General features: G+C 49.1%; 1 protein-coding gene across 1 annotated transcript; it reads left to right on the top strand.

The window, feature by feature from the left end:
- The first annotated feature begins 18,447 nt into the window (after positions 1-18,447).
- LOC149435483 (EMILIN-1-like) lies at positions 18,448-115,024 on the top strand. The gene is made up of 8 exons (XM_089662618.1): positions 18,448-19,356; positions 47,049-47,174; positions 70,091-70,305; positions 98,400-100,568; positions 104,242-104,367; positions 106,325-106,342; positions 110,948-111,082; positions 114,242-115,024. Exons 1-8 carry the CDS (start codon positions 19,166-19,168, stop codon positions 114,571-114,573), a joined length of 3,312 nt encoding a protein of 1,103 aa, XP_089518744.1. The 5' UTR covers positions 18,448-19,165; the 3' UTR covers positions 114,574-115,024.
- Positions 115,025-134,495: the final 19,471 nt, after the last annotated feature.

Genomic DNA, 134,495 nt, shown 5'->3' with positions numbered 1-134,495 from the left:
TCTTTTCCTTCTTCTCCTTCCTCTTCTTCTCCTACTTCTCCTTCTTCTTCTCCTTCTTCTTCTTCTCCTTCTTCTCCTACTTCTCCTTCTTCTTCTCCCTCTTCTTCTTCTTTTCTTCTTCTCCTTCTTCTTTTCCTCTTCTTCTTCCTCTACTCTTCTTTTCTTCTTCTTCTTCTTCTTCTTCTTCGTCTTCTTTTCTTCTCCCTCTTCCTCTTCTCTTCCTCTTCTTCTTTTCTTCTCCTTCTTCTTCTTCCTCTTCTTTTCTCCTTCCTCTTCTTCTTCTTCTTCCTCTTCTTTTCTCCTTCCTCTTCTTCTTCTTCTTCTTCTCTTCTTCTTCCTCTTCCTCTTCTTTTCTCCTTCCTCTTCTTCTTCTTCTTCTTCTTCTTCTCTTCTTCCTCTTCTTTTCTCCTTCCTCTTCTTCTTCTTCTTCTTCTTCTTCTTCTCTTCTTCTTCTTCTTCCTCTTCTTTTCTCCTTCCTCTTCTTCTTCTTCTTCTCTTCTTCTTCTTCTTCCTCTTCTTTTCTCCTTCCTCTTCTTCTTCTTCTTCTTCTTCTTCTTCTTCTTCTCTTCTTCTTCTTCTTCCTCTTCTTTTCTCCTTCCTCTTCTTTTCTCCTTCCTCTTCTTCTTCTTCTTCTTCTCTTCTTCTTCTTCTTCTTCCTCTTTTCTTCTTCTCTTCTTCTTGCAGGTCACGGCTCATGCGCAGATTTATTTATCGGTAAACAGATCAGCCGATTTGCACATCATTGCCGGGAAAATCGGCTGATCTGCAAAATCGGACGATTTTTTTCCAACTTCACCGATGAAAAATATGTGCCAAAATGCCGACAAATGGCCGACCAATTACTCCACTAACAATGTGAAAATCAGAAGTTTTTTTTTCGACCAAAACATCGGACGGTTTTCGACCCATGTATGGCCTGCATTACAGTACAGGGGGGGGAGGGCCCTGGGCCTGAGAGCTTACAATCTAAAAGGCAGAGATTGGCAGAGGGGGGTGGAGGACACTGAGTGGAGGCCAGTGGAGGGATTGGCAGAGAGGGGTGGAGGACACTGAATGGAGGCCAGTGGAGGTATTGGCAGAGAGGGGTGGAGGACACTGAGTGGAGGCCAGTGGAGGGATTGGCAGAGAGGGGTGGAGGACACTGAATGGAGGCCAGTGGAGGTATTGGCAGAGAGGGGTGGAGGACACTGAGTGGAGGCCAGTGGAGGGATTGGCAGAGAGGGGTGGAGGATACTGAATGGTTGGTAAGTTGGAGGAGTCTGGCAGAGAGGGGTGGAAGATACTGAATGGTTGGTAAATTGGAGGAGTCTGGCAGAGAGGGGTGGAGGACACTGATTGGTTGGTAAGTTGGAGGAGTCTGGCAGAGAGGGGTGGACGATACTGAATGGTTGGTAAATTGGAGGAGTCTGGCAGAGAGGGGTGGAGGACACTGATTGGTTGGTAAGTTGGAGGAGTCTGGCAGAGAGGGGTGGAGGATACTGAATGGTTGGTAAGTTGGAGGAGTCTGGCAGAGAGGGGTGGAGGATACTGATTGGTTGGTAAGTTGGAGGAGTCTGGCAGAGAGGGGTGGAGGACACTGAATGGTTGGTAAGTTGGAGGAGTCTGGCAGAGAGGGGTGGAGGACACTGATTGGTTGGTAAGTTGGAGGAGTCTGGCAGAGAGGGGTGGAGGATACTGATTGGTTGGTAAGTTGGAGGAGTCTGGCAGAGAGGGGTGGAGGACACTGATTGGTTGGTAAGTTGGAGGAGTCTGGCAGAGAGGGGTGGAAGATACTGAATGGTTGGTAAATTGGAGGAGTCTGGCAGAGAGGGGTGGAGGATACTGATTGGTTGGTAAGTTGGAGGAGTCTGGCAGAGAGGGGTGGAGGACACTGAATGGTTGGTAAGTTGGAGGAGTCTGGCAGAGAGGGGTGGAGGATACTGATTGGTTGGTAAGTTGGAGGAGTCTGGCAGAGAGGGGTGGAGGACACTGATTGGTTGGTAAGTTGGAGGAGTCTGGCAGAGAGGGGTGGAGGACACTGAATGGTTGGTAAGTTGGAGGAGTCTGGCAGAGAGGGGTGGAGGACACTGATTGGTTGGTAAGTTGGAGGAGTCTGGCAGAGAGGGGTGGAGGATACTGATTGGTTGGTAAGTTGGAGGAGTCTGGCAGAGAGGGGTGGAGGACACTGATTGGTTGGTAAGTTGGAGGAGTCTGGCAGAGAGGGGTGGAAGATACTGAATGGTTGGTAAATTGGAGGAGTCTGGCAGAGAGGGGTGGAGGACACTGATTGGTTGGTAAGTTGGAGGAGTCTGGCAGAGAGGGGTGGAGGATACTGAATGGTTGGTAAGTTGGAGGAGTCTGGCAGAGAGGGGTGGAGGACACTGAATGGTTGGTAAGTTGGAGGAGTCTGGCAGAGAGGGGTGGAGGACACTGATTGGTTGGTAAGTTGGAGGAGTCTGGCAGAGAGGGGTGGAGGATACTGATTGGTTGGTAAGTTGGAGGAGTCTGGCAGAGAGGGGTGGAGGACACTGAATGGTTGGTAAGTTGGAGGAGTCTGGCAGAGAGGGGTGGAGGATACTGATTGGTTGGTAAGTTGGAGGAGTCTGGCAGAGAGGGGTGGAGGACACTGATTGGTTGGTAAGTTGGAGGAGTCTGGCAGAAGCATTCATGGTAGGATGAAGGGAAGTTGTGATGGGCGAGGAGATAGATTTGGGTGGTTTTGGAACCCATGGGGGGTATCAGTGACCCGGGGGGAGGTGTGGATGGAGAATAGAAGGGTCTCAGGACAGAACATTGGAGGACCTCTGCAGAATGAAGAGTAGAGGAGTCTGGCAGAGAGGGGTGGAGGACACTGAGTGGAGGCCAGTGGAGGGATTGGCAGAGAGGGGTGGAGGACACTGATTGGTTGGTAAGTTGGAGGAGTCTGGCAGAGAGGGGTGGAGGACACTGATTGGTTGGTAAGTTGGAGGAGTCTGGCAGAAGCATTCATGGTAGGATGAAGGGAAGTGGTGATGGGCGAGGAGATAGATTTGGGTGGTTTTGGAACCCATGGGGGGTATCAGTGACCCGGGGGGAGGTGTGGATGGAGAATAGAAGGGTCTCAGGACAGAACATTGGAGGACCTCTGCAGAATGAAGAGTAGAGGAGTCTGGCAGAGAGGGGTGGAGGACACTGATTGGTTGGTAAGTTGGAGGAGTCTGGAAGAGAGGAGTGGAGGACACTGAGTGGAGGCCAGTGGAGGGATTGGCAGAGAGGGGTGGAGGACACTGAATGGTTGGTAAGTTGGAGGAGTCTGGAAGAGAGGAGTGGAGGACACTGATTGGTTGGTAAGTTGGAGGAGTCTGGCAGAGAGGGGTGGAGGACACTGATTGGTTGGTAAGTTGGAGGAGTCTGGCAGAGAGGGGTGGAGGACACTGATTGGTTGGTAAGTTGGAGGAGTCTGGAAGAGAGGAGTGGAGGACACTGATTGGTTGGTAAGTTGGAGGAGTCTGGCAGAAGCATTCATGGTAGGATGAAGGGAAGTGGTGATGGGCGAGGAGATAGAGTTGGGTGGTTTTGGAACCCATGGGGGGTATCAGTGACCCGGGGGGAGGTGTGGATGGAGAAGAGAAGGGTCTCAGGACAGAACATTGGAGGACCTCTGCAGAAGTAGAGGAGGCGGTAGAGAGGTAGGTGGAGGAGGTAAGTACCTTTAGGTAAGTTGGAGAGGACAGAGTCTTGAAGGCCAAAGGGGTGGATGTGAGGAGGAGCAGGCAATCTCCTGCACAAAGATGGCGGAAGGTCCCAGTAATACGAGGGCGGGGTTCTGGCCGTTGGTTCTAGCAGTTGGTTGGTCGGTAGGTGGTTTTAGGGGGGTGGTTTCTGTGGGGTGTTGGGTAAAAGTCAGACTGTAGGGGGTGAGGAAGGTGGCCCCCAGTGAGGTGGGAGGTCACATTGGTGTCAGTGGGTGAGGAAATAGGTCTGCTCGGCAGTGTGGAGGGAGGAGTTATATTCCGGACTGGCTGCTGAATGTAAACAAGGGGCGGAGTTAGTGGGTGACATCTTTTATGGTCTCCATCCCCCACCTTTGTTTACATCCAGCTGGGATCTGTCATTCAGTGTGAGTCTTCATCAGGAGTGGAGTTGGTGGGCGTCGCTGGAAGGCGGGACTGACATTGTGGGATCTGCCTCAAGGTGTGTTGATTCTTTATTTACTGTCCTCATCGGCATGAGGGGAGGGGCTTCACCAGGGGCCTGTGGCCTGGATTGGTGGGGGGAAGGGCTTCACCAGGGGCCTGTGGCCTTGAATGGTGGGGGGAGGGGCTTTACCAGGGGCCTGTGGCCTGGAATGGTGGGAGGAAGGGCTTTACCAGGGGCCTGTGGCCTGGATTGGTGGGGGGAGGGGGTTTACCAGGGGCCTGTGGCCTGGAATGGTGGGGGGAGGGGCATTACCAGGGGCCTTTGGCCTGGAATTGCCTGGAATGGTGGGGGGAGGGGCATAACCAGGGGCCTGTGGCCTGGAATGGTGGGGGGAGGGGCTTTACCAGGGGCCTGTGGCCTGGAATGGTGGGAGGAAGGGCTTTACCAGGGGCCTGTGGCCTGGATTGGTGGGGGGAGGGGGTTTACCAGGGGCCTGTGGCCTGGAATGGTGGGGGGAGGGGGTTTATCAGGGGCCTGTGGCCTGGAATGGTGGAGGAGGGGCTTTGCCAGGGGCCTGTGGCCTGGAATGGTGGGGGGAGGGGCTCTGCCAGGGGCCTGTGGCCTGGAATGGTGGAGGAGGGGCTTTGCCTGGGGCCCGTGGCCTGGAATGGTGGGGGAAGGGGCTTTGCCAGGGGGTCCGTGGCCTGGAATGGTGGGGGAGTCGCTTTGCCTGGGGGCCCGTGGCCTGGAATGGTGGGGGAAGGGGCTTTGCCAGAGGGCCCGTGGCCTGGAATGGTGGGAGAGGGGGGTACACATTCCTCTCTCCCCTTTCCTGGCTTGCCAAGATGTATGCTCCGATAAGGGTCTGGTGTGGATTTTTGGGGCACCGCACATTTTTTATTAGGGACCCCACACTGGACAATGTCACCCCATCATATGCTGATATCATTACAAAGGAATTGGGGTGACCCCACACCAGACAGTGTCACCCCTCCATCATACACTGATATCATTAGAGGGGTATTGGGGTGACCCCCCATTATACGGTGACATCATTAGAGGGGTATTGGGGTGCCCCCATTATACAGTGACATCATTAGAGGGGTATTGGGGTGACCCCCCATTATACGGTGACATCATTAGAGGGGTATTGGGGTGACCCCCCATTATACGGTGACATCATTAGAGGGGTATTGGGGTGACCCCCCATTATATGGTGACATCATTAGAGGGGTATTGGGGTGCCCCCATTATACGGTGACATCATTAGAGGGGTGTTGGGGTGACCCCCCATTATACGGTGACATCATTAGAGGGGTATTGGGGTGACCCCCCATTATACGGTGACATCATTAGAGGGGTATTGGGGTGCCCCCATTATACGGTGACATCATTAGAGGGGTATTGGGGTGCCCCCCATTATACGGTGACATCATTAGAGGGGTATTGGGGTGACCCCCCATTATACGGTGACATCATTAGAGGGGTATTGGGGTGACCCCCCATTATACGGTGACATCATTAGAGGGTATTGGGGTGCCCCCATTATACGGTGACATCATTAGAGGGGTGTTGGGGTGACCCCCCATTATACGGTGACATCATTAGAGGGGTATTGGGGTGCCCCCATTATACGGTGACATCATTAGAGGGGTATTGGGGTGACCCCCCATTATACGGTGATATGATTAGAGGAGTATTGGGGTGACCCCCCATTATACGGTGATATGATTAGAGGAGTATTGGGGTGACCCCCTCCATTATACGGTGATATGATTAGAGGGGTGTTGGGGTGACCCCCCATTATATGGTGACATCATTAGAGGGTATTGGGGTGACCCCCCATTATACGGTGACATCATTAGAGGGGTATTGGGGTGACCCCCCATTATACGGTGACATCATTAGAGGGGTATTGGGGTGCCCCCATTATACGGTGACATCATTAGAGGGGTATTGGGGTGCCCCCATTATACGGCGAGGATTGGGGTGCGGAGTATGATCCCAGTCGGTTGGGAATCCTGGGCTCAGCGATGTCACCTCCCAGCAGATGACAGAATGCAGGAAATTCTTCTTCCTGAACTCTGCGCTCATCATCCCCACAATTCCAGGATCTGCAGGAAGAGGGTCATAATCCTGTCATCTCACACACATGTCCACCATGGGGGTGGAGGGGGAGGAATGTGCTGCAGAGAGGTGAGATGTGCTGCAGAGAGACATAGAGGGAATGTGCTGCATAGAGACATAGAGGGAATGTGCTGCAGAGAAGTGAGATGTGCTGCAGAGAGACATAGAGGGAATGCGCTGCAGAGAGGTAGGATGTGTTGCAGAGAGGTGAGATGTGCTGCAGATAGACATAGAGGGAATGTGCTGCAGAGAGGTAGGATGTGCTGCAGAGAGGTGAGATGTGCTGCAGAGAGACATAGAGGGAATGCGCTGCAGAGAGGTAGGATGTGCTGCAGAGAGGTGAGATGTGCTGCAGATAGACATAGAGGGAATGTGCTGCAGAGAGGTAGGATGTGCTGCAGAGAGGTGAGATGTGCTGCAGAGAGACATAGAGGGAATGTGCTGCAGAGAGGTAGGATGTGCTGCAGAGAGGTGAGATGTGCTGCAGAGAGACATAGAGGGAATGCGCTGCAGAGAGGTAGGATGTGTTGCAGAGAGGTGGGATGTGCTGCAGAGAGGTGAGATGTGCTGCAGAGAGACATAGAGGGAATGTGCTGCAGAGAGGTAGGATGTGCTGCAGAGAGGTGAGATGTGCTGCAGATAGACATAGAGGGAATGTGCTGCAGAGAGGTGGGATGTGTTGCAGAGAGGTGAGATGTGCTGCAGAGACATAGAGGGAATGTGCTGCAGAGAGGTGGGATGTGCTGCAGAGACATAGAGGGAATGTGCTGCAGAGAGGTGGGATGTGTTGCAGAGAGGTGAGATGTGCTGCAGAGATATAGAGGGAATGTGCTGCAGAGAGGAGGGATGTGCTGCAGAGACATAGAGGGAATGTGTTGCAGAGAGGTGGGATGTGCTGCAGAGACATAGAGGGAATGTGCTGCAGAGAGGTAGGATGTGCTGCAGAGAGGTGAGATGTGCTGCAGATAGACATAGAGGGAATGTGCTGCAGAGAGGTGGGATGTGTTGCAGAGAGGTAAGATGTGCTGCAGAGACATAGAGGGAATGTGCTGCAGAGAGGTGGGATGTGCTGCAGAGAGACATAGAGAGAATGTGCTGCAGAGAGGTGGGATGTGCTGCAGAGACATAGAGGGAATGTGCTGCAGAGAGGTGGGATGTGTTGCAGAGAGGTGAGATGTGCTGCAGAGACATAGAGGGAATGTGCTGCAGAGAGGTGGGATGTGCTGCAGAGAGACATAGAGGGAATGTGCTGCAGAGAGGTGGGATGTGTTGAAGAGAGGTGGGATGTGCTGCAGAGAGACATAGAGGGAATGTGCTGCAGAGAGGTGGGATGTGCTGCAGAGAGACATAGAGAGAATGTGCTGCAGAGAGGTGGGATGTGCTGCAGAGACATAGAGGGAATGTGTTGCAGAGAGGTGGGATGTGCTGCAGAGACATAGAGGGAATGTGTTGCAGAGAGGTGGGATGTGCTGCAGAGACATAGAGGGAATGTGCTGCAGAGAGGTAGGATGTGCTGCAGAGAGGTGAGATGTGCTGCAGATAGACATAGAGGGAATGTGCTGCAGAGAGGTGGGATGTGTTGCAGAGAGGTAAGATGTGCTGCAGAGACATAGAGGGAATGTGCTGCAGAGAGGTGGGATGTGCTGCAGAGAGACATAGAGAGAATGTGCTGCAGAGAGGTGGGATGTGCTGCAGAGACATAGAGGGAATGTGCTGCAGAGAGGTGGGATGTGTTGCAGAGAGGTGAGATGTGCTGCAGAGACATAGAGGGAATGTGCTGCAGAGAGGTGGGATGTGCTGCAGAGAGACATAGAGGGAATGTGCTGCAGAGAGGTGGGATGTGTTGAAGAGAGGTGGGATGTGCTGCAGAGAGACATAGAGGGAATGTGCTGCAGAGAGGTGGGATGTGCTGCAGAGAGACATAGAGAGAATGTGCTGCAGAGAGGTGGGATGTGCTGCAGAGACATAGAGGGAATGTGTTGCAGAGAGGTGGGATGTGCTGCAGAGACATAGAGGGAATGTGCTGCAGAGAGGTGGGATGTGTTGAAGAGAGGTGGGATGTGCTGCAGAGAGACATAGAGGGAATGTGCTGCAGAGAGGTGGGATGTGCTGCAGAGACATAGAGGGAATGTGTTGCAGAGAGGTGGGATGTGCTGCAGAGACATAGAGGGAATGTGCTGCAGAGAGGTGGGATGTGCTGCAGAGAGATATAGACGGAATGTGCTGCAGAGAGACATAGAGGGAATGTGCTGCAGAGAGGTGGGATGTGTTGCAGAGACATAGAGGGAATGTGCTGCAGAGAGGTGGGATGTGCTGCAGAGAGACATAGAGGGAATGTGCTGCAGAGAGACATAGAGGGAATGTGCTGCAGAGAGGTGGGATGTGCTGCAGAGAGACATAGAGGGAATGTGCTGCAGAGAGGTGGGATGTGTTGCAGAGAGGTGGGATGTGCTGCAGAGAGACATAGAGGGAATGTGCTGCAGAGAGGTGGGATGTGTTGCAGAGAGGTGGGATGTGCTGCAGAGAGGTGAGATGTGCTGCAGAGAGGTGGGATGTGTTGCAGAGAGGTGAGTTGTGCTGCAGAGAGACATAGAGGGAATGTGCTGCAGAGAGGGGGAATGTTCTGCAGACAGAGGAGGATGGGATGAGATGTTGATATCTGGGGGTCAGTGATAGTCCCGCCTCCTAATGGGGGACAGAAGAGGGATAACAATGTCACATAACATATTATTATTATTATACAGCATTTATAAAGCCCCCATAGTTGGCTCAGCGCTGTACATTACAGAGGGGGACAGAACATGTGACAGAACAATACCAATACAATGTGATACATGAGGGGATCGAGGGCCCTGATCCTGGGAGCTGACAATCTAAAAGGGAGGGATAATAATATAATACAATGTCACATAACATATAATAATATAATACAATGTCACATATCATATAATAATATAATATAATACAATGTCACATAACATATAATAATATAATATAATACAATGTCACATAACATAATAATATAATATAATACAATGTCACATAACATATAATAATATAATATAATACAATGTCACATAACATATAATAATATAATATAATACAATGTCACATAACATAATAATATAATATAATACAATGTCACATAACATATAATAATATAATATAATACAATGTCACATAACATATAATAATATAATACAATGTCACATAACATAATAATATAATACAATGTCACATAACATATAATAATATAATATAATACAATGTCACATAACATAATAATATAATATAATACAATGTCACATAACATATAATAATATAATATAATACAATGTCACATAACATATAATAATATAATACAATGTCACATAACATATAATAATATAATATAATACAATGTCACATAACATAATAATATAATATAATACAATGTCACATAACATATAATAATATAATATAATACAATGTCACATAACATATAATAATATAATATAATACAATGTCACATAACATAATAATATAATATAATACAATGTCACATAACATATAATAATATAATACAATGTCACATAACATATAATAATATAATATAATACAATGTCACATAACATATAATAATATAATACAATGTCACATAACATAATAATATAATACAATGTCACATAACATATAATAATATAATATAATACAATGTCACATAACATAATAATATAATATAATACAATGTCACATAACATATAATAATATAATACAATGTCACATAACATATAATAATATAATATAATACAATGTCACATAACATAATAATATAATATAATACAATGTCACATAACATATAATAATATAATATAATACAATGTCACATAACATAATAATATAATACAATGTCACATAACATATAATAATATAATACAATGTCACATAACATATAATAATATAATATAATACAATGTCACATAACATATAATAATATAATACAATGTCACATAACATATAATAATATAATATAATACAATGTCACATAACATATAATAATATAATATAATACAATGTCACATAACATATAATAATATAATACAATGTCACATAACATATAATAATATAATATAATATAATGTCACATAACATATAATAATATAATACAATGTCACATATCATATAATAATATAATACAATGTCACATAACATATAATAATATAATACAATGTCACATAACATATAATAATATAATATATTACAATGTCACATAACATATAATAATATAATACAATATCACATAACATATAATAATATAATATAATACAATGTCACATAACATATAATAATATAATACAATGTCACATAACATATAATAATATAATATAATACAATGTCACATAACATAATAATATAATATAATACAATGTCACATAACATATAATAATATAATATAATACAATGTCACATAACATAATAATATAATACAATGTCACATAACATATAATAATATAATACAATGTCACATAACATATAATAATATAATACAATGTCACATAACATATAATAATATAATATAATATAATGTCACATAACATATAATAATATAATACAATGTCACATATCATATAATAATATAATACAATGTCACATAACATATAATAATATAATACAATGTCACATAACATATAATAATATAATATAATACAATGTCACATAACATATAATAATATAATATATTACAATGTCACATAACATATAATAATATAATACAATATCACATAACATATAATAATATAATATAATACAATGTCACATATCATATAATAATATAATACAATACAATATCACATAACATATAATAATACAATACAATGTCACATAACATATAATAATATAATATAATACAATGTCACATATCATATAATAATATAATACAATACAATGTCACATAACATATAATAATATAATACAATACAATATCACATAACATATAATAATACAATACAATGTCACATAACATATAATAATATCATATAATACAATGTCACATAACATATAATAATATAATATAATGTCACATAACATATAATAATACAATACAATGTCACATAACATATAATAATATAATATAATACAATGTCACATAACATATAATAATATAATATAATGTCACATAACATATAATAATATAATACAATGTCACATAACATATAATAATATAATATAATACAATGTCACATAACATATAATAATATAATACAATGTCACATAACATATAATAATATAATACAATACAATGTCACATAACATATAATAATATAATATAATGTCACATAACATATAATAATATAATATAATATAATGTCACATAACATATAATAATATAATACAATGTCACATAACATATAATAATATAATATAATACAATGTCACATAACATATAATAATATAATATAATACAATGTCACATAACATATAATAATATAATATAATGTCACATAACATATAATAATATAATATAATACAATGTCACATAACATATAATAATATAATATAATGTCACATAACATATAATAATATAATATAATACAATGTCACATAACATATAATAATATAATATAATACAATGTCACATAACATATAATAATATAATATAATATAATGTCACATAACATATAATAATATAATACAATGTCACATATCATATAATAATATAATATAATACAATGTCACATAACATATCATATAATAATATAATACAATGTCACATAACATATAATAATATAATATAATACAATGTCACATAACATATAATAATATAATACAATGTCACATATCATATAATAATATAATATAATACAATGTCACATAACATATAATAATATAATATAATGTCACATAACATATAATAATATAATACAATGTCACATAACATATAATAATATAATATAATACAATGTCACATAACATATAATAATATAATACAATGTCACATATCATATAATAATATAATACAATGTCACATATCATATAATAATATAATACAATGTATATAATAATCTCCCTGACAGTCCGGCGCACAGAACGTATCCAATACATGATTGCTGTCGGAGGGAGGACATGGAGGGATACAGAGTATATAGGAAGTATAATAGAGTGATGACATCATCAGGAGGACATTATCATTGTGTCATCTTACTGAATCAGCACCCCTCCCCTCCCCTCCCCCCACACACATATCACCTTTTCCATCACTTGCCCCTCCCTTTAGAGTGTGAGCTCTTGTGCTGGCTTGGATCTGCACTGCCTCCCCTGAGCACACACTGCTGTGACTGCACACATCCTGAGCAGTGATGACAGTGAGGATGAGTGATCCTCGGGATGTACATTTCCTGACACTCGGACACGGGGGAGAAAAACAGGAGATTCAGCGGGAACACTGTGCAGGGTGGAAGGAAGGGATATTATATCATACATGAGAATATAATATATATACTGTATAATAGGATATATATCACATATGACATGGAAGACAGTATATATATCTATCTAATACATGGAGTCCCGGGCAGAGCACAGAGTCCCCAGTACTATAATATATAATGGATGGAGTTGGGTGGTTGGGGAACATCGTCATACAATAAAGGGTAAAGTATGGTCATGGTGTCCCGGGGAGAGCACAGATAATGGACGGAGTTTGGTGGTTGGGGAACATCGTCATACAATAAAGGGTAAAGTATGGTCATGGTGTCCCGGGGAGAGCACAGATAATGGATGGAGTTGGGTGGTTGGAGAAGATCGTCATACAATAAAGGGTAAAGTATGGTCATGGTGTCCCGGGGAGAGCACAGATAATGGACGGAGTTGGGTGGTTGGGGAACATCGTCATACAATAAAGGGTAAAGTATGGTCATAGTGTCCCGGGGAGAGCACAGATAATGGACGGAGTTGGGTGGTTGGAGAACATCGTCATACAATAAAGGGTAAAGTATGGTCATGGTGTCCCGGGGAGAGCACAGATAATGGATGGAGTTGGGTGGTTGGAGAACATCGTCATACAATAAAGGGTAAAGTATGGTCATGGTGTCCCGGGGAGAGCACAGATAATGGATGGAGTTGGGTGGTTGGAGAAGATCGTCATACAATAAAGGGTAAAGTATGGTCATGGAGTCCCGGGGAGAGCACAGATTATGGACGGATTTGATTGGTTGGAGAAGATCGTCATACAATAAAGGGTAAAGTATGGTCATGGTGTCCCGGGGAGAGCACAGATAATGGATGGAGTTGGGTGGTTGGGGAACATCGTCATACAATAAAGGGTAAAGTATGGTCATGGTGTCCCGGGGAGAGCACACATAATGGATGGAGTTGGGTGGTTGGGGAACATCGTCATACAATAAAGGGTAAAGTATGGTCATGGTGTCCCGGGGAGAGCACAGATAATGGATGGAGTTGGGTGGTTGGGGAACATCGTCATACAATAAAGGGTAAAGTATGGTCATGGTGTCCCGGGGAGAGCACAGATAATGGACGGAGTTGGGTGGTTGGAGAACATCGTCATACAATAAAGGGTAAAGTATGGTCATGGTGTCCCAGGGAGAGCACAGATAATGGATGGAGTTGGGTGGTTGGGGAACATCGTCATACAATAAAGGGTAAAGTATGGTCATGGTGTCCCGGGGAGAGCACAGATAATGGATGGAGTTGGGTGGTTGGAGAACATCGTCATACAATAAAGGGTAAAGTATGGTCATGGAGTCCCGGGGAGAGCACAGATTATGGATGGAGTTGGGTGGTTGGAGAACATCGTCATACAATAAAGGGTAAAGTATGGTCATGGTGTCCCGGGGAGAGCACAGATAATGGATGGAGTTGGGTGGTTGGAGAACATCGTCATACAATAAAGGGTAAAGTATGGTCATGGTGTCCCGGGGAGAGCACAGATAATGGATGGAGTTGGGTGGTTGGGGAACATCGTCATACAATAAAGGGTAAAGTATGGTCATGGTGTCCCGGGGAGAGCACAGATAATGGATGGAGTTGGGTGGTTGGAGAACATCGTCATACAATAAAGGGTAAAGTATGGTCATGGTGTCCCGGGGAGAGCACAGATAATGGATGGAGTTGGGTGGTTGGAGAACATCGTCATACAATAAAGGGTAAAGTATGGTCATGGTGTCCCGGGGAGAGCACAGATAATGGATGGAGTTGGGTGGTTGGAGAACATCGTCATACAATAAAGGGTAAAGTATGGTCATGGTGTCCCGGGGAGAGCACACATAATGGATGGAGTTGGGTGGTTGGGGAACATCGTCATACAATAAAGGGTAAAGTATGGTCATGGTGTCCCGGGGAGAGCACAGATAATGGACGGAGTTTGGTGGTTGGGGAACATCGTCATACAATAAAGGGTAAAGTATGGTCATGGTGTCCCGGGGAGAGCACAGATAATGGATGGAGTTGGGTGGTTGGAGAAGATCGTCATACAATAAAGGGTAAAGTATGGTCATGGTGTCCCGGGGAGAGCACAGATAATGGACGGAGTTGGGTGGTTGGGGAACATCGTCATACAATAAAGGGTAAAGTATGGTCATGGTGTCCCGGGGAGAGCACAGATAATGGATGGAGTTGGGTGGTTGGGGAACATCATCATACAATAAAGGGTAAAGTATGGTCATGGTGTCCCGGGGAGAGCACAGAGTCCCGGTACTATAATATATAATAATGGATGGAGTTGGGTGGTTAGAGAACATCATCATACAATAAAGGGTAAAGTATGGTCATGGTGTCCCGGGGAGAGCACAGATAATGGATGGAGTTGATTGGTTGGAGAACATCGTCATACAATAAAGGGTAAAGTATGGTCATGGTGTCCCGGGGAGAGCACAGATAATGGATGGAGTTGATTGGTTGGAGAACATCGTCATACAATAAAGGGTAAAGTATGGTCATGGTGTCCCGGGGAGAGCACAGATAATGGATGGAGTTGGGTGGTTGGAGAAGATCGTCATACAATAAAGGGTAAAGTATGGTCATGGTGTCCCGGGGAGAGCACACATAATGGATGGAGTTGGGTGGTTGGGGAACATCGTCATACAATAAAGGGTAAAGTATGGTCATGGTGTCCCGGGGAGAGCACAGATAATGGACGGAGTTGGGTGGTTGGAGAACATCATCATACAATAAAGGGTAAAGTATGGTCATGGTGTCCCGGGGAGAGCACAGATAATGGATGGAGTTGGGTGGTTGGGGAACATCATCATACAATAAAGGGTAAAGTATGGTCATGGTGTCCCGGGGAGAGCACAGATAATGGATGGAGTTGGGTGGTTGGGGAACATCGTCATACAATAAAGGGTAAAGTATGGTCATGGTGTCCTGGGGAGAGCACAGATTATGGATGGAGTTGGGTGGTTGGAGAACATCGTCATACAATAAAGGGTAAAGTACGGTCATGGTGTCCCGGGGAGAGCACAGATAATGGATGGAGTTGGGTGGTTGGAGAACATCGTCATACAATAAAGGGTAAAGTATGGTCATGGTGTCCCGGGGAGAGCACAGATAATGGACGGAGTTGGGTGGTTGGGGAACATCGTCATACAATAAAGGGTAAAGTATGGTCATGGTGTCCCGGGGAGAGCACAGATAATGGATGGAGTTGGGTGGTTGGGGAACATCATCATACAATAAAGGGTAAAGTATGGTCATGGTGTCCCGGGGAGAGCACAGAGTCCCGGTACTATAATATATAATAATGGATGGAGTTGGGTGGTTAGAGAACATCATCATACAATAAAGGGTAAAGTATGGTCATGGTGTCCCGGGGAGAGCACAGATAATGGATGGAGTTGATTGGTTGGAGAACATCGTCATACAATAAAGGGTAAAGTATGGTCATGGTGTCCCGGGGAGAGCACAGATAATGGATGGAGTTGGGTGGTTGGAGAACATCGTCATACAATAAAGGGTAAAGTACGGTCATGGTGTCCCGGGGAGAGCACAGATAATGGATGGAGTTGGGTGGTTGGAGAACATCATCATACAATAAAGGGTAAAGTATGGTCATGTTGTCCCGGGGAGAGCACAGATAATGGATGGAGTTGGGTGGTTGGGGAACATCGTCATACAATAAAGGGTACAGTATGGTCATGGTGTCCCGGGGAGAGCACAGATAATGGATGGAGTTGGGTGGTTGGAGAACATCATCATACAATAAAGGGTAAAGTACGGTCATGGTGTCCCGGGGAGAGCACAGATAATGGATGGAGTTGGGTGGTTGGAGAACATCGTCATACAACAAAGGGTAAAGTACGGTCATGGTGTCCCGGGGAGAGCACAGAGTCCCGGTACTATAATATATAATAATGGACGGAGTTGGGTGGTTGGAGAACATCGTCATACAATAAAGGGTAAAGTATGGTCATGGTGTCCCGGGGAGAGTACAGATAATGGATGGAGTTGGGTGGTTGGAGAACATCACCATACAATAAAGGGTAAAGTACGGTCATGGTGTCCCGGGGAGAGCACAGATTATGGATGGAGTTGGGTGGTTGGGGAACATCGTCATACAATAAAGGGTAAAGTATGGTCATGGTGTCCCGGGGAGAGTACAGATAATGGATGGAGTTGGGTGGTTGGGGAACATCGTCATACAATAAAGGGTAAAGTATGGTCATGGTGTCCCGGGGAGAGTACAGATAATGGATGGAGTTGGGTGGTTGGAGAACATCGTCATACAATAAAGGGTAAAGTATGGTCATGGTGTCCCGGGGAGAGTACAGATAATGGACGGAGTTGGGTGGTTGGAGAACATCACCATACAATAAAGGGTAAAGTACGGTCATGGTGTCCCGGGGAGAGCACAGATAATGGATGGAGTTGGGTGGTTGGAGAAGATCGTCATACAATAAAGGGTAAAGTATGGTCATGGTGTCCCGGGGAGAGCACAGATAATGGACGGAGTTGGGTGGTTGGGGAACATCGTCATACAATAAAGGGTAAAGTATGGTCATGGTGTCCCGGGGAGAGCACAGATTATGGATGGAGTTGGGTGGTTGGAGAACATCGTCATACAATAAAGGGTAAAGTATGGTCATGGTGTCCCGGGGAGAGCACAGAGTCCCGGTACTATAATACATAATAATGGACGGAGTTGGGTGGTTGGAGAACATCGTCATACAATAAAGGGTAAAGTATGGTCATGGTGTCCCGGGGAGAGTACAGATTATGGATGGAGTTGGGTGGTTGGAGAACATCGTCATGCAATAAAGGGTAAAGTATGGTCATGGTGTCCCGGGGAGAGCACAGATAATGGACGGAGTTGGGTGGTTGGGGAACATCGTCATACAATAAAGGGTAAAGTATGGTCATGGTGTCCCGGGGAGAGTACAGATAATGGACGGAGTTGGGTGGTTGGGGAACATCGTCATACAATAAAGGGTAAAGTATGGTCATGGTGTCCCGGGGAGAGCACAGAGTCCCGGTACTATAATATATAATAATGGATGGAGTTGGGTGGTTGGAGAACATCGTCATACAATAAAGGGTAAAGTATGGTCATGGTGTCCCGGGGAGAGTACAGATTATGGATGGAGTTGGGTGGTTGGAGAACATCGTCATGCAATAAAGGGTAAAGTACGGTCATGGTGTCCCGGGGAGAGTACAGATAATGGACGGAGTTGGGTGGTTGGAGAACATCGTCATGCAATAAAGGGTAAAGTATGGTCATGGTATCCCGGGGAGAGCACAGATTATGGATGGAGTTGGGTGGTTGGAGAACATCGTCATACAATAAAGGGTAAAGTATGGTCATGGTGTCCCGGGGAGAGCACAGAGTCCCGATACTATAATATATAATAATGGATGGAGTTGGGTGGTTGGAGAAGATCATCATACAATAAAGGGTAAAGTATGGTCATGGAGTCCCGGGGAGAGCACAGATTATGGACGGATTTGATTGGTTGGAGAAGATCGTCATACAATAAAGGGTAAAGTACGGTCATGGAGTCCCGGGGAGAGCACAGATAATGGACAGAGTTGGTTGGTTGGAGAAGATCATCGTATTATAAAAGGTATGGTGATGGTGTTACAGGGAGAACACAGAGCCCCAGTGCTGGCACTCCACATCCCTTGAAGGGTTAAGGATCCAGAGAGAGGCAGGAAGTTTTGGGAGGGGGATGGAAGACTTTCACCTCTCATCTCTCTCCTCCTCCCCCCTCTGAGGATGCTGGCTGGAGTGGGCTGTCCAGGGATGGTTTAAGGAGGCGAGAAGTCTGTGTGTGTGGGATCTACAGAGCTGGCAGAGGGAGACCAAGGTTGGCCTGGGTACCACAGACCAGGGGCTGGATGCTGGACATCCCGAGTGAACCTGGACACTGGGCCGGTGGGACATTCCAGGATTTGCATTGAGATTTTCCTGGCACTGACGTGGAATACTGGCGTTGATTAGTCAGTTTCATGGATTTGGGGATTTCATGAGATGACACATGTGGGAACGTTTATCCTTGTATTGCGGAATTGTCTGCACCACAATTGGATTACCATTTACGGGATCCGCTATCCCACTACAAGCACTACAGAAACTTTAGGGGATCACCACAGCGACTGTATGATGTAATCGGTGTGGCCAGGAGCCAGCCAAGCCGTAGACCTGTGCTGTATCCTTCCATTTCTTGGATTATTGTGAATCCTGGGGGTCACCGAGCACCAGAATTCTCTAGAGGATTGAAGACTTCAGGAGTTGTCCCTACGTGAGGCCAGGAGTTATCCATACATGAGGCCACCACATCTCAACTAGTGTCTAGGAGCTGTGGGACCCCGGCTGGAGACGGGTTCTGGGCCCTTAAGGGAGAGACAAACTCTGTGGCTTCGTTGGTTGGGATGTCCTAGTCAGTTCGCAATCCGTCCTGTGGAATTTACGTCTATTCCAGATTTTCCTTTTACTTGATTGACCACTTGGATGACCATGGCAAAGTCATTGTGGTGTTTGTGCAGCTATGTACTATGTCTAAGTCTTGGTGGAAGCTACGCCACCAACTACCCGCCTCGATACAACCTCTACACAGGAGGGACGGCCCCACAAAGTCAGTTCATGACAGCACAAGGGGTAACACAAGCACAGAACGGCCTTCGGGCTGCCAGCAGGCACAGGTAGGTGGCCCGTGGAGGAGAAAGTACCAACCTTTACCCTGCCTATGGCTTGTAGATCACTCTCTGGAGGTGCTTTATGGTTGGGGAAGGAACCCCAAAGAGTCCTCTAATGCCTAAACTAGAAAAACACTTCTGTGGAAGGTGACCCATAATCTCATGAATTTGTGAGGGAACGTGGGGGGCGGGGAGGGGGATTGACATGAGTATTAGTCATAGTGACCTATGTATGACGTGAGGTGCAAGTAAAACATTCTTTACTGTCCATGAGGTGCACCTAGAACATTCTATACTGTCCATGAGGTGCACCTAGAACATTCTTTACAATCCGTGAGGTGCACCTAAACATTCTATACTGTCCATGAGGTGCACCTAGAACATTCTATAATGTCCATGGGGTGCACCTAGAACATTATATAGTGTCCGTGAGGTGCACCTAGAACATTCTTTACTGTCCGTGAGGTGCACCTAAACATTCTATACTGTCCGTGAGGTGCACCTAGAACATTATATAGTGTCCGTGAGGTACACCTAGAACATTCTTTACTGTCCGTGAGGTGCACCTAGAACAAACTATACCATCCGTGAGGTGCACCTAGAACATTATATACTGTCCGTGCGGTGCACCTAGAACATTCTATACTGTCCGTAAGGTGCACCTAAACATTCCATACTGTCCGTGAGGTGCACCTAGAACATTCTATACTGTCCGTGAGGTGCACCTAGAACATTCTATACTGTCCATGAGGTGAACCTAGAACATTCTATACTGTCCGTGAGGTGCACCTAGAAGATTATATACTGTCCATGAGGTGCAATTAAACATTCTATACTGTCCGTGAGGTGCACCTAGAACATTCTATAATGTCCATGGGGTGCACCTAGAACATTATATAGTGTCCGTGAGGTGCACCTAGAACATTCTTTATTGTCCGTGAGGTGCACCTAGAACAAACTATACCGTCCGCGAGGTGCACCTAGAACATTCTATACTGTCCGTGATGTGCACCTAGAACATTCTATACTGTCCATGAGGTGCACCTAGAACATTCTATACTGTCCATGAGGTGCACCAAGAACATTCTATACTGTCCGTGAGGTGCACCTAGAACAAACTATACCGTCCGCGAGGTGCACCTAGAACATTCTATACTGTCCGTGAGGTGCACCTAGAACATTCTATACTGTCCATGAGGTGCACCTAGAACATTCTATACTGTCCATGAGGTGCACCAAGAACATTCTATACTGTCCGTGAGGTGCACCTAGAACATTCTATACTGTCCGTGAGGTGCACCTAGAACATTCTATACTGTCCGTGAGGTGCAATTAAACATTCTATACTGTCCGTGAGGTGCACCTAGAACATTCTATACTGTCCGTGAGGTGCACCTAGAACATTATATAGTGTCCGTGAGGTGCACCTAGAACATTCTATACTGTCCGTGAGGTGCACCTAGAACATTCTATACTGTCCGTGGGGACTTTCCTTCATTTCTGGATGACTGTCCCCAGCTTTGCACCCAGCCTTTATATTCCCTACAGTCCAGGCATTATAGCTGCCATAACGACCAACTCTAAGGTGTTATCCCTACTATAATGTCCTCCATGTCTGAGGTCCTATATCTACTATAATGTCCTCCATATCTGAGGTCCTATATCTACTATAATGTCCTCCATGTCTGAGGTCCTATATCTACTATAATGTCCTCCATGTCTGAGGTCCTATATCTACTATAATGTCCTCCATGTCTGAGGTCCTATATCTACTATAATGTCCTCCATGTCTGAGGTCCTATATCTACTATAATGTCCTCCGTATCAGAGGTCCTATATCTACTATAATGTCCTCCATGTCTGAGGTCCTATATCTACTATAATGTCCTCCATATCTGAGGTCCTATATCTACTATAATGTCCTCCATGTCTGAGGTCCTATATCTACTATAATGTCCTCCATGTCTGAGGTCCTATATCTACTATAATGTCCTCCATGTCTGAGGTCCTATATCTACTATAATGTCCTCCATGTCTGAGGTCCTATATCTACTATAATGTCCTCCGTATCAGAGGTCCTATATCTACTATAATGTCCTCCATGTCTGAGGTCCTATATCTACTATAATGTCCTCCATATCTGAGGTCCTATATCTACTATAATGTCCTCCATGTCTGAGGTCCTATATCTACTATAATGTCCTCCATGTCTGAGGTCCTATATCTACTATAATGTCCTCTATATCTGAGGTCCTATATCTACTATAATGTCCTCCATATCTGAGGTCCTATATCTACTATAATGTCCTCCATGTCTGAGGTCCTATATCTACTATAATGTCCTCCATATCTGAGGTCCTATATCTACTATAATGTCCTCCATGTCTGAGGTCCTATATCTACTATAATGTCCTCCATGTCTGAGGTCCTATATCTACTATAATGTCCTCTATATCTGAGGTCCTATATCTACTATACTGTCCTCCATGTCTGAGGTCCTATATCTACTATACTGTCCTCCATGTCTGAGGTCCTATATCTACTATAATGTCCTCCATATCTGAGGTCCTATATCTACTATACTGTCCTCCATGTCTGAGGTCCTATATCTACTATAATGTCCTCCATATCTGAGGTCCTATATCTACTATAATGTCCTCCATGTCTGAGGTCCTATATCTACTATAATGTCCTCCATGTCTGAGGTCCTATATCTACTATAATGTCCTCCATATCTGAGGTCCTATATCTACTATACTGTCCTCCATGTCTGAGGTCCTATATCTACTATAATGTCCTCCATGTCTGAGGTCCTATATCTACTATAATGTCTTCCATATCTGAGGTCCTATATCTACTATAATGTCCTCCATGTCTGAGGTCCTATATCTACTATAATGTCCTCCATGTCTGAGGTCCTATATCTACTATAATGTCCTCCATATCTGAGGTCCTATATCTACTATAATGTCCTCCATGTCTGAGGTCCTATATCTACTATAATGTCCTCCATGTCTGAGGTCCTATATCTACTATAATGTCCTCCATATCTGAGGTCCTATATCTACTATAATGTCCTCCATGTCTGAGGTCCTATATCTACTATAATGTCCTCCATATCTGAGGTCCTATATCTACTATAATGTCCTCCATGTCTGAGGTCCTATATCTACTATAATGTCCTCCATATCTGAGGTCCTATATCTACTATAATGTCCTCCATGTCTGAGGTCCTATATCTACTATAATGTCCTCCATATCTGAGGTCCTATATCTACTATAATGTCCTCCATATCTGAGGTCCTATATCTACTATACTGTCCTCCATATCTGAGGTCCTATATCTACTATAATGTCCTCCATGTCTGAGGTCCTATATCTACTATACTGTCCTCCGTATCAGAGGTCCTATATCAACTATAATGTCCTCCATATCTGAGGTCCTATATCTACTATAATGTCCTCCATGTCTGAGGTCCTATATCAACTATAATGTCCTCCATATCTGAGGTCCTATATCTACTATAATGTCCTCCATATCTGAGGTCCTATATCTACTATAATGTCCTCCATGTCTGAGGTCCTATATCTACTATAATGTCCTCCATATCTGAGGTCCTATATCTACTATAATGTCCTCCATGTCTGAGGTCCTATATCTACTATAATGTCCTCCATATCTGAGGTCCTATATCTACTATAATGTCCTCCATGTCTGAGGTCCTATATCTACTATAATGTCCTCCATGTCTGAGGTCCTATATCTACTATAATGTCCTCCATGTCTGAGGTCCTATATCTACTATAATGTCCTCCATGTCTGAGGTCCTATATCTACTATAATGTCCTCCATGTCTGAGGTCCTATATCTACTATACTGTCCTCCATGTCTGAGGTCCTATATCTACTATACTGTCCTCCATGTCTGAGGTCCTATATCTACTATAATGTCCTCCATATCTGAGGTCCTATATCTACTATACTGTCCTCCATGTCTGAGGTCCTATATCTACTATAATGTCCTCCATATCTGAGGTCCTATATCTACTATAATGTCCTCCATGTCTGAGGTCCTATATCTACTATAATGTCCTCCATGTCTGAGGTCCTATATCTACTATAATGTCCTCCATATCTGAGGTCCTATATCTACTATAATGTCCTCCATATCTGAGGTCCTATATCTACTATACTGTCCTTTGTATCTGAGGTCCTATATCTACTATAATGTCCTCCATGTCTGAGGTCCTATATCTACTATACTGTCCTCCGTATCAGAGGTCCTATATCAACTATAATGTCCTCCATATCTGAGGTCCTATATCTACTATAATGTCCTCCATGTCTGAGGTCCTATATCTACTATAATGTCCTCCATATCTGAGGTCCTATATCTACTATAATGTCCTCCATGTCAGAGGTCCTATATCAACTATAATGTCCTCCATATCTGAGGTCCTATATCTACTATAATGTCCTCCATATCTGAGGTCCTATATCTACTATAATGTCCTCCATGTCTGAGGTCCTATATCTACTATAATGTCCTCCATATCTGAGGTCCTATATCTACTATAATGTCCTCCATGTCTGAGGTCCTATATCTACTATAATGTCCTCCATATCTGAGGTCCTATATCTACTATAATGTCCTCCATGTCTGAGGTCCTATATCTACTATAATGTCCTCCATGTCTGAGGTCCTATATCTACTATAATGTCCTCCATGTCTGAGGTCCTATATCTACTATACTGTCCTCCATGTCTGAGGTCCTATATCTACTATACTGTCCTCCATGTCTGAGGTCCTATATCTACTATAATGTCCTCCATATCTGAGGTCCTATATCTACTATACTGTCCTCCATGTCTGAGGTCCTATATCTACTATAATGTCCTCCATATCTGAGGTCCTATATCTACTATAATGTCCTCCATGTCTGAGGTCCTATATCTACTATAATGTCCTCCATGTCTGAGGTCCTATATCTACTATAATGTCCTCCATATCTGAGGTCCTATATCTACTATACTGTCCTCCATGTCTGAGGTCCTATATCTACTATAATGTCCTCCATGTCTGAGGTCCTATATCTACTATAATGTCCTCCATGTCTGAGGTCCTATATCTACTATAATGTCCTCCATGTCTGAGGTCCTATATCTACTATAATGTCCTCCATGTCTGAGGTCCTATATCTACTATAATGTCCTCCATGTCTGAGGTCCTATATCTACTATAATGTCCTCCATGTCTGAGGTCCTATATCTACTATAATGTCCTCCATATCTGAGGTCCTATATCTACTATAATGTCCTCCATATCTGAGGTCCTATATCTACTATAATGTCCTCCATGTCTGAGGTCCTATATCTACTATAATGTCCTCCATGTCTGAGGTCCTATATCTACTATAATGTCCTCCATATCTGAGGTCCTATATCTACTATAATGTCCTCCATGTCTGAGGTCCTATATCTACTATAATGTCCTCCATGTCTGAGGTCCTATATCTACTATAATGTCCTCCATGTCTGAGGTCCTATATCTACTATAATGTCCTCCATATCTGAGGTCCTATATCTACTATAATGTCCTCCATGTCTGAGGTCCTATATCTACTATACTGTCTTCCGTATCAGAGGTCCTATATCAACTATAATGTCCTCCATATCTGAGGTCCTATATCTACTATAATGTCCTCCATGTCTGAGGTCCTATATCTACTATAATGTCCTCCATATCTGAGGTCCTATATCTACTATAATGTCCTCCATGTCTGAGGTCCTATATCTACTATAATGTCCTCCATGTCTGAGGTCCTATATCTACTATACTGTCCTCCATGTCTGAGGTCCTATATCTACTATAATGTCCTCCATGTCTGAGGTCCTATATCTACTATAATGTCCTCCATGTCTGAGGTCCTATATCTACTATAATGTCCTCCATGTCTGAGGTCCTATATCTACTATAATGTCCTCCATGTCTGAGGTCCTATATCTACTATAATGTCCTCCATGTCTGAGGTCCTATATCTACTATAATGTCCTCCATGTCTGAGGTCCTATATCTACTATAATGTCCTCTATATCTGAGGTCCTATATCTACTATAATGTCCTCTATATCTGAGGTCCTATATCTACTATAATGTCCTCCATGTCTGAGGTCCTATATCTACTATACTGTCCTCCATATCTGAGGTCCTATATCTACTATAATGTCCTCCATGTCTGAGGTCCTATATCTACTATAATGTCCTCCATGTCTGAGGTCCTATATCTACTATAATGTCCTCCATGTCTGAGGTCCTATATCTACTATAATGTCCTCCATATCTGAGGTCCTATATCTACTATAATGTCCTCCATATCTGAGGTCCTATATCTACTATAATGTCCTCCATGTCTGAGGTCCTATATCTACTATAATGTCCTCCATATCTGAGGTCCTATATCTACTATAATGTCCCCCATATCTGAGGTCCTATATCTACTATAATGTCCTCCATGTCTGAGGTCCTATATCAACTATAATGTCCTCCATGTCTGAGGTCCTATATCTACTATACTGTCCTCCGTATCAGAGGTCCTATATCAACTATAATGTCCTCCATATCTGAGGTCCTATATCTACTATAATGTCCTCCATGTCTGAGGTCCTATATCTACTATAATGTCCTCCATGTCTGAGGTCCTATATTTACTATACTGTCCTCCATATCTGAGGTCCTATATCTACTATACTGTCCTCCGTATCAGAGGTCCTATATCAACTATAATGTCCTCCATATCTGAGGTCCTATATCTACTATAATGTCCTCCATGTCTGAGGTCCTATATCAACTATAATGTCCTCCATGTCTGAGGTCCTATATCAACTACAATGTCCTCCATATCTGAGGTCCTATATCTACTATAATGTCCTCCATGTCTGAGGTCCTATATCTACTATAATGTCCTCCATGTCTGAGGTCCTATATCTACTATAATGTCCTCCATATCTGAGGTCCTATATCTACTATAATGTCCTCCATGTCTGAGGTCCTATATCTACTATAATGTCCTCCATATCTGAGGTCCTATATCTACTATAATGTCCTCCATGTCTGAGGTCCTATATCTACTATACTGTCTTCCGTATCAGAGGTCCTATATCAACTATAATGTCCTCCATATCTGAGGTCCTATATCTACTATAATGTCCTCCATGTCTGAGGTCCTATATCTACTATAATGTCCTCCATATCTGAGGTCCTATATCTACTATAATGTCCTCCATGTCAGAGGTCCTATATCAACTATAATGTCCTCCATGTCTGAGGTCCTATATCTACTATAATGTCCTCCATGTCTGAGGTCCTATATCTACTATAATGTCCTCCATGTCTGAGGTCCTATATCTACTATAATGTCCTCCATATCTGAGGTCCTATATCTACTATAATGTCCTCCATGTCTGAGGTCCTATATCTACTATAATGTCCTCCATGTCTGAGGTCCTATATCTACTATAATGTCCTCCATATCTGAGGTCCTATATCTACTATAATGTCCTCCATATCTGAGGTCCTATATCTACTATAATGTCCTCCATGTCTGAGGTCCTATATCTACTATAATGTCCTCCATATCTGAGGTCCTATATCTACTATAATGTCCTCCATGTCTGAGGTCCTATATTTACTATAATGTCCTCCATGTCTGAGGTCCTATATCTACTATACTGTCCTCCGTATCAGAGGTCCTATATCAACTATAATGTCCTCCATATCTGAGGTCCTATATCTACTATAATGTCCTCCATGTCTGAGGTCCTATATCTACTATAATGTCCTCCATATCTGAGGTCCTATATCTACTATAATGTCCTCCATATCTGAGGTCCTATATCTACTATAATGTCCTCCATGTCTGAGGTCCTATATCTACTATAATGTCCTCCATGTCTGAGGTCCTATATCTACTATAATGTCCTCCATGTCTGAGGTCCTATATCTACTATAATGTCCTCCATGTCTGAGGTCCTATATCTACTATAATGTCCTCCATGTCTGAGGTCCTATATCTACTATACTGTCTTCCGTATCAGAGGTCCTATATCAACTATAATGTCCTCCATATCTGAGGTCCTATATCTACTATAATGTCCTCCATGTCTGAGGTCCTATATCTACTATAATGTCCTCCATATCTGAGGTCCTATATCTACTATAATGTCCTCCATGTCTGAGGTCCTATATCTACTATAATGTCCTCCATGTCTGAGGTCCTATATCTACTATACTGTCCTCCATGTCTGAGGTCCTATATCTACTATAATGTCCTCCATGTCTGAGGTCCTATATCTACTATAATGTCCTCCATGTCTGAGGTCCTATATCTACTATAATGTCCTCCATATCTGAGGCCCTATATCTACTATAATGTCCTCCATATCTGAGGTCCTATATCTACTATAATGTCCTCCATGTCTGAGGTCCTATATCTACTATAATGTCCTCCATATCTGAGGTCCTATATCTACTATAATGTCCTCCATATCTGAGGTCCTATATCTACTATAATGTCCTCCATATCTGAGGTCCTATATCTACTATAATGTCCTCCATATCTGAGGTCCTATATCTACTATAATGTCTAGTCCAGAAGGTCAGTGCCAACCCCAGCCGAGAGTCCAGAAGGTCAGTGCCAACCCCAGCCGAGAGTCCAGAAGGTCAGTGCCAACCACATTCTGGAGTCCAGAAGGTCAGTGCCAACTACAGTCTAGAGTCCAGAAGGTCAGTGCCAACCCCAGTCTAGAGTCCAGAAGGTCAGTGCCAACCACAGCCGAGAGTCCAGAAGGTCAGTGCCAACCACAGCCGAGAGTCCAGAAGGTCAGTGCCAACCACAGCCGAGAGTCCAGAAGGTCAATACCAACCAGTCTAGAGATGAGGATGCCAGCTCCAACCACAGCCAAAAGACCAAGAGGTCCTCACTATCATAGCTTAGAACCCACAAGTTCAGTGCCAACCCCAGCCGAGAGTCCAGAAGGTCAGTGCCAACCACAGTCTAGAGTCCAGAAGGTCAGTGCCAACCACAGTCTAGAGTCCAGAAGGTCAGTGCCAACCACAGCCTAGAGTCCAGAAGGTCAGTGCCAACCACAGCCTAGAGTCCAGAAGGTCAGTGCCAACCACAGTCTAGAGTCCAGAAGGTCAGTGCCAACCCCAGCCTAGAGTCCAGAAGGTCAGTGCCAACCCCAGCCTAGAGTCCAGGAAACCAGTGCCAACCACAGTCTAGAGTCCAGAAGGTCAGTGCCAACCCCAGTCTAGAGTCCACAAGGTCAGTGCCAACTACAGCCGAGAGTCCAGAAGGTCAGTGCCAACCACAGCCTAGAGTCCAGAAGGTCAGTGCCAACCACAGTCTAGAGTCCAGGGATTATGGAAACCCTTCATAATGGGCACAGCGGGTGTACAGACTCAGGAACTCAGTACAGGGATGGTGGGAACCCCTCATAATGGGCACAGCGGGTGTACAGACACAGGAACTCAGTACAGGGATGGTGGGAACCCCTCATAATGGGCACAGAAGAGGGATGGTGGGAACCCCTCATAATGGGCACAGCGGGTGTACAGACACAGGAACTCAGCACAGGGATGGTAGGAACCCCTCATAATGGGCAAAGCACAGGGATGGTGGGAACCCCTCATAATGGGCACAGCGGCTGTGCAGACCCGAGAAGTCAGCAGGGATGGTGGAACCCCTCATAATGGGCAAAGCACAGGGATGGTGGGAACCCCTAATAATGGGCACAGCACAGGGATGGTGGGAACCCCTCATAATGGGCACAGCTGGTGTACAGACTCAGGAACTCAGTACAGGGATGGTGGGAACCCCTAATAATGGGCACAGCACAGGGATGGTGGGAACCCCTAATAATGGGCACAGCACAGGGATGGTGGGAAACCCTCATATTAGGCACAGCACAGGGATGGTGGGAACCCCTCATAACAGGCACAGGGATGGTGGGAACCCCTCATAATAGGCACAGGGATGGTGGGAACCCCTCATATTGGGCACAGCACAGGGATAGTGGGAACCCCTCATATTAGGCACAGCACAGGGATGGTGGGAACCCCTCATAATAGGCACAGCACAGGGATGATGGAACCCCTCATAATGGGCAAAGCACAGGGATGGTGGGAACCCCTCATATTAGGCACAGCACAGGGATGGTGGGAACCCCTCATAATGGGCACAGCGGGTGTACAGACCCAGGAACTCAGCACAGGGATGGTGGGAACCCCTCATAATGGGAACAGCAGAGGGATGGTGGGAACCTCTCATAATAGGCACAGGGATGGTGGGAACCCCTCATAGTAGGCACAGGGATGGTGGGAACCCCTCATAATAGGCACAGCACAGGGATGGTGGGAACCCCTCATAATAGGCACAGCACAGGGATGGTGGGAACCGCTAATAATGGGCACAGCACAGGGATGGTGGAAACTCCTCATAATGGGCACAGCACAGGGATGGTGGGAACCCCTCATAATGGGCACAGGGATGGTGGGAACCCCTCAAAATGGGCACAGGACAGGGATGGTGGGAACCCCTCAAAATGGGCACAGCACAGGGATAGTGGGAACACCTCATATTAGGCACAGCACAGGGATGGTGGTAACCGCTAATAATGGGCACAGGACAGGGATGGTGGGAACCCCTCATAATAGGCGCAGCACAGGGATGGTGGGAACCCCTCATAATGGGCACAGGGATGGTGGGAACCCCTCATAATGGGCACAGCACAGGGAAAGTGGGAACACCTCATATTAGGCACAGCACAGGGATGGTGGGAACCCCTCATAATAGGCACATGGATGGTGGGAACTCCTCATAATGGGCACAGCACAGGGATGGTGGGAACCCCTCATAATAGGCACAGGGATGGTGGGAACCCCTCATAATAGGCACATGGATGGTGGGAACTCCTCATAATGGGCACAGCACAGGGATGGTGGAAACTCCTCATATTAGGCACAGCACAGGGATGGTGGGAACCGCTAATAATGGGCACAGCACAGGGATAGTGGGAACACCTCATATTAGGCACAGCACAGGGATGGTGGGAACCCCTCATAATAGGCACATGGATGGTGGGAACTCCTCATAATGGGCACAGCACAGGGATGGTGGTAACCGCTAATAATGGGCACAGGACAGGGATGGTGGGAACCCCTCATAATAGGCGCAGCACAGGGATGGTGGGAACCCCTCGTAATGGGCACAGCACAGGGATGGTGGTAACCGCTAATAATGGGCACAGGACAGGGATGGTGGGAACCCCTCATAATGGGCACAGCACAGGGATGGTGGGAACCCCTCATAATGGGCACAGGGATGGTGGGAACCCCTCATAATGGGCACAGCACAGGGAAAGTGGGAACACCTCATATTAGGCACAGCACAGGGATGGTGGGAACCCCTAATAATAGGCACAGGGATGGTGGGAACTCCTCATAATGGGCACAGCACAGGGATGGTGGGAACCCCTCATAATAGGCACAGGGATGGTGGGAACCCCTCGTAATGGGCACAGCATAGGGATGGTGGTAACCGCTAATAATGGGCACAGGACAGGGATGGTGGGAACCCCTCATAATAGGCACAGCACAGGGATGGTGGGAACCCCTCATAATGAGCACAGCACAGGGATGGTGGGAACCCCTCATAAAAGGCACAGCACAGGGATGATGGTAACCGCTAATAATGGGCACAGGACAGGGATGGTGGGAACCCCTCATAATAGGCACAGCACAGGGATGGTGGGAACCCCTCATAATGAGCACAGCACAGGGATGGTGGGAACCCCTCGTAATGGGCACAGCACAGGGATGGTGGTAACCGCTAATAATGGGCACAGGACAGGGATGGTGGGAACCCCTCATAATGGGCACAGCACAGGGATGGTGGGAACCCCTCATAATGGGCACAGGGATGGTGGGAACCCCTCATAATGGGCACAGCACAGGGAAAGTGGGAACACCTCATATTAGGCACAGCACAGGGATGGTGGGAACCCCTAATAATAGGCACAGGGATGGTGGGAACCCCTCGTAACAGGCACAGCACAGGGATGGTGGGAACCCCTCATAATAGGCACAGCACAGGGATGGTGGGAACCCCTCGTAATGGGCACAGCACAGGGATGGTGGTAACCGCTAATAATGGGCACAGGACAGGGATGGTGGGAACCCCTCATAATAGGCACAGCACAGGGATGGTGGGAACCCCTCATAATGAGCACAGCACAGGGATGGTGGGAACCCCTCATAAAAGGCACAGCACAGGGATGGTGGGAACCCCTCATAATAGGCACAGCACAGGGATGGTGGGAACCCCTCATAATGAGCACAGCACAGGGATGGTGGGAACCCTTCATAAAGGGCACAGGACAGGGATGGTGGGAACCCCTCATAATGAGCACAGCACAGGGATGGTGAGAACCCTTCACAAAGGGCACAGGACAGGGATGGTGGGAACCCCTCATAAAGGGCCAGGTAGGAGTGACCCTCTATGTACATCAAGTTGACTGTCACAATGCATAACAGAACATGTTGCTCGGGTGCAGATGAGGCATTGCAGCGATCACTACCCTAAGGGCCCCTCATATCCCTCTTCCTGATTGGTTCCTGCGGTCTCATTGAATTTAGAAGTGTATTGTGACTTCAGGGCGTGGCACCGCCTATGGCAGGATCCAGGCCACGCCTCCCCTATCGGAGTATCTGAAATAAGAACTGTCTGTGGCAGCAGCCAATCACAATCCTGCAGTGATCGGATTCTTCCTCTGATGTCATCGCTGGGTATTCTCTATGATGGGTTGTGTTGGCCTCCATAGTCCCGGACACACCCCAGGACCACAAATCCATCCTTTCTTCTGCCTGTAATCCATTTATCTCCATCATGCCCCTCATAGGTGTCAGTGGAAGGTCAGGTGACCTCTGGCTCTGTGGGGGCCGGCCTTGTAATCCCTCCTCAGTACTGGGTGCTGCAGTTCTCTGGTGCCATCTTGTGGCTGAAAATCATACTGCAGATCCATCCACACCTGGGACTGGGAAACTACCATGGGGGAGGGGGGTCATGTAGGGTCAGGTCCCCCCCACAGTTCATATACTGCCATAGACCTGGGGGGTCATGTAGGCTCATGTCCCCCCACAGTTCATATACTGCCATAGACCTGGGGGGGTCATGTAGGGTCATGTCCCCCCACAGTTCATATACTACCATAGACCCGGGGGGTCATGTAGGGTCATGTCCCCCCACAGTTCATATACTACCATAGACCTGGGGGGGTCATGTAGGGTCATGTCCCCCCCAGTTCATATACTACCATAGACCTGGGGGGGTCATGTAGGGTCATGTCCCCCCCACAGTTCATATACTACCATAGATCTAGGGGGGGTCATGTAGGGTTATGTCCCCCCACAGTTCATATACTACCATAGACCTGGGGGGGTCATGTAGGGTCAGGTCCCCCCCACAGTTCATATACTACCATAGACCCGGGGAGTCATGTAGGGTCATGTCCCCCCACAGTTCATATACTACCATAGACCTGGGGGGGTCATGTAGGGTCATGTCCCCCACAGTTCATATACTACTATAGACCTGGGGGGGTCATGTAGGGTCATGTTCCCCCACAGTTCATATACTACCAAAGACCTGGGGGGTCATGTAGGGTTATGTCCCCCCCCACAGTTCATACACTACCATAGATCTAGGGGGGGTCATGTAGGGTTATGTCCCCCACAGTTCATATACTACCATAGACCTGGGGGGGGGTAGGGTCATGTAGGGTCATGTCCCCCCCACAGTTCATATACTACCATAGATCTAGGGGGGGTCATGTAGGGTTATGTCCCCCACAGTTCATATACTACCATAGACCTGGGGGGGGGGTAGGGTCATGTAGGGTCATGTCCCCCCCACAGTTCATATACTACTATAGACCTGGGGGGGGTCATGTAGGGTCATGTCCCCCCCACAGTTCATATACTACCACAGACCTGGGGGGTCATGTAGGGTCATGTCCCCCCCACAGTTCATATACTACCATAGACCTGGGGGGGTCAGGTAGGGTCATGTAGGGTCATGTCCCCCACAGTTCATATACTACCAAAGACCTGGGGGGGGGGTAGTGTCTTTCCCCCCCCCCCACAGTTCATATAATACCATAGACCTGGGGGGGGTCATGTAGGGTCATGTCCCCCCATAGTTCATATACTACCATAGACCTGGGGGGGGGGTCATGTAGGGTCATGTCCCCCCACAGTTCATATAGTACATTAGACCTGGGGGGGTCATGTAGGGTCATGTCCCCCCAAAGTTCATATACTACCATAGACCTGGGGGGGTCATGTAGGGTCATGTCCCCCCAAAGTTCATATACTACCATAGACCTGGTGGGGTCATGTAGGGTCATGTCCCCCCAAAGTTCATATACTACCATAGACCTGGGGGGGTCATGTAGGGTCATGTCCCCCCCACAGTTAATATACTACCATAGACCTGGGGGGGTCCTGTAGGGTCATGTCCCCCCAAAGTTCATATACTACCACAGACCTGGGGGGTCATGTAGGGTCATGTCCCCCCCACAGTTCATATACTACCATAGACCTGGGGGGGTCATGTAGGGTCATGTCCCCCACAGTTCATATACTACCATAGACCTGGGGGGTCATGTAGGGTCATGTCCCCCACAGTTCATATACTACCATAGACCTGGGGGGTCATGTAGGGTCATGTCCCCCCCACAGTTCATATACTACCATAGACCTGGGGGGGGGGTAGGGTCATGTAGTTGTCATGTCCCCCCACAGTTCATATACTACCATAGACCTGGGGGGGTCATGTAGGGTCATGTCCCCCACAGTTCATATACTACCATAGACCTGGGGGGTCATGTAGGGTCATGTCCCCCACAGTTCATATACTACCATAGACCTGGGGGGTCATGTAGGGTCATGTCCCCCCCACAGTTCATATACTACCATAGACCTGGGGGGGGGGTAGGGTCATGTAGTGTCATGTCCCCCCATAGTTCATATACTACAAAAGACCTGGGGGGGGGGTAGGGTCATTTAGTGTCATGTGCCCCCCACAGTTCATACACTACCATAGACCTGGGGGGGGGGGTAGGGTCATGTCCCCCCCACAGTTCATATACTACCATAGACCTGGGGGGGTCATGTAGGGTCATGTCCCCCACAGTTCATATACTACCATAGACCTGGGGGGTCATGTAGGGTCATGTCCCCCCCACAGTTCATATACTACCATAGACCTGGGGGGGTCATGTAGGGTCATGTAGTGTCATGTCCCCCCATAGTTCATATACTACAAAAGACCTGGGGGGGGTAGGGTCATTTAGTGTCATGTGCCCCCCACAGTTCATATACTACCATAGACCTGGGGGGGGGGGGGTCATGTAGGGTCATGTCCCCCCCACAGTTCACATACTACCATAGACCTGGGGGGGTCATGTAGGGTCATGTCCCCCCCACAGTTAATATACTACCATAGACCTGGGGGGGTCATGTAGGGTTATGTTCCCCCACAGTTCATATACTACCATAGACCTGGGGGGTCATGTAGGGTCATGTCCCCCCCACAGTTCATATACTACCATAGACCTGGGGGGGTCATGTAGGGTCATGCCCCCCCCACAGTTAATATACTGCCATAGACCTGGGGGGGAGGGGGGGGTAGGGTCATGTAGGGTCATGTCCCCCCCACAGTTCATATACTACTATAGACCTGGGGGGGTCATGTAGGGTCATGTCCCCCCCACAGTTCATATACTACCAAAGACCTGGGGGGGGGGTAGGGTCATGTAGTTGTCATGTCCCCCCACAGTTCATATACTACCATAGACCTGGGGGGGTCATGTAGTGTCATGTCCCCCCCTAGTTCATATACTACAAAAGACCTGGGGGGGGGGGGTAGGGTCATTTAGTGTCATGTGCCCCCCACAGTTCATATACTACCATAGACCTGGGGGGGGGGTGGGGTCATGTAGGGTCATGTTCCCCCACAGTTCATATACTACCATAGACCTGGGGGGGTCATGTAGGGTCATGTCCCCCCCACAGTTCATATACTACCAAAGACCTGGGGGGGGGGGTAGGGTCATGTAGTTGTCATGTCCCCCCACAGTTCATATACTACCATAGACCTGGGGGGGTCATGTAGTGTCATGTCCCCCCCTAGTTCATATACTACAAAAGACCTGGGGGGGGGGGTAGGGTCATTTAGTGTCATGTGCCCCCCACAGTTCATATACTACCATAGACCTGGGGGGGGGGTGGGGTCATGTAGGGTCATGTTCCCCCACAGTTCATATACTACCATAGACCTGGGGGGTCATGTAGGGTTATGTCCCCCCCACAGTTAATATACTGCCATAGACCTGGGGGGGGGGGGGGTAGGGTCATGTAGGGTCATGTCCCCCCCACAGTTCATATACTACTATAGACCTGGGGGGGTCATGTAGGGTCATGTCCCCCCCACAGTTCATATACTACCAAAGACCTGGGGGGGTAGGGTCATTTAGTGTTATGTCCCCCCCACAGTTCATATACTACCATAGACCTGGGGGGGTCATGTAGGGTCATGTCCCCCCACAGTTCATATACTACCATAGACCTGGGGGGGGGGGGGGTCAGGTAGGGTCATGTCCCCCCACAGTTCATATACTACCATAGACCTGGGGGGGTCATGTAGGGTCATGTCCCCCCACAGTTCATATACTACCATAGACCTGGGGGGGTCATGTAGGGTCATGTCCCCCCACAGTTCATATACTACCATAGACCTGGGGGGGGGGGGTCAGGTAGGGTCATGTAGTGTCATGTCCCCCCACAGTTCATATACTACCATAGACCTGGGGGGGGGGTCATGTAGGGTCATGTCCCCCCATAGTTCATATACTACCATAGACCTGGGGGGGGGTCATGTAGGGTCATGTAGGGTCATGTCCCCCCCACAGTTCATATACTACCATAGACCTGGGGGGGGGGGGGGGTCATGTAGGGTCATGTCCCCTCACAGTTCATATACTATCATAGACCTGGGGGGGTCATGTAGGGTCATGTCCCCCCCCCACAGTTCATATAGTACATTAGACCTGGGGGGGTCATGTAGGGTCATGTCCCCCCCACAGGTCATATACTACCATAGACCTGGGGGGGTCATGTAGGATCACCTTCCTAGTCTCCCGGGATTCCCCTGCCTCCATCCTAGTCTATTTGTGGTCCCCCTCCCAGGCCTGTCCCCTATTCCTGGCTCACCTTCCTAGTATCCCGGGATTCCCCTGCCTCCATCCTAGTCTATTCGTGGTCCCCCTCCCAGGTCTGTCCCCTATTCCTGGCTCACCTTCCTAGTATCCCGGGATTCCCCTGCCTCCATCCTAGTCTATTCGTGGTCCCCCTCCCAGGTCTGTCCCCTATTCCTGGCTCACCTTCCTAGTATCCCGGGATTCCCCTGCCTCCATCCTAGTCTATTCGTGGTCCCCCTCCCAGGTCTGTCCCCTATTCCTGGCTCACCTTCCTAGTCCCCCGGGATTCCCCTGCCTCCATCCTAGTCTATTCGTGGTCCCCCTCCCAGGTCTGTCCCCTATTCCTGGCTCACCTTCCTAGTCTCCCGGGATTCCCCTGCCTCCATCCTAGTCTATTCGTGGTCCCCCTCCCAGGTCTGTCCCCTATTCCTGGCTCACCTTCCTAGTATCCCGGGATTCCCCTGCCTCTATCCTAGTCTATTCGTGGTCCCCCTCCCAGGTCTGTCCCCTATTCCTGGCTCACCTTCCTAGTATCCCGGGATTCCCCTGCCTCCATCCTAGTCTATTCGTGGTCCCCCTCCCAGGTCTGTCCCCTATTCCTGGCTCACCTTCCTAGTATCCCGGGATTCCCCTGCCTCTATCCTAGTCTATTCGTGGTCCCCCTCCCAGGTCTGTCCCCTATTCCTGGCTCACCTTCCTAGTATCCCGGGATTCCCCTGCCTCCATCCTAGTCTATTCGTGGTCCCCCTCCCAGGTCTGTCCCCTATTCCTGGCTCACCTTCCTAGTCTCCCGGGATTCCCCTGCCTCCATCCTAGTCTATTCGTGGTCCCCCTCCCAGGTCTGTCCCCTATTCCTGGCTCACCTTCCTAGTCTCCCGGGATTCCCCTGCCTCCATCCTAGTCTATTTGTGGTCCCCCTCCCAGGCCTGTCCCCTATTCCTGGCTCACCTTCCTAGTATCCCGGGATTCCCCTGCCTCTATCCTAGTCTATTTGTGGTCCCCCTCCCAGGCCTGTCCCCTATTCCTGGCTCACCTTCCTAGTATCCCGGGATTCCCCTGCCTCCATCCTAGTCTATTCGTGGTCCCCCTCCCAGGTCTGTCCCCTATTCCTGGCTCACCTTCCTAGTATCCCGGGATTCCCCTGCCTCCATCCTAGTCTATTCGTGGTCCCCCTCCCAGGTCTGTCCCCTATTCCTGGCACACCTTCCTAGTCTCCCGGGATTCCCCTGCCTCCATCCTAGTCTATTCGTGGTCCCCCTCCCAGGTCTGTCCCCTATTCCTGGCTCACCTTCCTAGTATCCCGGGATTCCCCTGCCTCTATCCTAGTCTATTCGTGGTCCCCCTCCCAGGTCTGTCCCCTATTCCTGGCTCACCTTCCTAGTATCCCGGGATTCCCCTGCCTCCATCCTAGTCTATTCGTGGTCCCCCTCCCAGGTCTGTCCCCTATTCCTGGCTCACCTTCCTAGTATCCCGGGATTCCCCTGCCTCTATCCTAGTCTATTCGTGGTCCCCCTCCCAGGTCTGTCCCCTATTCCTGGCTCACCTTCCTAGTATCCCGGGATTCCCCTGCCTCCATCCTAGTCTATTCGTGGTCCCCCTCCCAGGCCTGTCCCCTATTCCTGGCTCACCTTCCTAGTATCCCGGGATTCCCCTGCCTCCATCCTAGTCTATTCGTGGTCCCCCTCCCAGGTCTGTCCCCTATTCCTGGCTCACCTTCCTAGTATCCCGGGATTCCCCTGCCTCTATCCTAGTCTATTCGTGGTCCCCCTCCCAGGTCTGTCCCCTATTCCTGGCTCACCTTCCTAGTCTCCCGGGATTCCCCTGCCTCCATCCTAGTCTATTCGTGGTCCCCCTCCCAGGTCTGTCCCCTATTCCTGGCTCACCTTCCTAGTATCCCGGGATTCCCCTGCCTCTATCCTAGTCTATTCGTGGTCCCCCTCCCAGGTCTGTCCCCTATTCCTGGCTCACCTTCCTAGTCTCCCGGGATTCCCCTGCCTCCATCCTAGTCTTTTCGTGGTCCCCCTCCCAGGCCTGTCCCCTATTCCTGGCTCACCTTCCTAGTATCCCGGGATTCCCCTGCCTCCATCCTAGTCTATTCGTGGTCCCCCTCCCAGGTCTGTCCCCTATTCCTGGCTCACCTTCCTAGTATCCCGGGATTCCCCTGCCTCCATCCTAGTCTATTCGTGGTCCCCCTCCCAGGTCTGTCTCCTATTCCTGGCTCACCTTCCTAGTATCCCGGGATTCCCCTGCCTCCATCCTAGTCTATTCGTGGTCCCCCTCCCAGGTCTGTCCCCTATTCCTGACTCACCTTCCTAGTCTCCCGGGATTCCCCTGCCTCCATCCTAGTCTATTCGTTGTCCCCCTCCCAGGTCTGTCCCCTATTCCTGGCTCACCTTCCTAGTCTCCCGGGATTCCCCTGCCTCCATCCTAGTCTTTTCGTGGTCCCCCTCCCAGGTCTGTCCCCTATTCCTGGCTCACCTTCCTAGTATCCCGGGATTCCCCTGCCTCCATCCTAGTCTATTCGTGGTCCCCCTCCCAGGTCTGTCCCCTATTCCTGGCTCACCTTCCTAGTATCCCGGGATTCCCCTGCCTCCATCCTAGTCTATTCGTGGTCCCCCTCCCAGGTCTGTCCCCTATTCCTGGCTCACCTTCCTAGTCTCCCGGGATTCCCCTGCCTCCATCCTAGTCTATTCGTGGTCCCCCTCCCAGGTCTGTCCCCTATTCCTGGCTCACCTTCCTAGTATCCCGGGATTCCCCTGCCTCTATCCTAGTCTATTCGTGGTCCCCCTCCCAGGTCTGTCCCCTATTCCTGGCTCACCTTCCTAGTATCCCGGGATTCCCCTGCCTCCATCCTAGTCTATTCGTGGTCCCCCTCCCAGGTCTGTCCCCTATTCCTGGCTCACCTTCCTAGTATCCCGGGATTCCCCTGCCTCTATCCTAGTCTATTCGTGGTCCCCCTCCCAGGTCTGTCCCCTATTCCTGGCTCACCTTCCTAGTATCCCGGGATTCCCCTGCCTCCATCCTAGTCTATTCGTGGTCCCCCTCCCAGGTCTGTCCCCTATTCCTGGCTCACCTTCCTAGTCTCCCGGGATTCCCCTGCCTCCATCCTAGTCTATTCGTGGTCCCCCTCCCAGGTCTGTCCCCTATTCCTGGCTCACCTTCCTAGTCTCCCGGGATTCCCCTGCCTCCATCCTAGTCTATTCGTGGTCCCCCTCCCAGGTCTGTCCCCTATTCCTGGCTCACCTTCCTAGTATCCCGGGATTCCCCTGCCTCCATCCTAGTCTATTCGTGGTCCCCCTCCCAGGCCTGTCCCCTATTCCTGGCTCACCTTCCTAGTATCCCGGGATTCCCCTGCCTCCATCCTAGTCTATTCGTGGTCCCCCTCCCAGGTCTGTCCCCTATTCCTGGCTCACCTTCCTAGTATCCCGGGATTCCCCTGCCTCTATCCTAGTCTATTCGTGGTCCCCCTCCCAGGTCTGTCCCCTATTCCTGGCTCACCTTCCTAGTCTCCCGGGATTCCCCTGCCTCCATCCTAGTCTATTCGTGGTCCCCCTCCCAGGTCTGTCCCCTATTCCTGGCTCACCTTCCTAGTATCCCGGGATTCCCCTGCCTCTATCCTAGTCTATTCGTGGTCCCCCTCCCAGGTCTGTCCCCTATTCCTGGCTCACCTTCCTAGTCTCCCGGGATTCCCCTGCCTCCATCCTAGTCTTTTCGTGGTCCCCCTCCCAGGCCTGTCCCCTATTCCTGGCTCACCTTCCTAGTATCCCGGGATTCCCCTGCCTCCATCCTAGTCTATTCGTGGTCCCCCTCCCAGGTCTGTCCCCTATTCCTGGCTCACCTTCCTAGTATCCCGGGATTCCCCTGCCTCCATCCTAGTCTATTCGTGGTCCCCCTCCCAGGTCTGTCTCCTATTCCTGGCTCACCTTCCTAGTATCCCGGGATTCCCCTGCCTCCATCCTAGTCTATTCGTGGTCCCCCTCCCAGGTCTGTCCCCTATTCCTGACTCACCTTCCTAGTCTCCCGGGATTCCCCTGCCTCCATCCTAGTCTATTCGTTGTCCCCCTCCCAGGTCTGTCCCCTATTCCTGGCTCACCTTCCTAGTCTCCCGGGATTCCCCTGCCTCCATCCTAGTCTTTTCGTGGTCCCCCTCCCAGGTCTGTCCCCTATTCCTGGCTCACCTTCCTAGTATCCCGGGATTCCCCTGCCTCCATCCTAGTCTATTCGTGGTCCCCCTCCCAGGTCTGTCCCCTATTCCTGGCTCACCTTCCTAGTCTCCCGGGATTCCCCGGCCTCCATCCTAGTCTTTTCGTGGTCCCCCTCCCAGGTCTGTCCCCTATTCCTGGCTCACCTTCCTAGTATCCCGGGATTCCCCTGCCTCCATCCTAGTCTATTCGTGGTCCCCCTCCCAGGTCTGTCCCCTATTCCTGGCTCACCTTCCTAGTATCCCGGGATTCCCCTGCCTCCATCCTAGTCTATTCGTGGTCCCCCTCCCAGGTCTGTCCCCTATTCCTGGCTCACCTTCCTAGTATCCCGGGATTCCCCTGCCTCCATCCTAGTCTATTCGTGGTCCCCCTCCCAGGTCTGTCCCCTATTCCTGGCTCACCTTCCTAGTATCCCGGGATTCCCCTGCCTCCATCCTAGTCTATTCGTGGTCCCCCTCCCAGGTCTGTCCCCTATTCCTGGCTCACCTTCCTAGTATCCCGGGATTCCCCTGCCTCCATCCTAGTCTATTCGTGGTCCCCCTCCCAGGTCTGTCCCCTATTCCTGGCTCACCTTCCTAGTATCCCGGGATTCCCCTGCCTCCATCCTAGTCTATTCGTGGTCCCCCTCCCAGGCCTGTCCCCTATTCCTGGCTCACCTTCCTAGTCTCCCGGGATTCCCCTGCCTCCATCCTAGTCTATTCGTGGTCCCCCTCCCAGGTCTGTCCCCTATTCCTGGCTCACCTTCCTAGTATCCCGGGATTCCCCTGCCTCCATCCTAGTCTATTCGTGGTCCCCCTCCCAGGTCTGTCCCCTATTCCTGGCTCACCTTCCTAGTATCCCGGGATTCCCCTGCCTCCATCCTAGTCTATTCGTGGTCCCCCTCCCAGGTCTGTCCCCTATTCCTGGCTCACCTTCCTAGTCTCCCGGGATTCCCCTGCCTCCATCCTAGTCTATTCGTGGTCCCCCTCCCAGGTCTGTCCCCTATTCCTGGCTCACCTTCCTAGTCTCCCGGGATTCCCCTGCCTCCATCCTAATCTATTCGTGGTCCCTCTCCCAGGTCTGTCCCCTATTCCTGGCTCACCTTCCTAGTCTCCCGGGATTCCCCTGCCTCTATCCTAGTCTATTCGTGGTCCCCCTCCCAGGTCTGTCCCCTATTCCTGGCTCACCTTCCTAGTATCCCGGGATTCCCCTGCCTCCATCCTAGTCTATTCGTGGTCCCCCTCCCAGGTCTGTCCCCTATTCCTGGCTCACCTTCCTAGTCTCCCGGGATTCCCCTGCCTCCATCCTAGTCTATTCGTGGTCCCCCTCCCAGGTCTGTCCCCTATTCCTGGCTCACCTTCCTAGTATCCCGGGATTCCCCTGCCTCCATCCTAGTCTATTCGTGGTCCCCCTCCCAGGCCTGTCCCCTATTCCTGGCTCACCTTCCTAGTATCCCGGGATTCCCCTGCCTCCATCCTAGTCTATTCGTGGTCCCCCTCCCAGGTCTGTCCCCTATTCCTGGCTCACCTTCCTAGTATCCCGGGATTCCCCTGCCTCTATCCTAGTCTATTCGTGGTCCCCCTCCCAGGTCTGTCCCCTATTCCTGGCTCACCTTCCTAGTCTCCCGGGATTCCCCTGCCTCCATCCTAGTCTATTCGTGGTCCCCCTCCCAGGTCTGTCCCCTATTCCTGGCTCACCTTCCTAGTATCCCGGGATTCCCCTGCCTCTATCCTAGTCTATTCGTGGTCCCCCTCCCAGGTCTGTCCCCTATTCCTGGCTCACCTTCCTAGTCTCCCGGGATTCCCCTGCCTCCATCCTAGTCTTTTCGTGGTCCCCCTCCCAGGCCTGTCCCCTATTCCTGGCTCACCTTCCTAGTATCCCGGGATTCCCCTGCCTCCATCCTAGTCTATTCGTGGTCCCCCTCCCAGGTCTGTCCCCTATTCCTGGCTCACCTTCCTAGTATCCCGGGATTCCCCTGCCTCCATCCTAGTCTATTCGTGGTCCCCCTCCCAGGTCTGTCTCCTATTCCTGGCTCACCTTCCTAGTATCCCGGGATTCCCCTGCCTCCATCCTAGTCTATTCGTGGTCCCCCTCCCAGGTCTGTCCCCTATTCCTGACTCACCTTCCTAGTCTCCCGGGATTCCCCTGCCTCCATCCTAGTCTATTCGTTGTCCCCCTCCCAGGTCTGTCCCCTATTCCTGGCTCACCTTCCTAGTCTCCCGGGATTCCCCTGCCTCCATCCTAGTCTTTTCGTGGTCCCCCTCCCAGGTCTGTCCCCTATTCCTGGCTCACCTTCCTAGTATCCCGGGATTCCCCTGCCTCCATCCTAGTCTATTCGTGGTCCCCCTCCCAGGTCTGTCCCCTATTCCTGGCTCACCTTCCTAGTCTCCCGGGATTCCCCTGCCTCCATCCTAGTCTATTCGTGGTCCCCCTCCCAGGTCTGTCCCCTATTCCTGGCTCACCTTCCTAGTATCCCGGGATTCCCCTGCCTCCATCCTAGTCTATTCGTGGTCCCCCTCCCAGGTCTGTCCCCTATTCCTGGCTCACCTTCCTAGTCTCCCGGGATTCCCCGGCCTCCATCCTAGTCTTTTCGTGGTCCCCCTCCCAGGTCTGTCCCCTATTCCTGGCTCACCTTCCTAGTATCCCGGGATTCCCCTGCCTCCATCCTAGTCTATTCGTGGTCCCCCTCCCAGGTCTGTCCCCTATTCCTGGCTCACCTTCCTAGTATCCCGGGATTCCCCTGCCTCCATCCTAGTCTATTCGTGGTCCCCCTCCCAGGTCTGTCCCCTATTCCTGGCTCACCTTCCTAGTATCCCGGGATTCCCCTGCCTCCATCCTAGTCTATTCGTGGTCCCCCTCCCAGGTCTGTCCCCTATTCCTGGCTCACCTTCCTAGTATCCCGGGATTCCCCTGCCTCCATCCTAGTCTATTCGTGGTCCCCCTCCCAGGTCTGTCCCCTATTCCTGGCTCACCTTCCTAGTATCCCGGGATTCCCCTGCCTCCATCCTAGTCTATTCGTGGTCCCCCTCCCAGGTCTGTCCCCTATTCCTGGCTCACCTTCCTAGTATCCCGGGATTCCCCTGCCTCCATCCTAGTCTATTCGTGGTCCCCCTCCCAGGCCTGTCCCCTATTCCTGGCTCACCTTCCTAGTCTCCCGGGATTCCCCTGCCTCCATCCTAGTCTATTCGTGGTCCCCCTCCCAGGTCTGTCCCCTATTCCTGGCTCACCTTCCTAGTATCCCGGGATTCCCCTGCCTCCATCCTAGTCTATTCGTGGTCCCCCTCCCAGGTCTGTCCCCTATTCCTGGCTCACCTTCCTAGTATCCCGGGATTCCCCTGCCTCCATCCTAGTCTATTCGTGGTCCCCCTCCCAGGTCTGTCCCCTATTCCTGGCTCACCTTCCTAGTCTCCCGGGATTCCCCTGCCTCCATCCTAGTCTATTCGTGGTCCCCCTCCCAGGTCTGTCCCCTATTCCTGGCTCACCTTCCTAGTCTCCCGGGATTCCCCTGCCTCCATCCTAATCTATTCGTGGTCCCTCTCCCAGGTCTGTCCCCTATTCCTGGCTCACCTTCCTAGTCTCCCGGGATTCCCCTGCCTCTATCCTAGTCTATTCGTGGTCCCCCTCCCAGGTCTGTCCCCTATTCCTGGCTCACCTTCCTAGTATCCCGGGATTCCCCTGCCTCCATCCTAGTCTATTCGTGGTCCCCCTCCCAGGTCTGTCCCCTATTCCTGGCTCACCTTCCTAGTATCCCGGGATTCCCCTGCCTCCATCCTATTCTATTCGTGGTCCCCCTCCCAGGCCTGTCCCCTATTCCTGGCTCACCTTCCTAGTCTCCCGGGATTCCCCTGCCTCCATCCTAGTCTATTCGTGGTCCCCCCTCCCAGGTCTGTCCCCTATTCCTGGCTCACCTTCCTAGTCTCCCGGGATTCCCCTGCCTCCATCCTAGTCTATTTGTGGTCCCCCTCCCAGGTCTGTCCCCTATTCCTGGCTCACCTTCCTAGTATCCCGGGATTCCCCTGCCTCCATCCTAGTCTATTCGTGGTCCCCCTCCCAGGTCTGTCCCCTATTCCTGGCTCACTTTTCCAGTCTTTTCCTTAGTTTTTCTGCCCCGCCTGTATCCTATATCTAGTTCTACCCTTTGCCCTCCCAGTTCTCTGGGGCCAATTTCTCCTTCTGGCTCCTTCTCCTCCCAGGTGTTTCCCTAATTCCTGGCTCCTCCCCCAGTCCACCTCCTAGGTCTGTCCCCAATTCCCTCCCTAGTCTGTATCTGGATTCCCCTCCTTAGTCTACTCCTGGTGTCCTCTGGAGACCTCCCCTCCCCCCATATCTAGGTGTGCAGTGTTTATATCAGACTTGAGCAGATTGCAGCCCCGGGGCCACATCCGGCCCCTTGTCTGTCCCTATCCGGCCCTCAATGTCTCTCAGAGAGGCTCACTGACAACCATTACTCCCCGAGTCCTCTATGTAATATTATTACGCCTCAGTCATGATGTCATCTCCTAGTGATGTCATCTCCTAGCGTCTCCTCTATATTATTACGCCTCAGTCATGATGTCATCTCCTAGCGTCTCCTCTGTATTATTACGCCTCAGTCATGATGTCATCTCCTAGCGTCTCCTCTATATTATCACGCCTCAGTCATGATGTCATCTCCTAGCGTCTCCTCTGTATTATCACGCCTCAGTCATGATGTCATCTCCTAGCGTCTCCTCTGTATTATTACACCTCAGTCATGATGTCATCTCCTAGCGTCTCCTCTGTATTATTACGCCTCAGTCATGATGTCATCTCCTAGCGTCTCCTCTGTATTATTACACCTCAGTCATGATGTCATCTCCTAGCGTCTCCTCTGTATTATTACGCCTCAGTCATGATGTCATCTCCTAGCGTCTCCTCTGTATTATTACACCTCAGTCATGATGTCATCTCCTAGCGTCTCCTCTGTATTATTACGCCTCAGTCATGATGTCATCTCCTGGCGTCTCCTCTATATTATTACACCTCAGTCATGATGTCATCTCCTAGCGTCTCCTCTGTATTATTACGCCTCAGTCATGATGTCATCTCCTAGCGTCTCCTCTATATTATTACGCCTCAGTCATGATGTCATCTCCTAGCGTCTCCTCTATATTATTACGCCTCAGTCATGATGTCATCTTCTAGCGTCTCCTCTATATTATTACGCCTCAGTCATGATGTCATCTCCTAGTGATGTCATCTCCTAGTGTCTCCGCTATATTATTACACCTCAGTCATGATGTCATCTCCTAGCATCTCCTCTGTATTATTACGCCTCAGTCAGATGTCATCTCCTAGCGTCTCCTCTATATTATTACACCTCAGTCATGATGTCATCGCCTAGCGTCTCCTCTGTATTATTACGCCTCAGTCATGATGTCATCTCCTAGCGTCTCCTCTATATTATTACACCTCAGTCATGATGTCATCTCCTAGCGTCTCCTCTGTATTATTACGCCTCAGTCATGATGTCATCTCCTAGCGTCTCCTCTATATTATTACACCTCAGTCATGATGTCATCTCCTAGCGTCTCCTCTGTATTATTACGCCTCAGTCATGATGTCATCTCCTAGCGTCTCCTCTATATTATTACGCCTCAGTCATGATGTCATCTCCTAGCGTCTCCTCTATATTATTACACCTCAGTCATGATGTCATCTCCTAGCATCTCCTCTGTATTATTACGCCTCAGTCATGATGTCATCTCCTAGCGTCTCCTCTATATTATTACACCTCAGTCATGATGTCATCTCCTAGCGTCTCCTCTGTATTATTACGCCTCAGTCATGATGTCATCTCCTAGCGTCTCCTCTATATTATTACACCTCAGTCATGATGTCATCTCCTAGCGTCTCCTCTATATTATTACACCTCAGTCATGATGTCATCTCCTAGCGTCTCCTCTATATTATTACACCTCAGTCATGATGTCATCTCCTAGTGATGTCATCTTCTAGTGTCTCCTCTATATTATTACACCTCAGTCATGATGTCATCTCCTAGCGTCTCCTCTATTATTACGCCTCAGTCATGATGTCATCTCCTAGTGATGTCATCTCCTAGCGTCTCCTCTATATTATTACGCCTCAGTCATGATGTCATCACCTAGTGATGTCATCTCCTAGCGTCTCCTCTATATTATTACGCTTTGGTTATGGTGTCACCTGTTTGTGTCTCCTCCAGGAACTGGTGTGCGTACATCATGACCCGGACCGTCACCTGTATAGTAGAAGATGGCGTTGAGACATACGTGAAGCCGGAGTACCAGCCGTGTGTGTGGGGGCAGCTACAATGTCCGCGCACTGTCATGTGAGTATCATACTCTAGATTGTGAGCTCTGAGGGTCAGAAATCTGCATTTTTATTGGGAATGTAAGAAAAGCTCCCAGTCCTTTCTGTTGTATTTATATTTGATGTTGTTATTATAGGTGGTATCCCATAGCTGAACTGTTCTTACTGGTGGGCTCTGTGTGACACTGGGATGGTCCAGGTGTATAGTTGGGTTGGTGGTGTCATTGGGAAAGCCTAGGTCTATAGTTGGGTTGGTGGTGTCATTGGGACAGGCTAAGTCTATAGTTGGGTTGGTGGTGTCATTGGGAAAGCCTAGGTCTATAGTTGGGTTGGTGGTGTCATCGGGACAGACTAGGTCTATAGTTGGGTTGGTGGTGTCATTGGGAAAGCCTAGGTCTATAGTTGGGTTGGTGGTGTCATTGGGACAGGCTAGGTCTATAGTTGGGTTGGTGGTGTCATTGGGACAGGCTAGGTCTATAGTTGGGTTGGTGGTGTCCTTGGGACAGACTAGGTCTATAGTTGGGTTGGTGGTGTCATTGGGAAAGCCTAGGTCTATAGTTGGATTGGTGGTGTCATTGGGAAAGCCTAGGTCTATAGTTGGGTTGGTGGTGTCATTGGGACAGGCTAGGTCTATAGTTGGGTTGGTGGTGTCATTGGGACAGGCTAGGTCTATAGTTGGGTTGGTGGTGTAATTGGGACAGGCTAGATCTATAGTTGGGTTGGTGGTGTCATTGGGACAGGCTAGGTCTATAGTTGGGTTGATGGTGTCATTGGGAAAGCCTAGGTCTATAGTTGGGTTGGTGGTGTCCTTGGGACAGACTAGGTCTATAGTTGGGTTGGTGGTGTCATTGGGAAAGCCTAGGTCTATAGTTGGGTTGGTGGTGTCATTGGGACAGGCTAGGTCTATAGTTGGGTTGGTGGTGTCATTGGGACAGGCTAGGTCTATAGTTGGGTTGGTGGTGTCATTGGGACAGGCTAGATCTATAGTTGGGTTGGTGGTGTCCTTGGGACAGACTAGGTCTATAGTTGGGTTGGTGGTGTCATTGGGAAAGCCTAGGTCTATAGTTGGGTTGGTGGTGTCATTGGGACAGGCTAGGTCTATAGTTGGGTTGGTGGTGTCATTGGGACAGGCTAGGTCTATAGTTGGGTTGGTGGTGTAATTGGGACAGGCTAGATCTATAGTTGGGTTGGTGGTGTCATTGGGAAAGCCTAGGTCTATAGTTGGGTTGGTGGTGTCATTGGGACAGGCTAAGTCTATGGTTGGGTTGGTGGTGTCATTGGGAAAGCCTAGGTCTAAAGTTGGGTTGGTGGTGTCAATGGGACAGGCTAGGTCTATAGTTGGGTTGGTGGTGTTATTGGAACAGGCTAGGTCTATAGTTGGGTTGGTGGTGTCATTGGGAAAGGCTAGGTCTATAGTTGGGTTGGTGGTGTCAATGGGACAGGCTAGGTCTATAGTTGGGTTGGTGGTGTTATTGGGACAGGCTAGGTCTATAGTTGGGTTGGTGGTGTCATTGGGACAGGCTAGGTCTATAGTTGGGTTGGTGGTGTCAATGGGACAGGCTAGGTCTATTGTTGGGTATGTGGTGTCATTGGGACAGGCTAGGTCTATAGTTGGGTTGGTGGTGTCTTTGGGATGGGCCCTCTATATGGTGGGGTCTGTATGACTGTGATGTCCTGGTTTATAGTTGGGTTGGTGGTGTCATTGGGACAGGCTAGGTCTATAGTTGGGTTGGTGGTGTCTTTGGGATGGGCCCTCTATATGGTGGGGTCTGTATGACACTGGGGTAGGTCTGGCTTACTGTTGGGTTGGTGGTGTTATTGGGATGGACCCTTTATTTGATGGGGCCTGTATGAGTCTGGGATAGGACTGATTTACTGTTGGGTTGGTGATGCCATTGGGACAGGCCCTTTATATGGTGGACACCCCACAGATCACACACTCTAGAAGGGATCACCCTAAGGACATCCCATCCTATTATGGACCCCCCACAGATCACACATTGTAGATGGGATCACCCTAAGGACATCCCATCCTACTATGGACCCCCCACAGATCACACATTGTAGATGGGATAACCCTAAGAACATCTCGTCTCACTATGGACCCCCACAGATCACACACTGTAGATGGGATCACCCTAAGAACATCTCATCCCACTATGGACCCCCACAGATCACACACTGTAGATGGGATCACCCTAAGAACATCTCATCCCACTATGGACACCCCACAGATCACACACTGTAGATAGGATCACCCTGAGAACATCTTTTCTCACTATGGACACCCCACAGATCACACAGTGTAGATGGGATCACCCTAAGAACATCTCTACCCACTATGGACCCCCCACAGATCACACACTGTAGATGGGATCACGCTAACAACATCTCGTCCTACTATGGACCCCCCACAGATCACACACTGTAGATGGGATCACCCTAAGAACATCCCATCCCACTATGGACACCCCACAGATCACACACTGTAGATGGGATCACCCTAAGAACATCCCATCCCACTATGGACACCCCACAGATCACACACTGTAGATGGGATCACCCTAAGAACATCCCGTCCCACTATGGACACCCCACAGATCACACATTGTAGATGGGATCACCCTAAGAACATCCCATCCCACTATGGACCCCCACAGATAAAACACTGTAGATGGGATCACCCTAAGAACATCCCATCCCACTATGGACAACCCACAGATCACACACTGTAGATGGGATCACCCTAAGAACATCTCATCCCACTATGGACCCCCCACAGATCACACACTGTAGATGGGATCACCCTAACAACATCCCATCCCACTATGGACCCCCCACAGATCACACACTGTAGATGGGATCACCCTAACAACATCCCATCCCACTATGGACCCCCCACAGATCACACACTGTAGATGGGATCACCCTAAGAACATCTCTACCCACTATGGACCCCCCACAGATCACACACTGTAGATGGGATCACCCTAAGAACATCCCATCCCACTATGGACACCCCACAGATCACACACTGTAGATGGGATCACCCTAAGAACATCCCGTCCCACTATGGACCCCCCACAGATCACACATTGTAGATGGGATCACCCTAAGAACATCTCGTCCCACTATGGACCCCCACAGATCACACACTGTAGATGGGATCACCCTAAGAACATCTCGTCCCACTATGGACACCCCACAGATCACACACTGTAGATGGGATCACCCTAAGAACATCTCGTCCCACTATGGACCCCCCACAGATCACACACTGTAGATGGGATCACCCTGAGAACATCTCGTCCCACTATGGACCCCCCACAGATCACACACTGTAGATGGGATGACCCTAAGAACATCCCATCCCACTATGGACACCCCACAGATCACACACTGTAGATGGGATCACCCTAAGAACATCCCATCCCACTATAGACACCCCACAGATCACACACTGTAGATGGGATCACCCTAAGAACATCCCGTCCCACTATGGACCCCCCACAGATCACACATTGTAGATGGGATCACCCTAAGAACATCTCGTCCCACTATGGACACCCCACAGATCACACATTGTAGATGGGATCACCCTAAGAACATCTCGTCCCACTATGGACCCCCCACAGATCACACACTGTAGATGGGATCACCCTGAGAACATCTTGTCCCACTATGGACCCCCCACAGATCACACACTTTAGAAGGGATCACCCTAAGGACATCCCATCCTACTATGGACCCCCCACAGATCACACATTGTAGATGGGATCACCCTAAGAACATCTTGTCCCACTATGGACCCCCACAGATCACACACTGTAGATGGGATCACCCTAAGAACATCTCGTCCCACTATGGACCCCCCACAGATCACACATTGTAGATGGGATCACCCTAAGAACATCTCGTCCCACTATGGACCCCCCACAGATCACACATTGTAGATGGGATCACCCTGAGAACATCTTTTCTCACTATGGACACCCCACAGATCACACACTGTAGATGGGATCACCCTAAGAACATCCCATCCCACTATGGACCCCCACAGATCACACATTGTAGATGGGATCACCCTAAGAACATCCCATCCCACTATGGACCCCCGCAGATAAAACACTGTAGATGGGATCACCCTAAGAACATCCCATCCCACTATGGACACCCCACAGATCACACATTGTAGATGGGATCACCCTAAGAACATCTCTACCCACTATGGACACCCCACAGATCACACATTGTAGATGGGATCACCCTAAGAACATCCCATCCCACTATGGACACCCCACAGATCACACACTGTAGATGGGATCACCCTAAGAACATCTCGTCCCACTATGGACACCCCACAGATCACACACTGTAGATGGGATCACCCTAAGAACATCCCATCCCACTATGGACCCCCACAGATCACACACTGTAGATGGGATCACCCTAAGAACATCCCATCCCACTATGGACCCCCCACAGATCACACACTGTAGATGGGATCACCCTAAGAACATCTCGTCCCACTATGGACCCCCACAGATCACACATTGTAGATGGGATCACCCTGAGAACATCCCATCCCACTATGGACCCCCCACAGATCACACACTGTAGATGGGATCACCCTAAGAACATCTTGTCCCACTATGGACCCCCACAGATCACACATTGTAGATGGGATCACCCTGAGAACATCCCATCCCACTATGGACCCCCCACAGATCACACATTGTAGATGGGATTACCCTAAGAACATCCCATCCCACTATGGACAACCCACAGATCACACACTGTAGATGGGATCACCCTAACAACATCTTGTCCCACTATGGACCCCCCACAGATCACACACTGTAGATGGGATCACCCTGAGAACATCTTTTCTCACTATGGACACCCCACAGATCACACATTGTAGATGGGATCACCCTAAGAACATCCCATCCCACTATGGACACCCCACAGATCACACACTGTAGATAGGATCACCCTGAGAACATCTTTTCTCACTATGGACACCCCACAGATCACACATTGTAGATGGGATCACCCTAAGAACATCTCGTCCCACTATGGACCCCCCACAGATCACACATTGTAGATGGGATCACCCTAAGAACATCCCATCCCACTATGGACACCCCACAGATCACACACTGTAGATGGGATCACCCTAAGAACATCCCATCCCACTATGGACACCCCACAGATCACACACTGTAGATGGGATCACCCTAAGAACATCCCGTCCCACTATGGACCCCCCACAGATCACACACTGTAGATGGGATCACCCTAAGAACATCCCGTCCCACTATGGACCCCCCACAGATCACACATTGTAGATGGGATCACCCTAAGAACATCTCGTCCCACTATGGACCCCCACAGATCACACACTGTAGATGGGATCACCCTAAGAACATCTCGTCCCACTATGGACCCCCACAGATCACACACTGTAGATGGGATCACCCTAAGAACATCTCGTCCCACTATGGACACCCCACAGATCACACATTGTAGATGGGATCACCCTAAGCACATCCCGTCCCACTATGGACACCCCACAGATCACACACTGTAGATGGGATCACCCTAAGAACATCTTGTCCCACTATGGACCCCCCACAGATCACACACTTTAGAAGGGATCACCCTAAGGACATCCCATCCTACTATGGACACCCCACAGATCACACATTGTAGATGGGATCACCCTAAGAACATCCCATCCCACTATGGACCCCCCACAGATCACACATTGTAGATGGGATCACCCTGAGAACATCTTTTCTCACTATGGACACCCCACAGATCACACACTGTAGATGGGATCACCCTAAGAACATCCCATCCCACTATGGACCCCCACAGATCACACATTGTAGATGGGATCACCCTAAGAACATCCCATCCCACTATGGAACCCCGCAGATAAAACACTGTAGATGGGATCACCCTAAGAACATCCCATCCCACTATGGACACCCCACAGATCACACATTGTAGATGGGATCACCCTAAGAACATCCCATCCCACTATGGACCCCCACAGATCACACATTGTAGATGGGATCACCCTAAGAACATCTTGTCCCACTATGGACCCCCACAGATAAAACACTGTAGATGGGATCACCCTGAGAACATCCCATCCCATTATGGACCCCCCACAGATCACACACTATAGATGGGATCACCCTAAGAACATCTTTTCTCACTATGGACCCCCCACAGATCACACATTGTAGATGGGATCACCATAAGAACATCTCGTCCCACTATGGACCCCCACAGATCATACATTTTAGATGGGATCACCCTAAGAACATCTCGTCCCACTATGGACCCCCACAGATCATACATTGTAGATGGGATCACCCTAAGAACATCCCATCCCACTATGAACCCCCCACAGATCACACACTGTAGATGAGATCACCCTAAGAACATCCCGTCCCACTATGGACACCCCACAGATCACACACTGTAGATGGGCTCACCTTAAGAACATCTCGTCCCACTATGAACCCCCCACAGATCACACACTGTAGATGGGATCACCATAAGAACATCTCGTCCCACTATGGACACCCCACAGATCACACACTGTAGATGGGATCACCCTAAGAACATCTTGTCCCACTATGGACACCCCACAGATCACACACGGTAGATGGGCTCACCCTAAGAACATACCATCCCACTATGGACCCCCACAGATCACACACTGTAGATGGGCTCACCCTAAGAACATCCCATCCCACTATGGACACCCCACAGATCACACATTGTAGATGGGATAACCCTAAGAACATCTCTACCCACTATGGACACCCCACAGATCACACATTGCAGATGGGATCACCCTAAGAACATCTTGTCCCACTATGGACCCCCCACAGATCACACATTGTAGATGGGATCACCCTAAGAACATCTTGTCCCACTATGGACCCCCCACAGATCACACACTGTAGATGGGATCACCCTAAGAACATCTCGTCCCACTATGGACACCCCACAGATCACACACTGTAGATGGGATCACCCTAAGAACATCTCGTCCCACTATGGACACCCCACAGATCACACATTGTAGATGGGATCACCCTAAGAACATCTTGTCCCACTATGGACCCCCCACAGATCACACACTGTAGATGGGATCACCCTAAGAACATCTCGTCCCACTATGGACCCCCCACAGATCACACACTGTAGATGGGATCACCCTAAGAACATCCCATCCCACTATGGACCCCCCACAGATCACATACTGTAGATGGGATCACCCTAACAACATCTTGTCCCACTATGGACCCCCCACAGATCACACATTGTAGATGGGATCACCCTAAGAACATCTTGTCCCACTATGGACCCCCCACAGATCACACATTGTAGATGGGATCACCCTAAGAACATCTCTACCCACTATGGACCCCCCACAGATCACACATTGTAGATGGGATCACCCTAAGAACATCTCGTCCCACTATGGACACCCCACAGATCACACATTGTAGATGGGATCACCCTAAGAACATCCCGTCCCACTATGGACCCCCCACAGATCACACATTGTAGATGGGATCACCCTAAGAACATCTCTACCCACTATGGACACCCCACAGATCACACATTGCAGATGGGATCACCCTAAGAACATCTTGTCCCACTATGGACCCCCCACAGATCACACATTGTAGATGGGATCACCCTAAGAACATCTTGTCCCACTATGGACCCCCCACAGATCACACACTGTAGATGGGATCACCCTAAGAACATCTCGTCCCACTATGGACCCCCCACAGATCACACATTGTAGATGGGATCATCCTAAGAACATCTCTACCCACTATGGACCCCCCACAGATCACACACTGTAGATGGGATCACCCTAAGAACATCCCATCCCACTATGGACCCCCACAGATCACACATTGTAGATGGGATCACCCTAAGAACATCTCGTCCCACTATGGACACCCCACAGATCACACATTGTAGATGGGATCACCCTAACAACATCCCATCCCACTATGGACCCCCCACAGATCACACACTGTAGATGGGATCACCCTAAGAACATCCCATCCCACTATGGACCCCCCACAGATCACATACTGTAGATGGGATCACCCTAACAACATCTTGTCCCACTATGGACCCCCCACAGATCACACATTGTAGATGGGATCACCCTAAGAACATCTTGTCCCACTATGGACCCCCCACAGATCACACATTGTAGATGGGATCACCCTAAGAACATCCGTCCCACTATGGACCCCCACAGATCACACACTGTAGATGGGATCACCCTAAGAACATCCCATCCCACTATGGACCCCCCACAGATCACACATTGTAGATGGGATCACCCTAAGAACATCTCGTCCCACTATGGACCCCCACAGATCACACACTGTAGATGGGATCACCCTAACAACATCTTGTCCCACTATGGACCCCCCACAGATCACACATTGTAGATGGGATCACCCTAAGAACATCTCGTCCCACTATGGACCCCCCACAGATCACACACTGTAGATGGGATCACCCTAACAACATCTTGTCCCACTATGGACCCCCCACAGATCACACATTGTAGATGGGATCACCCTAAGAACATCTCTACCCACTATGGACCCCCCACAGATCACACACTGTAGATGGGATCACCCTAAGAACATCTCGTCCCACTATGGACCCCCCACAGATCACACATTGTAGATGGGATCACCCTAAGAACATCCCGTCCCACTATGGACACCCCACAGATCACACATTGTAGATGGGATCACCCTAAGAACATCCCGTCCCACTATGGACACCCCACAGATCACACACTGTAGATGGGATCACCCTAAGAACATCCCATCCCACTATGGACCCCCCACAGATCACACACTGTAGATGGGATCACCCTAAGAACATCTCGTCCCACTATGGACCCCCACAGATCACACACTGTAGATGGGATCACCCTAAGAACATCTCGTCCCACTATGGACCCCCCACAGATCACACACTGTAGATGGGATCACCCTAAGAACATCCCTTCCCACTATGGACCCCCCACAGATCACACATTGTAGATGGGATCACCCTAAGAACATCTCGTCCCACTATGGACCCCCACAGATCACACACTGTAGATGGGAACACCCTAACAACATCTTGTCCCACTATGGACCCCCCACAGATCACACATTGTAGATGGGATCACCCTAAGAACATCCCATCCCACTATGGACCCCCCACAGATCACACACTGTAGATGGGATCACCCTAACAACATCTTGTCCCACTATGGACCCCCACCGATCACACATTGTAGATGGGATCACCCTAAGAACATCTCTACCCACTATGGACCCCCCACAGATCACACATTGTAGATGGGATCACCCTAAGAACATCTCGTCCCACTATGGACACCCCACAGATCACACATTGTAGATGGGATCACCCTAAGAACATCCCGTCCCACTATGGACCCCCCACAGATCACACATTGTAGATGGGATCACCCTAAGAACATCTCTACCCACTATGGACACCCCACAGATCACACATTGCAGATGGGATCACCCTAAGAACATCTTGTCCCACTATGGACCCCCCACAGATCACACATTGTAGATGGGATCACCCTAAGAACATCTTGTCCCACTATGGACCCCCCACAGATCACACACTGTAGATGGGATCACCCTAAGAACATCTCGTCCCACTATGGACACCCCACAGATCACACACTGTAGATGGGCTCATCCTAAGAACATCCCATCCCACTATGGACCCCCCACAGATCACACACTGTAGATGGGATCATCCTAAGAACATCTCTACCCACTATGGACCCCCCACAGATCACACATTGTAGATGGGATCACCCTAAGAACATCTCGTCCCACTATGGACACCCCACAGATCACACATTGTAGATGGGATCACCCTAAGAACATCTTGTCCCACTATGGACCCCCCACAGATCACACATTGTAGATGGGATCATCCTAAGAACATCTCTACCCACTATGGACCCCCCACAGATCACACATTGTAGATGGGATCAACCTAAGAACATCTTGTCCCACTATGGACCCCCCACAGATCACACATTGTAGATGGGATCACCCTAAGAACATCTCGTCCCACTATGGACACCCCACAGATCACACATTGTAGATGGGATCACCCTAAGAACATCTTGTCCCACTATGGACCCCCCACAGATCACACATTGTAGATGGGATCATCCTAAGAACATCTCTACCCACTATGGACCCCCCACAGATCACACATTGTAGATGGGATCAACCTAAGAACATCTTGTCCCACTATGGACCCCCCACAGATCACACATTGTAGATGGGATCACCCTAAGAACATCCGTCCCACTATGGACCCCCACAGATCACACACTGTAGATGGGATCACCCTAAGAACATCCCATCCCACTATGGACCCCCCACAGATCACACATTGTAGATGGGATCACCCTAAGAACATCTCGTCCCACTATGGACCCCCACAGATCACACACTGTAGATGGGATCACCCTAACAACATCTTGTCCCACTATGGACCCCCCACAGATCACACATTGTAGATGGGATCACCCTAAGAACATCCCATCCCACTATGGACCCCCCACAGATCACACACTGTAGATGGGATCACCCTAAGAACATCCCATCCCACTATGGACCCCCCACAGATCACACACTGTAGATGGGATCACCCTAACAACATCTTGTCCCACTATGGACCCCCCACAGATCACACATTGTAGATGGGATCACCCTAAGAACATCTCTACCCACTATGGACCCCCCACAGATCACACACTGTAGATGGGATCACCCTAAGAACATCTCATCCCACTATGGACACCCCACAGATCACACATTGTAGATGGGATCACCCTAAGAAAATCTCGTCCCACTATGGACCCCCCACAGATCACACATTGTAGATGGGATCACCCTAAGAACATCTCGTCCCACTATGGACACCCCACAGATCACACATTGTAGATGGGATCACCCTAAGAACATCCCGTCCCACTATGGACCCCCCACAGATCACACATTGTAGATGGGATCACCCTAAGAACATCCCGTCCCACTATGGACCCCCCACAGATCACACATTGTAGATGGGATCACCCTAAGAACATCCCATCCCACTATGGACACCCCACAGATCACACACTGTAGATGGGATCACCCTAAGAACATCTCGTCCCACTATGGACCCCCCACAGATCACACATTGTAGATGGGATCACCCTAAGAACATCCCATCCCACTATGGACCCCCACAGATCACACACTGTAGATGGGCTCACCCTAAGAACATCCCATCCCACTATGGACACCCCAGAGATCACACATTGTAGATGGGATAACCCTAAGAACATCTCTACCCACTATGGACCCCCCACAGATCACACATTGTAGATGGGATCACCCTAAGAACATCCCGTCCCACTATGGACCCCCCACAGATCACACACTGTAGATGGGATCACCCTAAGAACATCCCATCCCACTATGAACCCCCCACAGATCACACACTGTAGATGGGATCACCCTAGGAACATCCCGTCCCACTATGGACCCCCCACAGATAACACACTGTAGATGGGATCACCCTAAGAACATCCCGTCCCACTATGGACCCCCCACAGATCACACACTGTAGATGGGATCACCCTAAGAACATCCCATCCCACTATGGACCCCCCACAGATCACACACTGTAGATGGGATCTTCATAAGAACATCCCATCCCACTATGGACCCCCACAGATCACACACTGTAGATGGGCTCACCCTAAGAACATCCCATCCCACTATGGACACCCCACAGATCACACATTGTAGATGGGATAACCCTAAGAACATCTCTACCCACTATGGACCCCCCACAGATCACACACTGTAGATGGGATCACCCTAAGAACATCTGGTCCCACTATGGACACCCCACAGATCACACATTGTAGATGGGATCACCCTAAGAACATCTTGTCCCACTATGGACCCCCCACAGATCACACATTGTAGATGGGATCATCCTAAGAACATCTCTACCCACTATGGACCCCCCACAGATCACACATTGTAGATGGGATCACCCTAAGAACATCTTGTCCCACTATGGACCCCCCACAGATCACACATTGTAGATGGGATCACCCTAAGAACATCCGTCCCACTATGGACCCCCACAGATCACACACTGTAGATGGGATCACCCTAAGAACATCCCATCCCACTATGGACCCCCCACAGATCACACATTGTAGATGGGATCACCCTAAGAACATCTCGTCCCACTATGGACCCCCACAGATCACACACTGTAGATGGGATCACCCTAACAACATCTTGTCCCACTATGGACCCCCCACAGATCACACATTGTAGATGGGATCACCCTAAGAACATCCCATCCCACTATGGACCCCCCACAGATCACACACTGTAGATGGGATCACCCTAAGAACATCTCGTCCCACTATGGACACCCCACAGATCACACATTGTACATGGGATCACCCTAAGAACATCTCGTCCCACTATGGACCCCCACAGATCACACACTGTAGATGGGATAACCCTAAGAACATCTCTACCCACTATGGACCCCCCACAGATCACACGCTGTAGATGGGATCACCATAAGAACATCCCATCCCATTTATGGACCCCCCACAGATCACACACTGTAGATGGGATCACCCTAAGAACATCTTGTCCCACTATGGACCCCCCACAGATCACACACTGTAGATGGGATCACCCTAAGAACATCTCGTCCCACTATGGACCCCCCACAGATCACACATTGTAGATGGGATCACCCTAAGAACATCTCTACCCACTATGGACCCCCCACAGATCACACATTGTAGATGGGATCACCCTAAGAACATTCCGTCCCACTATGGACCCCCCACAGATCACACATTGTAGATGGGATCACCCTAAGAACATCTCGTCCCACTATGGACCCCCCACAGATCACACATTGTAGATGGGATCGCCCTAAGAACATCTCGTCCCACTATGGACCCCCACAGATCATACATTGTAGATGGGATCACCCTAAGAACATCCCGTCCCACTATGGACCCCCCACAGATCACACACTGTAGATGGGATCACCCTAAGAACATCCCATCCCACTATGAACCCCCCACAGATCACACACTGTAGATGAGATCACCCTAAGAACATCCCGTCCCACTATGGACACCCCACAGATCACACACTGTAGATGGGATCACCCTAAGAACATCTCGTCCCACTATGAACCCCCCACACATCACACACTGTAGATGGGATCACCATAAGAACATCTCGTCCCACTATGAACCCCCCACAGATCACACACTGTAGATGGGATCACCCTAAGAACATCTCTACTCTGGACCCCCCACAGATCACACATTGTAGATGGGATCATCCTAAGAACATCTCTACCCACTATGGACCCCCCACAGAACACACATTGTAGATGGGATCACCCTAAGAACATCTCGTCCCACTATGGACCCCCCACAGATCACACATTGTAGATGGGATCATCCTAAGAACATCTCTACCCACTATGGACCCCCCACAGATCACACATTGTAGATGGGATCACCCTAAGAACATCTTGTCCCACTATGGACCCCCCACAGATCACACATTGTAGATGGGATCACACTGAGAATATCCCATCCCACTATGGACCCCCCACAGATCACACATTGTAGATGGGATCACCATAAGAACATCCCATCCCACTATGGACACCCCACAGATCACACACTGTAGATGGGATCACCCTAAGAACATCCCGTCCCACTATGGACACCCCACAGATCACACACTGTAGATGGGATAACCCTAAGAACATCCCATCCCAATATGGACACCCCACAGATCACACATTGTAGATGGGATCACCCTAAGAACATCTTGTCCCACTATGGATCCCCCACAGATCACACATTGTAGATGGGATCACCCTAAGAACATCCGTCCCACTATGGACCCCCACAGATCACACACTGTAGATGGTATCACCCTAAGAACATCCCTTCCCACTATGGACCCCCCACAGATCACACACTGTAGATGGGATCACCCTAACAACATCTTGTCCCACTATGGATCCCCCACAGATCACACACTGTAGATGAGATCACCCTAAGAACATCCCATCCCACTATGGACCCCCACAGATCACACACTGTAGATGGGATCACCCTAACAACATCTTGTCCCACTATGGACCCCCCACAGATCACACATTGTAGATGGGATCACCCTAAGAACATCTCGTCCCACTATGGACACCCCACAGATCACACATTGTAGATGGGATCACCCTAAGAACATCCCATCCCACTATGGACCCCCACAGATCACACACTGTAGATGGGATCACCCTAACAACATCTTGTCCCACTATGGACCCCCCACAGATCACACATTGTAGATGGGATCACCCTAAGAACATCTTGTCCCACTATGGACCCCCCACAGATCACACATTGTAGATGGGATCACCCTAAGAACATCTCGTCCCACTATGGACCCCCCACAGATCACACACTGTAGATGGGATCACCCTAAGAACATCTTATCCCACTATGGACACCCCACAGATCACACATTGTAGATGGGATCACCCTAAGAACATCTTGTCCCACTATGGACCCCCCACAGATCACACATTGTAGATGGGATCACCCTAAGAACATCCGTCCCACTATGGACCCCCACAGATCACACACTGTAGATGGTATCACCCTAAGAACATCCCTTCCCACTATGGACCCCCCACAGATCACACATTGTAGATGGGATCACCCTAAGAACATCTCGTCCCACTATGGACCCCCACAGATCACACACTGTAGATGGGATCACCCTAACAACATCTTGTCCCACTATGGACCCCCCACAGATCACACATTGTAGATGGGATCACCCTAAGAACATCCCATCCCACTATGGACCCCCCACAGATCACACACTGTAGATGGGATCACCCTAACAACATCTTGTCCCACTATGGACCCCCCACAGATCACACATTGTAGATGGGATCACCCTAAGAACATCCCATCCCACTATGGACCCCCACAGATCACACACTGTAGATGGGCTCACCCTAAGAACATCTCGTCCCACTATGGACACCCCACAGATCAAACATTGTAGATGGGATAACCCTAAGAACATCTCTACCCACTATGGACCCCCCACAGATCACACATTGTAGATGGGATCACCCTAAGAACATCCCATCCCACTATGGACCCCCCACAGATCACACACTGTAGATGGGATCACCCTAAGAACATCTCGTCCCACTATGGACACCCCACAGATCACACATTGTACATGGGATCACCCTAAGAACATCTCGTCCCACTATGGACCCCCACAGATCACACACTGTAGATGGGATAACCCTAAGAACATCTCTACCCACTATGGACCCCCCACAGATCACACACTGTAGATGGGATCACCATAAGAACATCCCATCCCATTTATGGACCCCCCACAGATCACACACTGTAGATGGGATCACCCTAAGAACATCTTGTCCCACTATGGACCCCCCACAGATCACACACTGTAGATGGGATCACCCTAAGAACATCTCGTCCCACTATGGACCCCCCACAGATCACACATTGTAGATGGGATCACCCTAAGAACATCTCTACCCACTATGGACCCCCCACAGATCACACATTGTAGATGGGATCACCCTAAGAACATTCCGTCCCACTATGGACCCCCCACAGATCACACATTGTAGATGGGATCACCCTAAGAACATCTCGTCCCACTATGGACCCCCCACAGATCACACATTGTAGATGGGATCGCCCTAAGAACATCTCGTCCCACTATGGACCCCCACAGATCATACATTGTAGATGGGATCACCCTAAGAACATCCCGTCCCACTATGGACCCCCCACAGATCACACACTGTAGATGGGATCACCCTAAGAACATCCCATCCCACTATGAACCCCCCACAGATCACACACTGTAGATGAGATCACCCTAAGAACATCCCGTCCCACTATGGACACCCCACAGATCACACACTGTAGATGGGATCACCCTAAGAACATCTCGTCCCACTATGAACCCCCCACACATCACACACTGTAGATGGGATCACCATAAGAACATCTCGTCCCACTATGAACCCCCCACAGATCACACACTGTAGATGGGATCACCCTAAGAACATCTCTACTCTGGACCCCCCACAGATCACACATTGTAGATGGGATCATCCTAAGAACATCTCTACCCACTATGGACCCCCCACAGAACACACATTGTAGATGGGATCACCCTAAGAACATCTCGTCCCACTATGGACCCCCCACAGATCACACATTGTAGATGGGATCATCCTAAGAACATCTCTACCCACTATGGACCCCCCACAGATCACACATTGTAGATGGGATCACCCTAAGAACATCTTGTCCCACTATGGACCCCCCACAGATCACACATTGTAGATGGGATCACACTGAGAATATCCCATCCCACTATGGACCCCCCACAGATCACACATTGTAGATGGGATCACCATAAGAACATCCCATCCCACTATGGACACCCCACAGATCACACACTGTAGATGGGATCACCCTAAGAACATCCCGTCCCACTATGGACACCCCACAGATCACACACTGTAGATGGGATAACCCTAAGAACATCCCATCCCAATATGGACACCCCACAGATCACACATTGTAGATGGGATCACCCTAAGAACATCTTGTCCCACTATGGATCCCCCACAGATCACACATTGTAGATGGGATCACCCTAAGAACATCCGTCCCACTATGGACCCCCACAGATCACACACTGTAGATGGTATCACCCTAAGAACATCCCTTCCCACTATGGACCCCCCACAGATCACACACTGTAGATGGGATCACCCTAACAACATCTTGTCCCACTATGGATCCCCCACAGATCACACACTGTAGATGAGATCACCCTAAGAACATCCCATCCCACTATGGACCCCCACAGATCACACACTGTAGATGGGATCACCCTAACAACATCTTGTCCCACTATGGACCCCCCACAGATCACACATTGTAGATGGGATCACCCTAAGAACATCTCGTCCCACTATGGACACCCCACAGATCACACATTGTAGATGGGATCACCCTAAGAACATCCCATCCCACTATGGACCCCCACAGATCACACACTGTAGATGGGATCACCCTAACAACATCTTGTCCCACTATGGACCCCCCACAGATCACACATTGTAGATGGGATCACCCTAAGAACATCTTGTCCCACTATGGACCCCCCACAGATCACACATTGTAGATGGGATCACCCTAAGAACATCTCGTCCCACTATGGACCCCCCACAGATCACACACTGTAGATGGGATCACCCTAAGAACATCTTATCCCACTATGGACACCCCACAGATCACACATTGTAGATGGGATCACCCTAAGAACATCTTGTCCCACTATGGACCCCCCACAGATCACACATTGTAGATGGGATCACCCTAAGAACATCCGTCCCACTATGGACCCCCACAGATCACACACTGTAGATGGTATCACCCTAAGAACATCCCTTCCCACTATGGACCCCCCACAGATCACACATTGTAGATGGGATCACCCTAAGAACATCTCGTCCCACTATGGACCCCCACAGATCACACACTGTAGATGGGATCACCCTAACAACATCTTGTCCCACTATGGACCCCCCACAGATCACACATTGTAGATGGGATCACCCTAAGAACATCCCATCCCACTATGGACCCCCCACAGATCACACACTGTAGATGGGATCACCCTAACAACATCTTGTCCCACTATGGACCCCCCACAGATCACACATTGTAGATGGGATCACCCTAAGAACATCCCATCCCACTATGGACCCCCACAGATCACACACTGTAGATGGGCTCACCCTAAGAACATCTCGTCCCACTATGGACACCCCACAGATCAAACATTGTAGATGGGATAACCCTAAGAACATCTCTACCCACTATGGACCCCCCACAGATCACACACTGTAGATGGGATCACCCTAAGAACATCTTGTCCCACTATGGACCCCCCACAGATCACACATTGTAGATGGGATCATCCTAAGAACATCTATACCCACTATGGACCCCCCACAGATCACACATTGTAGATGGGATCACCCTAAGAACATCTTGTCCCACTATGGACCCCCCACAGATCACACATTGTAGATGGGATCACCCTAAGAACATCCGTCCCACTATGGACCCCCACAGATCACACACTGTAGATGGGATCACCCTAAGAACATCACATCCCACTATGGACCCCCCACAGATCACACATTGTAGATGGGATCACCCTAAGAACATCTCGTCCCACTATGGACCCCCACAGATCACACACTGTAGATGGGATCACCCTAACAACATCTTGTCCCACTATGGACCCCCCACAGATCACACATTGTAGATGGGATCACCCTAAGAACATCCCATCCCACTATGGACCCCCCACAGATCACACACTGTAGATGGGATCACCCTAACAACATCTTGTCCCACTATGGACCCCCCACAGATCACACATTGTAGATGGGATCACCCTAAGAACATCTCGTCCCACTATGGACCCCCCACAGATCACACACTGTAGATGGGATCACCCTAAGAACATCTCGTCCCACTATGGACCCCCACAGATCACACACTGTAGATGGGATCACCCTGAGAACATCCCATCCCACTATGGACACCCCACAGATCAAACATTGTAGATGGGATAACCCTAAGAACATCTCTACCCACTATGGACCCCCCACAGATCACACACTGTAGATGGGATCACCCTAAGAACATCTTGTCCCACTATGGACCCCCCACAGATCACACATTGTAGATGGGATCATCCTAAGAACATCTATACCCACTATGGACCCCCCACAGATCACACATTGTAGATGGGATCACCCTAAGAACATCTTGTCCCACTATGGACCCCCCACAGATCACACATTGTAGATGGGATCACCCTAAGAACATCCGTCCCACTATGGACCCCCACAGATCACACACTGTAGATGGGATCACCCTAAGAACATCACATCCCACTATGGACCCCCCACAGATCACACATTGTAGATGGGATCACCCTAAGAACATCTCGTCCCACTATGGACCCCCACAGATCACACACTGTAGATGGGATCACCCTAACAACATCTTGTCCCACTATGGACCCCCCACAGATCACACATTGTAGATGGGATCACCCTAAGAACATCCCATCCCACTATGGACCCCCCACAGATCACACACTGTAGATGGGATCACCCTAACAACATCTTGTCCCACTATGGACCCCCCACAGATCACACATTGTAGATGGGATCACCCTAAGAACATCTTGTCCCACTATGGACCCCCCACAGATCACACACTGTAGATGGGATCACCCTAAGAACATCTCGTCCCACTATGGACCCCCACAGATCACACACTGTAGATGGGATCACCCTAAGAACATCTCGTCCCACTATGGACCCCCCACAGATCACACACTGTAGATGGGATCACCCTAAGAACATCTCGTCCCACTATGGACACCCCACAGATCACACACTGTAGATGGGATCACCCTAAGAACATCCCGTCCCACTATGGACCCCCCACAGATCACACACTGTAGATGGGATCACCCTAAGAACATCTCGTCCCACTATGGACACCCCACAGATCACACACTGTAGATGGGATCACCCTAAGAACATCCCATCCCACTATGGACCCCCCACAGATCACACACTGTAGATGGGATCACCCTAGGAACATCCCATCCCACTATGGACCCCCCACAGATCACACACTGTAGATGGGATCACCCTAGGAACATCCAATCCCACTATGGACCCCCCACAGATCACACATTGTAGAAATTCTAAAGCTTCAGAAGAAATATAAAATTTGATCTTCTCGGAGATCAATCCAGCAACAGAGGACATTTGAAGAAGACATTTCTGTAGACTGCTGAGCTTTCCTTAGAAGTGTTCAGCCTCATTCAGAGGGACACCTGGAGGAGACCAATGACGTCATTCCATTCCATAGATGATTCCACAAATCCTTCATTATTCCTTCTGTGAATGTTTCTCCAGGAGTCTCTACCTCTAATCTTCCACCTTGACCACCCCCACCCCCCAGCCATTATCCCTCCAGCAGCCCATTATTTTCCCAGGAACATCAAAGGCTTGAGGGGGTCTCAGCTCTCCAGTGGAGCCTCCCACCTCTCAGACTGGAACAAGAAGCTGTTGTGTTCTGGAGGTCTTTGTGTCCTCCTGACCTTCTTCTCTTTGAAGTTCCTTTCATCTTCACCTCCTGGAAGATAAGATCTGCCCTTCCTCAGATACACTTCCCCGTCCAGATAAAACCTCCATTCCAACCCCCCAGCCAGATAAAACCTCCATTCCAACCCCCCAGCCAGATAAAACCTCCATTCCAACCCCCCAGCCAGATAAAACCTCCATTCCAACCCCCCATCCAGATAAAACCTCCATTCCAACCCCCCAGCCAGATAAAACCTCCATTCCAACCCCCCAGCCAGATAAAACCTCCATCCCAACCCCCCAGCCAGATAAAACCTCCATTCCAACCCCCCATCAAGATAAAACCTCCATTCCAACCCCCCAGCCAGATAAAACCTCCATCCTGGGATCACTCAACCAGATAAAGCCTCTGCTCCCCCCATCCCTCCACCCTCCTGAAGGGGCTTCATAGTGGACATATAGAAGACCTCACCTGCAGAACACATAAAGTTGAGTGTTGGATCATGTGAAGCCAATTCTAGCATGTAATCTTTGGCGAGTGTGGTGGTTGGTTGTTCGGTGCAGTGGCGGTTGGTTGTTCGGTGCAGTGGCTGTTGGTTGTTCGGTGCAGTGGCGGTTGGTTGTTCGGTGCAGTGGCGGTTGGTTGTTCGGTGCAGTGGCGGTTGGTTGTTCGGTGCAGTGGCGGTTGGTTGGTCGGTGCAGTGGCTGTTGGTTGTTCGGTGCAGTGGCGGTTGGTTGTTCGGTGCAGTGGCGGTTGGTTGTTCGGTGCAGTGGCGGTTGGTTGTTCGGGGGATGGGTATTATTGTTATTTAGTTGCTTTGGTCAGAACAGATGAATATTTGATGAGTTTCTCCATTTGTAGTTTCGGCCGGAACATTGCCGGGAGTGTTCTGTGCAGTCAGCAAGAAAATGTCATACACACAAAACAATGCACAGAATTTGCTGCACTCATTACGAGGGATTCCCACCATCCCTGTGCTGAGTTCCCGGGTCTGTACACCCATTGTGCCCATTATGAGGGGTTCCCACCATCCCTGTGCTTTGCCCATTACGAGGGGTTCCCACCATCCCTGTGCTTTGCCCATTATGAGGGGTTCCCACCATCCCTGTGCTGAGTTGCAAGGTCTGTACTCCTGCTGTGCCCATTATGAGGGGTTCCCACCATCCCTGTGCTGAGTTCCTGGGTCTGAACACATGCTGTGCCCATTATGATGATCCCTGGTTAGTGGAGGACGGTTATTTGTAGATCTCATTAGTTATGGTCCATGTCCCTGGTTAGTAGAGGACGGGTATTTGTAGATCTCATTAGTTATGGTCCATGTTCTCGGTTAGGAGAGGACGGGTATTTGTAGATCTCATTAGTTATGGTCCATGTTCTCGGTTAGGAGAGGACGGGTATTTGTAGATCTCGTTAGTTATGGTCCATGTCCCTGGTTAGTGGAGGACGGGTATTTGTAGATCTCATTAGTTATGGTCCATGTCCGTGGTTAGAAGAGGACGGGTATTTGTAGATCTCATTAGTTATGGTCCATGTCCCTGGTTAGGAGAGGACGGGTATTTGTAGATCTCATTAGTTATGGTCCATGTCCCTGGTTAGGAGAGGACGGGTATTTGTAGATCTCATTAGTTATGGTCCATGTTCTCGGTTAATAGAGGACGGGTATTTGTAGATCTCCTTAGTTATGGTCCATGTTCTCGGTTAGGAGAGGACGGGTATTTGTAGATCTTATTAGTTATGGTGCATGTTCTCGGTTAGTGGAGGACGGGTATTTGTAGATCTCCTTAGTTATGGTCCATGTCCGTGGTTAGAAGAGGATGGGTATTTGTAGATCTCGTTAGTTATGGTCCATGTCCGTGGTTAGAAGAGGATGGGTATTTGTAGATCTCGTTAGTTATGGTCCATGTCCGTGGTTAGAAGAGGATGGGTATTTGTAGATCTCGTTAGTTATGGTCCATGTCCATGGTTAGAAGAGGATGGGTATTTGTAGATCTCGTTAGTTATGATCCATGTCCGTGGTTAAAAGAGGATGGGTATTTGTAGATCTCCTTAGTTATGGTCCATGTCCGTGGTTAGAAGAGGATGGGTATTTGTAGATCTCGTTAGTTATGGTCCATGTCCGTGGTTAGAAGAGGATGGGTATTTGTAGATCTCGTTAGTTATGGTCCATGTCCCTGGTTAGTAGAGGAGGGTATTTGTAGATCTCGTTAGTTATGGTCCATGTCCGTGGTTAGAAGAGGATGGGTATTTGTAGATCTCGTTAGTTATGGTCCATGTCCCTGGTTAGTAGAGGAGGGTATTTGTAGATCTCATTCCTGTTTGAAGGCTGAAGTTCCTGTTATCAGAATTTTGTCTGTCATGAGGCAGGGAAGGTCTCAGGTGAAGCCTCCTCAGATATTGCAGCCATATGAAAGCTCAGTGACATGTTCTTCATGTTGGACAATATGGACAGGAAGTGTCTGTCATCTTCATCCTGCTTCTCTTTTCTGTCTCAGGTATCGTAGCTTTGTGAGGCCCAGATACAAAGTGGCCTACAAGACAGTGTCAGACATGGAGTGGAAGTGCTGCCAGGGATATTCCGGAGATGACTGCATGGAAGGACCAGGGGGTGGTCTTCAGATCCCCACCAGCAGACCTCGGCCCCGACCCGTAAGGCCCCATATTTCTGGATCCAGTGGGGGGAATCATCTGACTGGATCTGGAGGGGAAGGTAAGTTCAGTCCTTTCATTTCTCAGAGTGAGATGTATTAACTGAAGAGAATGTGCCAGAAGGACCTTTATATTGGACAGTTCTTGTCTAATAATATCTGATGTCAGACAAGTCCATACACTCAGCAATTTCCTGTCACCAACCTGAAGACCAAGATTGCACAGAGCCCTGAAGTGGGACTTCTCACAACACATTTCATATCTGGGTCCCTGACCATCTGACACTTCCTGTAGGACTGTGTAGGAATCTCTAGGTACCTTAGTTAGCTGGGCCTCTGATATCATCCGATTTGTACAGTGGGACTCTATGGGGACGTTCTGGGAACCTCCCATATCCAGGTCCCTGACATCATCTGATTTGTACAGTGGGACTCTATGGGGACATTCTGGGAACCTCCCATATCCAGGTCCCTGACATCATCTGATTTGTACAGTGGGACTCTATGGGGACGTTCTGGGAACCTCCCATATCCAGGTCCCTGACATCATCTGATTTGTACAGTGGGACTCTATGGGGACGTTCTGGGAACCTCCCATATCCAGGTCCCTGACATCATCTGATTTGTACAGTGGGACTCTATGGGGACGTTCTGGGAACCTCCCATATCCAGGTCCCTGACATCATCTGATTTGTACAGTGGGACTCTATGGGGACGTTCTGGGAACCTCCCATATCCAGGTCCCTGACATCATCTGATTTGTACAGTGGGACTCTATGGGGACGTTCTGGGAACCTCCCATATCCAGGTCCCTGACATCATCTGATTTGTACAGTGGGACTCTATGGGGACATTCTGGGAACCTCCCATATCCAGGTCCCTGACATCATCTGATTTGTACAGTGGGACTCTATGGGGACGTTCTGGGAACCTCCCATATCCAGGTCCCTGACATCATCTGATTTGTACAGTGGGACTCTATGGGGACGTTCTGGGAACCTCCCATATCCAGGTCCCTGACATCATCTGATTTGTACAGTGGGACTCTATGGGGACGTTCTGGGAACCTCCCATATCCAGGTCCCTGACATCATCTGATTTGTACAGTGGGACTCTATGGGGACGTTCTGGGAACCTCCCATATCCAGGTCCCTGACATCATCTGATTTGTACAGTGGGACTCTATGGGGACGTTCTGGGAACCTCCCATATCCAGGTCCCTGACATCATCTGATTTTTCCAGTGGGACTCTATGGGGACGTTCTGGGAACCTCCCATATCCAGGTCCCTGACATCATCTGATTTGTACAGTGGGACTCTATGGGGACGTTCTGGGAACCTCCCATATCCAGGTCCCTGACATCATCTGATTTGTACAGTGGGACTCTATGGGGACGTTCTGGGAACCTCCCATATCCAGGTCCCTGACATCATCTGATTTGTACAGTGGGACTCTATGGGGACATTCTGGGAACCTCCCATATCCAGGTCCCTGACATCATCTGATTTGTACAGTGGGACTCTATGGGGACATTCTGGGAACCTCCCATATCCAGGTCCCTGACATCATCTGATTTGTACAGTGGGACTCTATGGGGACGTTCTGGGAACCTCCCATATCCAGGTCCCTGACATCATCTGATTTGTACAGTGGGACTCTATGGGGACATTCTGGGAACCTCCCATATCCAGGTCCCTGACATCATCTGATTTGTACAGTGGGACTCTATGGGGACGTTCTGGGAACCTCCCATATCCAGGTCCCTGACATCATCTGATTTGTACAGTGGGACTCTATGGGGACGTTCTGGGAACCTCCCATATCCAGGTCCCTGACATCATCTGATTTGTACAGTGGGACTCTATGGGGACATTCTGGGAACCTCCCATATCCAGGTCCCTGACATCATCCGATTTGTACAGTGGGACTCTATGGGGACATTCTGGGAACCTCCCATATCCAGGTCCCTGACATCATCCGATTTGTACAGTGGGACTCTATGGGGACGTTCTGGGAACCTCCCATATCCAGGTCCCTGACATCATCCGATTTGTACAGTGGGACTCTATGGGGACGTTCTGGGAACCTCCCATATCCAGGTCCCTGACATCATCCGATTTGTACAGTGGGACTCTATGGGGACGTTCTGGGAACCTCCCATATCCAGGTCCCTGACATCATCCGATTTGTACAGTGGGACTCTATGGGGACGTTCTGGGAACCTCCCATATCCAGGTCCCTGACATCATCTGATTTTTCCAGTGGGACTCTATGGGGACGTTCTGGGAACCTCCCATATCCAGGTCCCTGACATCATCTGATTTGTACAGTGGGACTCTATGGGGACGTTCTGGGAACCTCCCATATCCAGGTCCCTGACATCATCTGATTTGTACAGTGGGACTCTATGGGGACGTTCTGGGAACCTCCCATATCCAGGTCCCTGACATCATCTGATTTGTACAGTGGGACTCTATGGGGACGTTCTGGGAACCTCCCATATCCAGGTCCCTGACATCATCTGATTTGTACAGTGGGACTCTATGGGGACATTCTGGGAACCTCCCATATCCAGGTCCCTGACATCATCTGATTTGTACAGTGGGACTCTATGGGGACGTTCTGGGAACCTCCCATATCCAGGTCCCTGACATCATCTGACACTTCTTTTAGGACTATGTGGGGAAAGTCAGGGGATCTGAGTTAGCTGGGACCCTGATATCATCCAATTTTTCCAGTGGGACTCTTCGGGGACATTCTGGGAACCTCCCATATCCAGGTCCCTGACATCATCTGATTTGTACAGTGGGACTCTATGGGGACGTTCTGGGAACCTCCCATATCCAGGTCCCTGACATCATCTGATTTGTACAGTGGGACTCTATGGGGACGTTCTGGGAACCTCCCATATCCAGGTCCCTGACATCATCTGATTTGTACAGTGGGACTCTATGGGGACGTTCTGGGAACCTCCCATATCCAGGTCCCTGACATCATCCGATTTGTACAGTGGGACTCTATGGGGACGTTCTGGGAACCTCCCATATCCAGGTCCCTGACATCATCCGATTTGTACAGTGGGACTCTATGGGGACATTCTGGGAACCTCCCATATCCAGGTCCCTGACATCATCTGATTTGTACAGTGGGACTCTTCGGGGACATTCTGGGAACCTCCCATATCCAGGTCCCTGATATCATCCGATTTTTCCAGTGGGACTCTTCGGGGACATTCTGGGAACCTCCCATATCCAGGTGCCTGACATCATCTGATTTGTACAGTGGGACTCTATGGGGATGTTCTGGGAACCTCCCATATCCAGGTCCCTGACATCATCTGATTTGTACAGTGGGACTCTATGGGGACATTCTGGGAACCTCCCATATCCAGGTCCCTGACATCATCTGATTTGTACAGTGGGACTCTATGGGGACGTTCTGGGAACCTCCCATATCCAGGTCCCTGACATCATCTGATTTTTCCAGTGGGACTCTATGGGGACGTTCTGGGAACCTCCCATATCCAGGTCCCTGACATCATCTGATTTGTACAGTGGGACTCTATGGGGACATTCTGGGAACCTCCCATATCCAGGTCCCTGACATCATCTGATTTTTCCAGTGGGACTCTATGGGGACATTCTGAGAACCTCCCATATCCAGGTCCCTGACATCATCTGATTTGTACAGTGGGACTCTATGGGGACATTCTGGGAACCTCCCATATCCAGGTCCCTGACATCATCTGATTTGTACAGTGGGACTCTATGGGGACATTCTGGGAACCTCCCATATCCAGGTCCCTGACATCATCTGACACTTCTTTTAGGACTATGTGGGGAAAGTCAGGGGATCTGGGTTAGCTGGGACCCTGATATCATCCGATTTTTCCAGTGGGACTCTTCGGGGACATTCTGGGAACCTCCCATATCCAGGTCCCTGACATCATCTGATTTGTACAGTGGGACTCTTCGGGGACATTCTGGGAACCTCCCATATCCAGGTCCCTGATATCATCCGATTTTTCCAGTGGGACTCTTCGGGGACATTCTGGGAACCTCCCATATCCAGGTCCCTGACATCATCTGATTTGTACAGTGGGACTCTATGGGGACATTCTGGGAACCTCCCATATCCAGGTCCCTGACATCATCTGATTTGTACAGTGGGACTCTATGGGGACATTCTGGGAACCTCCCATATCCAGGTCCCTGACATCATCTGATTTGTACAGTGGGACTCTATGGGGACATTCTGGGAACCTCCCATATCCAGGTCCCTGACATCATCTGATTTTTCCAGTGGGACTCTATGGGGACATTCTGAGAACCTCCCATATCCAGGTCCCTGACATCATCTGATTTGTACAGTGGGACTCTATGGGGACATTCTGGGAACCTCCCATATCCAGGTCCCTGACATCATCTGATTTGTACAGTGGGACTCTATGGGGACGTTCTGGGAACCTCCCATATCCAGGTCCCTGACATCATCTGATTTTTCCAGTGGGACTCTATGGGGACATTCTGGGAACCTCCCATATCCAGGTCCCTGACATCATCTGATTTGTACAGTGGGACTCTATGGGGACATTCTGGGAACCTCCCATATCCAGGTCCCTGACATCATCTGATTTGTACAGTGGGACTCTATGGGGACATTCTGGGAACCTCCCATATCCAGGTCCCTGACATCATCTGATTTGTACAGTGGGACTCTATGGGGACGTTCTGGGAACCTCCCATATCCAGGTCCCTGACATCATCTGATTTTTCCAGTGGGACTCTATGGGGACGTTCTGGGAACCTCCCATATCCAGGTCCCTGACATCATCTGATTTGTACAGTGGGACTCTATGGGGACATTCTGGGAACCTCCCATATCCAGGTCCCTGACATCATCTGATTTTTCCAGTGGGACTCTATGGGGACATTCTGGGAACCTCCCATATCCAGGTCCCTGACATCATCTGATTTGTACAGTGGGACTCTATGGGGACGTTCTGGGAACCTCCCATATCCAGGTCCCTGACATCATCTGATTTGTACAGTGGGACTCTATGGGGACGTTCTGGGAACCTCCCATATCCAGGTCCCTGACATCATCTGATTTGTACAGTGGGACTCTATGGGGACATTCTGGGAACCTCCCATATCCAGGTCCCTGACTTCATCTGACACTTCTTTTAGGACTATGTGGGGAAAGTCAGGGGATCTGAGTTAGCTGGGACCCTGATATCATCCGATTTTTCAAGTGGGACTCTATGGGGACATTCTGGGAACCTCCCATATCCAGGTCCCTGACATCATCTGATTTGTACAGTGGGACTCTATGGGGACGTTCTGGGAACCTCCCATATCCAGGTCCCTGACATCATCCGATTTGTACAGTGGGACTCTATGGGGACATTCTGGGAACCTCCCATATCCAGGTCCCTGACATCATCCGATTTGTACAGTGGGACTCTATGGGGACGTTCTGGGAACCTCCCATATCCAGGTCCCTGACATCATCTGATTTGTACAGTGGGACTCTATGGGGACGTTCTGGGAACCTCCCATATCCAGGTCCCTGACATCATCTGATTTGTACAGTGGGACTCTATGGGGACGTTCTGGGAACCTCCCATATCCAGGTCCCTGACATCATCTGATTTGTACAGTGGGACTCTATGGGGACGTTCTGGGAACCTCCCATATCCAGGTCCCTGACATCATCTGATTTGTACAGTGGGACTCTATGGGGACGTTCTGGGAACCTCCCATATCCAGGTCCCTGACATCATCTGATTTGTACAGTGGGACTCTATGGGGACGTTCTGGGAACCTCCCATATCCAGGTCCCTGACATCATCTGATTTGTACAGTGGGACTCTATGGGGACGTTCTGGGAACCTCCCATATCCAGGTCCCTGACATCATCTGATTTGTACAGTGGGACTCTATGGGGACGTTCTGGGAACCTCCCATATCCAGGTCCCTGACATCATCCGATTTGTACAGTGGGACTCTATGGGGACATTCTGGGAACCTCCCATATCCAGGTCCCTGACATCATCTGATTTGTACAGTGGGACTCTATGGGGACATTCTGGGAACCTCCCATATCCAGGTCCCTGACATCATCTGATTTGTACAGTGGGACTCTATGGGGACATTCTGGGAACCTCCCATATCCAGGTCCCTGACATCATCTGATTTGTACAGTTGGACTCTATGGGGACGTTCTGGGAACCTCCCATATCCAGGTCCCTGACATCATCTGATTTTTCCAGTGGGACTCTATGGGGACGTTCTGGGAACCTCCCATATCCAGGTCCCTGACATCATCTGATTTGTACAGTGGGACTCTATGGGGACATTCTGGGAACCTCCCATATCCAGGTCCCTGACATCATCTGATTTTTCCAGTGGGACTCTATGGGGACATTCTGGGAACCTCCCATATCCAGGTCCCTGACATCATCTGATTTGTACAGTGGGACTCTATGGGGACGTTCTGGGAACCTCCCATATCCAGGTCCCTGACATCATCTGATTTGTACAGTGGGACTCTATGGGGACGTTCTGGGAACCTCCCATATCCAGGTCCCTGACATCATCTGATTTGTACAGTGGGACTCTATGGGGACGTTCTGGGAACTTCCCATATCCAGGTCCCTGACATCATCTGATTTGTACAGTGGGACTCTATGGGGACGTTCTGGGAACTTCCCATATCCAGGTCCCTGACATCATCTGATTTGTACAGTGGGACTCTATGGGGACATTCTGGGAACCTCCCATATCCAGGTCCCTGACTTCATCTGACACTTCTTTTAGGACTATGTGGGGAAAGTCAGGGGATCTGAGTTAGCTGGGACCCTGATATCATCCGATTTTTCAAGTGGGACTCTATGGGGACATTCTGGGAACCTCCCATATCCAGGTCCCTGACATCATCTGATTTGTACAGTGGGACTCTATGGGGACGTTCTGGGAACCTCCCATATCCAGGTCCCTGACATCATCCGATTTGTACAGTGGGACTCTATGGGGACATTCTGGGAACCTCCCATATCCAGGTCCCTGACATCATCCGATTTGTACAGTGGGACTCTATGGGGACGTTCTGGGAACCTCCCATATCCAGGTCCCTGACATCATCTGATTTGTACAGTGGGACTCTATGGGGACGTTCTGGGAACCTCCCATATCCAGGTCCCTGACATCATCTGATTTGTACAGTGGGACTCTATGGGGACGTTCTGGGAACCTCCCATATCCAGGTCCCTGACATCATCTGATTTGTACAGTGGTACTCTATGGGGACGTTCTGGGAACCTCCCATATCCAGGTCCCTGACATCATCTGATTTGTACAGTGGGACTCTATGGGGACGTTCTGGGAACCTCCCATATCCAGGTCCCTGACATCATCTGATTTGTACAGTGGGACTCTATGGGGACGTTCTGGGAACCTCCCATATCCAGGTCCCTGACATCATCTGATTTGTACAGTGGGACTCTATGGGGACGTTCTGGGAACCTCCCATATCCAGGTCCCTGACATCATCTGATTTGTACAGTGGGACTCTATGGGGACGTTCTGGGAACCTCCCATATCCAGGTCCCTGACATCATCCGATTTGTACAGTGGGACTCTATGGGGACGTTCTGGGAACCTCCCATATCCAGGTCCCTGACATCATCTGATTTGTACAGTGGGACTCTATGGGGACATTCTGGGAACCTCCCATATCCAGGTCCCTGACATCATCTGATTTGTACAGTGGGACTCTATGGGGACGTTCTGGGAACCTCCCATATCCAGGTCCCTGACATCATCTGATTTGTACAGTGGGACTCTATGGGGACATTCTGGGAACCTCCCATATCCAGGTCCCTGACATCATCTGACACTTCTTTTAGGACTATGTGGGGAAAGTCAGGGGATCTGGGTTAGCTGGGACCCTGATATCATCCGATTTTTCCAGTGGGACTCTTCGGGGACATTCTGGGAACCTCCCATATCCAGGTGCCTGACATCATCTGATTTGTACAGTGGGACTCTATGGGGACGTTCTGGGAACCTCCCATATCCAGGTCCCTGACATCATCTGATTTGTACAGTGGGACTCTATGGGGACGTTCTGGGAACCTCCCATATCCAGGTCCCTGACATCATCTGATTTGTACAGTGGGACTCTATGGGGACGTTCTGGGAACCTCCCATATCCAGGTCCCTGACATCATCTGATTTGTACAGTGGGACTCTATGGGGACATTCTGGGAACCTCCCATATCCAGGTCCCTGACATCATCTGATTTGTACAGTGGGACTCTATGGGGACATTCTGGGAACCTCCCATATCCAGGTCCCTGACATCATCTGATTTGTACAGTGGGACTCTATGGGGACGTTCTGGGAACCTCCCATATCCAGGTCCCTGACATCATCTGATTTTTCCAGTGGGACTCTATGGGGACGTTCTGAGAACCTCCCATATCCAGGTCCCTGACATCATCTGATTTGTACAGTGGGACTCTATGGGGACATTCTGGGAACCTCCCATATCCAGGTCCCTGACATCATCTGATTTTTCCAGTGGGACTCTATGGGGACATTCTGAGAACCTCCCATATCCAGGTCCCTGACATCATCTGATTTGTACAGTGGGACTCTATGGGGACATTCTGGGAACCTCCCATATCCAGGTCCCTGACATCATCTGATTTGTACAGTGGGACTCTATGGGGACGTTCTGGGAACCTCCCATATCCAGGTCCCTGACATCATCTGATTTTTCCAGTGGGACTCTATGGGGACATTCTGGGAACCTCCCATATCCAGGTCCCTGACATCATCTGATTTGTACAGTGGGACTCTATGGGGACATTCTGGGAACCTCCCATATCCAGGTCCCTGACATCATCTGATTTGTACAGTGGGACTCTATGGGGACATTCTTGGAACCTCCCATATCCAGGTCCCTGACATCATCTGATTTGTACAGTGGGACTCTATGGGGACGTTCTGGGAACCTCCCATATCCAGGTCCCTGACATCATCTGATTTTTCCAGTGGGACTCTATGGGGACGTTCTGGGAACCTCCCATATCCAGGTCCCTGACATCATCTGATTTGTACAGTGGGACTCTATGGGGACATTCTGGGAACCTCCCATATCCAGGTCCCTGACATCATCTGATTTTTCCAGTGGGACTCTATGGGGACATTCTGGGAACCTCCCATATCCAGGTCCCTGACATCATCTGATTTGTACAGTGGGACTCTTCGGGGACGTTCTGGGAACCTCCCATATCCAGGTCCCTGACATCATCTGATTTGTACAGTGGGACTCTATGGGGACGTTCTGGGAACCTCCCATATCCAGGTCCCTGACATCATCTGATTTGTACAGTGGGACTCTATGGGGACATTCTGGGAACCTCCCATATCCAGGTCCCTGACATCATCTGATTTGTACAGTGGGACTCTATGGGGACGTTCTGGGAACCTCCCATATCCAGGTCCCTGACATCATCTGATTTGTACAGTGGGACTCTATGGGGACGTTCTGGGAACCTCCCATATCCAGGTCCCTGACATCATCTGATTTGTACAGTGGGACTCTATGGGGACGTTCTGGGAACCTCCCATATCCAGGTCCCTGACATCATCTGATTTGTACAGTGGGACTCTATGGGGACGTTCTGGGAACCTCCCATATCCAGGTCCCTGACATCATCTGATTTGTACAGTGGGACTCTATGGGGACGTTCTGGGAACTTCCCATATCCAGGTCCCTGACATCATCTGATTTGTACAGTGGGACTCTATGGGGACATTCTGGGAACCTCCCATATCCAGGTCCCTGACTTCATCTGACACTTCTTTTAGGACTATGTGGGGAAAGTCAGGGGATCTGAGTTAGCTGGGACCCTGATATCATCCGATTTTTCAAGTGGGACTCTATGGGGACATTCTGGGAACCTCCCATATCCAGGTCCCTGACATCATCTGATTTGTACAGTGGGACTCTATGGGGACGTTCTGGGAACCTCCCATATCCAGGTCCCTGACATCATCTGATTTGTACAGTGGGACTCTATGGGGACATTCTGGGAACCTCCCATATCCAGGTCCCTGACATCATCTGATTTGTACAGTGGGACTCTATGGGGACATTCTGGGAACCTCCCATATCCAGGTCCCTGACATCATCTGATTTGTACAGTGGGACTCTATGGGGACGTTCTGGGAACCTCCCATATCCAGGTCCCTGACATCATCTGATTTGTACAGTGGGACTCTATGGGGACATTCTGGGAACCTCCCATATCCAGGTCCCTGACATCATCTGATTTGTACAGTGGGACTCTATGGGGACATTCTGGGAACCTCCCATATCCAGGTCCCTGACATCATCTGATTTGTACAGTGGGACTCTATGGGGACATTCTGGGAACCTCCCATATCCAGGTCCCTGACATCATCTGACACTTCTTTTAGGACTATGTGGGGAAAGTCAGGGGATCTGAGTTAGCTGGGACCCTGATATCATCAGATTTTTCAAGTGGGACTCTATGGGGACATTCTGGGAACCTCCCATATCCAGGTCCCTGACATCATCTGATTTGTACAGTGGGACTCTATGGGGACATTCTGGGAACCTCCCATATCCAGGTCCCTGACATCATCTGATTTGTACAGTGGGACTCTATGGGGACGTTCTGGGAACCTCCCATATCCAGGTCCCTGACATCATCTGATTTGTACAGTGGGACTCTATGGGGACGTTCTGGGAACCTCCCATATCCAGGTCCCTGACATCATCTGATTTGTACAGTGGGACTCTATGGGGACGTTCTGGGAACCTCCCATATCCAGGTCCCTGACATCATCTGATTTGTACAGTGGGACTCTATGGGGACGTTCTGGGAACTTCCCATATCCAGGTCCCTGACATCATCTGATTTGTACAGTGGGACTCTATGGGGACGTTCTGGGAACCTCCCATATCCAGGTCCCTGACATCATCTGATTTTTCCAGTGGGACTCTATGGGGACGTTCTGGGAACCTCCCATATCCAGGTCCCTGACATCATCTGATTTGTACAGTGGGACTCTATGGGGACATTCTGGGAACCTCCCATATCCAGGTCCCTGACATCATCTGATTTTTCCAGTGGGACTCTATGGGGACATTCTGAGAACCTCCCATATCCAGGTCCCTGACATCATCTGATTTGTACAGTGGGACTCTATGGGGACATTCTGGGAACCTCCCATATCCAGGTCCCTGACATCATCTGATTTGTACAGTGGGACTCTATGGGGACGTTCTGGGAACCTCCCATATCCAGGTCCCTGACATCATCTGATTTTTCCAGTGGGACTCTATGGGGACATTCTGGGAACCTCCCATATCCAGGTCCCTGACATCATCTGATTTGTACAGTGGACTCTATGGGGACATTCTGGGAACCTCCCATATCCAGGTCCCTGACATCATCTGATTTGTACAGTGGGACTCTATGGGGACGTTCTGGGAACCTCCCATATCCAGGTCCCTGACATCATCTGATTTGTACAGTGGGACTCTATGGGGACGTTCTGGGAACCTCCCATATCCAGGTCCCTGACATCATCTGATTTTTCCAGTGGGACTCTATGGGGACGTTCTGGGAACCTCCCATATCCAGGTTCCTGACATCATCTGATTTGTACAGTGGGACTCTATGGGGACATTCTGGGAACCTCCCATATCCAGGTCCCTGACATCATCTGATTTTTCCAGTGGGACTCTATGGGGACATTCTGGGAACCTCCCATATCCAGGTCCCTGACATCATCTGATTTGTACAGTGGGACTCTTCGGGGACGTTCTGGGAACCTCCCATATCCAGGTCCCTGACATCATCTGATTTGTACAGTGGGACTCTATGGGGACGTTCTGGGAACCTCCCATATCCAGGTCCCTGACATCATCTGATTTTTCCAGTGGGACTCTATGGGGACGTTCTGGGAACCTCCCATATCCAGGTCCCTGACATCATCTGATTTGTACAGTGGACTCTATGGGGACATTCTGGGAACCTCCCATATCCAGGTCCCTGACATCATCTGATTTTTCCAGTGGGACTCTATGGGGACATTCTGGGAACCTCCCATATCCAGGTCCCTGACATCATCTGATTTGTACAGTGGGACTCTTCGGGGACGTTCTGGGAACCTCCCATATCCAGGTCCCTGACATCATCTGATTTGTACAGTGGGACTCTATGGGGTTGTTCTGGGAACCTCCCATATCCAGGTCCCTGACATCATCTGATTTGTACAGTGGGACTCTATGGGGACATTCTGGGAACCTCCCATATCCAGGTCCCTGACATCATCTGATTTGTACAGTGGGACTCTATGGGGACGTTCTGGGAACCTCCCATATCCAGGTCCCTGACATCATCTGATTTGTACAGTGGGACTCTATGGGGACATTCTGGGAACCTCCCATATCCAGGTCCCTGACATCATCTGATTTGTACAGTGGGACTCTATGGGGACATTCTGGGAACCTCCCATATCCAGGTCCCTGACATCATCTGATTTGTACAGTGGGACTCTATGGGGACGTTCTGGGAACCTCCCATATCCAGGTCCCTGACATCATCTGATTTGTACAGTGGGACTCTATGGGGACGTTCTGGGAACCTCCCATATCCAGGTCCCTGACATCATCTGATTTGTACAGTGGGACTCTATGGGGACGTTCTGGGAACCTCCCATATCCAGGTCCCTGACATCATCTGATTTGTACAGTGGGACTCTATGGGGACGTTCTGGGAACTTCCCATATCCAGTCCCTGACATCATCTGATTTGTACAGTGGGACTCTATGGGGACATTCTGGGAACCTCCCATATCCATGTCCCTGACTTCATCTGACACTTCTTTTAGGACTATGTGGGGAAAGTCAGGGGATCTGAGTTAGCTGGGACCCTGATATCATCCGATTTTTCAAGTGGGACTCTATGGGGACATTCTGGGAACCTCCCATATCCAGGTCCTGACATCATCTGATTTGTACAGTGGGACTCTATGGGGACGTTCTGGGAACCTCCCATATCCAGGTCCCTGACATCATCTGATTTGTACAGTGGGACTCTATGGGGACATTCTGGGAACCTCCCATATCCAGGTCCCTGACATCATCTGATTTGTACAGTGGGACTCTATGGGGACGTTCTGGGAACCTCCCATATCCAGGTCCCTGACATCATCTGATTTGTACAGTGGGACTCTATGGGGACGTTCTGGGAACCTCCCATATCCAGGTCCCTGACATCATCTGATTTGTACAGTGGGACTCTATGGGGACATTCTGGGAACCTCCCATATCCAGGTCCCTGACATCATCTGATTTGTACAGTGGGACTCTATGGGGACATTCTGGGAACCTCCCATATCCAGGTCCCTGACATCATCTGATTTGTACAGTGGGACTCTATGGGGACATTCTGGGAACCTCCCATATCCAGGTCCCTGACATCATCTGACACTTCTTTTAGGACTATGTGGGGAAAGTCAGGGATCTGAGTTAGCTGGGACCCTGATATCATCCGATTTTTCCAGTGGGACTCTATGGGGACATTCTGGGAACCTCCCATATCCAGGTCCCTGACATCATCTGATTTGTACAGTGGGACTCTATGGGGACGTTCTGGGAACCTCCCATATCCAGGTCCCTGACATCATCCGATTTGTACAGTGGGACTCTATGGGGACATTCTGGGAACCTCCCATATCCAGGTCCCTGACATCATCCGATTTGTACAGTGGGACTCTATGGGGACGTTCTGGGAACCTCCCATATCCAGGTCCCTGACATCATCCGATTTGTACAGTGGACTCTATGGGGACGTTCTGGGAACCTCCCATATCCAGGTCCCTGACATCATCCGATTTGTACAGTGGGACTCTATGGGGACGTTCTGGGAACCTCCCATATCCAGGTCCATGACATCATCTGATTTGTACAGTGGGACTCTATGGGGACGTTCTGGGAACCTCCCATATCCAGGTCCCTGACATCATCTGATTTGTACAGTGGGACTCTATGGGGACGTTCTGGGAACCTCCCATATCCAGGTCCCTGACATCATCTGATTTGTACAGTGGGACTCTATGGGGACGTTCTGGGAACCTCCCATATCCAGGTCCCTGACATCATCTGATTTGTACAGTGGGACTCTATGGGGACGTTCTGGGAACCTCCCATATCCAGGTCCCTGACATCATCTGATTTGTACAGTGGGACTCTATGGGGACGTTCTGGGAACCTCCCATATCCAGGTCCCTGACATCATCTGATTTGTACAGTGGGACTCTATGGGGACATTCTGGGAACCTCCCATATCCAGGTCCCTGACATCATCTGATCTGTACAGTGGGACTCTATGGGGACATTCTGGGAACCTCCCATATCCAGGTCCCTGACATCATCTGATTTGTACAGTGGGACTCTATGGGGACGTTCTGGGAACCTCCCATATCCAGGTCCCTGACATCATCTGATTTGTACAGTGGGACTCTATGGGGACGTTCTGGGAACCTCCCATATCCAGGTCCCTGACATCATCTGATTTGTACAGTGGGACTCTATGGGGACGTTCTGGGAACCTCCCATATCCAGGTCCCTGACATCATCTGATTTGTACAGTGGGACTCTATGGGGACATTCTGGGAACCTCCCATATCCAGGTCCCTGACATCATCTGATTTTTCCAGTGGGACTCTATGGGGACATTCTGAGAACCTCCCATATCCAGGTCCCTGACATCATCTGATTTGTACAGTGGGACTCTATGGGGACATTCTGGGAACCTCCCATATCCAGGTCCCTGACATCATCTGATTTGTACAGTGGGACTCTATGGGGACGTTCTGGGAACCTCCCATATCCAGGTCCCTGACATCATCTGATTTTTCCAGTGGGACTCTATGGGGACATTCTGGGAACCTCCCATATCCAGGTCCCTGACATCATCTGATTTGTACAGTGGGACTCTATGGGGACATTCTGGGAACCTCCCATATCCAGGTCCCTGACATCATCTGATTTGTACAGTGGGACTCTATGGGGACATTCTTGGAACCTCCCATATCCAGGTCCCTGACATCATCTGATTTGTACAGTGGGACTCTATGGGGACGTTCTGGGAACCTCCCATATCCAGGTCCCTGACATCATCTGATTTTTCCAGTGGGACTCTATGGGGACGTTCTGGGAACCTCCCATATCCAGGTCCCTGACATCATCTGATTTGTACAGTGGGACTCTATGGGGACATTCTGGGAATCTCCCATATCCAGGTCCCTGACATCATCTGATTTTTCCAGTGGGACTCTATGGGGACATTCTGGGAACCTCCCATATCCAGGTCCCTGACATCATCTGATTTGTACAGTGGGACTCTTCGGGGACGTTCTGGGAACCTCCCATATCCAGGTCCCTGACATCATCTGATTTGTACAGTGGGACTCTATGGGGACGTTCTGGGAACCTCCCATATCCAGGTCCCTGACATCATCTGATTTGTACAGTGGGACTCTATGGGGACGTTCTGGGAACCTCCCATATCCAGGTCCCTGACATCATCTGATTTGTACAGTGGGACTCTATGGGGACATTCTGGGAACCTCCCATATCCAGGTCCCTGACATCATCTGATTTGTACAGTGGGACTCTATGGGGACATTCTGGGAACCTCCCATATCCAGGTCCCTGACATCATCTGATTTGTACAGTGGGACTCTATGGGGACGTTCTGGGAACCTCCCATATCCAGGTCCCTGACATCATCTGATTTGTACAGTGGGACTCTATGGGGACGTTCTGGGAACCTCCCATATCCATGTCCCTGACATCATCTGATTTGTACAGTGGGACTCTATGGGGACATTCTGGGAACCTCCCATATCCAGGTCCCTGACATCATCTGATTTGTACAGTGGGACTCTATGGGGACATTCTGGGAACCTCCCATATCCAGGTCCCTGACTTCATCTGACACTTCTTTTAGGACTATGTGGGGAAAGTCAGGGGATCTGAGTTAGCTGGGACCCTGATATCATCCGATTTTTCAAGTGGGACTCTATGGGGACATTCTGGGAACCTCCCATATCCAGGTCCCTGACATCATCTGATTTGTACAGTGGGACTCTATGGGGACGTTCTGGGAACCTCCCATATCCAGGTCCCTGACATCATCTGATTTGTACAGTGGGACTCTATGGGGACATTCTGGGAACCTCCCATATCCAGGTCCCTGACATCATCTGATTTGTACAGTGGGACTCTATGGGGACATTCTGGGAACCTCCCATATCCAGGTCCCTGACATCATCTGATTTGTACAGTGGGACTCTATGGGGACGTTCTGGGAACCTCCCATATCCAGGTCCCTGACATCATCTGATTTGTACAGTGGGACTCTATGGGGACATTCTGGGAACCTCCCATATCCAGGTCCCTGACATCATCTGATTTTTACAGTGGGACTCTATGGGGACATTCTGGGAACCTCCCATATCCAGGTCCCTGACATCATCTGATTTGTACAGTGGGACTCTATGGGGACATTCTGGGAACCTCCCATATCCAGGTCCCTGACATCATCTGACACTTCTTTTAGGACTATGTGGGGAAAGTCAGGGGATCTGAGTTAGCTGGGACCCTGATATCATCCGATTTTTCCAGTGGGACTCTATGGGGACATTCTGGGAACCTCCCATATCCAGGTCCCTGACATCATCTGATTTGTACAGTGGGACTCTATGGGGACGTTCTGGGAACCTCCCATATCCAGGTCCCTGATATCATCTGATTTGTACAGTGGGACTCTTCGGGGACATTCTGGGAACCTCCCATATCCAGGTCCCTGACATCATCTGATTTGTACAGTGGGACTCTATGGGGACGTTCTGGGAACCTCCCATATCCAGGTCCCTGACATCATCTGATTTGTACAGTGGGACTCTATGGGGACATTCTGGGAACCTCCCATATCCAGGTCCCTGACATCATCTGATTTGTACAGTGGGACTCTATGGGGACGTTCTGGGAACCTCCCATATCCAGGTCCCTGACATCATCTGATTTGTACAGTGGGACTCTATGGGGACATTCTGGGAACCTCCCATATCCAGGTCCCTGACATCATCTGATTTGTACAGTGGGACTCTATGGGGACATTCTGGGAACCTCCCATATCCAGGTCCCTGACATCATCTGATTTGTACAGTGGGACTCTATGGGGACATTCTGGGAACCTCCCATATCCAGGTCCCTGACATCATCTGATTTGTACAGTGGGACTCTATGGGGACGTTCTGGGAACCTCCCATATCCAGGTCCCTGACATCATCTGATTTGTACAGTGGGACTCTATGGGGACGTTCTGGGAACCTCCCATATCCAGGTCCCTGACATCATCTGATTTGTACAGTGGGACTCTATGGGGACGTTCTGGGAACCTCCCATATCCAGGTCCCTGACATCATCTGATTTGTACAGTGGGACTCTATGGGGACGTTCTGGGAACCTCCCATATCCAGGTCCCTGACATCATCTGATTTGTATAGTGGGACTCTATGGGGACATTCTGGGAACCTCCCATATCCAGGTCCCTGACATCATCTGATTTGTACAGTGGGACTCTATGGGGACATTCTGGGAACCTCCCATATCCAGGTCCCTGACATCATCTGATTTGTACAGTGGGACTCTATGGGGACGTTCTGGGAACCTCCCATATCCAGGTCCCTGACATCATCTGATTTGTACAGTGGGACTCTATGGGGACGTTCTGGGAACCTCCCATATCCAGGTCCCTGACATCATCTGATTTGTACAGTGGGACTCTATGGGGACATTCTGGGAACCTCCCATATCCAGGTCCCTGACATCATCTGATTTGTACAGTGGGACTCTATGGGGACATTCTGGGAACCTCCCATATCCAGGTCCCTGACATCATCTGATTTGTACAGTGGGACTCTATGGGGACATTCTGGGAACCTCCCATATCCAGGTCCCTGACATCATCTGATTTGTACAGTGGGACTCTATGGGGACATTCTGGGAACCTCCCATATCCAGGTCCCTGACATCATATGATTTTTCCAGTGGGACTCTATGGGGACATTCTGGGAACCTCCCATATCCAGGTCCCTGACATCATCTGACACTTCTTTTAGGACTATGTGGGGAAAGTCAGGGGATCTGAGTTAGCTGGGACCCTGATATCATCCGATTTTTCCAGTGGGACTCTATGGGGACATTCTGGGAACCTCCCATATCCAGGTCCCTGACATCATCTGATTTGTACAGTGGGACTCTATGGGGACGTTCTGGGAACTTCCCATATCCAGGTCCCTGACATCATCTGATTTGTACAGTGGGACTCTATGGGGACATTCTGGGAACCTCCCATATCCAGGTCCCTGACATCATCTGACACTTCTTTTAGGACTATGTGGGGAAAGTCAGGGGATCTGAGTTAGCTGGGACCCTGATATCATCCGATTTTTCAAGTGGGACTCTATGGGGACATTCTGGGAACCTCCCATATCCAGGTCCCTGACATCATCTGATTTGTACAGTGGGACTCTATGGGGACGTTCTGGGAACCTCCCATATCCAGGTCCCTGACATCATCTGATTTGTACAGTGGGACTCTATGGGGACATTCTGGGAACCTCCCATATCCAGGTCCCTGACATCATCTGATTTGTACAGTGGGACTCTATGGGGACATTCTGGGAACCTCCCATATCCAGGTCCCTGACATCATCTGATTTGTACAGTGGGACTCTATGGGGACATTCTGGGAACCTCCCATATCCAGGTCCCTGACATCATCTGATTTGTACAGTGGGACTCTATGGGGACATTCTGGGAACCTCCCATATCCAGGTCCCTGACATCATCTGATTTGTACAGTGGGACTCTATGGGGACGTTCTGGGAACCTCCCATATCCAGGTCCCTGACATCATCTGATTTGTACAGTGGGACTCTATGGGGACATTCTGGGAACCTCCCATATCCAGGTCCCTGACATCATCTGATTTGTACAGTGGGACTCTATGGGGACATTCTGGGAACCTCCCATATCCAGGTCCCTGACATCATCTGATTTGTACAGTGGGACTCTATGGGGACGTTCTGGGAACCTCCCATATCCAGGTCCCTGACATCATCTGATTTGTACAGTGGGACTCTATGGGGACGTTCTGGGAACCTCCCATATCCAGGTCCCTGACATCATCTGATTTGTACAGTGGGACTCTATGGGGACGTTCTGGGACCCTCCCATATCCAGGTCCCTGACATCATCTGATTTGTACAGTGGGACTCTATGGGGACGTTCTGGGAACCTCCCATATCCAGGTCCCTGACATCATCTGATTTGTACAGTGGGACTCTATGGGGACGTTCTGGGAACCTCCCATATCCAGGTCCCTGACATCATCTGATTTGTACAGTGGGACTCTATGGGGACGTTCTGGGAACCTCCCATATCCAGGTCCCTGACATCATCTGATTTGTACAGTGGGACTCTATGGGGACGTTCTGGGAACCTCCCATATCCAGGTCCCTGACATCATCTGATTTGTACAGTGGGACTCTATGGGGACATTCTGGGAACCTCCCATATCCAGGTCCCTGACATCATCTGATTTTTCCAGTGGGACTCTATGGGGACATTCTGAGAACCTCCCATATCCAGGTCCCTGACATCATCTGATTTGTACAGTGGGACTCTATGGGGACGTTCTGGGAACCTCCCATATCCAGGTCCCTGACATCATCTGATTTTTCCAGTGGGACTCTATGGGGACATTCTGGGAACCTCCCATATCCAGGTCCCTGACATCATCTGATTTGTACAGTGGGACTCTATGGGGACATTCTGGGAACCTCCCATATCCAGGTCCCTGACATCATCTGATTTGTACAGTGGGACTCTATGGGGACGTTCTGGGAACCTCCCATATCCAGGTCCCTGACATCATCTGATTTGTACAGTGGGACTCTATGGGGACGTTCTGGGAACCTCCCATATCCAGGTCCCTGACATCATCTGATTTGTACAGTGGGACTCTATGGGGACGTTCTGGGAACTTCCCATATCCAGGTCCCTGACATCATCTGATTTGTACAGTGGGACTCTATGGGGACATTCTGGGAACCTCCCATATCCAGGTCCCTGACTTCATCTGACACTTCTTTTAGGACTATGTGGGGAAAGTCAGGGGATCTGAGTTAGCTGGGACCCTGATATCATCCGATTTTTCAAGTGGGACTCTATGGGGACATTCTGGGAACCTCCCATATCCAGGTCCCTGACATCATCTGATTTGTACAGTGGGACTCTATGGGGACGTTCTGGGAACCTCCCATATCCAGGTCCCTGACATCATCTGATTTGTACAGTGGGACTCTATGGGGACATTCTGGGAACCTCCCATATCCAGGTCCCTGACATCATCTGATTTGTACAGTGGGACTCTATGGGGACATTCTGGGAACCTCCCATATCCAGGTCCCTGACATCATCTGATTTGTACAGTGGGACTCTATGGGGACGTTCTGGGAACCTCCCATATCCAGGTCCCTGATATCATCTGATTTGTACAGTGGGACTCTTCGGGGACATTCTGGGAACCTCCCATATCCAGGTCCCTGACATCATCTGATTTGTACAGTGGGACTCTATGGGGACGTTCTGGGAACCTCCCATATCCAGGTCCCTGACATCATCTGATTTGTACAGTGGGACTCTATGGGGACATTCTGGGAACCTCCCATATCCAGGTCCCTGACATCATCTGATTTGTACAGTGGGACTCTATGGGGACGTTCTGGGAACCTCCCATATCCAGGTCCCTGACATCATCTGATTTGTACAGTGGGACTCTATGGGGACATTCTGGGAACCTCCCATATCCAGGTCCCTGACATCATCTGATTTGTACAGTGGGACTCTATGGGGACATTCTGGGAACCTCCCATATCCAGGTCCCCGACATCATCTGATTTGTACAGTGGGACTCTATGGGGACATTCTGGGAACCTCCCATATCCAGGTCCCTGACATCATCTGATTTGTACAGTGGGACTCTATGGGGACGTTCTGGGAACCTCCCATATCCAGGTCCCTGACATCATCTGATTTGTACAGTGGGACTCTATGGGGACGTTCTGGGAACCTCCCATATCCAGGTCCCTGACATCATCTGATTTGTACAGTGGGACTCTATGGGGACGTTCTGGGAACCTCCCATATCCAGGTCCCTGACATCATCTGATTTGTACAGTGGGACTCTATGGGGACGTTCTGGGAACCTCCCATATCCAGGTCCCTGACATCATCTGATTTGTATAGTGGGACTCTATGGGGACATTCTGGGAACCTCCCATATCCAGGTCCCTGACATCATCTGATTTGTACAGTGGGACTCTATGGGGACATTCTGGGAACCTCCCATATCCAGGTCCCTGACATCATCTGATTTGTACAGTGGGACTCTATGGGGACGTTCTGGGAACCTCCCATATCCAGGTCCCTGACATCATCTGATTTGTACAGTGGGACTCTATGGGGACGTTCTGGGAACCTCCCATATCCAGGTCCCTGACATCATCTGATTTGTACAGTGGGACTCTATGGGGACATTCTGGGAACCTCCCATATCCAGGTCCCTGACATCATCTGATTTGTACAGTGGGACTCTATGGGGACATTCTGGGAACCTCCCATATCCAGGTCCCTGACATCATCTGATTTGTACAGTGGGACTCTATGGGGACATTCTGGGAACCTCCCATATCCAGGTCCCTGACATCATCTGATTTGTACAGTGGGACTCTATGGGGACATTCTGGGAACCTCCCATATCCAGGTCCCTGACATCATATGATTTTTCCAGTGGGACTCTATGGGGACATTCTGGGAACCTCCCATATCCAGGTCCCTGACTTCATCTGACACTTCTTTTAGGACTATGTGGGGAAAGTCAGGGGATCTGAGTTAGCTGGGACCCTGATATCATCCGATTTTTCAAGTGGGACTCTATGGGGACATTCTGGGAACCTCCCATATCCAGGTCCCTGACATCATCTGATTTGTACAGTGGGACTCTATGGGGACGTTCTGGGAACCTCCCATATCCAGGTCCCTGACATCATCTGATTTGTACAGTGGGACTCTATGGGGACATTCTGGGAACCTCCCATATCCAGGTCCCTGACATCATCTGATTTGTACAGTGGGACTCTATGGGGACATTCTGGGAACCTCCCATATCCAGGTCCCTGACATCATCTGATTTGTACAGTGGGACTCTATGGGGACGTTCTGGGAACCTCCCATATCCAGGTCCCTGACATCATCTGATTTGTACAGTGGGACTCTATGGGGACATTCTGGGAACCTCCCATATCCAGGTCCCTGACATCATCTGATTTGTACAGTGGGACTCTATGGGGACGTTCTGGGAACCTCCCATATCCAGGTCCCTGACATCATCTGATTTGTACAGTGGGACTCTATGGGGACGTTCTGGGAACCTCCCATATCCAGGTCCCTGACATCATCTGATTTGTACAGTGGGACTCTATGGGGACGTTCTGGGAACCTCCCATATCCAGGTCCCTGACATCATCTGATTTGTACAGTGGGACTCTATGGGGACATTCTGGGAACCTCCCATATCCAGGTCCCTGACATCATCTGATTTGTACAGTGGGACTCTATGGGGACATTCTGGGAACCTCCCATATCCAGGTCCCTGACATCATCTGATTTGTACAGTGGGACTCTATGGGGACATTCTGGGAACCTCCCATATCCAGGTCCCTGACATCATCTGATTTGTACAGTGGGACTCTATGGGGACGTTCTGGGAACCTCCCATATCCAGGTCCCTGACATCATCTGATTTGTACAGTGGGACTCTATGGGGACATTCTGGGAACCTCCCATATCCAGGTCCCTGACATCATATGATTTTTCCAGTGGGACTCTATGGGGACATTCTGGGAACCTCCCATATCCAGGTCCCTGACATCATCTGACACTTCTTTTAGGACTATGTGGGGAAAGTCAGGGGATCTGAGTTAGCTGGGACCCTGATATCATCCGATTTTTCCAGTGGGACTCTATGGGGACATTCTGGGAACCTCCCATATCCAGGTCCCTGACATCATCTGATTTGTACAGTGGGACTCTATGGGGACATTCTGGGAACCTCCCATATCCAGGTCCCTGACATCATCTGATTTGTACAGTGGGACTCTATGGGGACGTTCTGGGAACCTCCCATATCCAGGTCCCTGACATCATCTGATTTGTACAGTGGGACTCTATGGGGACATTCTGGGAACCTCCCATATCCAGGTCCCTGACATCATCTGATTTGTACAGTGGGACTCTATGGGGACATTCTGGGAACCTCCCATATCCAGGTCCCTGACATCATCTGATTTGTACAGTGGGACTCTATGGGGACATTCTGGGAACCTCCCATATCCAGGTCCCTGACATCATCTGATTTGTACAGTGGGACTCTATGGGGACATTCTGGGAACCTCCCATATCCAGGTCCCTGACATCATATGATTTTTCCAGTGGGACTCTATGGGGACATTCTGGGAACCTCCCATATCCAGGTCCCTGACATCATCTGACACTTCTTTTAGGACTATGTGGGGAAAGTCAGGGGATCTGAGTTAGCTGGGACCCTGATATCATCCGATTTTTCCAGTGGGACTCTATGGGGACATTCTGGGAACCTCCCATATCCAGGTCCCTGACATCATCTGATTTGTACAGTGGGACTCTATGGGGACATTCTGGGAACCTCCCATATCCAGGTCCCTGACATCATCTGATTTTTCCAGTGGGACTCTATGGGGACATTCTGGGAACCTCCCATATCCAGGTCCCTGACATCATCTGATTTGTACAGTGGGACTCTATGGGGACATTCTGGGAACCTCCCATATCCAGGTCCCTGACATCATCTGACACTTCTATTAGGACTATGTGGGGAAAGTCAGGGGATCTGAGTTAGCTGGGACCCTGATATCATCCGATTTTTTCCAGTAGGATGGTACAGAATAGGGACATTCTGGTAACCTCGTATAGCTGGGTCCCTGACGTTATCTGACACTTCTGGTAGGACTATATGGGGACAAATGGGGATCTCGGTTAGCTTGGCCCCTGACATCATCTGATTTGTACAGTGGAACTGTATGGAGACATTCTGGGAACCTCCCATATCCAGGTCCCTGACATCATCTGACACTTCCAATAGGATTATGTGGGGACAAACATGGATCTCAGTTAGCTGGTCCCCTGACATCATCTGATATTTCCAGTAGGACAGTGAAGGGACATTCTAGGTATCTTGGTTAGCTGGGCCCCCAATGTCATCTGATACTTCCAGTATAACTATGTAGGGACATCCTAGGTATCTTGGTTAGCTGGGCCCCCGATGTCATCTGACACTTCCAGTAGGACTGTGAGGGAACATTCTAGGTGTCTTGATTAGCTGGGCCCCTGACATCATCTGATACTTCCAGTAGGACTGTGAGGGGACATTCTAGGTATCTTGGTTAGCTGGGCCCCCAATGTCATCTGATACTTCCAGTATGACTATGTAGGGACATCCTAGGTATCTTGGTTAGCTGGGCCCCCGATGTCATCTGGCACTTACAGTAGGACTATGTAGGGACATTCTAGGTATCTTGCTTAGCTAGGCCCCTGGCATAATTTGATGCTTCCAGTAGAACTATGTGGGGACATTCGAGGTATCTTGGTTAGCTGGGCCCCTGACATCATCTGACACTTCCAGTAGGACTGTGAGGGAACATTCTAGGTATCTTGATTAGGTGGGCCCCTGACATCATCTTATACTTCCAGTAGGACTGTGAGGGGACATTCTAGGTATCTTGGTTAGCTGGGACCCTGTCATCATCCAATGTTTCCAGTAGGGCTGTGAGTTGACATTCTAGGTATCTTGGTAAGTTGGGCCCCTGCCATCATTTTGGTGTTTTCAGTTAGACTGTGAGGGGATATTCTAGGTATCTTGGTAAGTTGGGCCCCTGACATCATCTAGTGTTTCCACTAGGACTGTGAGGAGACATTCTAAGTATCTTGGTAAGTTGGGCCCCTGGCATCATTTTGGTGTTTTCAGATAGACTGTGAGGGGACATTCTAGGTATCTTGGTAAGTTGGGCCCCTGACATCGTCTGGTGTTTCCAGTAGGACTGTGAGGGGACATTCTAGGTATCTTGGTAAGTTGGGCCCCTGACATCGTCTGGTGTTTCCAGTAGGACTGTGAGGGGACATTCTAGGTATATTGGTAAGTTGGGCCCCTGACATCGTCTGGTGTTTCCAGTAGGACTGTGAGGAGACATTCTAGGTATCTTGGTAAGTTGGGCCCCTGACATCGTCTGGTGTTTCCAGTAGGACTGTGAGGAGACATTCTAGGTATCTTGGTAAGTTGGGCCCCTGACATCGTCTGGTGTTTCCAGTAGGACTGTGAGGAGACATTCTAGGTATATTGGTAAGTTGGGCCCCTGACATCGTCTGGTGTTTCCAGTAGGACTGTGAGGGGACATTCTAGGTATCTTGGTAAGTTTGGCCCCTGACATCGTCTGGTGTTTCCAGTAGGACTGTGAGGGGACATTCTAGGGAATATTTATTTCATGGAATGGTTTATCTTCCAGCACTGGATGTGTTTGGTTTGGCGGGATTGTCATGGAGGGTAATGATGTCAGAGCTGGTGAGCCGGCTGAGGCCGCAGATCATGGGAACAATCTGATAAGAAGGGACTTTGTTCTTGGTTGTCTCCTGATGTTCTTCATGAGTGACACTCCCAATAAGGGTGATGGTGATTCGCCAATCCGTCTCCATATGGAAATGATGAGGAATGGTTGATGTTCTTACTTCACAAACCCCTCACAGACCTAAATCCCCCCAAATTTCCCCCTCATCCCCTAGAGCCAGTCAGATCAGAAATATAGCACGACTCCTTCAAAAACGAGGTCTTGTATAGACTCGGAAAAATGAAATCCTGGGGGGGGGGGGGATTTCCCTGTGACAGCAGGACAAGAGGCGAGGAGAGCGGTTGTCACTGGGACAAGAAGTCAGGCATTCTATCCCTCCCCATAATGTGTTACAGTCCGTGTCCTCGGGGGGAGAAACCTACCGTCATTTCCTGTACCAACCTATTGGGTCTACAATGACACAGACAGTTCAATAAAAACCTGGCAGGGGTTCTGTGCCTACAAAATCAGTTAAGTATTGCGGTTGAGTGGTTCCTCATCTTGATCCTGTATTGTGGTTGGGTGGATCCTCACCTTGATTCTGTATTGTGGTTGGATGAATCCTCACCTTGGTCTGGTATTCTGGTTGGGTGGGTCCTCACCTTGGTCCTGTATTGTGGTTGGGTGGATCCTCACCTTGATTCTGTATTGTGGTTGGATGAATCCTCACCTTGGTCTGGTATTCTGGTTGGGTGGGTCCTCACCTTGGTCCTGTATTGTGGTTGGGTGGATCCTCACCTTGATTCTGTATTGTGGTTGGATGAATCCTCACCTTGATTCTGTATTGTGGTTGGATGAATCCTCACCTTGGTCTGGTATTCTGGTTGGGTGGGTCCTCACCTAGGTCCTGTATTGTGGTTGGGTGGATCCTCACCTTGATCCTGTATTGTGGTTGGATGAATCCTCACCTTGGTCTGGTATTCTGGTTGGGTGGGTCCTCACCTTGATCCTGTATTGTGGTTGGGTGGATCCTCACCTTGGTCCCGTGTTGTGGTCGGGTGGGTCTCCATCTCAGTCCAGTATTGTGGTTGGGTGGCCCCTCACCTCGATTCTGTATTGGTTGGGTAAGTACTCACCCTAGTCTCATATTGTGGTTGGTCAGGGCCTCACCTCGACCCTGTATTGTGGCTGGATGGATCCTCATCTTGATCCTGTATTATGGTTGGGTGGATCCTCACCTTGATTCTGTATTGTGGTTGGGTGGATCCTCACCTTGATTCTGTATTGTGGTTGGATGAATCCTCACCTTGGTCTGGTATTCTGGTTGGGTGGGTCCTCACCTTGGTCCTGTATTGTGGTTAGGTGGGTCCTCACCTCAGTCCAGTATTGTTGGATGGGTTTTCACCTTTGTCCCATGTTGTGGTCAGGTGGGTCTCCATCTCAGTCCAGTATTGTGGTTGGGTGGTCTCTTACCTTGATTCTGTATTGGTTGGGTAAGTTCTCACCCCAGTCTTATATTGTGGTTGGGTAGGGCCTCACCTTGACCCTGTATTGTGGCTGGATGGATCCTCATCATGGTCCTGTATTGTGGTTGGGTGGAACTTCACCATGGCCCTGTATTGTGGTGGGGTGGATCCTCACCTTGGTCCCATATTGTAGTGGGTTGGAGCCTCACCTTGGTCTCATATTGTGGGTGAGTCCTCACCTCAGTCCAGTATTGTGGTTAAGTGTGTGTCCTCACCTTGGTCCTGTGTTGATGTTGGGTGGGTCTTCACCCCAGTCCAGTATTGCGGTTGGGTAGATCCTCACCTCAATCCTGTAATGTGGTTGAGCAGGCCTCACCTTTGCCCCATATTGTTGTTGGGTGGATCCTGACCTTGGCCTTTTATTGTGGTGGGGTGAATTCTCACTTTGATCCTCTTTTGTAGTTGGGTGGGTCCTCACCCCGATACTGTATTGTGGTGGGGTAGAGCCTCACCACAACTCTGTATTATGGTTGGGTGGGTCCTCACCTCGATTCCCATATGGTTGTTGGGTAGTTCCTCACCTCAGTCCTGTTTGCTCTCATATTGAAGTTTCTCCTCTTCTGTGTGTTTCTCTGTTTTTTCATTTTCTTTCTGTTTTCTGGTTCTCTGTACAAATTACTGTCTGTTTCTGTCTCACCCTTTGCAGCATCTCTTTGGGTCTATCTTCTCCTCTTCAGGGTCCCTGAACCTTCTCTCAGGTATTGCAGAGGTCTCATATTATTGGACATGTCTATTGTGTTTATGGTAACCAATCCCACCAATCTTTCTCAATAAGCCTCTAACATCTGACTTTTCCACACCTTCTTCAGGCCAAGCGGACTCAGAGAAAGTGAAGCAACTAGAGGACAAGGTGCAGCGCCTAACCAAGGAGCTCCAGACACTGCAATCTACACTACAAGGAATGAATGAGAAATTCCAGTCCGAAATTCGGCTGACCGTTGAGAACGTTTTAAATGGCAAACAGCCAGCAGACTCAGAACCAGGTCAGTCGGACATGTCCGAGAAACTGAACGACATTCAGACTCTTCTAACAAACCTGGACAAAAAGGTTAAAGACCATGACCAAGAGCTGGGCAACCTCAACAATGCAAACAACAAGCCCCATGGTGGCCCAGAAATTGTAGTGGGCCAAAAATTGACAGACCTGAAGGGAGACATCCTACAGGAGGTAGAGAAGAGGATGCAGCAATCTTGTTCGGCTTGTCTTGCAGGAGTGGACGGCTTCCGAAACCAGCAGAATGAGGACAGAGATCGCATTCGGGGATTAGAGAAATTCATCAATTCAGTGGACCAGCGTAACAGGGACATTGTGCAGAACATTCAGTCACGTATGGTGGAGCTCACTGCACGTGTGCCCAAGGATTGCTGCTCAGAAGTCGCTGATCTGCGCAGAAGAGTAATCGAGGCCGAGAAGAAATCCGACACCTTATCTGGCTCCGTTGTTGCTCTGACAGTGCGCCTGGACAGTGAATTAGGTGAAAATAGCAATGGTGCCATCAACAAAGTGGACAACCGTCTGTCAGATATTGAAGGCAGAATGAATACTACAAAACACACTCTGGAGGAACATTACTACCACTATCGTGATGAGATGCAGAACTTCTTCCAAGACGAGATCAAGAAACTGAGAGATGAACTCAAAAATCGCATCAATGGCAATGACCTCAAAATTACCCTTCTCCTAACGGAGCTTGGGAACAGCTCTGGATTCCGAGACCTGATGGACCAAAAGATAATGGGCCTATCTGATGACCTTGACTCTCTCAGGGATCAGGTGGAAAAGAACGAAGACCAACTTAATAAAGTCGTTATAGATTTGGACGGTCTGAGAAACCAGGTGACGGACACCATGGACAGTTGTACCAATCAATGCAACGGTCATGGTTCAGACATGACAAAATTATATGAAGATTTAGACAAGAGGATGAAAGATAATGAAGATGAGATCCACAATGTCCACTCTGATGTAAACAACCTCAGAATATCTGGAAACTCAATGCAGGATACATTGATGGACCTGGATGGTGAGATGACAAATGTAAAAACGGTTGTGGATTCCAATGAAGAGACCTTCCGCAAGTCATTGTCTGATATCAAAGATGCGCAGGATAGATTTACATCCACCATCTTATCTGACCTGGATAGGTTCGATCTGAACATTGCTCAGTACCAGAATGACACCAATGGAAAAATATTGGATATGGAAAATGATATTAAATCCTTAAGGAAGATGATTGAGTTTGACTACAAGAGCTGTGGTCAAGTGTGCTCCAACCTGCAGGAGGAGGTGGGCAAATTAAAGGAGCAGGTAGGTGAGTGTACAGATACTTGCCAGTTTTTGAAGAAACCTGAGGATGAAACTGGCTCCAACAAACGTCTTGATGGTTTTGAGGTCTTTGGTGGAAGTAATACAGACCTGAAGGACCTACAAGGAGAAGTGTCCAACATTATTGTGACCTTCACTTCCCTGAATGACAGCGTCAAAGATCTCCAGGAGAGCATCGGACAACAGCAGACTGACATCCACGATCTGGCAACCACCAAACACAAGCTCATTTCTGAGATCAATAAAATCCAGGAGGAGTTGACGGAACATATTAAGGATAATGTGGAAAAGTTTGATGTGTTCCAAAAAGAGATCAGCAGATATGGAAGTACAGTGGTGGAGGAAACACGGGAGTGCAGAAGGTCTTCCAGTGGCTTGGAAGAAAGAGTTTCCAAGCTGGAGAGCATCTGTGTTAAGCTGGATTCCGTCTCTGGGAGCCTACACAAGATAAAGGAGAACCTGAACAAACACGTGTCGAGCCTGTGGAACTGTGTGCATGAGGTGAACAGTACCATCCAAACTCACAGCGCCTGGTTCGATAAACTTCATAACAGCCAACTCAATGGAATCAACCGTAGAATTAACAGCCTGAACACCTCCATGATTCTTCTGTCTTCTGAGTGGCAGAACTTCACTCTTCAGGACTTCATGGGTAAGCCCAGCACTAACCCAGGGGAAGGTGATCTACAGATGGGCCTAGGCCTAAGGCTATGTGTTCTACAGAGGGGTTCAGGCCTGGAGAGGGTGTTCTATAGAGGGGCTGAGGTCTGAGTAGAGTGTTCTACAGTGCGGCCTAAGCCTAGGGAGTGTGTTCTACAGGCAAGCCGAAGCCTGGGTAGGGTGTGATATAGAGGGCCAAGGTCTGGGGAGGGTGTTCTACATAGGGGCCCAAGCCTGGGGAGGGTGTTATACAGAGGCGTCCAAGCCTGGAGCGGTGGGCTGTTCTACAGAGGAGCCCAAGCCCGGGTAGGATGCTATATAAAGGGGCAAAGGCCTGAGGAGGGTGTTCTATGGAGGGCCCCAGGCCTAGGACTATGTGTTCTACAGAGGGGCCAAGGCCTAGGGAATGTGTTCTACAGAGGGGCCCAAGCCTGGAGAGTGTGTTCTATAGAGGGTCTGAGGTTTGGGTAGGGTGTTCTACAGAGGGGCTTAAGCCTAGGGAGTGTGTTTTACAGGGGGGGCCAAAGCCTGGGTAGGATGTTATATTGAAGGGCAGAGGTTTGGGGAGGGTGTTCTACAGAGGGGCCCAAGCCTGGAGAGGATGTTCTATAGAGAGGCTCAAGCCTTTGGAAGGGTGTTCTACAGAGGGGCCGAGGTCAGGGGAGGGTGTTCTATGGAGGGGACCAAGCCTAGGGAGTGTGTACTACAGGAGGGCCCAAGCTTGGGTAGGATGTTATATAAAGAGGCAGAGGTCTGGAGAAGGTGTTTTACAGAGGGACCCAAGCCTGGGGAGGGTGTTCTATGGAGGAATCCAAGCCTAGGGAGTAAGTGTGCTTTCCTACAGAGGGGCCCAAGCCTGGGGAGGGTGTTCTACAAAGGGAACCAGGCCTAGGGAGTGTCTTCTACAGAGTGGCCCAAGCCTGGAGAGGGGTGTTCAATAGAAGAGCTAAGGTCTGGGTAGAATGTTCTACAGAGATGCCCAGGCCTACAGAAGGTGGTCTATAGAGGGGACCCAGGCCTAAGGCATGTGTTCTACAGAGGGGCCCAACTCTGGAGAGGTTATTCTATAGAGTGGCTGAGGTCTGCGTAGGCTGTTGTACAGAGGGGCTGAAGCCTAGGGAGTGTGTTCTACAGGGAACCCCAAGCCTGGAGAGGGTGTTTTATAGAGGGGCCAAGGTCTACGTAGGGTGTTCTACAGAATGGCTCAAGGCTAGGGAATGTGTTCTACAGAGGGGAGCAAGTCTAGGGAGGGTGCTCTACGGAGGGGCCAAGGTCAAGGGAGGGTGTTCTACAGAGGGACCCGAGCCTGGGGAAGGTGTTCTATAGAGGGGTTGAGGTCTGGGGAGGATGTTCTATAGAGGGGCCCAAGCCTGGGGTGGGTGTTTTACAGAGGGGCCCAGGCCTAGGAAGTGTGTTCTACAGAGGGGGCCCAAGCTTGGAGTAGGTGTGCTGTCCTATAGAGGGGCCAAGGTAAGGGGAGTGTGTTCTATGGAGGGACCCAAGCCTGGGGAAGGTGTTCTATAGAGGGGTTGAGGTCTGGGGAGGATGTTCTATAGAGGGACCCAAGCCTGGGGAGGGTGTTCTACAGAGGGGCCCAGGCCTGGGGCAGGTGTTTTACAGAGGGGCCCAGGCCTAGGAAGTGTGTTCTACAGAGGGGGCCCAAGCTTGGAGTAGGTGCGTTGTCCTATAGAGGGGCCGAGGTAAGGGGAGTGTGTTCTATGGAGGGACCCAAGCCTGGGGAGGGTGTTCTACAGAGGGGCCCAGGCCTGGGGCAGGTGTTTTACAGAGGGGCCCAGGCCTAGGAAGTGTGTTCTACAGAGGGGGCCCAAGCTTGGAGTAGGTGCGTTGTCCTATAGAGGGGCCGAGGTAAGGAGAATGTGTTCTATGGAGGGACCCAAGCCTGGGGAGGGTGTTCTATAGAGGGGTTGAGGTCTGGGGAGGATGTTCTATAGAGGGGCCCAAGCCTGGGGTAGGTGTTTTACAGAGGGGCCCAGGCCTAGGAAGTGTGTTCTACAGAGGGGGCCCAAGCTTGGAGTAGGTGCGTTGTCCTATAGAGGGGCCGAGGTAAGGAGAATGTGTTCTATGGAGGGACCCAAGCCTGGGGAGGGTGTTCTATAGAGGGGTTGAGGTCTGGGGAGGATGTTCTATAGAGGGGCCCAAGCCTGGGGTAGGTGTTTTACAGAGGGGCCCAGGCCTAGGAAGTATGTTCTACAGAGGGGGCCCAAGCTTGGAGTAGGTGTGCTGTCCTATAGAGGGGCCAAGGTAAGGGGAGTGTGTTCTATGGAGGGACCCAAGCCTGGGGAAGGTGTTCTATAGAGGGGTTGAGGTCTGGGGAGGATGTTCTATGGAGGGACCCAAGCCTGGGGAGGATGTTCTATGGAGGGACCCAAGCCTGGGGAGGGTGTTCTACAGAGGGGCCCAGGCCTCGGGCAGGTGTTTTACAGAGGGGCCCAGGCCTAGGAAGTGTGTTCTACAGAGGGGGGCCAAGCTTGGAGTAGGTGTGCTGTCCTATAGAGGGGCCGAGGTAAGGGGAGTGTGTTCTATGGAGGGACCCAAGCCTGGGGAAGGTGTTCTATAGAGGGGTTGAGGTCTGGGGAGGATGTTCTATGGAGGGAGCCAAGCCTGGGGAGGGTGTTCTACAGAGGGGCCCAGGCCTCGGGCAGGTGTTTTACAGAGGGGCCCAGGCCTAGGAAGTGTGTTCTACAGAGGGGGGCCAAGCTTGGAGTAGGTGTGCTGTCCTATAGAGGGGACAAGGTAAGGGGTGGGCATTCTATGGAGGGACCCAAGCCTGGGGAGGGTGTTCTACAGAGGGGCCCAAGCCTGGGGTGGGTGTTTTGCAGAGGGGCCCAGGCCTAGGAAGTGTGTTCTACAGAGGGGACCCAAGCTTGGAGTAGGTGTGCTGTCCTATAGAGGGGCCGAGGTAAGGGGAGTGTGTTCTATGGAGGGACCCAAGCCTGGGGAGGGTGTTCTATAGAGGAGCCCAGGTCTTGGGTGTTCTACAGAACAGGCCCGGGGAGGGTGTCCTAGCCTGGATTGCTGTATGCAGGTTTTTTCCTTTGGGAAAGCAAGGGATTTTCCTGGAGGTACGTGACCCTGGAATGGGACCCAAGGAGGAGAACTGTATTGGTAAGGGGGGAGGTGCATTGAGATTGAGGACAAACTTTGGTACATCCCAGAGTGAAGATTGGACCCAGATAGTGATAATCCACAACAAAGACTTGGATAGAACGTTATAGGATCAGGAAATATCTATGGGGTTAGACATCTACTGTGCCCAACTGCACCTCTAAAGGGCCCATCCATCTAAAGCTGAAACCTCTGTTGGGTTTAGCAGTGGTGAGATCTCTGCTTTCGGGTTCAGAGGTCTGCAAGTCAGCCGTTACAAGGGGCTCCCACCACCTCTGTACGGTATTTTTTATTATAGGGAAAATCCAAAGGTTGGTTGGAAAACCAAATGTCTGAGGTTGGGCAGGGACTATGGTGGAGGCCATATCACACCTACTGTGACTAAGAGATATCAGAAGCCAACAGTTGGCCCGACCCATCCAAACCGAGAGACTATCTCATGGTGACCCTTTATCACATCTTGTATTATTTCTGTAGTCAGGAGCTTTCTGAATCGTGATATTTAATATATATCGTACATCCTTTCTAACTTCTCACAGGACCTCCAGGCCTGCCAGGTCCACCTGGCCCAATTGGGAAGACTGGACCCCCTGGACCAAAAGGACCCACTGGGCCTCCTGGAAAAGATGGGCCAGCTGGAAATCAAGGGCCTATAGGACCACCAGGTGAGATCAGTTCTTCTGGATCCATACATAAATAATATCCTCGGTGAGCTATGATTGGTTCTGTCCTGTTGTCACTGGCCAAGGGAGGGGTTTGGATTTTAGGGCTCGGCCATCTTCTCTTCCGTATCCCTAGACTGAATCCCCTGGGCTCCATTCTGCTCCTTCTGACCTGAGAGACCCACCCGGCTGGCTGTAGAACACAGACTATGGAGATATCACATGGCGCTCTGTGCGGGGGAGGGGCAGCAGAGCTCGGCCAACCTTGGAGGAGCCATGACAGGAAGTGCAGAGAACGGCCTGAACCCACCAAGGCAATGTTTCCTGTCCCTACTGTGATGATGTGCAGAGTAGAAGATCCCCACTGAGATGAGCAGCCGCTGAATGATTGTAGGCATAGGGCCAGGGCCCCTCACTGATATACACAGGGCTCCCCACTGACATACACCGGGCCCCCCACTGATATACACAGAGCCCCCCAGTGATATACACAGGGCTTCCCACTGACATGCACAGGGCCCACCACTGATATACACCGGGCCCCCCACTGACATACACAGAGCCCCCCACTGACTTACACAGGGCTCCCCACTGACATACACAGGGCCCCCCCACTGACATACACAGAGCCCCCCACTGACTTACACAGGGCCCCCCACTGATATACACAGAGCCCCCCACTGACTTACACAGAGCCCCCCACTGACTTACACAGGGCCCCCCCACTGACATACACAGAGCCCCCCACTGACTTACACAGGGCTCCCCACTGACATACACAGGGCCCCCCACTGACTTACACAGGGCCCCCCACTGATATACACAGAGCCCCCCACTGACTTACACAGGGCCCCCCACTGATATACACAGAGCCCCCCACTGACATACACAGGGCCCCCCACTGATATACACAGAGCCCCCCACTGTCTTACACAGGGCTCCCCACTGATATACACAGGGCTCCCCACTGACATATACAGTGCTCCCCACTGACTTACACAGGGCCCCCCAATGATATACACAGGGCTCCCCACTGACATACACAGGGCCCCCCACTGATATACACAGGGCTCCCCACTGACTTACACAGGGCTCCCCAATGATATACACAGGGCTCCCCACTGACATACACAGTGCTCCCCACTGACTTACACAGGGCCCCCCACTGACATACACAGGGCCCCCCAATGATATACACAGGGCTCCCCACTGACATACACAGGGCCCCCCACTGACTTACACAGGGCTCCCCACTGACATACACAGGGCTCCCCACTGACATACACAGGGCTCCCCACTGACTTACACAGGGCCCCCACTGACATACACAGGGCCCCCCACTGACATACACAGGGCTCCCCACTGACTTACACAGGGCCCCCACTGATATACACAGGGCCCCCCAATGATATACAGAGGGCTCCCCACTGACATACACCGAGCCCCCCCACTGATATACACAGGGACCCCCACTGACATACACAGAGCCCCCCACTGACATACACAGGGCCCCCCACTGACATACACAGGGCCCCCCACTGACATACACAGGGCCCCCCACTGACATACACAGGGCCCCCCATTGACACACACAAGGCCCTCCACTGACACACACAGGGCCCCCCACTGACACAAAGGGCGGGGCCAACCCAATATTGAACCCTACGGACTGAGACTGGGAGGCCATTAAAGTCCATGTGCGTGGAAAGGCCGGCGGCCCCATACTTGGGGCAATATATCTCTTGGGGCTCATTTACTCGTCGTCCTTTCTTACCACCCCTCAGAGAAGTGATCTGCAGTGGCCGGGAGGTAATACCGCCCCATTGAACCCTGACAGTTCCACCCCACATCCATGTGCGATGCATTCTGTATTACGGTCACACATTGCTGAGTGTGGATGAGATGTAATGATGACATTGCCTGTCAGAGGGGTAATTCGTTATCCTGCTTTCTGTTCTAGGACTGCGTGGGGAACAAGGTGAGACATTTCCCGCACATTTTATTCTCTGATCAGCCAGAGAGATGAACCACGAAGATCGGCTTTCTGGCCTTTGTACGGGCCGCTCCCTCCACTGGTGGTATGGGTGCAATAGACCACCGGGGATCCGACAACTCTTGTACCACTGATCCTCCATCTTGAGTCCTTATGATGGGGGGGCTGGACAGTCAGCATGGTGGTCCCCAATGATAGGTGTGGTGAGGACCTGTCATTTCCCATATCTGTCATTTTACAGAGCTGGTGCTATTCTATTCAAAATTCGAATTTCAGAAGACAGTTGTATTCTTTGTACTCTATTCTATTCTATTCTTTTATATTCTATTCTTTTCTATTCCTTTATTTGCTACTCTCTTTTTATTCTATTCTTTTTAATTCTATTTTATTCTATTATTTTCTATTCAATTTATTCTATTCTTTAATATTCCTTTATTTGCTATTCTTTTTTAATCTAGTTCATTATTTTCTATTCTGTTTTATTCATTTTTTTCATTTTCTATTCTATTTCAGTCCATTTTACTCTGTTTTTTCTATTCTTTTCAAAATTTGAACTTCAGAAGACTGCTATTCTATTCTTTGTTTTTATATTCTATTCATTTCTATTCTATTCTGTTCTATTCTATTCTTTTCTATTCCTTTATGTTCCACATTGACACACACAGGGCTCACCACTGACATGCACAGAGTCCCCCACTGACATACAGCCCCCCCCCCACTGACATACAGAGCCTACCACTGAAACACACAGGGCCACCCACTGAAACACAGGGCTTCCCACTGACATACACAGGGCCCCCCACTGACATACACCGGGCCCCCCACCGAAACACAGGGCTTCCCACTGACATACACAGGGCCAACCACTGACACACAGGGCTCCCACTGACACACAGGGCCCCCCACTGACATACACAGGGCCAACCACTGACATGCACAGAGTCCCCCACTGACATACAGCCCCCCCCCACTGACATACAGAGCCTACCACTGAAACACACAGGGCCACCCACTGAAACACAGGGCTTCCCACTGACATACAGGACCCACCACTGAAACACACAGGGCCCCCCACTGAAACACAGGGCTTCCCACTGACATACACAGGGCCCCCCACTGACATACACCGGGCCCCCCACCGAAACACAGGGCTTCCCACTGACATACACAGGGCCAACCACTGACACACAGGGCTCCCACTGACACACAGGGCCCCCCACTGACATACACAGGGCCCACCACTGACAAACACAGAGCCCCCCACTGACATACACAGAGCCCCCCACTGACATACACCGGGCCCCCCACTGAAACACAGGGCCCCCCACTGACATACATAGGGCCCACCACTGATATACACAGGGCCCCCCACTGACACACAGGGCCCCCCACTGACACACAGGGCCCCTCACTGACATACACAGGGCCCCCATTGACATACACAGGGCCCCCACTGACACACAGGGCCTCCACTGATATACACAGGGCCTCCACTGACACACAGGGCCCCCACTGACATACACAGGGCCCCCACTGACACACAGGGCCCCCCACTGAAACATAAGGCCCCCACTGACACTCACAGGGCCCCCACTGACACACAGGGCCCCCACTGACATACACAGGGCCCCCCACTGACACTTTGTTACTATTGTAATTCAGGAATTCAGGATACATCCAAATCTACGAATAACGACAATTTTGTCCGAATTTCAATTCAGAAGGAAAGGAACACGTTTAGTAATTTATGTTATAGGAGATATTTATGGGGCGCCACATTCAGGGGTCTCCCAGGCATAGCAGTGCAGACGGGTGTCATTATATAGAGAAAAGCTGCTTCTTATCACCCACCGTCTCCAAACTCCTCCTCCGTGACACCATCAGGGCAAGGGGCGGGGTTCCTGCTACCAGTGTAAGATTAGGGCTAGACTGGAGTCCATAGAGGATTATCGGGAGAAGAGAAGTCTTAGGGATTCGGTAAGACGATGGATACGCTGGAGGTACTGTGGGGTTAGTATAGAGCTTGAGATAAGGTTGTGGTTAGGGAGGGGCAGGGATAGGATTGGGGGTTAGGGAGGGGCAGGGATAGGGTTAAGGGTTAGGGAGGGGCAGGGATAGGGTTAAGGGTTAGGGAAGGGTTCAAGTAAGTTTAGTGTAGGGATAAAGCAGGGTTGGGGTTAGAATAGGGCAAGACTAGGGTAGGGTTGGGTGAAGGTATCAGTAGGGTTACCATTCAGAGTGAATTCAAAGTAGGACTAGGTTAGTAATTGGACTCAAGTCTAATAAGGGGTTGTGTAGGGTTAGTGTAGAGATGGGGAAGGTATCAGTAGGGTTGCCATTCAGGGTAAGAGTAGGACTAGGTTTCATAGTTAGGATCTAGTTCAAAATGGGGTTGTATAGGGTTAGAGTAGAGTTTACGAAGGGATAGGATTTGTTATAGTAGGTTTGGGGTTAGAATAGCTCGAGACTAGGGTAGGGTTGGGTGAAGATATCAGTACGGTTACCATTCAGAGTGAATTCAGAGTAGGACTAAGTTAGTAATTGGACTCAAGTCTAATAAGGGGGTGTGTAGGGTTAGTGTAGAGATGGAGAAGGTATCAGTAGGGTTGCCATTCAGAGTAAGAGTAGGACTAGGTTTCGTAGTTAGGATCTAGTTCAAAATGGGGTTGTATAGGGTTAAATTAGGGTTTACGAAGGGATGGGAGTTGGGAAAAAGTTAGAGTATGGTTGGGGTCAGAATAGAGTAAGGCTAGGAGCTAGGGTAGGGTTGGGTGAAGGTATCAGTACGGTTACCATGCAAAGTGAGTTCAGAGTAGGACTAGGTTAGTAATTAGACTCAAGTCTAATAAGGGGGTGTGTAGGGTTAGAGTAGAGATGGAGAAGGTACCAGCAGGGTTACCATTCAGAGTTAGAGTAGGACTAGGTTTCGTAGTTAGGATCTAGTTTCAAGACAGGGTTGTATAGGGTTGGAGTAGAGTTTACGAAGGGATGGGAGTTGGGATAAAGTTAGAGTAGGGTTGGGGTTAGAATAGGGCAAGACTAGGGTAGGGTTGGGTGAAGGTATCAGTAGGGTTATCATTCAGAGTGAATTCAAAGTAGGACTAGGTTAGTAATTGGACTCAAGTCTAATAAGGGGTTGTGAAGGGTTAGTGTAGAGATGGAGAAGGTATCAGTAGGGTTGCCATTCAGAGTAAGAGTAGGACTAGGTTTCGTAGTTAGAATCTAGTTCAAAATGGGGTTGTATATGGTTAAATTAGGGTTTATGAAGGGATGGGAGTTGGGAAAAAGTTAGAGTATGGTTGGGGTCAGAATAGAGTAAAGCTAGGAGCTAGGGTAGGGTTGGGTGAAGGTATCAGTACGGTTACCATGCAAAGTGAATTCAGAGTAGGACTAGGTTAGTAATTGGACTCGAGTCTAATAAGGGGGTGTGTAGGGTTAGTGTAGAGATGGAGAAGGTATCAGTAGGGTTACCATTCAGAGTAAGAGAAAGACTAGGTTTCATAGTTAGGATCTAGTTCAAAATGGGGTTGTATATGGTTAGAGTAGAGTTTACGAAGGGATAGGATTTGTTATAGTAGGTTTGGGGTTAGAATAGCTCGAGACTAGGGTAGGGTTGGGTGAAGGTATCAGTACGGTTACCATTCAGAGTGAATTCAGAGTAGGACTAGGTTAGTAATTGGACTCGAGTCTAATAAGGGGTTGTGTATGGTTAGTGTAGAGATGGAGAAGGTATCAGTATGGTTACCAATCAGAATTGGAGTAGGACTAAGTTTCGTAGTTAGGATCTAGTTTCAACATGGGGTTGTATATGGTTAAATTAGGGTTTACGAAGGGATGGGAGTTGGGAAAAAGTTAGAGCAGGGTTGGAGTTACAATTGAGTAAGGCTAGGAGCTAGGGTAGGGTTGGGTTAAGGAATCAGTAGGGTTACCATGGAGAGTGAATTTAGAGTAGGACTAGGTTAGTAATTAGACTCGAGTCTAATAAGGGGGTGTGTAGGGTTAGTGTAGAGATGGAGAAGGTACCAGCAGGGTTGCCATTCAGAGTTAGAGTAGGACTAGGTTTCGTAGTTAGGATCTAGTTTCAAGACAGGGTCGTATAGGGTTGGAGTAGAGTTTACGAAGGGATGGGAGTTGGGATAAAGTTAGAGTAGGGTTAAGCTAGAGTTAAGATTGAGATAGTTTTCAGAGCTAAGGTAGAAATAAAACAAGGGTAGGTTTAGCTGTAAGGTAGGGGTAGTCTAGAAGTAGAATATGGATATTTGAGGGTTAGAGGAAGGTTTGGGGGTAGGGGTTAGGATGGGGGTTAGCAGTTGAAGCAGGGTAGGGTTTGGAGTTAAGGTAATATTGTGATTAGGGTAGTGATCGGGTTAGGTTAGAGTAAAGTTAGGAAAGGGTTAAGGAAGCTTTGAGGGTTTAGGGCTCCTGCCAGTAATCTCGCTTCGGATGGGATGGCTTCCTTCATATAGGAACTATCGGTATGCAGCCCTCATGATTATTAGATGAATGCACAGTATATAGTACCATACCACGTATGAGTCGATGACACAATGTAATGCCTCCTGCATATAACAACATTGCTTGCATCTTCAGGTCCTATTGGCCTCACGCCTGAGGTTCCTCACATCTCCTTCTCTGCTGCTCTCACCATACCGATATTGGAGGCTGGAACCATTCCTTTTGATAAGATTTTGGTGAATGATGGACATGGCTATGATCCAGAAACAGGTGAGTGCAGACCTCTGAGTATAGTTATTCATCATCCTCCACAGTTAAGGATAGTTAGCCATCATTCTAAAGACCCCTGAGGATCGTTAGCCATCATCCTTGAACTTTGAGGATAGTTATGCATCATTCTCCATATCTGAAGATAGCCATCATCCTTCACCTTTGAAGATAGTTACCTATCATTCTCTAGACCTTGAAGGATCGTTAGCCATCATCCTGCAGACCTCTGAGTATAGTTATTCATCATCCTCCACAGTTAAGGATAGTTAGCCATCATTCTAAAGACCCCTGAGGATCGTTAGCCATCATCCTTGAACTTTGAGGATAGTTATGCATCAATCTCCATATCTGAAGATAGCCATCATCCTTAACTTTTGAAGATAGTTACCTATCATTCTCTTGACCTTGAAGGATAGTTAGCCATCATCCTTCACCTTTGAAGATAGTTACCTATCATTCTCTAGACCTTGAAGGATCTTTGGTCATCATCCTGCAGACCTCTGAGGATAGTTAGCCATCATCCTGCAGACCTCTGAGGATAGTTAGCCATCATCCTCCAGACCTCTGAGGATAGTTAGCCATCATCCTCAAGACCTCTGAGGATAGTTTGCCATCATCCTTCAGACCTCAATGGGTAGTTAGCCATCATCCTCCAGACCTCTGAGGATAGTTAGCCATCAACCTGCAGACCTTTGAGGATAGTTAGCTATAATCCTCCAGACCTCTGAGGATAGTTAGCCATCATCTTCCAGACCTCTGAGGATAGTTAGCCATCCTCTAACAAAGGTTTAGATCTTAGGTCTCCTGTCTGTAACAAAGGTTAGGTCTTAGGTCTCCTGTCTCTAGCAAAGGTTTAGATCTTAGATCTCCTGTCTCTAACATAGGTTTTACGCCTCAGATCTCCTGTCTCTAACAAAGGTTATAGGTCTTAGGTCTCCTTTCTCTAACAAAGGTTATAGGTCTTAGGTCTCCTTTCTCTAACAAAGGTTATAGGTCTTAGGTCTCCTTTCTCTAACAAAGGTTTTAGGTCTTAGGTCTCCTTTCTCTAACAAAGGTTTTAGGTCTCCTGTCTCTAACAAAGGTTTTAGGTCTTAGGTCTCCATCGATAACAAAGGTTTTAGGTCTCAGGTCTCCTGTCTCTAACAAAGGTTTTAGGTCTCAGGTCTCACGTCTCTAACAAAGGTTTTAGGTGTCAAGGTCCTACCTTTTCCCTGAGGTTATGTTACTCCATGTGCTGGCGTCCATCTTGGATTCTGCTGTGCATGATGGGAATCCTTTTATGCCTTCAGGTTTCTGTGGTCCATCCCCCAGAGGGGTGTGGCTGATGACATATAAGCCTGTGGCCCGCACATGCTCTTTGCACTTGTGTCTTGTGTCTTTGTGTTGCTGTTACTCTGTTCTGACTCTCGTGACTCTCCTGGAATCTGACTCGGCTTGTGACTTGACTATTCTTTGTATTCTCCTTTGATCTGACCCTCTGTTGCTGAACCCGGCTCGTGACCTGTGATTCTCGTCTGCTGTCCTGCACTGTTTTGTCCTGTTGTTGTTGACCCCGGCTTGTCTGACTACTCTTTTGTCTCTTCCACCAGCTACACGCCATTGGCAGCGGCCATTACCGCAGCTGAGGTGTCTCGGGGGCCGCGACCTGGTTCCTGGCTGCGTCAAGTCCCTCCCCACCATCAGGGGCCCTGGTGAAGGGCAGCCTGGGACTTAGACTCCGCGCCCTGAAGGACTTCGGTCTGTGGGTGGTGGTTGTCGTCAGCCAGTGCGTTACATTGTTAGGCCTGCCTGCCCGTTCCTAGCTCCTGCCCTGACATTAGGTCTTAGGTCTCCATCGATAACAAAGGTTTTAGGTCTCAGGTCTCCTGTCTCTAACAAACGTTATAGGTTTTAGGTCTCCCGTCTCTAGCAAAGGTTTTAGGTCTTAGGTCTCCATCGATAACAAAGGTTTTAGGTCTCAGATCTCCTGTCTCTAACAAAGGTTTTAGGTCTCAGGTCTCACGTCTCTAACAAATGTTTAGATCTTATATCTCCCGTCTCTAACAAAGGTTTTAGGTCTCAGGTCTCCCGCCTCTAACAAAGGTTTTAGGCCTCAGGTCTCCTGTCTCTAATAAAGGTTTTAGGTCTCAGGTCTCCTGTCTCTAATAAAGGTTCTAGGTCTCAGGTCTCCTGTCTCTAACAAAGGTTTTAGGTCTCAGGTCTCCCGTCTCTAATAAAGGTTTTAGGCCTCAGGTCTCCCGTCTCTAACAAAGGTTTTAGGCCTCAGCTCTCACATCTCTAACAAAGGTTTTAGGTCTCACGTCTCTAAGAAAGGTTTAGGGTCTCAGGTCTCCTGTCTCTAACAAAGGTTTTAGGTCTTAGGTCTCCCGTCTCTAACAAAGGTTTTAGGTCTCAGGTCTCCCATCTCTAACAAAGGTTTTAGGTCTTAGGTCTCACATCTCTAACAAATGTTTAGATCTTACATCTCCCGTCTCCAACAAAGGTTTTAGGTCTCCCGTCTCTAATAAAGGTTTTAGGTCTCACGTCTCTAACAAAGGTTTAGGGTCTCAGGTCTTCTGTCTCTAACAAAGGTTTTAGGTCTCAGGTCTCCTGTCTCTAACAAAGGTTTTAGGTCTCAGGTCTCCTGTCTCTAACAAAGGTTTTAGGTCTCAGGTCTCCTGTCTCTAACAAAGGTTTTAGGTCTCAGGTCTCCTGTCTCTAACAAAGGTTTTAGGTCTCAGGTCTCCTGTCTCTAACAAAGGTTTTAGGTCTCAGGTCTCCCATCTCTAACAAAGGTTTTAGGTCTTAGGTCTCATGTCTCTAACAAATGTTTAGATTTTACATCTCCCGTCTCTAACAAAGGTTTTAGGTCTCAGGTCTCCCACCTCTAACAAAGGTTTTAGGCCTCAGGTCTCCCGTCTCTAACAAAGGTTTTAGGCCTCAGGCTCCCGTCTCTAATAAAGGTTTTATGTCTCAGGTCTCCCGTCTCTAACAAAGGTTTTAGGCCTCAGGTCTCCCGTCTCTAACAAAGCTTTTAGGTCTCAGGTCTCTCGTCTCTAACAAAGGTTTTAGGTCTCATGTCTCTAACAAACGTTTTAGTTCTCAGGTCTCACGTCTCTAACAACGGTTTTAGGTCTCAGGTCTCCCATCTCTAACTAGCCATGCTTTTTTTATTCCCAGGTATCTTCACTGCCCCAATAGAAGGCAGGTACTTCTTTAGTGCCATCTTGACTGGCTACAAAGATGAAAAGATTGAAGCTGTGCTTTCCAAATCCAACTTGGGCATTGCCAGGGTGGACTCTGAGGGCTACCAACCAGAAGGCCTGGAGAAGAAGCCCCTCGTAGAAAACAAGACCACCACCAGCTCACTTGGGGTCTTCAATATTATTCTACAGCTGAGTGCGGGTGACACCGTCTGCATTGACCTGGTGACCGGAAAGTTGGCCCATTCTGATGAGCCTCTGACAGTGTTCAGTGGCATCTTATTGTACGAGGGGGAAGTGGACTTCTAGGGGGACTCAAACTACTCAACCTGTTGATTTTTTTGTACAATAAGAAGGGTGAAACCTCTCTATGGTGAATTTTGAGTCATTTTTCTGTTGTTAATATTATCTGGGGCCAGAAGAGTAATGAGTGAGTGTCTGAGGACAATCCTGGAAGATAAGAAAATATTTACCCACCACAGGGACATCTTCCTGGATGAGGGGCCCCGGCAGCCATCTTGTATAAACATCTGCTCAGCAAGCCTATGAATGCACCTCACAGATCCAGCTATCCCCATTATAAAACCACTTAGCTTTTCAACAGTACCAAGGCTATCCCAGCACAAAGTCACCGGCACAAATTAAACAATCTTTATTGTATACGACAAGATATATCGATGATGTGACTGGACAGACGAGTTACATGGAGTCAGTTGTGTTGTGTTTATTAAATGGGGTCAGATCAGACCTCCGTCCACAATCAGAGTTGTCTGTTCCTTCTAACACACAATACATGACAATGATTTGTATCCTGGTGAATGGGTGTATGTGTGGGGGGTGGGGGGGGTTGTGGCCAGCTTACCACTCAGGGTGTAACCATAGAGGTAGGCTGGGCCAAGCAGATTTAAATTACAAGTCGAGCCCAAAACATTAATTTTGGATGGAGTGGTGAAGGATTAGAACTCCTGTTAGGTTTTTACTATCCGGGGCTCCTTTGAGAGATTTCCCTTCACTTCCTGTCCTGCTGACAACTATTTACCAATCAGGAAGTCAGGGGAACCCTACAAGAAGGAACAGACAGGGATAACAATCTGACAGGGGCTCTAGCTTTCTTCTAAGCTACTAAGGTATTTTCCTTTCTTGTCCATTGAGGGACACAGGAGGCAGGTTATACTGCCGCCTATGGGCAGGGTCATCTTTGCCCTGCTCGCTTTCAGGTGGAGCATGCTCATCGATGTCCGGAGACCAGGTGGAGATCGCAGTCATGTGAAAAGTCAAACGCTAAGGCAGTTCCCCGACTTTGAGATGAACCTTCACTGAGTGCGGTAATTAAAGCACAAAGTTCCTCTGAAAAGCGACTTGTCTCATGACACTACATGCTGTATCTTGTATGTTGTATTAGGAGGGACGTGCTGAGCCTGTGCCCACTCCACCAGCCCAGTGTACCTCTGTTACCTCACTCCCAGTAACAGAATGGAGTCCCACCATGCACCTAGCATGGACCTCATGCATGCTCCTTCCTTCCCTTACCTCATGACCAGGCCATAGATCTCTGTAATGTGGGTTTGGATCTCGTTTTTGTTGGATGCCGACCGCTAAAGAGGGAGCCAGACAATGAGCCCCTCGCTACCAGAGGACATGTCACCTTACCAGGTACCACACCTAACAATTGGCTGCTTGTAGCTTGTTCCTTCACTTGGTTACCCATAACAACTACACTCCTCTCCTGGTCTTGCTGAGTTAACCCTTTTATAACAATGTCACTTTATACCCCACAGTGCGATACAGACCCGAGTTCTTTAGATGCACCAGAACCAACACTATTCACCCCTTTGAATACCTTCAGACCAGGATCCTTCACTGAATGGGTTGCAGTGTACAGTTCAATATGAACAACATCTTTCCCCCTAGCTAACTATAGTAGTTTGGCTGCCCAGGCATACCTCTGTGAGGCAAGAGTCCATGGCGTTGTTCATGGCTTGATGTCTCCAAAAGTCCCAGTGTCTTCAATGTGCTGCAGGGCTTGCACCAAATACCCAGGAACTGAGTTACAATAGGATTGGACACGAGCAAACAGAACACCTATAAGCCAGTCCCTGTGTAACCCCTTCTGCTCCCAGAAAGCTTCAGTTTTTTGCTATTAACTTAAGTGGTTGGATGCTTCAGCTCTGAAGAAAAAAGTCTACTTATTTTTTTGCTAGCTTTCTAACTTTGTGGAATTTTCTTCTTGGTGACATCAGTGATGCTACACTAATGGAGTTTTCTTTCTTGATGACAGCAATCAAGGTTCCTTGGTGACATCAATCAATCAAGTTTTCTTGGTGACACCAATCAAGGTTCCTTGATGACAGCAATCAAGGTTTCTTGGTGACATCAATCAAGGTTCCTTTGTGACATCAATCAATCAAGTTTTCTTGGTGACACCAATCAAGGTTCCTTGGTGACATCAATCAAGGTTTCTTGGTGACATCAAACAAGGTTCCTTGGTGACCTCAATCGTTTCTTTGGTGACATCAATCAATCAAGGTTTCTTGGTTGCATCAATCAAGGTTCCTTGGTGACATCAGTCACTCAAGGTTCCTTGGTGACTTCAACCAATCAAGGTTCCTTGGTGCCATCAATCAATCAAGGTTCTTTGGTAACATCAATCAAGGTTTCTTGGTGACCTCAATCAAGTTTTATTTGTGACACCAATCAAGGTTCTATGGTGACTTCAATCAAGGTTCCTTGATGACATCAGTCAATCAATCAAGGTTTCTTGGTTACCTCAATTAAGAATTCTTGCTGACCTTAATCAGCACTCCTTGGTGACTTCAATCAATCAAGTTTTCTTGGTGACACCAATCAAGGTTCCGTGGTGACCTCACTCTAGGTTCCTTGGTAACATCAATCAAGGTTTCTTGGAGACATCAATCAAGGTTTTCTTTGCGACCTCAATCAAGGTTCCTTGGTGACATCAATCAAGGTTCCTTGGTGACCTTAGTTAAGATTTCTTGCTGACCTTAATCAAGGTTCCTTAGTGACTTCAATCAATCAAGGTTTCTTGGTGACATCAATCAAGGTTTTCTTTGTGTCCTCAATCAAGGTTCCTTGGTTACATCAATCAATCTATCAAGGTTCTTTGGTGAACTCAGATGATCTTGATCAGCTATCCTGATCAGTGTTTTCTCAGCACTAGCTTTTGAGGCCGGACCCTCCTGGACTGTACATGTGAGACTAGCCTGGAATGTAACCTTTGGGCACTGGGCTTTTCATTGTGGTGCTCTCCAGGCCAGGGTGTACTGTGTTAGTTAGCTGAGGAGTGCTTTCGGGTCCAGAGTTGTGCTGCGGTCACAGGTCTGATCCTGTCTTTGAAGAATAACTTAGTGAGCAGTGCCAGTTGTGATATAGCACTGTGAGATACCTCATTTGTGTCCACCATTTTAAATTTCCCACCACTTTTTAACAGGGTGAGAGTTAAGGCCAAGGAATTGAGTGCTGATGGAATTCACTGGGTGGAGCTCTGACTTCTCTTTCTCTCTATTCAGCTTGGAGGAAGCATCGGTCTGCCATTGCTCTTGAAGCATCATATGGATCTCCCTTTCTACACTGACTTGGTCACCCCCGGCCACCTGAAACCCTCAGCCCGAGCTGCCTGGGTTTATGAGACTTAAAACCTTGCCTCACATTGGGCCTAGTTGAATTACCACTGTAAAAACACACCATGTCTTCACTAAGACAGCCAGGACTGTCCCACTGCCAAGGATGAACACGGCTTATAGTCCTAGAGTGCTTCTGTGCACATTTATCTTAGTTTTCCCAGAAGGAATTGACACCTGTAATTCAGAACCTTGGACCTCTATTGTCACTGGATCATCTTTATTGAAGTCTACCAAAGCTCTCCCGTGTGTGGCCAAGGTATCCCCCATGTCTACAGGGACTTCAGTCTCCACTTTGGACTTTCTGGCTGTTTTTGCTCAGATATTGGGGCACTCTACCCTCAAAGGCTCCACATGGTCCCCTGCAGATTATGTCTGTGATTGGCCTAAAACTTCTATTCACGCTGGCCATGTTGACCTTGTCACTGTCTCTGAGAATTCCAACAGTCTACCTCTGGTTGGGGTCATTTCAGTCTCCTGAAGTGGACACAGATTTACCGGGGTTGTTTCAAACCTTATAGATGTACTACCCGTCATCTGGAGAATCAGCCTCTTGTTCCAGGCCTTGGGGTTTTTAAAGGTCACTGTTGGTCAAGGTTGCTAATTTCCTTTAGGGTAGGGGTGTCACACCGGCGGCCCTCCAGCTGTTGCAAAACTACAAGTCCCATCATGCCTCTGCCTTTGGGAGTCATGCTTGTAGCTGTCAATCTTGCAATGCCTCATGGGACTTGATGTTTGGCAACAGTTGGAGGGTCATCAGTTTGACACCTGTGCTTTAGGGTTTTACTTCCTCTCCTTATAAGTCAGGATCAATCTCCCTCCATCATCATTCAGGGTGTGTAGGGTGCCAAGGGATTACTCTCATAATTTAGACTCCTTTTTTCAATTGTAACTCAGTCCTTGTCATCAACCCCTCATGCCTGGGAGCCTGAACTTGGGGCAAAACATCCAAATGGTCTCTCTAGACCAAGTACTTCCAGATAATACCTGTCTGCCTTTTTGTCTGAAAGGAGTTTTTTCTTCCCTTCACCATGAAAGCCTTGGGGCTCCAATCTGTTTCCTGAGAACAGTTCCCGTCTCATCAAGCATCCCCTCCATGACTTGGTACTCTGACCTGAGCTCAACTGGAAATCCCTCACGTGTTGAAGAGTCTTCCCCTATGGAATGGTCTGGGAGTTTTCCCTGTGGCAGGTCTAGTGGCCCAGTCCCTATGCTGTACTACACTGAGAGTGTTACGTTTCACTATGCTGTCCTCCTTGGAGATAAGAATTTGCCATCTGGTTCTCTTCTGATTCAGTACCTGAAAGCTGTTGATTTCCCACCTGGCAGGAAGATTTAATTGCTGGATGGCCCTGTGCTCTCCACATTGTCAGCAAGAAGATCATGCTTGGGTCCTGCTGCTAGCTCCCCCAGCAGGTAGGGAGTCTGCCTGGAGACCTTTGTGGGACCTGGTCACTGGAGGGCAACTTATCATTTGATGACCGATGTGCAGTTCCTCCAGACTCCTTCCCTTGCTCCTGTTCCTAATCAGGTAGACAATCTAGGATCTCTTCCCCTCTCCTCAGCTGCGGATGCTTTGTTGGACCATGCTCCGTGATTAGATGTAGGCAGTTTGGAGGCAGTGGTGGGTGTTTAGGCACATGGGTCCCTGTGCATCCTTATGACCTGCTGGTGTTTTGTGCACCATATGGGTTGCGCCATATTTCTTCTCTCTGCTTACCCCTGTGGAGGTGTCTGGGCACTTTGTCCTCTTCTAGTCAAGCCCTTAGGTACTCTTAGAGTTCTTTCCTACCAGCCTTCAAGAGCTGGCTGGCTGTCTGATATGAAAGATGGGACATTCTGAGTAGTCTGTCTCTCTCTGATATGAAGGATGAGACATTCTGGGTAGTCTGTCTCTCTCTCTGATATGAAGGATGAGACATTCTGAGTAGTCTGTCTCGGTCTGTGATATGAAGGACGGGATATTCTTTCTCTCTCTCTGATATGAAGGACGGGACATTCTGGGTAAACTGTCTCTCTGTCTCTGATATGAAGGACGGGACATTCTGGGTCGTCTGTCTCTCTCTCTCTGATATGAAGGACGGGACATTCTGGGTAGTCTATCTCGGTCTCTGATATGAAGGACGGGACATTCTGGGTAGTCTGTCTCTCTCTCTGATATGAAGGACGGGACATTCTGGGTAGTCTGTCTCTCTCTCTGATATGAAGGACGGGACATTCTGCGTAGTCTGTCTCTCTCTCTGATATGAAGGACGGGACATTCTGGGTAGTCTATCTCGGTCTCTGATATGAAGGACGGGACATTCTGGGTAGTCTATCTCGGTCTCTGATATGAAGGACGGGACATTCTGGGTAGTCTGTCTCTCTCTCTGATATGAAGGACGGGACATTCTGGGTAGTCTGTCTCTCTCTCTGATATGAAGGACGGGACATTCTGCGTAGTCTGTCTCTCTCTGATATGAAGGACGGGACCTTCTGGGTAGTCTGTCTCTCTCTGAAATGAAGGAAGGGACCTTCTGGGTAGTCTGTCTCTCTCTGATATGAAGGATGGGACCTTCTGGGTAGTCTGTCTCTCTCTGATATGAAGGATGGGACATTCTGGGTAGTCTGTCTCTCTCTGATATGAAGGATGGGACATTCTGGGTAGTCTGTCTCGGTCTCTGATATGAAGGACGGGACATTCTGGGTAGTCTGTCTCTCTCTGATATGAAGGAAGGGACATTCTGGGTAGTCTGTCTCTCTCTGATATGAAGGACAGGACATTCAGGGTAGTCTGTCTCTATTTCTGATATGAAGGACGGGACATTCTGGGTAGTCTGTCTCTCTCTCTGATATGAAGGACGGGACATTCTGGGTAGTCTGTCTCTCTCTCTGATATGAAGGACGGGACATTCTGCGTAGTCTGTCTCTCTCTGATATGAAGGACGGGACCTTCTGGGTAGTCTGTCTCTCTCTGAAATGAAGGAAGGGACCTTCTGGGTAGTCTGTCTCTCTCTGATATGAAGGATGGGACCTTCTGGGTAGTCTGTCTCGGTCTCTGATATGAAGGACGGGACATTCTGGGTAGTCTGTCTCTCTCTGATATGAAGGAAGGGACATTCTGGGTAGTCTGTCTCTCTCTGATATGAAGGACAGGACATTCAGGGTAGTCTGTCTCTATTTCTGATATGAAGGACGGGACATTCTGGGTAGTCTGTCTCTCTCTCTCTGATATGAAGGACGGGACATTCTGGGTAGTCTGTCTCTCTGATATGAAGGATGGGACCTTCTGGGTGGTCTGTCTCTCTCTGATATGAAGGATGGGACATTCTGGGTAGTCTGTCTCTCTGATATGAAGGACGGGACATTCTGGGTAGTCTGTCTCGGTCTCTGATATGAAGGACGGGACATTCTGGGTAGTCTGTCTCTCTCTGATATGAAGGAAGGGACATTCTGGGTAGTCTGTCTCTCTCTGATATGAAGGACAGGACATTCAGGGTAGTCTGTCTCTATTTCTGATATGAAGGATGGGACATTCTGTGTAGTCTGTCTCTCTCTCTCTGATATGAAGGACGGGACATTCTGGGTAGTCTGTCTCTCTCTTTGATATGAAGGACGGGACCTTCTGGGTAGTCTGTCTCTCTCTGATATGAAGGACGGGACCTTCTGGGTAGTCTGTCTCTCTCTGAAATGAAGGAAGGGACCTTCTGGGTAGTCTGTCTCTCTCTGATATGAAGGACAGGACATTCTGGGTAGTCTGTCTCTCTGATATGAAGGACGGGACATTCTGGGTAGTCTGTCTCGGTCTCTGATATGAAGGACGGGACATTCTGGGTAGTCTGTCTCTCTCTGATATGATGGATGGGACATTCTGGATAGTCTTTCTCTCTCTGATATGGCGGATGGGACATTCTGGGTTGTCTGTCTCTCTCTCTGATAAGAAGGACGGCACATTCTGGGTAGTCTGTCTCTCTCTGATAGGAAGGACGGGACATTCTGGGTAGTCTGTCTCTCTCTGATATGAAGGACGGGACATTCTGGGTAGTCTGTCTCTCTCTGATATGAAGGAAAGGACATTCTGGGTAGTCTGTCTCTCTCTCTGATACGAAGGACGGGACATTCCGGGTAGTCTGTCTCTCTCTGATATGAAAGACGGGACATTCCGGGTAGTCTGTCTCTCTCTGATATGAAGGACGGGACATTCCGGGTAGTCTGTCTCTCTCTGATATGAAAGACGGGACATTCCGGGTAGTCTGTCTCTCTCTGATATGAAGGACGGGACATTCCGGGTAGTCTGTCTCTCTCTGATATGAAGGATGGGACATTCTGGGTAGTCTGTCTCTCTCTGATATGAAGGACGGGACATTCTGGGTAGTCTCTCTCTCTGATAGGAAGGACGGGACATTCTGGGTAGTCTGTCTCTCTCTCTGATAGGAAGGACGGGACATTCTGGGTAGTCTGTCTCTCTCTCTGATAGGAAGGACGGGACATTCTGGGTAGTCTGTCTCTCTCTCTGATAGGAAGGAGGGGACATTCTGGGTAGTCTGTCTCTCTCTGATATGGAGGACGGGACATTCTGGGTAGTCTGTCTCTCTCTGATATGAAGGACGGGACATTCTGGGTAGTCTGTCTCTCTCTGAAAGGAAGGATGGGACATTCTGGGTAGTCTGTCTCTCTCTGATAGGAAGGACGGGACATTCTGGGTTGTCTGTCTCTCTCTGATATGAAGGACGGGACATTCTGGGTAGTCTGTCTCTCTCTCTGATATGAAGGACGGGACATTCTGGGTTGTCTGTCTCTCTCTGATATGAAGGACGGGACATTCTGGGTAGTCTGTTTCGGTCTCTGATATGAAGGACGGGACATTCTGGGTAGTCTGTCTCTCTCTCTGATATGAAGGACGGGACATTCTGGGTCGTCTGTCTCTCTCTGATATGAAGGACGGGACATTCTGGGTCGTCTGTCTCTCTCTGATATGAAGGACGGGACATTCTGGGTAGTCTGTCTCTCTCTGATATGAAGGACGGGAAAGTCTGAGTAGTCTGTCTCTCTCTGATATGAAGGATGGGACATTCTGGGTAGTCTGTCTCTCTCTGATATGAGGACGGGACATTCTGGGTAGTCTCTCTCTCTGATATGAAGGATGGGACATTCTGGGTAGTCTGTCTCTCTCTGATATGAAGGACGGGACATTCTGGGTAGTCTCTCTCTCTGATATGAAGGACGGGACATTCTGGGTAATCTCTCTTAGTCTCTGATATGAAGGACGGGACATTCTGGGTAGTCTGTCTCTCTCTCTGATATGAAGGACGGGACATTCTGGGTAGTCTGTCTCTCTCTGATATGAAGGACGGGACATTCTGGGTAGTCTGTCTCTCTCTCTGATATGAAGGACGGGACATTCTGGGTAGTCTGTCTCTCTCTGATATGAAGGACGGGACATTCTGGGTAGTCTGTCTCTCTCTCTGATAAGAAGGACGGGACATTCTGGGTAGTCTGTCTCTCTCTGATATGAAGGATGGGACATTCTGGGTAGTCTGTCTCTCTCTGATATGAAGGACGGGACATTCTGGGTAGTCTGTCTCTGATATGAAGGACGGGACATTCTGGGTAGTCTGTCTCTCTCTCTGATATGAAGGACGGGACATTCCGGGTAGTCTGTCTCTCTCTGATATGAAGGACGGGACATTCTGGGTAGTCTATCTCTCTTTGATAGGAAGGAAGGTACATTCTGGGTAGTCTGTCTCTCTCTGGAATTAATGATGGGACATTCTGGGCAGTCTGTCTCAGTCTCTGATATGAAGGATGGGACATTCTGGGTAGTCTGTCTCTCTCTGATCTGAAGGACGGGACATTCTGGGTCGTCTCTCTCTCTCTCTGATATGAAGGACGGGACATTCTGGGTCGACTGTCTCTCTCTGATATGAAGGACGGGACATTCTGGGTAGTCTGTCTCTCTCTGATATGAGGACGGGACATTCTGGGTAGTCTCTCTCTCTGATATGAAGGATGGGACATTCTGGGTAGTCTGTCTCTCTCTGATATGAAGGACGGGACATTCTGGGTAGTCTCTCTCTCTGATATGAAGGACGGGACATTCTGGGTAATCTCTCTTAGTCTCTGATATGAAGGACGGGACATTCTGGGTAGTCTGTCTCTCTCTCTGATATGAAGGACGGGACATTCTGGGTAGTCTGTCTCTCTCTGATATGAAGGACGGGACATTCTGGGTAGTCTGTCTCTCTCTCTGATATGAAGGACGGGACATTCTGGGTAGTCTGTCTCTCTCTGATATGAAGGACGGAACATTCTGGGTAGTGTGTCTCTCTCTGATATGAAGGACGGGACATTCTGGGTAGTCTGTCTCTCTCTCTGATATGAAGGACGGGACATTCTGGGTAGTCTGTCTCTCTCTCTCTCTGATATGAAGGATGGGACATTCTGGGTTGTCTGTCTCTCTCTCTGATATGAAGGACGGGACATTCTGGGTAGTCTGTCTCTCTCTGATATGAAGGACGGGACATTCTGGGTAGTCTGTCTCGGTCTCTGATATGAAGCACGGGACATTCCGGGTCGTCTGTCTCTCTCTGATATGAAGGACGGGACATTCCGGGTCGTCTGTCTCTCTCTGATATGAAGGACGGGACCTTCTGGGTAGTCTGTCTCTCTCTGAAATGAAGGACGGGACATTCTGGGTAGTCTGTCTCTCTCTCTGATATGAAGGACGGGACATTCTGGGTAGTCTGTCTCTCTCTCTGATATGAAGGACGGGACATTCTGGGTAGTCTGTCTCTCTCTCTCTCTGATATGAAGGATGGGACATTCTGGGTTGTCTGTCTCTCTCTCTGATATGAAGGACGGGACATTCTGGGTAGTCTGTCTCTCTCTGATATGAAGGACGGGACATTCTGGGTAGTCTGTCTCGGTCTCTGATATGAAGCACGGGACATTCCGGGTCGTCTGTCTCTCTCTGATATGAAGGACGGGACATTCCGGGTCGTCTGTCTCTCTCTGATATGAAGGACGGGACCTTCTGGGTAGTCTGTCTCTCTCTGAAATGAAGGACGGGACCTTCTGGGTAGTCTGTCTCTCTCTCTTTGATATGAAGGACGGGACATTCTGGGTAGTCTGTCTCTCTCTGATATGAAGGATGGGACCTTCTGGGTAGTCTGTCTCTCTCTGATATGAAGGACGGGACCTACTGGGTAGTCTGTCTCTCTCTGAAATGAAGGAAGGGACCTTCTGGGTAGTCTGTCTCTCTCTGATATGAAGGATGGGACATTCCGGGTAGTCTGTCTCTCTCTGATGTGAAGGACGGGACATTCTGGGTAGTCTGTCTCTCTCTGATATGAAGGATGGGACATTCTGGGTAGTCTGTCTCTCTCTGATATGAAGGACGGGACATTCTGGGTAGTCTCTCTCTCTGATAGGAAGGACGGGACATTCTGGGTAGTCTGTCTCTCTCTCTGATAGGAAGGACAGGACATTCTGGGTAGTCTGTCTCTCTCTCTGATAGGAAGGACGGGACATTCTGGGTAGTCTGTCTCTCTCTGATATGAAGGACGGGACATTCTGGGTAGTCTGTCTCTCTCTGATAGGAAGGATGGGACATTCTGGGTAGTCTGTCTCTCTCTGATAGGAAGGACGGGACATTCTGGGTTGTCTGTCTCTCTCTGATAGGAAGGACGGGACATTCTGGGTAGTCTGTCTCTCTCTCTGATATGAAGGACGGGACATTCTGGGTAGTCTGTCTCTCTCTGATATGAAGGACGGGACATTCTGGGTAGTCTGTTTCGGTCTCTGATATGAAGGACGGGACATTCTGGGTAGTCTGTCTCTCTCTCTGATATGAAGGACGGGAAATTCTGAGTAGTCTGTTTCTCTCTGATTTGAAGGATGGGACATTCTATGTAGTCTGTCTCTCTCTGATATGAAGGACGGGACATTCTGGGTAGTCTGTCTCTCTCTGATATGAAGGAAGGTACATTCTGGGTAGTCTGTCTCTCTCTGGAATGAATGATGGGACATTCTGGGCAGTCTGTCTCGGTCTCTGAAATGAAGGACGGGACATTCTGGGTAGTCTGTCTCGCTCTCTGATATGAAGGACGAGACATTCTGGGTATTCAGGGTAGTCTCTCTCTCTCTCTGATATGAATGACGGGACATTCTGGGTAGTCTGTCTCTCTCTCTGATATGAAGGATGGGACATTCTGGGTAGTCTGTCTCTCTCTGATAGGAAGAACGGGGCATTCTGGGTAGTCTGTCTCTCTCTGATATGAAGGACGGGGCATTCTGGGTAGTCTGTCTCTCTCTGATAGGAAGGACGGGACATTCTGGGTAGTCTGTCTCTCTCTCTGATATGAAGGATGGGACATTCTGGGTCGTCTGTCTCTCTCTGATATGAAGGACGGGACATTCTGGGTCGTCTGTCTCTCTCTGATATGAAGGACGGGACATTCTGGGTCGTCTGTCTCTCTCTCTGATATGAAGGACGGGACATTCTGGGTAGTCTGTCTCTCTCTCTGATATGAAGGACGGGACATTCTGGGTAGTCTGTCTCTCTCTGATATGAAGGACGGGACATTCTGGGTAGTCTGTCTCTCTCTGATATGAAGGACGGGACATTCTGGGTAGTCTCTCTCTCTCTGATATGAAGGACGGGACATTCTGGGTAATCTCTCTTAGTCTCTGATATGAAGGACGGGACATTCTGGGAAGTCTGTCTCTCTCTGATATGAAGGACGGGACATGCTGGGTAGTCTGTCTCTCTCTGATATGAAGGACGGGACATTCTGGGTAGTCTGTCTCTCTCTCTGATATGAAGGACGGGACATTCTGGGTAGTCTGTCTCTCTATCTGATATGAAGGACGGGACATTCTGGGTAGTCTGTCTCTCTCTGATATGAAGGACGGGACATTCTGGGTAGTCTGTCTCTCTCTGATATGAAGGACGGGACATTCTGGGTAGTCTGTCTCTCTCTGATATGAAGGACGGGACATTCTGGGTAGTCTGTCTCTCTCTGATATGAAGGACGGGACATTCTGGGTAGTCTGTTTCGGTCTCTGATATGAAGGACGGGACATTCTGGGTAGTCTGTCTCTCTCTGATATGAAGGACGGGACATTCTGGGTAGTCTGTCTCTATCTCTGATATGAAGGACGGGACATTCTGGGTAGTCTGTCTCTCTCTGATATGAAGGATGGGACATTCTGGGTCGTCTGTCTCTATCTCTGATATGAAGGACGGGACATTCTGGGTAGTCTGTCTCGTTCTCTGATATGAAGGATGGGACATTCTGGGTAGTCTGTCTCTCTCTGATATGAAGGAAGGTACATTCTGGGTAGTCTGTCTCTCTCTGATATGAAGGACGGGACATTCTGGGCAGTCTGTTTCGGTCTCTGATATGAAGGACGGGACATTCTGGGTAGTCTGTCTCTCTCTGATATGAAGGACGGGACATTCTGGGTAGTCTGTCTCTATCTCTGATATGAAGGACGGGACATTCTGGATAGTCTGTTTCGGTCTCTGATATGAAGGACGGGACATTCTGGGTAGTCTGTCTCTCTCTGATATGAAGGACGGGACATTCCGGGTAGTCTGTCTCTCTCTGATATGAAGGACGGGACTTTCTGGGTCGTCTGTCTCTCTCTGATATGAAGGACGGGACATTCTGGGTAGTCTGTCTCTCTCTGATCTGAAGGACGGGACATTCTGGGTCGTCTCTCTCTCTCTCTGATATGAAGGACGGGACATTCTGGGTCGTCTGTCTCTCTCTGATATGAAGGACGGGACATTCTGGGTAGTCTGTCTCTCTCTGATATGAAGGACGGAACATTCTGGGTAGTGTGTCTCTCTCTGATATGAAGGACGGGACATTCTGGGTAGTCTGTCTCTCTCTCTGATATGAAGGACTGACATTCTGGGTAGTCTGTCTCTCTCTCTGATATGAAGGACGGGACATTCTGGGTTGTCTGTCTCTCTCTCTGATATGAAGGACGGGACATTCTGGGTAGTCTGTCTCTCTCTGATATGAAGGACGGGACATTCTGGGTAGTCTGTCTCGGTCTCTGATATGAAGGACGGGACATTCCGGGTCGTCTGTCTCTCTCTGATATGAAGGACGGGACATTCCGGGTCGTCTGTATCTCTCTGATATGAAGGACGGGACCTTCTGGGTAGTCTGTCTCTCTCTGAAATGAAGGACGGGACCTTCTGGGTAGTCTGTCTCTCTCTCTTTGATATGAAGGACGGGACATTCTGGGTAGTCTGTCTCTCTCTGATATGAAGGACGGGACCTTCTGGGTAGTCTGTCTCTCTCTGATATGAAGGACGGGACCTTCTGGGTAGTCTGTATCTCTCTGAAATGAAGGAAGGGACCTTCTGGGTAGTCTGTCTCTCTGATATGAAGGACGGGACATTCTGGGTAGTCTGTCTCTCTGATATGAAGGACGGGACATTCTGGGTAGTCTGTCTCGGTCTCTGATATGAAGGACGGGACATTCTGGGTAGTCTGTCTCTCTCTGATATGGCGGATGGGACATTCTGGGTTGTCTGTCTCTCTCTCTGATATGAAGGACGGCACATTCTGGGTAGTCTGTCTCTCTCTGATAGGAAGGACGGGACATTCTGGGTAGTCTGTCTCTCTCTCTGATATGAAGGACGAGACATTCTGGGTAGTCTGTCTCTCTCTCTGATATGAAGGACGGGACATTCTGGGTAGTCTGTCTCTCTCTGATATGAAGGACGGGACATTCTGGGTAGTCTGTCTCTCTCTGATATGAAGGAAAGGACATTCTGGGTAGTCTGTCTCTCTCTCTGATATGAAAGACGGGACATTCCGGGTAGTCTGTCTCTCTCTGATATGAAGGACGGGACATTCCGGGTAGTCTGTCTCTCTCTGATATGAAGGACGGGACATTCTGGGTAGTCTGTCTCTCTCTGATATGAAGGACGGGACATTCTGGGTAGTCTGTCTCTCTCTGATATGAAGGACGGGACATTCTGGGTAGTCTCTCTCTCTGATAGGAAGGACGGGACATTCTGGGTAGTCTGTCTCTCTGATATGAAGGACGGGACATTCTGGGTAGTCTGTCTCTCTCTGATAGGAAGGACGGGACATTCTGGGTAGTCTGTCTCTCTCTCTGATAGGAAGGACGGGACATTCTGGGTAGTCTGTCTCTCTCTCTGATATGAAGGACGGGACATTCTGGGTTGTCTGTCTCTCTCTGATATGAAGGACGGGACATTCTGGGTAGTCTGTCTCTCTCTCTGATATGAAGGACGGGACATTCTGGGTAGTCTGTCTCTCTCTGATATGAAGGACGGGACATTCTGGGTAGTCTGTTTCGGTCTCTGATATGAAGGACGGGACATTCTGGGTAGTCTGTCTCTCTCTCTGATATGAAGGACGGGAAATTCTGAGTAGTCTGTCTCTCTCTGATATGAAGGATGGGACATTCTATGTAGTCTGTCTCTCTCGCTGATATGAAGGACGGGACATTCTGGGTAGTCTGTCTCTCTCTGATATGAAGGAAGGTACATTCTGGGTAGTCTGTCTCTCTCTGGAATGAAGGACGGGACATTCTGGGTAGTCTGTCTCGCTCTCTGATATGAAGGACGAGACATTCTGGGTATTCAGGGTAGTCTCTCTCTCTCTCTCTGATATGAAGGACGGGACATTCTGGGTAGTCTGTCTCTCTCTCTGATATGAAGGATGGGACATTCTGGGTAGTCTGTCTCTCTCTGATAGGAAGAACGGGGCATTCTGGGTAGTCTGTCTCTCTCTGATATGAAGGACGGGGCATTCTGGGTAGTCTGTCTCTCTCTGATAGGAAGGACGGGACATTCTGGGTAGTCTGTCTCTCTCTCTGATATGAAGGACGGGACATTCTGGGTCGTCTGTCTCTCTCTGATATGAAGGACGGGACATTCTGGGTCGTCTGTCTCTCTCTGATATGAAGGACGGGACATTCTGGGTCGTCTGTCTCTCTCTGATATGAAGGATGGGACATTCTGGGTCGTCTGTCTCTCTCTGATATGAAGGACGGGACATTCTGGGTCGTCTGTCTCTCTCTCTGATATGAAGGACGGGACATTCTGGGTAGTCTGTCTCTCTCTCTGATATGAAGGACGGGACATTCTGGGTAGTCTGTCTCTCTCTCTGATATGAAGGACGGGACATTCTGGGTAGTCTCTCTCTCTGATATGAAGGACGGGACATTCTGGGTAATCTCTCTTAGTCTCTGATATGAAGGACGGGACATTCTGGGAAATCTGTCTCTCTCTGATATGAAGGACGGGACATTCTGGGTAGTCTGTCTCTCTCTCTGATATGAAGGATGGGACATTCTGGGTAGTCTGTCTCTCTCTGATATGAAGGAAGGTACATTCTGGGTAGTCTGTCTCTCTCTCTGATATGAAGGACGGGACATTCTGGGTAGTCTGTCTCTCTATCTGATATGAAGGACGGGACATTCTGGGTAGTCTGTCTCTCTCTGATATGAAGGACGGGACATTCTGGGTAGTCTGTCTCTTTCTGATATGAAGGACGGGACATTCTGGGTAGTCTGTCTCTCTCTGATATGAAGGAAGGTACATTCTGGGTAGTCTGTCTCTCTCTGATATGAAGGACGGGACATTCTGGGCAGTCTGTTTCGGTCTCTGATATGAAGGACGGGACATTCTGGGTAGTCTGTCTCTCTCTGATATGAAGGACGGGACATTCTGGGTAGTCTGTCTCTATCTCTGATATGAAGGACGGGACATTCTGGGTAGTCTGTCTCGTTCTCTGATATGAAGGATGGGACATTCTGGGTAGTCTGTCTCTCTCTGATATGAAGGAAGGTACATTCTGGGTAGTCTGTCTCTCTCTGATATGAAGGACGGGACATTCTGGGCAGTCTGTTTCGGTCTCTGATATGAAGGACGGGACATTCTGGGTAGTCTGTCTCTCTCTGATATGAAGGACGGGACATTCTGGGTAGTCTGTCTCTATCTCTGATATGAAGGACGGGACATTCTGGATAGTCTGTTTCGGTCTCTGATATGAAGGACGGGACATTCTGGGTAGTCTGTCTCTCTCTGGAATGAAGGACGGGACATTCCGGGCAGTCTGTTTCGGTCTCTGATATGAAGGACGGGACATTCTGGGTAGTCTGTCTCTCTCTGATATGAAGGACGGGACATTCCGGGTAGTCTGTCTCTCTCTGATATGAAGGACGGGACTTTCTGGGTCGTCTGTCTCTCTCTGATATGAAGGACGGGACATTCTGGGTAGTCTGTCTCTCTCTGATCTGAAGGACGGGACATTCTGGGTCGTCTCTCTCTCTCTCTGATATGAAGGACGGGACATTCTGGGTCGTCTGTCTCTCTCTGATATGAAGGACGGGACATTCTGGGTAGTCTGTCTCTCTCTGATATGAAGGACGGAACATTCTGGGTAGTGTGTCTCTCTCTGATATGAAGGACGGGACATTCTGGGTAGTCTGTCTCTCTCTCTGATATGAAGGACTGACATTCTGGGTAGTCTGTCTCTCTCTCTGATATGAAGGACGGGACATTCTGGGTTGTCTGTCTCTCTCTCTGATATGAAGGACGGGACATTCTGGGTAGTCTGTCTCTCTCTGATATGAAGGACGGGACATTCTGGGTAGTCTGTCTCGGTCTCTGATATGAAGGACGGGACATTCCGGGTCGTCTGTCTCTCTCTGATATGAAGGACGGGACATTCCGGGTCGTCTGTATCTCTCTGATATGAAGGACGGGACCTTCTGGGTAGTCTGTCTCTCTCTGAAATGAAGGACGGGACCTTCTGGGTAGTCTGTCTCTCTCTCTTTGATATGAAGGACGGGACATTCTGGGTAGTCTGTCTCTCTCTGATATGAAGGACGGGACCTTCTGGGTAGTCTGTCTCTCTCTGATATGAAGGACGGGACCTTCTGGGTAGTCTGTCTCTCTCTGAAATGAAGGAAGGGACCTTCTGGGTAGTCTGTCTCTCTGATATGAAGGACGGGACATTCTGGGTAGTCTGTCTCTCTGATATGAAGGACGGGACATTCTGGGTAGTCTGTCTCGGTCTCTGATATGAAGGACGGGACATTCTGGGTAGTCTGTCTCTCTCTGATATGATGGATGGGACATTCTGGATAGTCTTTCTCTCTCTGATATGGCGGATGGGACATTCTGGGTTGTCTGTCTCTCTCTCTGATATGAAGGACGGCACATTCTGGGTAGTCTGTCTCTCTCTGATAGGAAGGACGGGACATTCTGGGTAGTCTGTCTCTCTCTCTGATATGAAGGACGAGACATTCTGGGTAGTCTGTCTCTCTCTCTGATATGAAGGACGGGACATTCTGGGTAGTCTGTCTCTCTCTGATATGAAGGATGGGACATTCTGGGTAGTCTGTCTCTCTCTGATATGAAGGACGGGACATTCTGGGTTGTCTGTCTCTCTCTCTGATATGAAGGAAAGGACATTCTGGGTAGTCTGTCTCTCTCTCTGATATGAAAGACGGGACATTCCGGGTAGTCTGTCTCTCTCTGATATGAAGGACGGGACATTCCGGGTCGTCTGTCTCTCTCTGATATGAAGGACGGGACATTCTGGGTAGTCTGTCTCTCTCTGATATGAAGGACGGGACATTCTGGGTAGTCTGTCTCTCTCTGATATGAAGGACGGGACATTCTGGGTAGTCTCTCTCTCTGATAGGAAGGACGGGACATTCTGGGTAGTCTGTCTCTCTCTCTGATAGGAAGGACGGGACATTCTGGGTAGTCTGTCTCTCTCTCTGATAGGAAGGAGGGGACATTCTGGGTAGTCTGTCTCTCTCTGATATGGAGGACGGGACATTCTGGGTAGTCTGTCTCTCTCTCTGATATGAAGGACGGGACATTCTGGGTTGTCTGTCTCTCTCTGATATGAAGGACGGGACATTCTGGGTAGTCTGTCTCTCTCTCTGATATGAAGGACGGGACATTCTGGGTAGTCTGTCTCTCTCTGATATGAAGGACGGGACATTCTGGGTAGTCTGTCTCTCTCTGATATGAAGGATGGGACATTCTGGGTAGTCTGTCTCTCTCTGATATGAAGGACGGGACATTCTGGGTAGTCTGTCTCTCTCTGATATGAAGGATGGGACATTCTGGGTAGTCCGTCTCTCTCTCTGATATGAAGGACGGGAAATTCTGAGTAGTCTGTCTCTCTCTGATATGAAGGATGGGACATTCTATGTAGTCTGTCTCTCTCGCTGATATGAAGGACGGGACATTCTGGGTAGTCTGTCTCTCTCTGATATGAAGGAAGGTACATTCTGGGTAGTCTGTCTCTCTCTGGAATGAAGGACGGGACATTCTGGGTAGTCTGTCTCGCTCTCTGATATGAAGGACGAGACATTCTGGGTATTCAGGGTAGTCTCTCTCTCTCTCTCTGATATGAAGGACGGGACATTCTGGGTAGTCTGTCTCTCTCTCTGATATGAAGGATGGGACATTCTGGGTAGTCTGTCTCTCTCTGATAGGAAGAACGGGGCATTCTGGGTAGTCTGTCTCTCTCTGATAGGAAGGACCGGGCATTCTGGGTAGTCTGTCTCTCTCTGATAGGAAGGACGGGACATTCTGGGTAGTCTGTCTCTCTCTCTGATATGAAGGATGGGACATTCTGGGTCGTCTGTCTCTCTCTGATATGAAGGACGGGACATTCTGGGTCGTCTGTCTCTCTCTGATATGAAGGACGGGACATTCTGGGTCGTCTGTCTCTCTCTGATATGAAGGACGGGACATTCTGGGTCGTCTGTCTATCTCTCTGATATGAAGGACGGGACATTCTGGGTCGTCTGTCTCTCTCTCTGATATGAAGGACGGGACATTCTGGGTAGTCTGTCTCTCTCTGATATGAAGGACGGGACATTCTGGGAAATCTGTCTCTCTCTGATATGAAGGACGGGACATTCTGGGTAGTCTGTCTCTCTCTCTGATATGAAGGATGGGACATTCTGGGTAGTCTGTCTCTCTCTGATATGAAGGAAGGTACATTCTGGGTAGTCTGTCTCTCTCTGGAATGAAGGACGGGACATTCTGGGCAGTCTGTTTCGGTCTCTGATATGAAGGACGGGACATTCTGGGTAGTCTGTCTCTCTCTGATATGAAGGACGGGACATTCTGGATAGTCTGTTTCGGTCTCTGATATGAAGGAAGGGACATTCTGGGTAGTCTGTCTCTGATATGAAGGACGGGACATTCTGGGTAGTTTGTCTCTCTCTTTGATAGGAAGGACGGGACATTCTGGGTAGTCTGTCTCTCTCTGGAATTAATGATGGGACATTCTGGGCAGTCTGTCTCAGTCTCTGATATGAAGGACGGGACATTCTGGGTAGTCTGTCTCTCTCTGATCTGAAGGACGGGACATTCTGGGTCGTCTCTCTCTCTCTCTGATATGAAGGACGGGACATTCTGGGTCGTCTGTCTCTCTCTGATATGAAGGACGGGACATTCTGGGTAGTCTGTCTCTCTCTGATATGAAGGACGGAACATTCTGGGTAGTGTGTCTCTCTCTGATATGAAGGACGGGACATTCTGGGTAGTCTGTCTCTCTCTCTGATATGAAGGACGGGACATTC

This window comes from Staurois parvus, unplaced genomic scaffold, assembly GCF_062004578.1.
Source record: "Staurois parvus isolate SC_StPar_1 unplaced genomic scaffold, SC_StPar_1.0 ptg001501l, whole genome shotgun sequence".
NCBI classification, from domain to species: Eukaryota; Metazoa; Chordata; class Amphibia; order Anura; family Ranidae; genus Staurois; species Staurois parvus.
Note: the sequence above shows the minus strand (reverse complement) of the source record. Positions and strands in the feature narration are given on the sequence as shown.

What these genes read in the sequence shown, in the direction of transcription:
- LOC149435483 (XM_089662618.1), top strand. Translation starts at nt 19,166, where the DNA reads ATGACCATGGCAAAGTCATTGTGGTGTTTGTGCAGCTATGTACTATGT. An exon ending in CGGGCTGCCAGCAGGCACAG is followed by an intron (nt 19,357 to 47,048) that starts GTAGGTGGCCCG and finishes TGTCTCCTCCAG; the next exon opens with GAACTGGTGTGCGTACATCA. An exon ending in GACTGGATCTGGAGGGGAAG is followed by an intron (nt 70,306 to 98,399) that starts GTAAGTTCAGTC and finishes CACCTTCTTCAG; the next exon opens with GCCAAGCGGACTCAGAGAAA.